We start from the raw sequence: 144,179 nt of genomic DNA on the forward strand, positions 1-144,179 counted from the left end.
TTCAATCATACAGATTGTAGTGTACATAGATTTGCAAAACAAAGGGATAAAGGAATATTCCTGAACTTTGTTTTATCTCATGGTTACTGTGAAATTGTGGGAATGCATCAATGCAGTGCATGTTATCTCAGCTTGCAGAGTTTGGATTCATTGAATGAGTTTACAAAAAATGTAAATATTGCAAAATATACAGCCTCATGCTACATAACTAAGCTCCATTTCATGCTGAATAAACTAAATTATTAATGTATCCTAAATAGAAAACTATCTTTAGATTTTTACTCCAAAAGCATTTTATTAAATTAAATTTTATAAAAAAACAGATTTTTTATTCTTTTTTTTAAGAATTTATTTATATCCACCCTGATTCAAAGCATCTAGTGTGTTTTCTGTATGCTCGCTCATCTGCACAAGTCACTTCTGACACCATAAAATTCCAGGAGATGGCCCCGCCCCTCTCCAGCACATAGCAGGTGCATGACCGCCTCGGCTGTTTCCCTATGAGAAAGTGTAGAGGGGGTGTGTCTATTCCCTCCACTCAGGGCTCAGATTACACTCAGCTTCATGCTGCACAGTGCGTATGATCCAAGTAGAACTTGCAGTGCCTCTCTAAGCTGAGACAAAGATCTCCCCGCCGGTTGCAGTGAAGGGAGCAAGCATCTGCGTACCACTCAGGGGGTGCAGGAACATTAGCAGAGACCCAGGACCCAGTGCATGAATATGTGGATAAATGTGGCCTCAGTAAGTGCTGCTCCAGCCACGCCCTCTGACATTTTTTCACCCCCTACATTGCGGCTTGATCACAGAGTTTCATGCACTGGGTTGGTAAGCAGTGTTCCTTTCTTCCTTTCTCTACAGTGTGTGCGATGTCATATCCCCGCCCACTGCCTTGTGGAGCTGAGAAATGCTGTGCAAATTCTGGACTTTGAACAGATGTGGAGTAGAGACGGCTGCAGATAAACAGGTAAAAATTATGTAGGAGGATTTATTTCATCTCGGATCACCTGAGGCCAGTCCCTCATTGGGTATATGGAAGGGTTTACAGCCACTTTAAATTAATAGGTAACAGGTTTTCTTTAAAGCGGAGTTCCACCCATTTAAAAGTCAGCGGCTACAAAAAGTGCAGCTGCTGACTTTTAATAATCGGATACTCGCCGGTCCCACGTTCAAGTGATGTGGGCTCACAAAGCCCCGCTCCTCTCCGAGGCGCCAACATTCTAACTGTGGGCGCCCGGTTGTGGCTTCACAGCTGGGCGTGCGCTGCGCTCTGTTAATGGTCGAGCAATCTTCTGGGACCTGTGACGTGTCCCAGAAGATTGCAGGGAGGGTGGGGGGTGGGGAACTTCCTTACGGAGCCCGGGAAGGAAGTGGGAGCTGGGTGCCCATAAAAACTGGGTATCCACTCCCCCCCCCCCCCCCCCCCCCCAAAAAAAATGACATGCCAAACGTGGCATGTCAGGGGGTCACCATTACTTAAAGCGGAAGTTCCATTTTTGGGTGGAACTCCGCTTTAAGTAATTTTTTTTTTTACTTTAGCGCAGTTGCATTGTTCTCTGGATAACATTGGTCAGTCTTTGATTTTTTTACATATAGCTTAATGTTTAATTTGATGTCTAAATTTCTCCAATAGAACCGAATCATGGCGGAGTCTGGGCACAGCCAACCCAGTATGTACGTTCCCAGTCGCAGCAGGAGGCACCGTTGGATGGACCAGGGTCCTTCTGGCAACCTGAACCTGTCTGAACCAAAGAGACCCCATGCTACGTGACCGCGATCAGGACAAATGGGGGAGCACAGGGGGTTATGCTTCTATATAAAAATATATGTAAAGTACAGCAGCACATAACATTTTCGTCAGGTTAGTTAAGACAGAACCGTGAAAGCTGATTGGTGGACATGAGCTTCATTGCTCTTTATTGTGGATACATTCAGGTTTGTTCCTAAACAACATTAAGGGCCGGTTCACACGGGGGCGACTTGTCAGGCGACCTAGCCGCCTGACAAGTCGCCTCCCGTTCTGTACAATGGAACCGTTCTAATCGTCGCTCCGACTTAGAAGAAAGGTTCCTGTACTACTTTGGGGGCGACTTGCATAGACTTCTATACAGAAGTCGTCTTGCAAGTCGCCGCGGCAGTCGTGTGCAGGTCGCCTCGGTGAGGCGACCTGCAAGTCGTGCCGCGTCTAGTGTGAACCGGCACTTATCTTTACATCCTAGAAGCCTATAAATCTGACCTCAGGTCTTCCCTTCAGTCTTACACAGGTGTACCGGCATCTCTGGGAGGGACAGAAATTGCTTACTCTGATTTCACTACACACTGTGAGCTTCTCATAGTGTGCATTAGAGGCTTCAACGAGTCTTTTCCTCCCCAGCCTGACTGTCCCTGGCTCAGAAACACATGTAGGCATTTCCTATGGCGGTCTGCATGCAAATATAGCCCACTTCTCTAGATAGGTATCCACCCATCAAGGCATTTTGATATTTGCATAACTCATCCCAAGACCCAGCCCACTGATTGTATCTGGGCTGAGGGATCTTGAGAGGAGTACTGCCTGCCTCCTTCCACCACCAGCCATGATCTGTCTGAATTTCACAGAGAAGTACAGAGACCCAGTGATGATGTCACTGGGTCTAAAAATAAGGGGTGTCATTAAAGATTGAATTTCCTTGTTGATGAAGAGTGGAAAAGCAGGGAAGGCAAAATTATACACAGAATAAATGTCGGATTTAACCATTCAGCCCCGGAAGGTTTTACCCCCTTCATGACCAGGCCATTTTTTTTGCGATACGGCACTGTGTTACTTTAACTGACAATTGCACGGTTGTGCGACGCTGTACCCAAATAAAATTTGTAACCTTTTTTTCCCACAAATAGAGCTTTCTTTTGATGGTATTTGATCACCTCTGGGGTTTTTATTTTTTGCTCTATAAACAAAAAAGACTGACAATTTAAAAAAAAAAAAAAAAACTATATTTTTTACATTCCCAATAAAAAAAATGTAAAAATCAAATTTCTTCATCAGTTTAGGCCAATATGTATTCTGCTACATGTTTTTGGTAAAAAAAATCCCAATAAGCGTATATTGATTGGTTTGCGCAAAAGTTATAGAGGCTACAAACTATTTTCATTTATTACTAGTAATGGCGGCGATCAGCGACTTAAAGCGGGACTGCGATATTGCGGCAGACAAATCAGACACCTGACACTTTTTGGGGACCAGTGACACTAATACAGTGATCAGAAAATATGCACTGTCACTATATGAATGACACCGGCAGGGAAGGGGTTAACATCGGGGGACGATCAAAGGGTTAACTGTGTTCCCTGGGAGTGCTTACTAACTGTGGGGGAGGTGCTTTGACTAGGTGAATGTAAAGATCAGTGTTCCTGCTTAGCAGAAACACAAGATCAGCACATTCCCCTCTCACAGAACGGCGGTCTGCCTTGTTTACATAGGCAGACCGCTGTTCTGCCTTTCCCCTGAATGATTGGGGGGTCCTGGTGGACGCTATGATTGGCATCCGCTGTGTCCATTCACGCTCGTGCCCCAGACCCGGAAGTGCCAAATTACGTACTAGGTAGTCGGTCCACAACTGGTTAAGGGCTCTTTCACACGGGGGATCCGTATGTCCGTTTTTCATCCTTCCGTTTTCGGATGAAAAATGGACATACATGTATCCCTATGGAGCGTCAGATGTCAGCGGTGACATGTCCGCTGACATCCCACCCGCTCCGATCCGAAAAGTGTAACGGAGGAACACCCTACTTTTCCATCCGTTTTCGGATCGGGTGACGACGGACTCTACGGTCCGTCGTCATCCGATCCCCCATAGGGGAGAGCGGCGCTCTGTGCAGCGACGGACCTGTCATTTTCCTGCTCAGCGGGGATTGGCGGAGCGATCCCCGCTGAGCAAGCGGGTGTTCACGGGGCGGATCATCACTGATCGCCCCGTGTGAAAGAGCCCTTAAGAAGAACTCTTAACATCAGAAACTAAAAACATTAGAGAATGTGTAATCCATTTTCAACTAACGGTCTACCTAAAGGCAGACACCTTGAGATACCTGCCAACTTTCCCTGACTTCACAGGTAGGCGCCACCAACGCCATTCATCTGTCCAAATAAGAGAACCTCTAAAGCATTGTGATTGGACATCGGAATGAAATTGGGCAGGTCTCAGCCATTAAGTCAAAGAAAGTCAAGCCCAAAAGAAACTAAATTGATTGTAAATCTTAGATTTTATTTTTTTGCAAATAAAAAAAATATCTTACCCTAAGCTCCACTGTGCAGTTCGCTTTGCACAGAGTGGCCCGATCCTCGACTTCTGGGGACTCTCGGGGCTCCTCCCTGCATCGTTTAACCCCCTAGGAGAAGCGCTCTCCCGGGGGGTTACTTTGGGGGCGCACTCCCAAGTCCAGCATTCGATGTCCATAGACTTCGAATGTAGGACTTGGCCCCGACGCCGGCATCATTGGATTTGATTGACAGCAGCAGGAGCCAATGGCTGCGCTGCTATCAATCTATCTAATCAAGAGCCGAGAACCCAGGGGCAGAGGAAGAGCGCGTCTCCGCCTTGGGAAATTCCAGGGCTCAGGTAAGTAAAACGAGGGGGGGGGGGTGCCGGTCACTGCATTGGATGCATTAAGGTGAAAAGACATGAGGGTTTACAATCCCTTAAAAGAGGAACACAGAAGAAACCTTTTAATGTTAAAATAGAGTTCAGGTTCCTTTTGAGATCTCTGAGGCCATCATAGTTCCATTAAATCCATCCAATAAAGTAATTGTCGTTTACTTTTTGTCTTCACTGCCGCTGGACCAGCAGGTTGTGTTTAAGTTCAATTTTTTTAATTTTGTTTTTATGTTGATATATTGACTGTTCTTTATAATACTCAGGATCAAAATTAAGAGAATTCTGGCTACACCATACAGAAGACCCCGATCATCTTGGCCAAACCGGCAGCTGAGCATATAAGTTACTTTACGTTCCTTGTGTTGTATTCTATTACTAGACTTCTCTACAGCCAAGTGTAGGCTGTTTCTTTTAATATTACAAAATGCCTTAAAGCGGGGGTCCACCTATCTGTCGTTTTTTTTTTTTTTGGAGTTCATTCACAAACTTTTCTGCTCATGATTATCTACTCACATGTTCTGTGTAATAAGTCCGCCTGTGTCCGATTTCGTTGTAAAGAATAACTTATAAAATTCACTGAAGGCGGTTTCCATCTACATTGTGGGCATTTGAAGCCCACAAGCATGTATTTCCTGGATGTGGTGAATGCTGTGCTCCCAGCATTCACCGAGATGTTGTGATGACGCTGTTGCACAATGCATGCTGGGAAGCCTGAGACTAGCTCCCAGGGGACTGTGGGAGGTCTGGGAGAGGCTAGAAACACGCCTACTCCCATGGGAGGAAAACCAGGAAGTGCTAAGAAGATTAGAAAAAAAAAGGTAATTACGGCAATTTAAATTTTTTTTACACAGCATGTCAGCATCTAGGCAAGGAAGAGAATGCATAGAGATAATGTTCAAAATTTGGGTGGAACCCCACTTTAACCACGTCAGCCTCAGAAGAATTTCCCCCCTTCCTGACCAGAGCACTTATTGCGATTCGGCACTGCATCGTTTTAACTGACAATTGCGTGGTTGTGCGACGTTGCACCCAAACAAAATTAGCGTAATTTTTTTTCCCACAAATAGAGCTTTCTTTTGGTGGTATTTGATCACCTCTGAGGTTTCTATTATTTGCGCTGTATCCAAAAAAAGCGACAATTTTGAAAAAAAGCACTATTTTTTTACTTTTTGCTATAATAAATATCCCAAAAAAAATATAAAAACAAATTTCTTTCTCAGTTTAGGTCGATATGTATTCTTCTACATATCTTTGGTAAAAGTTATAGCATCTACAAAATTGGGGATAGATTATGGCATTTTTATTATTATTATTATTATTAGTAATGGCGACTATCTGCAATTTTTATCGTGACTGCGACATTGCGGCGGACACATCGGACACTTTTGACACTATTTTGGGACCAATGACATTTATACAGTGATCAGTGCTATAAAAATGCACTGATTACTGTGTAAATGACACGGGAAAGGGTTGAACACTAGGCGGCGATCAAGGGGTTAAGTGTGTCCTAGAGAGTAATTCTAACTGTGGGGTGGATGAGCCCACTACAACATGACAGGGAGCAGTAGATCCCTGTCATGTTGCTAGGCAGAACAGGGAAATGCCTTGTTTACATAGGCATCTCCCCGTTCTGCCGCTCCGTGTCACAATTGCCAGTGGGCACGCTCACGGATGTACGCGGCGTGCACCCACAATGCCGTTTCTTAAAGGGGACGTACAGGTACGCCCATTTGCGCAGCCGTGCCATTGTGCCGATGTACATTGTCGTTCGCTGGTCAGCAAGCGGTTAAAGAATACCTTTTTGTAAAAAAATTAATAAATGCGCATGTTTTTGCAGGTAAAAAAATATGCATTTAATATTTTTACATCTACAATTCAAACTTATTAGTATACATCAGATAATCTCCATCAGGAGAAGGTAAACAAAGAAAATCCTCAGTCATCCTTCCTCTCCACCAACCTCCAGTCGCCTCTCATCCCACCCAGGCGAAACCTCAGTGCCTAAGGGGGGAGGACAACAGAAGGACCTTTAATAGTAAACAAAAATGGTGCCGCGCTAATCCTGGATAAATTAGCTAAAGTAACTTAAAGTGGTGTGACATACATAAAAAGTGTGTAATCACAGATATAGTGACACTATAGCAGTGATAACACTAAACGTGTATCAATCTCCACTCATATGGAAACAGCTCTGAGTGGGGAAATGATAATCATCTGTGGTGACAATGGTCAGTAAATATCTCTCATCGTGTCCATAAGCAGAATATCAATAGTGTAAAAAGTGTCACTAATCAATAAATAATAAATCAATAAATATATCTCATCATGCCCATAAACAAATTATCAAAAATATAAAGATATAAAAAGTGTTGTTTAAACAAAGTGCATAATGCAATCTAAAGTGACTTTTAGTACATCGTAAACATGCAACATTTAAAGTGACATTGTGCAACAGTGCAATGACATTTTTTTAGAAAATAGTAGAATATCCAGAAATTAACAAGTGCTATAGCATGAAATCTATTTGATATAGTGTGACTGTAAAGTCCTGACATGCAGCAGTTGTAACAGTCCAAATTGTTTCAGCAAAAACAAAAGGTCCTTCTTGGAAAATGTGGCAGCAACGTCCTAGCATGCAACAGTCGCAGTGCAGTGCTCACAAAAAATCACACAGTGCACATCTTCGTGTTTGTACACACAGGTAAGAAGTGGCTCCTTACCTTAAGGTAATAGGGCAAAACGCATATGACCTTAAATCTTTAGGGGGATCCTCCTATAGGTGTAGAGCGCTATCTTCCCGGTCCTAGTCACAAGAGGTGGTTCCCTCAGTGGTATAGGAGGACAGAAAACATAGGGAGTCCCAATAGCGTAATAACGTTTTAACCAGCAGCTTTTATTCAGTAAATTAAGGGTACTCACATAAACAGCATAAAAACATTCATATCTCCAACGAGCGGCGAGCTCGTATACCTCTCACAGCATGCCTGTCCATGTCCATGCCTGTCCCTGTCTGCTAGGAAAATCGACACTTTCAGGAACGCAGATCTCCTGACCTCCGCGTACAAAGTAATGACATGGAGGTCAACAGGAGGAACTAGTGAGTGCTGCAGGAGGCGCATAAACTCCATGCTACAGAAGGTGTCAGTTTCCCAGCAAACTTTGAGGGATGATTTCTCACTACGTGGGTTAAATGTTTAGAGAAACGGGCAAGAGGAAGGGTAGGCATTCTGTTTTGTCTTTACGCTTGGTAGCTTATTACAAAGTTTTACTTTATATGACAGGGTCTCTTTAAAATCATAAAGATAGCAGTTTTGGCTAGAAACCCATGTGTTGGAGGCCTCCTCTTCATCGTGGTACCACAAAGTGCCTTGTGGTTCCACAGACTATAATTGATTCCTGTTTCTTCCAATAATTTACAGAGAAATGGGAATGCATGAGATTGACCTGGAGGTAAATTTAGGTGGGTAATGGTGAAGTTATTCTTCAGGATATTTTTTAATTACTTTACAGCTGTGGTTGGCAAGGCAAAACTGATGCCTCCTCCAGAAGATGAAACACAGCATCAAGCTGGTGGATGAATACATGAACTGGTTTGATGGTGCCATTGAGGTAAGCGCATGCCTTTTTGATCAGCTCTGACCCAAATATAAAACAACTAATGTCTTTAATTCTCTAAAGCAGGGGTCTACAAACGTTTTAAACAAAGCACCAGTTTACTGTCCTTCATACTTTAGGGGGCCCAGACTGTGGCCATTGGGAGTAAAAAAGGTCCTGATGTCAGTGCGAAAAAAAAATGCCTCATCGTTGGTTTCAGTGAGAGTAATTGTGCCCCATCGTAGGTGTCAAAGGAAGGATTAGTGCCGCATCATTAGTGTTATTGGGAGGAGATGTGTCCCTTCATTGGTGTCACTGGGGGGAAATATGCCAGGATAAAAGCAAGCAAGGGGCCATATCTGGCCCCAGGGCCACAGCTTGGAGACCACTGCTCTAAAGCAATATTTCTTAAAGTGGTTGTAAACCCTTACAATCCACTTTTTGTTACAGGTAAGCCTATAATAAGGCTTACCTGTAGCTACCTTGGATATCTCCTAAGCCTACACAGTTTAGGAGATATCCCCTGTATCTGCATGTGTCGACATCATCGGCACATGCACACTGAAGCAATGGCACGTGCGTGCCGTTTGCTTCAGTGAGTGTGCTGTTACCGGCGGCTTCCGCACGCATGCATGGGAGTGATGTCATCGCGGCAGCCCCAGAGCTGCTATACCCGGAAGTAACTCTGTGTAACGCTGTGTACGGGCACTGCAGTGGGGGCTTTGATCTCAGGTGAGTATTACATAATGAGCTTGTATGCTATGCATACTAGCTTATTATGCCTTTGTCTTGTAGGTATTTTTTTTGTTTTTTTTTTCATGTGGGTTTACAACCATTTTAACCTTTCTAACACAGAGGAACCCTTTAACCGCTTCCCAACCGCCTCACGCAGATATACTGCGGCAGAAGGGCAGTTACAGGCAGTTTAACGTTCTTGTACGTGGCCCTTTTAAGAGGCGGCTTGTGTGTGCCCGCCGGGAGCTCCTTGACCGTGATCGCGGGTCCCGCGATCGTCTCACGGTGAGGAAGAATGGGGAGATGCTAATGTCACATTTGGTTTGCAAGAAAAGTCACACTTCTTTGGAATTGATCACAAGTCGATATCTGCATCAATTTGATAAAGACTGTTCTATTTGCTTGAACAATTTTGGTTTTTCCATTTTTTTATCACATAATATTTATAACAATCACTTAATATTTATAACATTCACTGTTTTTTTGGAAAGTCATTTTTACAGGATATTCAGTCACTATTAAGTTTAAGGGTTTATGGTATAGAGCGCAACTATTTTTGCTTTTACATTTTTATTTTTGCTATAACTTTTGCGCAAACCAATCATTAAACGCTTATTGCGATTTTTTTTTTTTTTTTTTTTTTTTTTTTTTACCAAAAATATGTAGAAGAATACGTGTCGGCCTAAACTGAGAAAAAAATTTTTATTTTTAATATATTTTTTGGGGATATTTATATAGCAAAAAGTAAAAAATAATGCGTTTTTTTCAAAATTGTCACTATTTGTTTATAGCGCAAAAAATTAAAAACCGCAGAGGTGATCAAATACCACCAAAAGAAAGCTCTATTTGTGGGAAAAAAGGACGTCAATTTTGTTTGGGAGCCACATCACACGACCGCGCAATTGTCAGTTAAAGCGACGCAGTGCCGAATCGCAAAAAGTGCTCTGGTCTTTGGCCAGCCAAATGGTCCGGGGCTTAAGTGGTTAACCAGTTCCCATCCAGTTTATAGCATATTGACAGCCGGACAGGACTCTCCTCCTTCCAGGTGGACATCATATGACTTCCTCCCGATCACGCTGCTCATGCCACGCAGCCTGGGGAACAGTGGTGAGCCGTGTCCCTCTGACAGACAAAATGACTAATGACATTGGCTCTTTACCATGTGATCACCTGTGTACAATCACAGCTGATACTATGTAAACAAATGCAGGTTATTGGCACTTCCATTCCTCAGTGCTGTCACTCTGTGAGGAAAGGAAAGCCAATTACTGGTTTTCCTGTGACAGCTGGAGTGCACCATGCAGGGCTGTTAGACGGCTCCAGGTTGGTGGCTCTGGTTTTATTCTATAAAATCCTCTCCACAGTCCACACACACCTCACTTCTCCCGTAATCCCCATCCCGGCGGCGCTCTCACTCTTGATTCCTCTCCAGACTCCCCCCTCAGAGACTGCAGACATGAGAGAAGACAAGAGATAGTCGGAGATTGCAGACATGATACAAGAGAAGGTTAGAGGCTGCGGACAGAATGTAGGAGGTGGTCAGAATATGCGCACAGGTTACAGGAGGTGGTCAGAGTATGCAGACATGTAGGGGGAGCAAACAGACTGGTCTCCTGTGTAGGGGAAACACACAGAGGTTGTCAGTCATGTAGAAGGAGCACCCAGAGGGGTCAGTCGTGTAGTGGGAGCACACAGAGGGGTCAGTCGTGTAGTGGGAGCACATCCATGTAGGAGGAGCACACAGTGAGGTGAAGTCCTAATAAGAGCTGTCACAGGAGGGCCCTCACACAGGACACATGGCAGGCAGGGCGGTTGAGGTTGGCACACACAGGGTGATCAGACAGGGCGGTGAGGTTGGCACACTCAGGGTGATCAGGTTCCTGTTCTTAGTAGAGGTGGGGTCCTGGTCTCCAGGGAAGATGGGGTCCCTAGGTGAGATGGAGTCCCTGTTGTCAGGGGAGATGGGGTTCCTGTCCATAAGCAAGATGGGTTCCCCATCCCTAGGGGAGATGGTGTTCCTGTCCCTAGGGGAGAAGGGTGTCCCTACCCTCCGGGGGAGAGAAGGGTGTCCCTACCCTCCGGGGGAGAGAAGGGTGTCCTCTCTCCTCCGGGGGAGAGAAGGGTGTCCTCTGTCCTCTGGGGGAGAGAAGGGTGGCACCCTCTCCTCCTCCAACCACCCAAGGACCAGCTCTTCCAATTTTGGCCAACCCTGGGGCCATTTCCTTCTCCTTCAAACAGCCAGGGGCCCACTCCTTCTCTGCCAACCACCCAGGTGCCCTTTCCTTCTTCTCCCCCGGCCAACCAGGGGCCCTCTCCTCCTCCAAACAACCAGGTGCCCTCTCCTTCTCCCCCGGCCACCCAGGGGCCCTCTTGTTGACTAAATGGCCACCCAGGGGCCCTCTTGTTGACTAAATGGCCACCCAGGGGCCCTCTCCTCCAAACACCCAGGGGCCCTCTCCTTCTCCCCCGGCCACCCAGGGGCCCTCTCCTTCTCCCCCGGCCACCCAGGGGCCCTCTCCTTCTCCTCTGGCCACCCAGGGGCTCTCTCCGTCTCCACCAGCCACCCAGGGGCTCTCTCCTTCTCCCACGTCCACCCAGGGGCTCTCTCCTTCTCCACCAGCCACCCAGGGGCTCTCTCCTTCTCCACCGGCCACCCAGGGGCTCTCTCCTTCTCCCACGTCCACCTCCACAAATATTTAGGTTTGACCTAATATTATATGGTTTTGGTAAATCTACAAGAAAATTGTATAATGTATGGCCAGCCTTACCATGCAAATCTTCAGAGACTGGGTCACACCTGGGAATGTGCCATGGCTTTGGACCTAGAAAGCACTCAGTGGCTAACCAACTAGTACACTAAGGGTATGGAAAGCTTCAAATGCAGAGCCCAGTGCCTGAAGGTCATATTGTAGGTTAGCCCCACAAATTCAATCCAGCAGGATCTGGGTATGGCATCCAAAGCTAGAGCCGAGGAGCAGCCAATCCAAATATATTCCTTGCTATACTACTGCTCAGGCATGTACTGGCCATCAGGACTACCGGGACTTTCCCGGTGGGCCGATGGCTCAGTGGGCCGCTTTCAGTGACAGGATCCTTTCATTCCCAGACAATACAGTGTCCCTGGATTGCCCCCTGTGCCGATCTGATGCCCCCTTAAAAGGCCACCATCGCCGCTTTACCGACTGTCACTTATTCTGGCCGGGCAGGCCGGCCGAGACCCGCTTTAAGTTGTAGTTCCACAGCTGCTGGCTCACTGCCCGGAATGGTTGCTAGCCGCCTGGCGTGTAGCAACCAGTGACGTCACCAGAGCGATGCCCCAGAATACAGAGCGGAGGAGGATTTAACTTCCTCCTTCTCCGTGCGCGCCTAGTACTTAGCTCCATCCACCTCCTCTGAGCTGAAGCCGAAACTAGTGGAGCCTGGAGGACATGTGCGGGACCGGGACACCGTGCACAGGGAGCCACCACGCCAACCTCCATTTCCTGGTTCTCATCTGACAGGTATAATGTGATCTGTGTGCTCCGCTGCTGCAGCTACACTTTCTTCCCCCACAGTCTCTCCACCATGTATATTCCAAGCGCTGCTGGAGAACTCTTTCTGTGAGTGGGGGATCTAATACTAAAGGGGGGTTCTTTCTGTGAGTGGGGGATCTGATGCTAAAGGGGGGTTCTTTCTGTGAGTGGGGGATCTGATGGTAAAGGGGGGTTCTTTCTGTGAGTGGGGGATCTAATGCTAAAGGGGGGTTCTTTCTGTGAGTGGGGGATCTGATGGTAAAGGGGGGTTCTTTCTGTGAGTGGGGGATCTGATGGTAAAGGGGGTTCTTTCTGTGAGTGGGGGATCTGATGGTAAATGGGGGTTCTTTCAGTGAGTGGGGGATCTGATGATAAAGGGGGGCTCATTCTGTAAGTGGGGTCTCTGATGGTAAAGGGGGGTTCTTTCTGTGAGTGGGGGATCTGATGGTAAAGGGGGGGTCTTTCTGTAAGTGGAGGATCTGATGGTAAAGGGGGGTTCTTTCTGTGAGTGGGGGATCTGATGGTAAAGGGGGATTATTTCTGTGAGTGGAGGATCTGATGGTAAAGGGGGGTACTTTCTGTGAGTGGGGGATCTGATGGTAAATGGGGGTTCTTTCAGTGAGTGGGGGATCTGATGATAAAGGGGGGCTCATTCTGTAAGTGAGGTCTCTGATGGTAAAGGGGGGTTCTTTCTGTGAGTGGGGGATCTGATGCTAAAGGGGGGTTCTTTCTGTGAGTGGGGGATCTGATGGTAAAGGGGGGTTCTTTCTGTGAGTGGGGGATCTGATGGTAAAGGGGGGTTATTTCTGTGAGTGGAGGATCTGATGGTAAAGGGGGGTACTTTCTGTGAGTGGGGGATCTGATGGTAAATGGGGGTTCTTTCAGTGAGTGGGGGATCTGATGATAAAGGGGGGCTCATTCTGTAAGTGGGGTCTCTGATGGTAAAGGGGGGTTCTTTCTGTGAGTGGGGGATCTGATGCTAAAGGGGGGTTCTTTCTGTGAGTGGGGGATCTGATGGTAAAGGGGGGTTCTTTCTGTGAGTGGGGGATCTGATGGTAAAGGGGGGTTCTTTCTGTGAGTGGGGGATCTAATGCTAAAGGGGGGTTCTGTGAGTGGAGGATCTGATGCTAAAGGGGGGTTCTTTCTGTGAGTGGGGGATCTGATGGTAAAGGGGGGGTCTTTCTGTAAGTGGAGGATCTGATGGTAAAGGGGGGTTCTTTCTGTGAGTGGGGGATCTGATGCTAAAGGGGGGTTCTTTCTGTGAGTGGGGGATCTGATGCTAAAGGGGGGTTCTTTCTGTGAGTGGGGGATCTGATGGTAAAGGGGGGTTCTTTCTGTGAGTGGAGGATCTGATGGTAAAGGGGGGTACTTTCTGTTAGTGGGGGATCTGATGGTAAATGGGGGTTCTTTCAGTGAGTGGGGGATCTGATGATAAAGGGGGGCTCATTCTGTAAGTGGGGTCTCTGATGGTAAAGGGGGGTTCTTTCTGTGAGTGGGGGATCTGATGCTAAAGGGGGGTTCTTTCTGTGAGTGGGGGATCTGATGCTAAAGGGGGGTTCTTTCTGTGAGTGGGGGATCTGATGGTAAAGGGGGGGTTCTTTCTGTGAGTGGGGGATCTAATGCTAAAGGGGGGTTCTTTCTGTGAGTGGGGGATCTAATGCTAAAGGGGGGTTCTTTCTGTGAGTGGAGGATCTGATGCTAAAGGGGGGTTCTTTCTGTGAGTGGAGGATCTGATGGTAAAGGGGGGTTCTTTCTGTGAGTGGGGGATCTGATGGTAAAGGGGGGGGGTTCTTTCTGTGAGTGGGGGATCTAATGCTAAAGGGGGGTTCTTTCTGTGAGTGGAGGATCTGATGCTAAAGGGGGGTTCTTTCTGTGAGTGGGGGATCTGATGGTAAAGGGGGGGTCTTTCTGTAAGTGGAGGATCTGATGGTAAAGGGGGGTTCTTTCTGTGAGTGGGGGATCTGATGGTAAAGGGGGGTTATTTCTGTGAGTGGAGGATCTGATGGTAAAGGGGGGTACTTTCTGTGAGTGGGGGATCTGATGGTAAATGGGGGTTCTTTCAGTGAGTGGGGGATCTGATGATAAAGGGGGGCTCATTCTGTAAGTGGGGTCTCTGATGGTAAAGGGGGGCTCTTTCTGTATGCATAGGACGATAGTGGCAGTCAGGGACGTATCCAGTTGCCTTGGGGTGGGGGGGTGGTAAAATGCACCGTTGCCTAAGTACACAAAAATTCTTGCACTGGCCTGTCCTCAGGAACATGGATCAGGAGGCTATGTGTGAGTGGCCAGAGCCAGCTGTGCTGGAGCTGTCAGTGTCAGTTCACTGGGGGGCATGGCCGCCAGCTAGCTGTTGCACCCTGTTGCATTCTGGGAGTAGTAGTCCACACGCTCAAGCTCCCAGGGGGGGTGAAGGCATTGCTGAGGTGAAAGACCCTGATACCCCCAGGGCCAGCTGACCCCAAATCCCATCTATCCACCCCTCCATTTACCCTGCCCCAGTGCCCACCCAGTACCTCCAAAAAAGGCCTCAACACTGTGGGTCCTGCTGGAAGATAGCCATGGCCTGTGGCCAGCTCCTTGCAGGGCCCACAGGTCAGTGGCCGGCTCCCAGCAGGACCCACTGCCTGCTTTGCAGGGCAATCCTGGGCGGGTGCACCTCGAGCAATTGCGTATAGTTTTTATCCTGTATTGGTCATGTTTGCAAAATTAAAGTGGGCCAGTCTGGAAGAAGTCCAGGGCCAAATTTTTGTCCCAGTCCATCCCTGCTACTGCTTGAGCTGGTCTGTACACAGCAGCTATCTGGATTGGATGGAATAAAAAACTCGCTGCTCCAGGTGAGTTGAATGTACCTGATGGAACCTCCAGTCGAGTGCTAGCTCCGGCCCGCCTCCGTGGGTGTATTTAAGGTAAAGAAAGGGTGGCTGCCCATCGGGTGGTTTCAAATGCCATTTATGTAGTCACCTTGGTGACACCAACACACAATCTTGTAGACACGTTTCACACAGTACAAATGTGCTTAACCGCTTGCCGCCCGCCGGCTGTCATATGAGGGCCAGGCGGCGCGGCTCTCGTTCTGGGAGGGCAGCGTCATATGACGCCTTCGCCTTCCCTGCCCACCAGGGGGCACGCACCCGCCGTGTTACTGGGCACCCGATACGCAATGTCCGCCCGGCACCCACGATTGCCTGGTAACACGGTAGGACCGTGGATCTGTGTGTGTAAACACACAGATCCACGCCCTGTTAGAGAGGAGACTGATGTGTGTTCTCAGTATAGAGCAACACCGATCAGTCTCCTTCCCTTGTGAGTCCCCTCCCCCTTCAGTTAGAAACACTCCCTAGCAACATAATTAACCACTCGATCACCTCCTAGTGTTAACCCCTTCCCTGTCAGTCACATTTATACAGTAATCAGTGCATTTTTATAGCACGGATCGCTGTATAAATGTGAATGGTCCCAAAAATATGTCAAAAGTGTCCAAAATGTCCGCCACAATATCGCAGTCATGATAAAAATCGCAGATCGCCGGCATTACTAGTAAAAAAAAAAAAATAATAATAATAAAAATGCTATAAATCTATCCCCTATTTTGTAGACGCTATAACTTTTGCGCAAACCAATCAATATACGCTTATTGTGATTTTTTTTTTTACCAAAAATATGTAGAAGAATACATATCGGCCTAAACTGGGGAAAAATTTTTTTTTTCAAAAGTGTCGCTCTTCTTTTGTTTATAGCGCAAAAAATAAAAAACGCAGAAGTGATCAAATATTACTAAAAGAAAGCTCTATTTGTGGGGAAAAAATCATAAAAATTTCATTTGGGTACAGTGTAGCATGACCGCACAATTGTCATTCAAAATGTGACAGCGCTGAAAGCTGAAAAATGGCCTGGGCAGGAAGGGGGTGAAAGTGCACTGTATTGAGATGGTTTTAATCATTACATATCCTACTAAAAGGCGCTTATATAGATCCACCCCCTATAATCACAGGTGTTCAGAGGATGGTAATCAGTAGCAGGAAACACACTTGATCAATTATTCTATTGGGCCAGAACACTAGTCCTCTGGAGTGAACATATCAAAAACAGATGAATGAATGAATAGAGGGTACCCATGTCCCGTCTAAGTGGATAAAGTATATGGGATCCAAATTCATAAAAAAAAAAAAAAATATATATATATATATATATATATATATATATACACACACAAATGTGTGAAACAATCAGCGCCACCCTAAATTAATCAAGTGCAAAGTTGCAGCCGCTATACACTTTAAATGAAATCACTACACGTTAAAAATATATATTAAAAAAACATGTGTATATGTACCAAAAGACCCACATACACTCACACACAGTCAGGCCCGGATTTACTCCCTTTGCCGCCCCAAGGCCGGGTCTTTCAATGTCGCCACATACACACACACACACACACACACACACACCACGTCCTTTATCGATGATTTCTACAATAGATCAATTAAAAACATATCTCCACACACAAGAACACTGAAAATAACTGGCTTTAATTGTACAGACTAAAAATACTTCAGGGTAAGCGCACGAGGGGTAAGGATTTTTCGCAGGCAATTTTTCAAGGCAATGGCTGGTGTTAATGCTTCAATCATCCCCGGCACCATGGTTGTTATGGTGTCAGGATGATTGAAACACATTACTTCTATCATTACATTGTAATATAAACTGAAATAGTTCAACTCACCATAATGCAGAATCATTGGGAGCCCTGAGCGTGTCACTTGCCACCATCTCTTGTCACTTGCCACTATGCCTGCCACCAGATGGGGATGTCACTTGCCACCATGCCTGCCACCAGATGGGGTTGACACTTGCCACGCTGCCTGCCACCACATGGAGATGTCACTTGCTACACTGCCTGCCACCAGATGGGGATGTCCCTTGCCACGCTGCCTGCCACCAGATGGGGATGTCACTTGCCACGCTGCCTGCCACCAGATGGGGATGTCACTTGCCACGCTGCCTGCCACCAGATGGGGATGTCACTTGCCACCAGATGGGGATGTCACTTGCCACCATGCCTGCCACCAGATGGGGATGTCACCTTCCACGCTGCCTGCCACCAGATGGGGATGTCACTTGCTACGCTGCCTGCCACCAGATGGAGATGTCACTTGCTACGCTGCCTGCCACCAGATGGGGATGTCACTTGCCACGCTGCCTGCCACCAGATGGGGATGTCACTTGCCACGCTGCCTGCCACCATATGGGGATGTCACTTGCCACGCTGCCTGCCACCAGATGGGGATGTCACTTGCCACGCTGCCTGCCACCAGATGGGGATGTCACTTGCCACCATGCCTGCCACCAGATGGGGATGTCACTTGCCACGCTGCCTGCCACCAGATGGGGATGTCACTTGCCACCATGCCTGCCACCAAATGGGGATGTCACTTGCCACGCTGCCTGCCACCAGATGGGGATGTCACTTGCCATGCTGCCTGCCACCAGATGGGGATGTCACTTGCCACCATATGGGGATGTCACTTGCCATGCTGCCTGCCACCAGATGGGGATGTCACTTGCCACCATGCCTGCCACCAGATGGGGATGTCACTTGCCACCAGATGGGGATGTCACTTGCCACGCTGCCTGCCACCAGATGGGGATGTCACTTGCCACCAGATGGGGATGTCACTTGCCACCATGCCTGCCACCAGATGGGGATGTCACTTGCCACCAGATGGGGATGTCACTTGCCACCATGCCTGCCACCAGATGGGGATGTCCCTTGCCACCAGATGGAGATGTCACTTGCCACCAGATGGGGATGTCCCTTGCCAATGTTGCCATGCTGCCTGCCATCAGAAGGAGGAGGGCGGAACAGCGGTGCGGGCAATGAGAGATGTCATCTTTCTCCCACGCCGCCGCACCGCTGACACTACTAGCTACTCTCAATTTTTTTAAAAATGGCACCGGGCGGCGCAATCACGCTACTGCGCATGCGCCGCCCGGCCGAGCGCTTACGAGCTTTCCCGAGCCCGGCCGGCTTCGGAACGGCGCATGCGCAGTTGCGTGGTCGGCTCGCGGCCATCTTTTCTATGGGCACTGGTGCCCATAATAGACTTTAATGGGCAGCACGAAAGGGGGAGCGGCGCCGCCCCTACACCACTGCCACCCCGAGGCCTGGCCTCGGTGGCCTTGTGGCTAATCCGGCCCTGCACACAGTGCAGTGCTACTACAGTGATAATTCAATGCTATACTTCGTGCTACGTATACATGCAATAAAATTAAAATTCATAAAAAATTCATAATAAATGTCCCATAAATCAATATCAATCTTGATAATAGTGCTCCACTCTTATTATCATATCACCATGCTTCTCATAGGTGTGCGCAGACTATTGCATTAGGGTGTGCACCCCAAAGCTCCAACACACATATTTTTTCTCTGCAGCCTGAGCTGCCATGGACAGTGAATGAATGGGATAGTGCTCTGTGCCAGAAGCACTGTGGGGGGCCCAATTCCCAAATCTATCTATCTATCTATCTATCTATCTATCTATCTATCTATCTATCTATCTATCTATCTATCTATCTATCTATCGTACAACAGTGAATAATATACAATTTTCTAGACATTATTGACAAACAATAAATGGATGAATAAGATAAAAAATAAATGTGGAAAAATAATAAAAATAAAAAAAAACATTGTTTATGGAAACGTAGCTGATAAATATGAATAGCATGTGTATGTAACAAAAATTTATTGGAAAAGTGATAATAAAAATGAATAGTTAATAGACATATAGCGAGCCAATAGGCATACACAAATAGGACATAAATCAGTGGACAGATATAATTATAACAGCAAAAGAGGAGATTGAAAATCATGGGCTAATATTCTAACACACTATGTAAATGTATGTAAGAAGAAATATATATGGCAATAGCCCTCATATCCTACCCCAGTATCTACCTTTGGTCACATAGAGGATGAACGAATATCCTAGAGGTGCTATAGGGGGTATGTTAATGAGTATGTATAATTTAATTTAAATATATTAAAGAGCAGAGGGAGCAATCCAAGGACAACAGTCATATCATAATTATATGAAGATAATAGATATTAAGATGGATGAATGCATACATGGGGGGGGGGGTTAATTAAACAATAAAAAATACAAATTAAAAAACATCCAATGAATAGGCAGAGGGAAGTGTTTTTAGGATTTATTCGTAAAAGTGCCTGACATCCCACTCATAGTTTTTTTTTTTTTAAAATAATAGGATTTTTATAACAACTTACTTGTAAAATCCTTTTCTTGGACTACATCATGGGACACAGAGCACCATAGTAATTACTATGTGGGCATATAGGCACCTTCAGGTGATGGACACTGGTACACCCAATACAGGAAGTTCACTCCCTATATAACCCCTCCTCCTACCATGAGTACCTCAGTTTTTGTAGCAAAGCAATATACTTAAACCCCAGAAAAAGGGGCGAGACCTCTGTCTCCCATGATGTACTCGAAGAAAAGGATTTTACAGGTAAGCTGTTATAAAAATCCTATTTTCTTTATCGTACATCATGGGACACAGAGCACCATAGTAATTACTATGTGGGGCATCCCATAGCAATGTTATTTGAGGGGAGGGAGACACAACCCGTAGGGCACCCCCAGACTTTAGGACCTATACTGCTGCCTGCAGCACACTGTGCCCAAAGGCGATATCTTCATGCCTTCTTACATCCACCTGATAAAACTTGGTGAATGTATGTACTGAAGACCAAGTTGCGGCCTTACAGATCTGGGCCATGGAGGCCTGGTGACGCACTGCCCAAGAAGCACTAACTGATCTGGTAGAGTGCGCTTTGACCTGAAAAGGTGGAATCTTACCCCCTTAAATCATAAGTCTGAATTATAACTTGCCGAATGCACTTAGCGACAGTGGATTTCGAAAGCTGCCTGTCCTTTCTTAGGACCCTCTGGCAGTACAAATAAGACATCAGTCTTCCGAATCTGAGCAGTTGTCTTTAAATAGACTTTGACCGCTCTCACCACATCAAGACAATGTAGTGACTTCTCTTCCTTGGAACATGGTTTTGAAAAAAACGATGGCAGGACAATATCTTGGTTCAGGTGAAAACCTGAGACCACTTTTGGCAAAAAATCTGGACGAGGGCGCATGAATAATCAAGTATGGCTCTTTACAAGAAAGAGCAACCAATTCTGAAACCCTCCTTGCTGAGGATATAGCAACCAAGAATACTAACTTCCTTGTCAGAAGGACTAAGGGAATATGCTGTATTGGTTCAAATGGCTGTTTTTGTAACACTGACAAAACTAAGTTCAAGTCCCAAGGGCTCAAAGGTGATTTAACTGGCAGATTATTCCGCATCGCCCCTTGCATAAAACCCCGGACTAAAGCTTGTGTAGCAGAGGAACAAGATACTTGGTCCCCGTACACCCCATTATGGGGCAAGCCTCGATTGCCACATTTTGCAACCATTCCTGATCCAGTACTGTGGGCGCGGTTTGAAATTTAAACACCGGGGGGCAGTGTCCAATGGCGGACTCCTTACCTTTGAAAAAGGTACGCTTCCAAAAAGGACCCGAAATCTGCTCAACCGTATGCTATTTAGATACCAACAACTAAGACACGCATTTAAGGCTCAATTTCCACGAACCGTTAGGTTGGAAGCACATGTGGTAGAAACCTTGCTGAGGGCCTCGGAAACGGAGGGGACTTTATCTGCCCTCTACTCCATCCTGGCAGGATTGGATACCTCGAAGGTTTCCCTTCCGGCGCTGGCTGACGACGACTGGAAAGAGGGCATCCAACAGTATATTCCATTAATGATATCAGCCACAGACCGTCTCACACAGCTAAAATTTCTACATCGGGTCTACTATTCCCCCGAAAGATTAGCTAGACTATACCCTGACAGACAACCAGCCTGCCATAGATGTAGTGCAGAGGTTGGTACCTTTTTTCATGTGGTGTGGTCGTACCCACAACTGAGGCCTTTCTGGATGGGGGTGGTGGAGGCAATAAACTCCATAGGTAAATTGCGGGTTCCCTGTGATCCAATACCCCTACTGCTGGGTGTCTGCGACACGTTAGAGGCCCCGCAATCTAAGAAGCTATTCGTATTTTATGCTGCTTTTTATGCTAGGAAAGCAATCCTGCTACAGTGGAACATGCCCCTTCCCCCCACGGTCCAACAATGGCAGTCCTTGATAGATTTGGCACTGCCGTTATACAAACTAACGTATATGGGACTTAATGCCTGAAAAAATTTGACAAGTTATGGGCGGCATGGGTCCGCGAACGAAGGTTGCCTTTGGACTAGGACTCGGAAAAAGGTAGTAGAGAAGAATTGGGACAGATAGATTTGTACTTTTGGCCTAGTGATGGCGACTCCTGAATGAGGTGGAAGTAAAACCCCTTTTCTCCTTTTTTTTCCTCTCTTCCCCTCCTACCCCTTTCCCCCCTGGATCCCTCCTCCCCAGGGTGTAAGGGGCTTCTCTTCTCTTTCTTCCTACGCTTCCAGCGTAACTTGTTGTGCTCCCTGATGGTAACTTCTCCTTCCCTGACATTAAATTGCTGAAATTATCACTGACTTGTTTACACTGAACCTGGCTGATTCATGTATGGTTGCTAAGAATGTACCACTGTTTTCTTTTTCTGTTTAAAACTTGAATAAACTTTTTCGTTAAAGAATGTGTAGCAAGCGGTCTTTGAAATAAGACCAATAAAGCTGAGACTAGGCCCTGAATAGTACTCAAGGCCAACTTCATCTCTACCCCTAATTGTAGAAAGGCAAGAATTCTGCCTATGATATACCTCCGAGGGTGCAAATCCTTGGATTCACACCAGGAAACATAAGCCCTCCAGACTCTAATATATAGTTCTGGAAGATGGCCTCCTTGCAATAATCAAGGTAGAGATAACTGACCCGGAAAGCCCACGTTTCTTCAGAATGTGGGTTTTAATAGCCAAGCCATTAAATTTAGCGTTTTAAGGTAGGATGGAATATGGGCCCCTGTGAGAGTAGGTCTGGCCGTAGTGGAAGGGACCATGGATCCTCCACCGCCATCTTTACGATTTCTGCATACCAGGACCTTCTGGGCCACGCTGGGGCTACCAGAATTACTGGCTTTCTTTCCAGCTTGATCCTGCAAAGAAGTCATGGCAGCAACTTAATAGGGGGGAATGCATAAATCAGTGAGAACTGATCCCACAGGGTTACCAATGCATCTGTTCTGCATGCGAGTGGATCCCTTGTCCTGGACACAAAGTTGACTAACTTCAAGTTGAATCTGGACCCCAGAAGATCTACGTCTGGAGTCCGCCATCTTAGGCAAAGAGCCAAAAGAATGTCGGGGTGAAGGGACCAATCCCCCGGGAATAACTGCTGGCTACTCAGGTAGTCTGCCAATTCTCTACTCCCGGAATGAAGACTGCCGACAGGCACGGAACATTCCTTTCTGCCCAAGTTAGAATATGGTTTACCTCTGTCTGCACTACGAGAATCATGGTGCCCCATTGGTGATTGATATAGGCGACAGCCGTGGCATTGTCGGATTGGATCCTGACAGGACAATCCCGTAACCTGAACGTCCAGGCCTTCAGAGCCAGACGCACTGCCCAAATCTCTAGGATGTTGATGGGCAAGGCTCTTTCGGGTCTTGACCACTTTTCCTGGACAGTTGTCTTCTTTAGTACTGCTCCCCGGCCTGAAAGGCTGGCATCTGTCGTTACCACTTTCCAGATAACTGGTCTGAAGGATTTTCCTTTCAGCAGATTCTGGGTTAGTAACCAACTGAGGCTTTGGGACACCCTTGGGGACAGCCGCATTGACAAGTCTAAAGCTTGAATTGTTTTGTTCCAAGCAGACAGGATACTGTTTTGCAACAGTCTCAAATGGAACTGGGCATAGGGAACCGCTTCGAATGAAGCCTCCATCTTTCCTACAACCTCATGCAAAGGTGAATGGAGGGATCTCCTTTCGACCTGACCATCCGCAGCAGCTCTCTTACGGAGTTGATTTTTGCCTGAGGCAAGAACACCTTTTTCTGGGCTGTGTCTATGATCAGACCCAAGTACTCCAGCCTTTTTAGCGGTTTTAAGAAAGACTTTTCTAGGTTGAGAATCCAACCCAGATTTTTCAGGTAACTGGTTGTAATGTTCACGCTTTGCTCCAAATGAGCCACCGACTGGTCTATTAGTAATAGATTGTTTAGGTACACCAAGACTGTTATGCCCTGTGCCCTTAACCTGGCTAGAGGTGGGACCAGCACTTTTGTAAACACTTGGGGTGCTATAGCTAGCCCGAAGGGCAAGGCTACAAACTGAAAATGCTGCTGTTCTACTTCGAACCGCAGAAACCTTTGGTGAGCGGGAAATATAGGGACATGCAGATATGCTTCCCTGATGTCGATGGATGCCAGAAGTTCTCCTCCTTGTAGGATAGAAACTACTGACCTGATCGACTCCATGCGAAAGGAGCGGATCTTCAGGAACCGATTTAGATTCTTTAGATCTAGAATGGGTCTGACATCTCCATTCGGTTTTGGTACTGTAAAGAGGTTTGAATAAGACCCCAAACCTTGCTCTTCTGTGGGGATTTGTATGATCACCCCCTGAGCCAGTAATCGGTCTAATGCCCGAAAAGAGATTGCCTTTTCCCTGGATATTTGGGAACGTTTGATCTCAGAAAACGAGACGGTGGAAACTCCCAAGATTTTGGTTTGTATCCTAGAGACACCGTGGAGATGACCCATCTGTCCTGAATTTCCTCTTGCCAGACTTCTGAGTATTGCAGAAGTCTTCCCCCCACTCTAGCGATGGGGGGGGGTGCCTCTTCATAATGAGGCTTTAGAATTCTGCTTTGCAGATTTCTGGCCCCAGGTCTTCTTCTGTGCCTGGGACTGACCCTGAGGTTTTCCTCTAGGGTCTGATGGTGGGGGCCGTCGCCACTGCCTAGAGGCGGATGTCCCTGGCGCTGGAGAAAGAGTCCGTTAAAATGAAGGATGTTTATACTTTCTTTTGACTGGCAAAATAGTACTCTTCCCACTAGAAATCATTTGGATGTATTTGTCCAAATCATCCCCAAATAGTCGATCCCCATGAAAAGAGAAACTAGTCAGAACCCTTTTGCAAGGTGCTTCGGCTGACCAATTTTTCAACCACAGGACCCTTCGCATGTGTACTAGCACAAGCGCAAGCCGGGACACCTGGTGAATAGAGTCTTTCATGGCATCTATGGCAAAACATAATGCCTTTGGCAGTTCGGCCAAATCGCGGGCCTGTTGTGCAGGGACCTCCTTAAGGGCCTGTCTAAATTGGTCCTTTAGGGACTGACAGATGCTTATTGCAGAAACTGCAGGCTGAGTAACGGCCCCTGCCAAGGAAAAAGAGGATTTTAACAGGAATTCCAACCTTTTACCTGTTGGATCTTTAAGCATTTGTGCATTGTCTACTGGGCAAGTTAGACTTTTATTCACATTGGAAATCGCAGCGTCAACTGCTGGTACATTCCATTTTTTGGTGAATTTCTCCTCCATGGGATAGAGAGCTGAGAATCTCTTTGGAGGGAGAATGTGCTTATCCGGGTGATCCCATTCAGTATAAATACGTTTTTCTAGTAATGCATGTACAGGAAACACATGAAAAGGCTGTAAAGATTTTAAGGAACATAAAGAAGAAACAGAACTTGCAGCCGACTCCGTTAGGGGTAGCTTGAAAGAGGAACGAACCGTCTCCATAAGAGATTGTACCAGCAATTTCTCAGATTGCGAAGCTGAAAAAGGTTCATCCACTGTTATCTCCTCTGAAGAGGAGTCATCGGTTTGCCTTTCCTCCTGATCACCTGAGGGTAATACCTCATCCTGTACCCACTGTTCCCTTGGTAGGGGGTCTGAGGTGGGGGAGGGGGATCTAACACGCTTCCTATGCCTTTGGATGGAGGATGCGGTTAAAGCCGCTAATCTTCCTTTAAGGCCCTGCATCTTCAGTCACGTATACAGGGGCTGACATGTGAGAGACAGCTGCACCATCAATTGGTTCCAATGACTCTCCCTGGCTTGCCATATCTGGTATTTCAGAGGATGACAGTGTGGAGGCACGACTGGAGTTCCCAGCGCCTGGGGGTGGAATTTTTGGTACCTTTTTTGTGATGTCTTTTTTGGAAGTCATAGAGCTAAGCGCAAAAGCAGAGGTACTAAGTAAATGCACTATTTGCTGAGCAATAGTCTAGCAGTATAATGCCGCTATACAAAGTTCAGCTTGGTGCTGAGTAACAATGTATTTCCTGTACTGGAAATGCCTGCATACATCCCTTACGTGCCCCTGTGCTCCTGTGTCCTGTGTGTCAGACTTCCATCTCTTCAGTTGTTCATCTGATAGAGATCTTCTGTTTAATGAGAAGCGTCTTTTTAAAAGCCTCAGGTGCGAGCTGAGTCCCTGGCGCCTGCGCTGGGTGCTCCACGTGGACGCTACATCCCGCACATAGCGTCGCGCCTAAGCCACACCCCCTCGCCACTAACCCACCCCTCTCCTCTGTTTAAAATTACCAGCGGTCTGCGCAGACGGCATTCGGGTCTGCTAGTGCAGACTCATAGGAGGAGAGGCCCTGTCCTCTGTAAAAATAACAAGTATGGACAGGGTTGGGAAGGTACATCTTATGTGGGGGATATTTCAGCCACTCTGAATAAGGATATACAACACCGGGAGCCGCCACCGCACCCCCGGGGGGGTGGGGGGTGGGGGGGGGAGTACCAACACTGTTGTCCTCCTAAGCCCGTTAGTTCCCCCGGGGGGGGAGAAATGCTGTTCATGATTAAAAATCCCCCCTGGCTGCTGGCTCTTCCCTTATCCTCACTGCAGGATACTGCTGTGACAGATCCAAACTTCACCCATTACGGCGGGCTGCGTTAGCAACCTTTAAGGACCGGGTCCCTTTTATAGGGGTTCCACTCCCTTGGACCTGTATTAGCACCCCACCAGGAAAAACTTTAGGTAATGTAGCATGACCAAAGCTCTAGGTCCCGGGGTCCAGCCCTGCAAAGAGGCGTTCTAGGAAAAACATCGTGCTTCGTATACGAGGCCCAGGTACCATCCACCTTGGCCTCAGTGGCACTTTGGATGGATCCGGTCAGTGGAGGAAAATCCAGCAAGGAACCCTCCTGGAGCTCCTCAGAGCACATCTTCACTCGTGACCAACACCTTAGACACTGGCGAAAAAATTTAGGTACTCCTGGTAGGAGGAGGGGTTATTTAGGAAGTGAACTTCCTGTATTGGGTAAACCAGTGTCCATCACCTGAAGGTGCCTATATACCCACATAGTAATTACTATGGTGCTCTGTGTCCCATGATGTATGATGAAGAAAAGTTATTTATCATACACTTTTTTTTTTCTTGTAAAACACAAGGTACACAGTACACTATTATACAATAGAGACTAGTTTGCTATACAGAGAGACATGTAACTTCAGCAAAGAGATCATACAGTATCATCCAGAGCAAATCGTCAAAGCAATTAGAGAATATCAGGAGAGAACAAAATTTACATTGTTACTTAGAGAGAGGGGGGGGAGGGAAGGAGAGATGAGAAAAGGGGGGGGAGGGAAGGAAGGGGAGGAGGGAACAAGTAGGGATCAAAGAATACACAATCTGTAAGATAACTGCTGTCGGGCTCCGGGCGCACTCGCATGCGCGTATAAGGGACTTTACAGATCACAGACGCGTCAATGCGCATGCGCAAAGGAGTGCGCGCATCCGCGGGAGCGCACCCGCGGCCCCTTTGGCGCCAGACGGCCTATTTAAGGGGTGCACTGACTTGTAACAGATGCTGACCGATCTTCAGCTGTTCCTGTACCCGTACCCTGTGATTCCTGCCTTTGCCTGCCTGATATCCGTTGCTGAACTCCTGGCTTTCCTTGACTTTGCTTCTGGACTCTCCCACATCTCTGATTACTGGTTCCTGATTCCGGCTTCCCATTTGACTCTGCTCCTGCCTGATGATTTGGTACCTCACTGCCCGCCTGCTACCGAACCCGGCTTTTCCTGTGACTTCACTTCTGTCTCCTGTTTGACTCCAAGCTGCCTGCAGAGTTTCTGCTACTCCGTTCCTGCGACTTCCTGCATTCCCAATGTCACATCTTCAGTCTCAAGCTTCCAGGGCTACATATGCAGGCACTAGTGTTCCTCCTTTCCCTTGGGTCCTTCTGTCTCCATCCTCAGCGGGACCCGGGCTGGAGATACAAGAGAGGCTGACCTAGTCACTTCAGACTCCGACCAGGTACGTGACAGTATCGGTCAGCCAACAATGGAGTCTGAAAGGGAGGCCTCCCCCTCTATGGACATCTGCCGATCAATTTCTGCACTAGCTCATACTGTAAGGAATCTCCAAGTAGACCGGGTTCGGATGGAAGAGTGTCTACCGAACCTGCTGGATGTCCCACCTGCCTCAACCCACCTTGCTCTTGTGAGTTCTTTTGTGCAAACAGACTTTTGCCTGCTCAGTGACACCCTTCTTCCTCCTGAACCCAGAGTGCCTTTGCCTGAGCATTTTTCAGGGGATCGCAAACTGTTTTGTACATTCCAAAATGCCTGCAAACTTTATTTTTCTTTGTTACCTCGAACCTTCTCATTTGAGGGCATAAAAGAGGGATTCATCATCTCACTCCTACGAAATGAACCACTTTCCTGGGCTCATTGTCTTAGAGAACATCATGATCCGGCTTTGTCAACCACTCGTTCTTTCTTCTTAGCCATGTCCCAACTTTATGCTGATCCTTTCCTCCAGCAGACTGCTGAATCCACACTTGGCAAACTCCAACAAGGCTTAAGATCCGTAGAGGACTATGTAACTGATTTCCGTGTTTGGAGTTTAGATACTCAGTGGAATAAAGTTGCTCTCCACCATCAATTTCGTCTTGGACTCTCTGACACATTAAAAGACAAACTTGCCCATGTGGGAGTACCCTCATCTCTGGAACATCTGATCCATCTTGTCATTCAAATCGACCGTCGTCTGCGTGAAAGGCAATCCGAGAAGGCTAATACCAAGCCACCTACAACCTCCAGAGTTTTTGCTTCTGTTTCTGCAGTCACTTCCAGGTTACCAAGGGTACCCCTCAAGGATAAGGAGCACCTTGAATCCGCCCGTAGAAGCTTTCTAAGACCACCTCTGTCTTCTTCTGAGCGCCTCCGGCGACTACATGACAGACTGTGCATTTACTGCAGAGTGGCAGGCCATTTCATTCAGACTTGTCCTATAAGACCTGCCAAGCCCACTCCGACACCACCTCACATGATGCATCTTCCTGGGAGGGATCTGCTACACCTCCCTCTTTCGCTCCAGCTCCAGTTGCCGGGAAGGACTATTCTTGCAACCGCAATTATAGACTCTGGAGCCTGCAGTTGTTTTGTGGACTCAGCCTTTGTTACTCTACATCAACTTCCTGTATGCACCAAGAGACAGGGATTTACTGTGCAGCTCGCGGATGACTCTGGTCTCAAGTCTGGGCCTGTTACACAAGAGACTGTACCCATTCTCTGCCAGACTTCCTCTTAACATCAGGAACTTCTTTGTCTGGATGTCATAACTTCCCCCATGTTTCCAGTTATTCTTGGACTACCTTGGCTGAAGGCCCATAACCCTCACATCAACTGGCTCTCTGGAGATATCTCCTTTTCTTCGAATTATTGTCAGAAACATTACTTCCCGGAAAAGTCAGTTAACCCTGCTTCTCTCCTCAGCATCCATTCTGACCCCGAAACTATGAAGTTAGTACCCTTAGCATATCGTGAATTCTTGGATGTGTTTAATAAAAAGAACGCAGATACTCTTCCTCCCCACAGGACTTACGATTGCCCCATTGAACTTTTACAAGGGGCAGAGATTCCCTTCGGCCGGATTTACCCTCTCTCGGAACCCGAACTGGAGGCCTTGCGCAAATACATAGATGAAAGCCTGGAAAAAGGTTTCATTCGGGCCTCTTCCTCTCCAGCAGGTGCCGGTATCTTCTTTGTGGAGAAAAAGGATCACACCCTGAGACCCTGTATAGACTACCGTAATCTTAATAAAATAACTATCAAGTATCCCCTTCCATTAATCCCTGAGTTGTTCCAGAGACTGCGAGGAGCACAAGTATTTTCCAAACTCAATCTGAGAGGTGCCTATAATTTGGTTCAAATCAGGAAGGGAGATGAATGGAAGACAGCCTTCAGGACACGTTTTGGGCATTTTGAATACTTAGTCATGCCCTTCGGTCTCTGCAATGCCCCAGCCACCTTTCAGCACCTAGTAAATGATGTTTTTCGGGACTTCCTTGACCTGTTTATTATAGTCTATCTCGATGACATTCTTATTTTCTCTGACTCAATTGAAGCCCACCGTACCCATGTGATGAAGGTGTTGAGTCGACTTCGGGAACATCACCTCTATGCCAAGGCAGAAAAGTGCGACTTTGAAAGACAGACAATACAGTTTCTGGGACTTGTCATCTCTGTTGATGGTATCTCCATGGATCCCCAGAAGGTCGCCGCTGTCTTGGAATGGTCAGCTCCTACAGACCGAAAGGCGGTACAAGGGTTTGTGGGATTCGCTAATTTTTATAGAAAATTTATTAAGAACTTTTCTGGCATTATCTCTGCTGTTACACTTTTGACTAAAAAGCATGTTCCCTTCCTGTGGAATTCAGAAGCACAACCATCTTTTGAGCAGTTAAAAGCCTTGTTCAGCTCAGCCCCCATCTTAAAGCACCCTGACCCATACTTGGTCTATGTGCTGGAGGTAGATGCCTCTGAAATCGCTGTAGGGGCCATATTATCACAATACTAAAATCAAAAAATGCAGCGCTAAACATAAATACCATATAAACAAATTTTTTTCCATGACCATATGAATGTCCAACTGAGTAAACATTATGATCATATAAGTGTCCGACAGTGTGAACAGTATGTGTTTTAGATTGACTTGAAGATAATCATAGGTACCATACAAGTCACAAAGGTAATGTTCCAGTACTCGGTATCCACAGATGGAAATAGAAGGAGCAAATACGCTTACCGGAACAGGTGGACACGTTTGCCATACGGCTAGGTGTCATACAGGCTTGTGGATCAACCGATCCAAATGGATGCTTGGTGGAGAGGCGTGTGCGGCAGTTTCCACTGGTTCCTTTATGGCAATCATAGACGACCTGGATAAGTCGGATGTTCCGAGTCTAGGTGTGGACACCTCCCCGGCAGATGTATGGCAAAAAAGTACACCTTTCACTCAGCCATAATGCAGAATCAGTGGGAGCCCTGAGCGTGTCACTGGCCACGTCACCTGCCACTAGATGCCATCAGGTGTCCCCAGCGGAGTCCCTCCTTACATCAGGTGCCCCCAGCGAGGTCCCTCCTTACATGCAGCCTTAAAACAGGAAGTGTTTAATTCAATGTCCGGTCCATCAAGTGTGGGCAAATCTGCACTTACACCTAAGGCATCAAAGAAACTCCACAAGAGATGTGTGTCTGGGTCTCCCGAGAGCCCACTAGTCCAGCAACAACACACAGCTCGCCCTGTTGTGTATAGAGTACAGTGTGAGAATCTCTATATGACACAAAGCATGCATTGTGAGGCTGACCTTGTCACTTCAGACTCCGACCAGGTACATGACACAATCCTTAAGTGACTCTGCACCTGAGCATGTTAACCTATAGCACACCATGGCAAGACCTTAGGAAGTCCCCAGCTGAGCCTTCACCCATGCCCCCCAAATCTTATTGAACTTTTTCGGACATTTGCGGCTCATATAGATTTGTTTATAGAGGGGCAAGACTGCATCAACCGTTGATCTCCACTGTGAAACTGTAGGAGGATCTGTCAGTTCCCGCTTAAATAGAATAGTTTTCCTAGAATAGAAGACTGTAGAAAATAAACAAACTGCTTATGTGTATTGGGAGTGACTGTGTCACAAATACCAAGCAGGAGAATCCTTGGATCCATAGGCACAGACAGATCCAACAATATTGATTTCTACCACCACTCTTTTCCAGAATTACTGTATCAAGGGACACGCCCAGACTACATGTAGGAAGGTCCCTATATCGTTCAAGCATTTGGGACAGCGGTCCGCTTGTGTAGGGTAGATCCTAGAGAGTCTCTGCAGGATATAAGAAGCTTTATGGAGAAATTTAAGTTGGATGCATCTATCTCTAGTGGAAATCATCAGTGGAATGTATTGCTGAGCCCCTTCCTCCCTGCCAGCTATTAGTCATGTGTTTTTACCAGTGTCACCAGAGGAGATTCTAAAGGTACAGGGACAACAGAATTCTATCCGCATTACTAGATACCAAAAAGGACTCCACAATGTGGGAGGTGACATGCAGGGCCTGCGGGAATTGCAACTGGACCGCATGGCAGAGCTGCAAAAAGTGGTGCCAAAGTGATGCCAAACCTAGCCCACATGCTAGGATCGAGCGAAGATGTGATAGTCTGGGGTTGCTCCAAAGTGGGGCATGGGGCGAGATTACCTCCGAGGTACAAACTAGCCGCGTCATCTGATCACACACTAACTATAGTACACATTGGGATAGTCATATTATCACGAGCCTTCAGGCCCCTAAACACCAAATTGCTTAAGGCTGAGTAGGAGCCCAATATGGCTGCTTCTAGATTGACCGCAGGATTCAGTTTAACCTGTGCAAACCACCAGTGAACCGTCACTAAAACCGCTGCCCAATAATAGTGACGAAAGCAGGGTAGGGAGAGGCCTCCCCATGACAGCAGCAGTTGTAGAGTAGATTTAGCTATTCTAGGAGTACACCCTGCCCAGATGAAGCTGTTAAGTCTGGTCCAGTTTAACAAAAAAGGAGTTGGGGATGGTAACCGGGGTATTCCGAAACACATATAAAAAAACAGGCTGGGGGACAATGGGCATCCCTGTCTAGTGCCCCGACTGAGATTAAAGGAGGTCGATAGGACCCCATTAGTCCTGACCATGGCCGTAGGGGACCTGTAAAGCAGTTGTACCCAGGAAATGAACTTAGGCCCCAGGCCAAATCTAGCCAATACCTGCCACAGGAAGGGCCACTCGACCGAGTTGAAGGCCTTCTCTGCTATGAGAGGCCACTACTCCAGAAGGGGTGCTATCCCTAAGGTGAGCAATATTGGTATAATGGCAGACATTGATGTCGGTGTCCTTACCAGGCATGGACCCCGACTGATCCCCATGCACTAGGGACAGTATCACCGAGTTAAGACGGTTGGCAAGTATTTTGGTAAAGATCTTAGCATCTACATTTAACAATGAAATCGGGCAATAAGATGCACATAATTCAGGGTCCTATCCCGGCTTGGGCACCACAACAATGACCGCTTCTGTCATAGACTGAGGAATGCAGTCCTCCTAACAAAGTAAGGAATAAGGTGCAGAGATGGGATAATATAGCGTCAGTATGTTCCTTATAGAATCAGCTGGGAAGCTGTTCGGACCCAGTGTCTTTGCTGTATGGAGGGAGGCCACCGCAGCCTGTACTACTTTCAAAGTAAAAGGGGCATCTAATCTACCACGGGCTTCGGCAGTAAGTACCGGAAACACCACAGCATCAAGCCATCAGTATCATAATCTACCGTGGAGGAATAAAGCCGTTCATAAAAGTTCCTAAACTGAGCATTAATCTGAGTCGGATGAGAGTGTATTGAGCTGTCATCTATGTCTTTAATAAGGGCAATATGGGCAGTCGTGGAGCATTCCCTAGCAAGCCAGGCCAGTAATCTACCTGTCTTCTTGCTCAAAAATTCCTTGAGATTGGGATAGAAGTTTTTGGGAAGAGGTAGCCCAGAGTACAGCTAGCTCTTTTTAGACCCCTATATATGTGTAGATGACTAGTGTTGACATATTGGGCCTCCAACCCTTGGGCCCTAGCCTCCGCTTCTTCAAGGGCCAGAGAGGACTCATGCCTTACTCTACCAACAAACAACTGATATGGCCCACGAGTATGGGCCTTAAAAAGGCGTCCCAGATTATAGCAGGTGTCGCCATGCCCCCGTTTCTCTTATCTCCTATTTCAGAGGCCATGAATGGAGCCACACGTTCAAAGAGGGGCCAGGACTATGGCCAAGCTTCAGAAGCACAGGGGCATGGTCAGATATGCTACGGGGCAAGAAAGAAACATCCAAAGTGCGAGATGTGAACAGGTTGCTTAGATAGATAAGATCTTTGCGAGAGAATGTTGCATGGGTAGCAGAATGACATGTAAATTGTTGCTCCTTTGCAGGCTTCCACCGCCACACTCAACACAACCCGTAAGTCTCCGCCCATTTAGACAGGGGAGTCGACACTGGGGTCCAGTTTCAATTTATCCATGTTGGGAACGGGGGTATATTGAAATCTCCTGACAGGAGAAGCTGTGCAGTAGGGTACTGTGCCATAATGGGAGCCAAACTTTACACATTTGCAAGGAGGAGGAATATAAACCCCTACAATAACCATTTCAAGTCTAGCACAGAGAGCATGAAGCACCACATAGCGCCCTTCAGCATCCAGGTGGAGAGCCAGGAGAGTAAATTGCAAGGATTTGTGAACCAGGATGCTGACTCCTCTGGCATAGGAAGAGTAGGTAGAGTGAAAACATGAGCCAATCCAGGGCTTTTTGAGAGGCAGCACTCTGCTTCCCAGTAAATGTGTTTCCTGCAGTATACAAATGTGGACGGTACCTCTTCAGGAAATTGAAGAGGGACCGTTTAAATTTAAAATTCAAACCCCTAATGGGATCACAGAAATGGGGGCCATCTAGTAGGTAAAGTGGATTTGAACGTGCTTCGGATCTGCGACACATAGAGATTAATAGATACAGTACATATCAGAAGTGTAACAACATTGTATATCTGAAGGGGAGAAAGGTGAGAACCTTCCCGTAGCAGCACATATATAGCAGATTTGTGTACCAGACAAAAAAATACAAGGACCCAAAAAACTAAAAGGTAAAACAAAGCAAACACACACCCCTCCCACCCCCCAAAAAGGGTGTGCCTGAGTCTCAAAATCAAATGTGGCAACTGCCAATTGGGGTCGTGCACAGTGGTGCACCAGAGGAGATAGCATTACTAAGCCACAGTCTGTCCATAGGAAAGTCGGCCTTGAAAGAAAAAAAGACTGGATATAGCATCCCTGCAGAGGCAGTTTCACCCACAGGACCTGGGGGCACAAACCTTAGTCATGTTGCAGTTTAGAACATAGGAAGCCCAGTGTGCAACACACATTGAAAAAAAGAGAGAACAAGCTGGAAGGGTATAGCAACAGTTCTTGCAAGCATCGCGGGTGAAAGGTAGAGCAAGCAGTAATCCTGCAGTAGGTGGCGCGAGGGATGCAATCGGCCAGCCGTCACCCCGTAGGTCAGCATGGTGTACTGCACTCACTCAGGGTACGCAACTCAAACATACAGTTGTCCTCATAAGTTTACATACCCTGGCAGAATTTATGATTTCTTGGCCATTTTTCAGAGAATATGAATAACACAAAAAACTTTTCTTTCACTCATGGTTAGTGTTTGGCTGAAGCCATTTATTATCAATCAACCATGTTTACTCTTTTTAAATCATGACAACAGAAACTATCCAAATGACCCTGAGCAAAAGTTTACATACTCTGGTGATTTTGGCCTGATAACATGCACACAAGTTGACACAAAGGGGTTTGAATGGCTATTAACCAGTTGCTGACTGCCGCACACCGATGTACGTCGGCACAATGACACGGGCAGGCATAAGGGCTTACCTGTATGCCCCTGCCCTCTCCCGGTGCCTGCGGCGGTCAGATTCTCGTCAGGAGCGATCCAAGGTGAGGGGGAGGCCACTGATTCATGGCCACCCCCTCACGATCGCTCCTGGCGAATGACAGGCTTCCTCAACTTCTGAACTGCAAACAGAAGCGGAGGAAGTGATGTCATCACTCCTCGTGAAGCCTTTTCGTTCTGACTTCCGAGAGAAGACAAGACATCAAGTAAGTGCACCAAACACTACACATACAGTAGAACACTCTAGGCACACTTTTCACCCCCCTGTACCCCCTGACACAGTGACACCAATAGCAGGTTTTTTTTTTTTCTGATTACTGCATTGGTGTCATTTTGTGACAGTTATAAGTGGTAGGGCAGTTAGTGTTAGGCCCCTTTAGGTCTAGGGTACCCCCCTAATAAAGTTTTAACTCCCTGATCACCCCCCATCGCCAGTATCACTAAGCGATCGTTTATCTGATCGCTGTATTAGTGTCACAGGTGACGCTAGTTAGGGAGGTAAGTATTTAGGTTTGCCGTCAGCGTTTTATAGTGTCAGGGACCCCCATATACTACATAGTAAAGGTTTTAACCCCCTGATTGCCCCCTAGTTAACCCTTTCACCAGTGATCACCGTATAACGGTTACGGGTGACGCTGGTTAGTTAGATTATTTTTTATAGCGTCAGGGCACCCGCCGTTTATTACCCAATAAAGGTTTAACCCCCTAATCGCCCGGCGGTGATATAAGTTAAGTTTTAGGGTCAGATAGGGTCTGCGTCGCCCCAGGCAGCGTCAGGTTAGTGCCAGTACCGCTAACACCCACGCACGCAGCATACACCTCCCTTAGTGGTATAATATCTGATCCGATCAGATATATACTAGCGTCCCCAGCAGTTTAGGGTTCCCAAAAATGCAGTGTTAGCGGGATCAGCCCAGATACCTGCTAGCACCTGCGTTTTGCCCCTTCACCCAGCCCACCGAAGTGCAGTATCGATCGATCACTGTCACTTACAAAACACTAAACACATAACTGCAGTGTTCGCAGAGTCAGGCCTGATCCCTGCGATCGCTAACAGTTTTTTGGTAGCATTTTGATACAGTCGCTAACAGTCAGGAGCTTTTTTGCCTGTGAATCTCACTAGTGTACCACTAAATTTAGAGCCCAAATTGGCAAAATCGAAGGTACACTAGTGAAGAGGCCTACACGTTTCTGAGCATGACAGATAGTGAAGAGGAAGTCACTCATCTGTCAGATTCAGGCTCAGAATACGAACCTGTAGATAGCAGCGGCTCCATGACAGATAGCTCTGACAACGGAGTTGTGGTCCCTGCCAAGGTCAGGCGTACCAGACCCCAATCTTCTTCTGCTGTTGAGGTGCAAGAACCGCAGGGCTCTCGTATGGAGAAGAGAAGTACTAGCGCCGCTATTTCTTCTGGTGAACTGGCAAGCACCAGCGGCCTAGTACACCCTGGTCGTGCATCCAGCACTGCAGTAACAAGCAAGGCAAGCACAAGGCAACAGGCAAGCACAAGTAGTTTCCCACTGCCACCAAGAAGATGAACACAGGCCGGTCGTGCCCATAGTGCCCTTCCTGCTGCATTCGCCAATCCTAATTGGGAACCCACCACTTCTGCAGTACCCGTACTTCCCCCATTCACTGGCCAACCCGGCATTCATGTGGAAACAGTTGATTTTACGTCACTTGATTTTTATTCGCTGTTTTTCACCGAAGATCTCTATAGATCTATTGTGGACCAAAGCAATTTGTATGCTGGTCAACACATCGCCACTATTCCCCAGTCCTCCCTTGCCAGAGATTGGAAACCAATTACGGTTTCCAAATTTAAGATCTTTCTGGGCCTTTCCCTCCTCATGGGCATAACCAAAAAGAGTGAGTTGTGGTCATATTGGTTCACTGACCCAATTCACCATATGCCCGTTAGGGGTGCGCATCTTCACTGGCCTCACGATTCGATTCGATTACGATTATCAAGTCAACGATTCGATTCGATTCGATTCCGCGATGCATCACGATGCATCACGATTACAGCGCAAGTCCGCAGGTGCTCATGGCTTTCATAAAAAAAAAAGTAGTCAGGAGAACTCCATTTTTTTTATTCTATCTGTTCTTAAGAAAAAAAGAGACAGCAGAGGAGCTCCAGGCTCTCTTCCTAAATACTAAAGGAGATGATCAGAGACTGCGGACATGCTACAGGAGATGATCAGAGACTGAGGACATGCTACAGGAGATGATCAGAGACTGCGGACATGCTACAGGAGATGATCAGAGACTGCGGACATGCTACAGGAGATGATCAGAGACTGCGGACATGCTACAGGAGATGGTCAGAGACTGCGGACATGCTACAGGAGATGGTCAGAGACTGCGGACATGGCACAGGAGATGGTCAGAGACTGCGGACATGGCACAGGAGATGGTCAGAGACTGCGGACATGGCACAGGAGATGGTCAGAGACTGCGGACATGGCACAGGAGATGGTCAGAGACTGAGGACATGGCACAGGAGATGGTCAGAGACTGCGGACATGGCACAGGAGATGGTCAGAGACTGCGGACATGGCACAGGAGATGGTCAGACACTGGGGACATGGCACAGGAGATGGTCAGACACTGGGGACATGGCACAGGAGATGGTCAGACACTGGGGACATGGCACAGGAGATGGTCAGACACTGGGGACATGGCACAGGAGATGGTCAGACACTGGGGACATGGCACAGGAGATGGTCAGACACTGGGGACATGGCACAGGAGATGGTCAGACACTGGGGACATGGCACAGGAGATGGTCAGACACTGCGGACATGGCACAGGAGATGGTCAGACACTGGGGACATGGCACAGGAGATGGTCAGACACTGGGGACATGGCACAGGAGATGGTCAGACACTGGGGACATGGCACAGGAGATGGTCAGACACTGCGGACATGGCACAGGAGATGGTCAGACACTGGGGACATGGCACAGGAGATGGTCAGACACTGCGGACATGGCACAGGAGATGGTCAGACACTGCGGACATGGCACAGGAGATGGTCAGACACTGGGGACATGGCACAGGAGATGGTCAGACACTGCGGACATGGCACAGGAGATGGTCAGACACTGCGGACATGGCACAGGAGATGGTCAGACACTGGGGACATGGCACAGGAGATGGTCAGACACTGGGGACATGGCACAGGAGATGGTCAGACACTGGGGACATGGCACAGGAGATGGTCAGACACTGGGGACATGGCACAGGAGATGGTCAGACACTGGGGACATGGCACAGGAGATGGTCAGACACTGGGGACATGGCACAGGAGATGGTCAGACACTGGGGACATGGCACAGGAGATGGTCAGACACTGCGGACATGGCACAGGAGATGGTCAGACACTGGGGACATGGCACAGGAGATGGTCAGACACTGGGGACATGGCACAGGAGATGGTCAGACACTGCGGACATGGCACAGGAGACGGTCAGACACTGGGGACATGGCACAGGAGACGGTCAGACACTGCAGACATGGCACAGGAGACGGTCAGACACTGGGGACATGGCACAGGAGACGGTCAGACACTGCGGACATGGCACAGGAGACGGTCAGACACTGCGGACATGGCACAGGAGACGGTCAGACACTGGGGACATGGCACAGGAGATGGTCAGACACTGGGGACATGGCACAGGAGATGGTCAGACACTGGGGACATGGCACAGGAGATGGTCAGACACTGCGGACATGGCACAGGAGATGGTCAGACACTGGGGACATGGCACAGGAGATGGTCAGACACAGCGCCCTCCCCCCCCCCTCCCTACTTACATGCTGCTCTGGCCGGTGTTCCGCCGGTTGTCACATCTCAGGATCTGCAGTGAATTCTCCCGGGAGAGCACTCCGTGCATAAAGCTGTTTTTAGTGTGTGTATATTCCGGTCATGTGACTCTCGGCCACGCCTCCCTCCTCTCACGTCTCTCCTGATGTCAGCCCCGCCCGCCTCTCTTCCGACCTGATAGCTCCAGTCAGTGGGCGGAGCTGACACCAGGTGAGACTGAGAGGAGGGAGGCGCGGCTGAGAATCACATGACCGGATTATACACACACTAAAAACAGCTTTATGCACGAAGCGCTCTCCCGGGAGGGGGCGGGGCCAGACATCGATTTTTCGGGTCGCATGCATCGATGCCGCATCGGGGACACCCGAATCGCGATGCATCGATGCTGCGATTAATTTCAGCAGCCCTAATGCCCGTGTTCTCTGCTTCCATTGCCAGGCACGATATGAGCAGATTTTGCGGTTCATGCACTTCAACAACAATTAACTCTGGCGTCCTCGTGGAGACCCTGGATACGATCGGCTCTACAAAATTCGGCCCCTCATAAACCACTTCAATCAACGTTTTGCAGACTTGTTAACTCCCCATGGAGCTGTCTGCGTTGATGAGTCCCTGATTAAGTTTTCTGGCCGCTTGTCATTCAAACAGTACCTTCCCAGCAAGCGTGCCAGATACAGGGTCAAGATGTATAAGCTCTGTGACAGGGCCACAGGCTATACATGTAGTTTTATGGTTTACGAGGCAAGAGATAGTCACGTAGAGCCGAGAAACTGCCCTGACTACATTATTTAGCGCTGGCAAGATTGTGTAGGACTTGGTGTCACCCTTATTCGGAAAGGGGTACCACTTATATGTGGAAATTATTACACGAGCGTGCCACTTTTTAGTCACCTTTTTGATCATCAGATTGGTGCATGTGGCAACGTGCGACCTAATCGCTGGGGCTTTCCCCAGCGGCTTGTAGATTCCCGTCTTAGGCTGGAGGAGAGAGCCTGCTTGCAGTGTAATAATTTGCTCGCTATGAAGTGGAGGGATAATAAGAATGTTTTTGTTCTTACCTACCTTCATGCAGACACGACTGTCCGAATTACTATGGTGACTGGTGTTTTGAAGAAACCCCTCTGTGTCCATGAATATAACTAAAATATGGGAGGGGTGGACCTCAACGACCAGTTGTTGGCGCCATACCTAGTTGCCCTTAAGGCCAGACGCTGGTATAAAAAAAGCGTCCTCCCGAGTACCCCTACCCAACGAGCCCTCCAAAGAAAATGTTGTGTCTGTAGAAAGCACAGGTATATAGGTGTGACAACCGCTATTATTGTCCCTCCTGTCCTGACAATCCTGGTCTTTGCATTGGTGAATGTTTTGAGCACTAGTTGAGTTTTAGCGTAGGGTACAGCATCGCAGACTAGACATACTTTCACAGGGTCTCCCAAGATGCCATCGCATTTTGAGAGACCCAAACCTGGAACTGGTTACAGTTACAAAAGTTACAGTTGTAAAAAAAAACAAAAAAAAAAAAAAAAAACACACAAAATATAAGATAAAAAAAAACAAAAATAGTTCTTGTTTTATTGTTCTCTCTCACTCTCTATTCTTTCTCTGTTTACTGTATTCTATTCTGCAACGTTTTATTGTTATGTTTTATCATGTTTGCTTTTCAGATATGTAATTTTTTTTATACTTTACTGTTTACTGTGTTTTATTGTTAACCTTTTTTTGTTTTCAGGTATGCCATTCAGCTGCAGAGCGGATTTATTTATCTTGACCGCAACAGCGTTTGCTCCCACGATACATAAAGCCGTGACTCCAGCGCTGTCGGAGGCGATTTCACCACCACAGTTAAAAAAAAAAAAAAAAAAAAAAAAAAAAAAAGGAGCATATATGCCGAAGCATGGGGGCAGCAGGGGCGGAGGAGCAATTTGCTCCTAACTTTTGGGGCGCATGCCCCCATGCTTCGGCATACATAAATGGTGCATGTATGCCCATCATTAGAAGTGGGTGGATGAAGGGTGGTATTCTGAAGGTGGGCATACCCACCGATCAATCTCTTTTTTTGGTTCAGCCCACAGGCTGCATGAAAAAAAAAAAAAAAAAAAAATTACAATATATGCCCAACAAGGACCAGCAACTGGTACTGGTATGTTGCTGAACTTTGAGTGGTTATACCAGAAGATGCCTGCAGGTTTAGGTATCATCTTGGTATTATTCTTTTCAGCCAGCGGCCGGCTTTCATGTAAAAGCAATCCTAGCGGATAATTAGGCTCGAGACTGCTTTTACAAGCAGTGGGAGGGAATGCCCCCCCCCCCCCCTCCCACCGTCTTCCATGGTTTTCTCTGGCTCTCCTGTCCCAACAGGGAACCCAAGAACGCAGCCGGTGATTCGGCCAGCTGACCATAGGGCTGATCAGAGACCAGAATGGCTCCAATCATCTCTATGGCCTAAGAAACCGGAAGCTGCGAGCATTTCATGACTTAGATTTCGGCGGATGTAAACAGTGCCATTGGGAAAGCATTTTATCACACCGATCTTGGTGTGGTCAGATGCTTTGAGGGCAGAGGAGAGATCTAGGATCTAGACCCCAATTTTTTCAAAAAAAAAAAAAAAAAAAAGAAGAAGGAGTACCTGTCACTACCTATTGCTATCATAGGGGATATTTACATTTCCTGAGACAATAAAAAAAAAAAAATGAAAAGGAACAGTTTAAAAATAAGATAAAAAAGCAAAAGCACCCCTGCCCCCCCTGCTCTCGCGCAAAGGCGAATGCAAGCGTCAGTCTGGCATCAAATGTAAACAGCAATTGCACCATGCATGTGAGGTATCACCGCGAAGGTCAGATCGAGGGAAGTAATTTTAGCAGTAGACCTCCTCTGTAAATCTAAAGTGGTAACCTGTAAAGGCTTTTAAAAAATGTAGTTTGTCGCCACTGCACGTTTGTGCGCAATTTTAAAGCATGTCGCGTTTGGTATCCATGTACTCGGCCTAAGATCATCTTTTTTTATTTCATCAAACATTTGGGCAATATAGTGTGTTTTAGTGCATTGAAATAAAAAAAAAAGTGTTTTTTTCCCCCAAAAAAATGCATTTGAAAAATCGCTGCGCAAATACTGTGTGAAAAAAAAAAATGAAACACCCACCATTTTAATCTGTAGGGCCTTTGCTTTAAAAATATATATAAATGTTTGGGGGTTCAAAGTAATTTTCTTGCAAAGGAAAAAAAAAAATTTTTTTCATGTAAACAAAAAGTGTCAGAAAAGGCTTTGTCTTGGTTAGAAGAGTGGGTGATGTGTGACTTAAGCTTCTAAATGTTGTGCATAAAATGCCAGGACAGTTCAAACCCCCCCCCCCCCCAAATGACCCCATTTTGGAAAGTAGACACCCCAAGCTATTTGCTGAGAGGCATGTCGAGTCCATGGAATATTTTATATTGTGACACAAGTTGCGAGAAAAAGACACTTTTTTTTTGCAGAAAGTTGTCACTAAATGATATATTGCTCAAACATGCCATGGGCATATGTGAAATTACACCCCAAAATACATTCTTTCGCTTCTCCTGAGTACAGGGATACCACGTGTGAAACTTTTTGGGAGCCTAGCCGCTTACGGGACCCCAAAAACCAAGCAACACCTTCAGGGTTTCTAAGGGTGTAAATTTTTGATTTCACTCCTCACTGCCTATCACAGTTTCGGAGGCCATGGAATGCCCAGATGGCACAAACTCCCCCCCCCCCCCAAATGACCCCATTTTGGAAAGAAGACACCCCAAGCTATTTGCTGAGAGGTATGGTGAGTATTTTGCAGACCTCGCTTTTTGTCACAAAGTTTTGAAAATTGAAAAAAGAAAAAAAAACAAAAAAACAAAACAAAACAAAAAAAACAAAAAAAAAAAAACACATTTTTCTTTTCTTTCTTCATATTCAAAAACAAATGAAAGCTGCAAAATACTCACCATGCCTCTCAGCAAATAGCTTGGCGTGTCTACTTTCCAAAATGGGGTCATTTGAGGGGGGGGCCTTCAAAACTGATAGGTAGTGAGGAGCGAAATCAAAAATTTACGCCCTTAGAAATCCTGAAGGCGGTGATTGGTTTTCGGGGACCCCGTATGCGGCTAGGCTCCCAAAAAGTCCCGCACATGTGGTATCCCCATACTCAGGAGAAGCAGCAAAATGTATTTTGGGGTGCAATTCCGCATATAACCATGGCCTGTGTGAGCAATATATCATTTAGTGACAACTTTTTGTAAAATATTTTTTTTTGCCATTATTCAATCGCTTGGAACGAAAAAATAAAATATTCAATGGGCTCAACATGCCTCTCAGCAATTTCCTTGGGGGGGGGTCTACTTTCCAAAATGGGGTCATTTGGGGGGGGGGGGGGGTTGTACTGCCCTGACATTTTAGCAGCTCAAGAAATGAGATAGGCAGTCAAACTAAAAGCTGTATAAATTCCAGAAAACGTACCCTAGTTTGTAGACGCTATAACTTTTGCGCAAACCAATAAATACACGCTTATTGACTTTTTTTTTACCAAAGACATGTGGCTGAATACATTTTGGACTAAATGTATGACTAAAATTTAGTTTATTGGATTTTTTTTATAACAAAAAGTTGAAAATATCTTTTTTCAAAATTTTCGGTCTTTTTCCATTTATAGCACAAAAAAAAAAAAAAAAAAAACGCAGAGGTGATCAAATATCATCAAAAGAAAGCTCTATTTGTGGGAAGAAAATGACGCAAATTTAGTTTGGGTACAACAATTGCATGACCACGCAATTAGCAGTTAAAGCGACGCAGTGCCAAATTGTAAAAAGTGCTCTGGTCAGGAAGGGGGTAAAACCTTCCGGGGCTGAAGTGGTTAAAGGTAACCATCCTCACCTGTGTTCTGTTTGCTTGTAATTAGAGAGTGTGTATAAAAAGGTAAATGAGTTTCTGGACTCTTGACCCTTGCATCTTTCATCCAGTGCTGCACTGACGTTTCTGGATTCTGAGTCACGGGGAAAGCAAAAGAATTGTCAAAGGATCTGCGGGAAAAGGTAGTTTAACCACTTCCCACCCGGGCCACTGCATATGTATGGCCGGATGGGCACTCTCTCCTGAGTAGACGTTCAGTAACGTCCCTCAGGAGGGGGATCGCGCACAGGCCCGTGCAGCGGCGTGATCCCAATGTGCTCGTGTCACCCAAACACGGCGCATCTCAGATCGGCAGGAGGGCTCTGTGATGGGCCCTCCTGATCACATGACGGCCATGTCCAATCACAGCCATCATGTGATGTAAACAGAGATCCGGTTGCTAGGCGGTTGGCTCTCCTCTCCTCCAGTTGTCGGTGAGGAGAGGAGAGAGGATCGCTGCAGCCGGCTGGTGATCAGTGTGTATGGGCTGTTTTTTTTTACAGCTTTTTACACACTGATCACCAGCATAGTAACACACAGTGTAAAACACAACATCCCAAAATACATGTACCCACATAGTAAAAACACCTGTCCCCCACATATGTCCCAGTAAAATCACGTGTCCATGATCACCTGCGCACATCTGTCCGTGATCACATGAACCAAATTATACACTTAACAGGATTATTTTTACCAAAGACATGTAGCAGAATACATTTTGGCTTAAATTTATGACAAAATTTGATTATTGGATTTGTTTAAATTTAAAGAAAATTGTTTTTTTTTCCAAATTTTCGCTCATAATCGCAAAAAATAAAACAAAAAACTGAGTCATGAATAAATACCACCAATAGAAAGCTCTATTTGTGCAAACAAAATGATAAAAATTTCATTTGAGTACAGTGTAGCATGAACGCGCAATTGTCATTAAAAATGCGAGAGCTCTGAAAGCTGAATTTTGGCCTGGGAAGGAAGGGGGCGAAAGTGCCCAGTATTGATGTGGTTAACTGTATAAAACAGGAAAGCGATATAAAAAGATATCCAAGGAATTGAGACTGCCAATCAGCAGTGTTTAAACTCGAATCAAGAAGTGGAAAATGAGGGGGTTCTGTTGAAACCAAACCACGGTCAGGTAGACCAATTAAAATTTCAGCCACAACTGCCAGGAGAATTGTTCAGGATGCAAAGAAAAACCCACAAATAACTTCAGGTAAATTACAGGACTCTCTGAAAACATGTGGTGACAAGTAATTAAACAGAAGGCAGGGCCCCAACAGTGCAACAGGTAGTGAAGGCAACAGGGGCATGGCAGCCTATGCTGGTGCTTACAGTTGGATGAAATCCAGTGAAGCAAAAGGGGAGTGATAGCAGCAGGACTCAGGCTGTAGGAAGGTTCTCCAGCCACTGGGAGGCATCCTCAGGAGTAAAGAAGTGCAGTTTCGCCATCTTGAACACGTAGTCTTGCTGGAAAGAGCATGTTGTATTTAATGTTCATATTTGAGGTTGAGCTTAACATGATCAAAGGACCGTTGCTGCCTCTGGGTGTCAACAGAATAATCAGGGAAGATCATTAACCTAGTAGCTTCATATCGCAAGGTGTCGATCATTCTGGCTTCCCTCAATACCAGGTCCCCGTCTCTGAAATTGAGACGTTTCAGTATGACGGTGCGTGGGGGGGCCCCCCACAGGGGCACGGGCTGCAGACATCCTATGCGCCCTCTCCACCACGAAGTGGGCAGAGAATTGAGCCTGGGGCAGTAGCGTTCGGAGCAGCCGCTCTGTGAAGGCTGTAGGAACGGTTCCCTCTGCGCCCTCAGGGAGACCCACAATGCGGAGGTTATATTTCCATTTTCAACATCCTCCACCCTGGACTCCAGGGATTGACTTTCACTTTGAGGGTATGAAGGGAGGCCGCATGGTCACGCAACACATCCCGATTCACTGACCCTGTGCTCAATGGCACACAGGAACAGATAGTGTCAACAGCTTTCCGGATCAGGCCCATCTCCAACTGTAGTGAGTCAATCTTCCCCGTCAGAGTGGATTTGCAGTCTGTAATAGACTGCATAAGAGCATTGAAGTTGCTCTGCTCCAGCAAGGCAGGGTCCTGCTTCTCCGTCTGCGTCGCCATATTGGAGCTGGGTGCGGGACAGGAGGCCGCACCGCTGGCAGACTGGGAGCCTTTACTGGGGTTTGCGAGGGGGGAGTTCTTCCTACCTTTGGTCACACCAAGCTAGGCAACAGGATTTAACACCCTTGGTACCTGGTACTAACCAAAACTGCAGAGATAGGGGTAGTAATCAAAAAGATAGGCAGGAGCTCTCCTAATGTGCTGCCTCTTTGGTCGTCATCTTGGACACGTCCCCACCACTCAAAGTTAACCCCTGAGGAATGTGTGCTTGGAGATGGAATATCCAAAACACTTCCCTCCGACACAACAGCCTAAAGATGTCACCCTCTCTCTTGGGAACCTTAATCCTATCAATAATCTGAACCCGCATGGCTGTTTTGTCTCCACCATATGTATTAAAATGCTTGGCCACATTAGTTGACAGATTCTTCTTTACACTGTAAAGATGTTTCTGAAAACAGTCACAAAGACATCTCATTGTCCTCCCCACGTACTGTGCCTGACATAGCGCATGTAATCAGGTACACTACATAACTGGTGTTACAGTTATAGAAAGAACAAATAACAAATGCCTTCTGATTAGCGATAGATTGAAACGTTCTGCCATCATGAATGCGACAACAGCAAGAACACCCTGTTGCACCACACTTGAATTTCCCCTTAAAATGTAGCCAGCCAAGTGACTTAAAGGGTTCACTGTTGAAAAAGCTTAGGGATAAAGATCGACCCAAAGTGGGTGCCCTACAGGAAACCACATTGACTCCTTCTCATAGGATATTAGCACATATTTGAGTGTGTAGAATAGGTAAGATTCTATTGAAGATTTTCTTAATCTCACTATACTCATTGCTAAATGGGGTGGACAGGGTTAAAATTTGCATTTGTTTCCCTGATGGCCTCTTTTCCTTAAAGCGCAACTCCACTTTTGTTGAAGAAAAAAAACCCAAAACATTTCCCCCGATTGAGCTATGTAAATTGCAAGGATTATAACCTTTGTTGCAGATTCCTATCTTTTGTTATTCTGAAGAAATCCATGTGTTGGTCTATGCCTCTGGGCTGAGCGGGTCTAATGGGGGTGGTTTCATAATTATCAGTCAGCTGAGGCAGCTGTAGGGCACTAATGAGGAAAGCTGCTGGGCCTGCATCCCTTTGGACATGTTCCTATTGGAAATATCACCAAAAATTACATTTTTGTTGCAGGGGATGCCTGAAATCGGACTTGTATCTTAGTGCAGACTTCTGGGAAAATTGGTGAGCCAATCATACAAGCAGGAAAGGTTTCTGGGGGGAGTGGTCAGTACACACTGTGTGCAGAACAACTCCATGAAGCCATATTGCTTTGCATTTATAGAAAATTACAGCAGCTGCAGATTGAAAAGGAAAGGTCATTTTTAATATTCAAATTACAATAAGCTATAGATAAAGCTCTGTCTACCATCCACCTAGGGCAGTGATGGCGAACCTCAGCACCCCAGATGTTTTGGAACTACATTTACCATGATGCTCATGAGATCTGCAGCGTAGTTGAGCATCATGGGAAATGTAGTTCCAAAACATCTGGGGTGCCAAGTCTCGCCATCACTGACCTAGGGTATCCTCGGTGTAGAAATCTCCCATAAAAAAAAAAAAAAAAAAAAAAAAAAAAAAAAAAAAAAAAAAAAGGGACTGTGCTTCATGTTCAAAATGTTGGTCGACACTGCAGACATGCCTGACCCACAAGAACTGACCAACAGGGATACTTTTAATGGTGGGTCTCAGGTGGCCTGACTGGGAAATGAGGGAGTCCCCCGATAAGGGCTTCCTATATAAAGTCGTGGAGTTCTAACCCATTAGCTCCAGTCAGGCACACATCCAAGTAACACACTAATCTTTTGTCCACACAACCAGTGAAGACAAGATTTCTATCATTACAATTTTCAAGTTTCAAAAGTGGCAATAGACACTATGTCCCATTTCGTACCACCAGCAGGTCATCAATGAACCTGAGACAGACCCGAATAAATGACCCAAAGGGGTTTTCCTATACAAAGATGTGGGACGGCGAAAACTTTGCTCCCATGGTGGCCCCACACCTCGAGGCAGAACTCCCCATCAAATATAAAGTAATTGTGTGACAAGTATGCGAGTATATCCGCAATGTACAGTCTGTGTTCCATAGATAAACTGGTCAAATATTCCAAGTAAAACAAAACAACTGCCACTGCAAGATGGTAAGGCATGGAAGAATGGGGCCTGGTTACATCACTGATTATCCAGGTAAAATCATCCTCCCATGTAAACCGTTTCACAATGCTAAGGAGTTGACTCATGTCCCTAAGGTAATCCAGCCACTGACCTAACCGTTCATTAAGGGAATTCATGCCAGAGATAAAGGGTCTACCTTGTAGGGAAGCCAACCCTTTATTGGTTTTGGTAGATGACAAAAAGTGGAGAGGACAGGATGGTCAGGTATCAGGGATCTAGCCTCCTTTTGATTAAATACACCTATTCTAACGCCCCTCTGATCCAAATCAGCGATCACTGCTCTGTACTTTTTTGTTGTATCCCCAGCAAGTTTAGTATAGGTCAAGTTATCGGACAGCTGTCGAACGGCCTTGTCTATATTGATTTTCGTTCAAAACCACAATGAGGACCCCCCCCCCCCCGTCTGAATTATGGACGACAAAGGTGTCGTCATCTAGCAAATCACCAAAGGCTGATCTTTCACTGTGGGTTAAATTATCATGCCAAGTACTCTCACCTCCTATCGCTTGTTGCACCAACACTGTCAGATCACATTCAACAGCTCTTTAAAATTTGGCCATATCTGGGGTTCGGGAATTGACCGGGTAAGTCCGTTTCAGATTTAATTTGGGCAAATTCGACAGCATTATCACATACAGGCAAAACGTCTACTGGATTACGATCTGCTGCCAAATCCCTGAAAGCGAGATCCTCTAGATCAGACACAGAAACAGCAAGTGTAGGCACAGATAGCTTAGAGGCCTCTACATTATCAGTTGAAAAATAATGCTTTTTAATAAATTCCTCACAAATCTGTTAACATCTACAATAGTATCAAACAAATTAAAGTTTGATGACAAAAAGGGACATTTCTCCGTCAGCAAGTACTCTGTTGGACAGATTCAAAACATTTGAAGAATCTTTTATAACTTAATATATCAAAGATTGATAGGGTTAAGGTTCCCAAGAGGGTATGAAATCTTTAGACTTGTGTCAGAGGGAAGGGTTTTGGATATCTCCAAACATGCACTCCTCAGGGGCTTATTTTTTTGAATAAATCCTTAAAAAAAAAAAACAAAAAAACAAAAAAACAAAAAAACAAAAAAAAAAAAAAAAAACACACCACACCACACTTCCCTCTACCTATTCATTGGATGTTTTAATTTTTTTATTGTTTAAACATCTTAATCATCCCCTCCCCCCAATGTATGCATTCATCTTAATATTTATGATCCTCATATAATTATGATATGACTGTTGTCCTTGGAATGCTCCCTCTGCTCTTATATTAGTATATTTAAATTAAATTATACATACTTATTAACATACCCCCTATAGCACCTCTAGGGTATTAGTTCATCCTCTATGTGACCGTACTACAAATTTCTTTAGTAGTGTTTTGCTACCTGTTCCAAAGGTAGATATTGGGGTAGGATATGAGGGCTATAGCCATACACACACACACTATATATATATATATATATATATATATATATATATATATATATATATATATCTCTTCCTACATACATTTACATATAGTGTTAGAATATTAGACCACGATTGTCCCTCTCCTCTTTTGTTGTTCTATTTATATCTGTCCACCGATTTATGTCCCGCATGTATATTCAAGTACGCCTATTGGCTCACTATGTGTATTAATTTTTATTTATCATCACTCTGATATTTTTTGTTGTTACATACACACGTGGTTCATATTTATCAGCTACGTTTCCAGAGAATAAACAAGGTTTTTATTTTTTGTTTTTTCATTTATTTTTTATCATCTTATTTATCCAATGGTTTGTCAATCACATCTGGAATATTGTATACAACTCACTGTTTTAATGAGAGTTTTTTTTTCTCTTTTTTGTTATTGCTCTCTTGTTTTGTATCCTCTCATTACAGTGTTTATGATCAATTCAATTTTATGAATTTGGATCCCATATACTGTATCCGCTTGGATGTGGGTACCCTTCATTCATTCATGAATTGTCAAGTATTATATATCGGTTTTTGATATGTTCACTCCAGAGGACTAGTGTTCTGGTCCAATCGAATAAGCGATCAATTGTGTTTCCTGCTTCTGATTACCATCCTCTGAACACCTGTGATTCAAGGGGGTAGATCTATACAAGCTCCTTTTAGTAGGATATGTCTTTGTAATGATTAAGCATATTTGTACTGTGTGAAACCCATCTACGAGATTGTGTTGTCCCCTGGTGTCACCATGGTGACCAAATAAATGGCATTTGGAAACTCCCGATGTGCAGCCATCCTTTCTTTACCTTGAATACACCCACGGAGGCAGGCCAGGACTAGCACTCGACTGGAGGTTCCATCAGGCACATTCAACTCACTTGGAGCAGCAAGTTCTTTATTCAATCCAATCCAGATAGCTGCTATGCACAGACAAGCTCAAGCAGTGGTATAGCAAGGAGTCTTGACTGAAATCACCTAGTTTATAATGCTGGCAAAAAATTGAGTCAAAATGATACTAAAGTCAGCTGTTTGTCGTTATAACAAAGATGTTATACTTAGGATGCTCTGTGCAAAACCACTGCACAGAGCATCCTAGGTCCTCTTCTCGGGTCCCACTTCAGTTCTCCTGGCCTTTCCCTCCTGCCGAGTGCCCCCACAGCAAGCAGCTTGCAATGAGGGCACTTGAGCCGAAGCTCCGTGTGTCCATTCAGACATTGAGCCGCAGCCCGACCACTTTCCCTCCTTATTGGCTCACTGACGCAGCACAGCACCATAGGCATCAATGAGGGAGGGGGGATGGGGGTTGGCGTTCCGGACAGCAGAGTCTCTCGTGCAACATCGCCGGATCTAGATGTACCTCAGGTAAGTACTAGGAGGGCTGAGGCACACAGAAGGGTTTTTATATTTAATGTGTTAAGATAAACCTTCTGGCTTTACAACCACTTTAAAGGATAAGTTCATCTTTGATAACATGTTAAATTGTTAATCTTATTTAGGGAACACCTAAACACAAACCCCCAAGTTCACGATTCTTCCTGCAGGTCAGTAGCGGTCTGCCCAAACGGGTGGGGTATGGGTAGACAGATGACAGTCTGCAGCACTCTGGCATTGCATCCACCATCTGCTGATTATGGGTGCAATGCCTTACAGGCTGCAGTGTAGGGGAGGGAAAAAAAAAAAAAAATGTATAAATGCACTTTTTTTACCTGTAAAAATGACAAAATTATCCTTTAAGGCCTCATGTACACTGCTGCTGGTAAACGGATGTTGGGAAGCAGTGTTTTCACACACACACACACACACACACACACACACACACACACACACACACACACACACACACACACACACACCTAAACGCGGCACGTAAACACGGCAAAATGGACATTTTAAACTTCAGATACCATCTGTCAAATTAAATCGTTCACGGGAGGTTGTAAAAACATCCCCAAGTCTTTTTTCACCTAACTGAAGAAAAAGGTGTCCAACCTTCTAGGACACTAGCAAAAAAAAATTGGAGGCATGGTGAGTAGAGGAGGAGTTATACAGGGGCTGGCTTATTGCTTTTTTTGTTTGCCAGTGTACCAACAACTTCTAAGTGGCAGGATAACCTGACCAGTATGCTTCAATGGACAGTAAACAAAAGAAAAGATGTGGCCCGTGGCTAACAGGAGAAGCCCCGGTAAAGGCTGCACCTGTGAAACAGCCAAAGAGTAGAGCTGTCATTACTGAAACAGAGCAAACTTGAGGTAAATGTGTCAAAACCCATATGGCAAAAGCATCTGCCATCCACGGTACTATCAATCTGCAGTTCTATAAATGCACCTTCCCAGTAAGATGGACCAGACACTTTATATATTAAAAACACATCAGAAGCAATAGCTGGAGTTTTATTTTTTTTTTTAATTTCTTTTCAGAACTCACAGTATAAAGAAACATTTCTATAAGATAAGGCCCTCAAGATCACTGGCACGCTCTGGGTGGTGGTGTGGGCAAGACAAGGACGCTCCCCCATGCAGCTGTACAACCAGAACTCTGTGTGGATAAGCTCCAGTCGGTCACTAACCCTTCTGCCAGCAGGCAGCCAGTATGAAGGGTTAAAGTATATCTAAATTCAAAACTTTTTTTTTTTTTTGGTAGTTTTGGATAGAGTATAAGAACTTTGTTGTTTTCTGTCTGCATTCAATTAGGGCGCTTTCCCTTGGAGAAACAACATGAAGTGAAAACTCTTTTCAATGTGAAGACACCTCCATTATTATATGTCACTATGACAATGACCCCCAGGACAATTCCAGGGTTAAACTTGCCAGAGGTGACAGACAAAAACTCGACAGAGGTTCTAACCCTTCTCCACTCCATCCAAATCTAAAAGTCTTGGGTTTAGAGACACTAAGCAAATGTGTGCACTACACAGCTAACAAAACAAGAATGAAACAAGTTAATGAGACAAAGACATGGAACAGAATGTGTTGCAGGCTGGCACTTCTTGGGCCAATGAATCTGGATACATCAAGGGGAAGCAGACCAAGCCTGAAATGGGCACTCCTAGAAGGGTACTTGGGTAGAGTGCCCTTTTTCCATGCTGCCTCAAATCCCCCGACATATGCATCAAAACCAATATTCTATGTTCAGCGAATGGTGTAGCGCACATAAGGGACCTCCACATCTTCTCCAAGATCATCGTTACAACACAGTTCAAACACCAGCGCTTTAACATGTTTCCCAATCTTCTTCTTTGACACCCTAGTCACAATTTCAGTCATCCTGCAAACAGAACAAGTGTGTTAAATAGGCAGGGAGGGAAAGGCCCCACTAAGACATATTCAATACTCATTCATATACAGTATACCAACTATAAAAAAAAAAAAAAAACCCTCAAAAGCATTTTGCATGCCCTAGCCAGGAGTCTCATGGTAAATGCAACAAATCTTTCAAGTTGCAGGATTTAGGAAAAAGTGAGATACGTACGGTAGCTTGAGACGCTCTTTCAGCTTAGCAGCTTGCATGAAGAATGAGTACAGCATGGAGACCCCCTGGGACAACATTGTGATTTCAAGCTTGTGTTCATTCTGCAGACAAGAAAGAACAGACATGATTGTTACTTCAAAAAACAAAAAAAAAAAAAGTTGGCATCAGATACAGCCTGTAGAGAAGACCAATCTTGGACAGTGACTTCAAACATCTCTAACATCGATCAGACCTGGAGAGTGATAAGTGCTTTCACTTGTCTGAAGCAGAATTAGTTGAAATAATCCCATGCAAGGCAGCACCAAAATGTCTCCTTATCTATTAAGGGGAACAAGCTTGTACATTGTTAATCATGAATGGGCCCACAAGCACAAGAGCTTCTGCTGCCTATTACGGTTCAATACATTTTTAATAGACATATCAAAAAGGACTGCAAGTTGTAGGGTATCAATTATATTATTCAGCATCAGGTTGCTCTTCAATGAGCGAAAGCAAAGTATAAAGAAACTACAGATATGCGGTGGCTCAATAAACAAAGTCTCAAAATAGATATAGTCAGACATTGGGGAATATGGAATGGAGGTGAGGGAAGAGAACAGACATATGAGGAAAGATGAAAGGAGTAAAGAAGAAAGGAGGAAAAAAAGTACAGAAGAGCAGCTATCTAGCCCAACCTAGAAGCAGAACATGCTACAGTCCATTCCAGCTGGTAGAAATCACGTGAACCAAGGATACCAAACAGCCAAGAATCCTCATATTTTATTGGTTACCTCCACCCGCATGTAAGTTTGTATAATCCAAGATTTAGTTTCAACAATTGAGAGTGGGGGTCCTTCCATGCACTGCCTTCTGCTGTCAGCTGCTACAGACTACTGCCTTCTCACAGAAAGTTTAATCCCTTGTTCACACACATGCGATTTTGGAAGCGTTTTCAAATGCACAGATTTGCATGACAGGCTAGATATTATGTGTTCCTATTGATGGTTCACACTGATGCAATCTACAGGCACTGCATTTTGAGTGCAATTCCAAAAAAGGGTCCTGTGGGAGTTTGGAGCAGTGCGTTCCAGACTTGCGAGTATATCGGCATGCAGATATCAGCATTCATTGGATTGCGAGCAACATGCAATTTTGCACTGAAGTCAATGGAAGGCAGTTTTGCCCTGAAATCAATAAAAATGCAGAAGCCAAAAAACGCACGACTGGTGAAATTGCACTCAAACTGCAATGCTATTCACAGAAAACGCATGCATAAATTGCAAAGCGATTTTAGCACCTATATGCGAACCAGGGCTAAAACTCCAGTGTTGCTTATTGCAGTACTAGAGTCCCAAGTCCATTAGCAAGCACAATCATCACATACAGAGTTGGTATGTTCTCTCCTGGTTAGTGGCAGGGAATGGATGCAAACACATTTGTTTCACTCTGGAAGACAACTGGCTTCCAGAGCGCAAAGCTCTGTGGGCAGGGACAGATCAAATGTCTTCTTATCCCTAGGAAAGTGTGCCACTACTAAAAGGCAACTTGCACATTAGGTTCCTTGTCTTTAGGGACGCAAGGCTTAGGGAAGTGACTCACCTTGAAATAATCCAAGAACTGCTTCAGTGTCATTTCCTCCCCATTATCTTGGATGCCATTCACCTCAAACCTGTCCCACAGAGTCCATTCATTCTCATAGTACTAGAAATGGAAGAAACGTCACAGTTAAAATAATCAGGGCTTTAAAAACTAGACTAGAGTTCCACTTTAACTACTTCGGGACCAGCCGCCAGTGTTTTACTGCGGTAGGTTGGCTGGGCAAATTGACATTACCTTACGTCACTTTTCCTTTTGGCCACCAGGGGCATGGGCGCCAGCAGCCGATGCGAGTGCCCAGTGGGCACGATGACTGCCGGGCACTCACGATCGCTCGTGACAGAGCAAGAACCGGGATCAAATCCTGGTTCTTTCGGGGGGGTAGAGACAGATTGTGTGTTCATAGTAAGTATTAACACCAATCTCTCTCTCCTCCTAGACAGTCCCATCCAACATACAGTTAGAACACAGTGAGGGAACAGAGTTAACACCTTGATCGCCCCCCCCCCCCTCCAGTGTTAACCCCTTCCCTACCACTGACATTTATACAGTAATCAGTGCATTTTTATAGCACTGATCGCTGTATAATTGTCAATAGCGTCCAATTTGTCCACCATATCGCAGATCGCCGCCATTACTAGTATTATTATAAAAAAAAAAAAAAAAATGTTGTAGACGCTATAACTTTTGCACAAACCAGTATATGCTTATTGTGATTTGTATGTAGAATACATATCTGCCTAAAATTTTTTTCAAAAAAACTAAGTGGGATATTTAATAAAGCAAAAAGTAAAAGATAGTGTTTTTTCAAAACTGTCGCTCTTCTGTTTATAGCGCAAAAAATTAAAAACTGCAGAGGTGATCAAATACCACCAAAAGAAAGCTCTATTTGTGGGAAAAAAATGGACGTCAACTTTGTTTGGGTACAGCGTCGCATGACCGTGCAATTGTCAGTTAAATCGACACGGTGCTGTATCGCAAAAAATGGCCTGGTCATTGAGCAACCAAATCTTCCGGGGCTGAAGTAGTTAAAGAGCTTTTTTGAATGAAGCAAAGCAGGTTTTATGCCCCACCACTGCCCATGACCTGGTTCGCTAGCCACCTTTCAAATGTCAAAATTTTAACCATCAGATAGGATCAGGTGTGAGAGTTACAGATCTCACCAGTGCTTCCCAGACCTAACATGGGCCTTACCTTGTGCTTGGGGGCAGCAATGGGTTCAGAGAAGCCAAAGAAAGGCAAAGCTAGGTTCATGAAGCCATTTTTGTAGGATTCCAGTGACTTGTGTCCCTGAATGATCTTGTAGAGCTCCAAACACACAAGGCCAACCACCGCAGCTGTGGTTGTAGCAATGGCCGGGATGATCTTCCCAGCTATCAATTTGCTCTGCAAAAAAGTAAAATTGAACAAATGAAAAACATGTCACAGAGCAGCCATTAATTCCAACAAAATGGGTCTTATCTCAAACTTTTAACACCATCAGCTGTACATCATATAACCTAGATTTTACTTACAGACCACATTATCAGTGATTAAAAAAAATAAAATAAAAACAAAATTCTTTCACCCTCAATGAAGAATTAGGACTTTCACCCAAAAAAAAGCCATGCTGTCGCTCAAGGACTAAGTTATAAGTACATTCTGCTCATAAACCTAAAATTACATCTTGAAAATGTGTTCAGGACTTAACCCTGACCTAGGGATTTGATTTTACAGGTGTGAGGTACAGATCTCATCATAGGGTGATCAGGAACCCAGCCCATTACACTTACCTTGTGTCGATCGGCAGGTGGGATGTCGTAATTCTCTGCCCGCAGATTAGAAGCAGCTACAATGAAGTCCATATGGAAGTTGGTGTCATCATCCTGTAACAGACAAGATCAATCATGAACACCCAGCACGTAAAAAGATGAAGGGCTCGTTCACACCATAAACAGAGAGCTGCACTAGAAAAACGCAAGTCTTGGCAAGACACAGAAAACCATTGTTTTTCGTGTGTCTTATTCACACAAAAATGCTGGTGTGAGGTGTTGTGCAGAGCTCTGTGGAATGATGCAGCATGTCTGCAGTTTTCCGCACAGCTACACACCTAAACTAACCAAAAGAAGCTCACTGCATAGAGAGAAAAACAAAAAAAAAAAAATACACTACTACACTGAGTCCCGGCTCCCATCCAGCCCTTGGTAAGGGGAGACTGAAGGAATCTGATGAGGGGCTCACTGATTGGAGGACCTCTAATAGAGGAGCTGCAATGTGGGGGACACTGCTAGGTTCACACCTGTGCAGGTCTTGCGTGCCGCATTAGACCCCTTTCACACTGGGGCGTTTTCAGGTGCTTTAGGGTTAAAAAAAAAAAAGCCTCATCTGCAATCCCAATGTGAAAGCCCGAGCCCTTTCACACTGCCATCGCCCGAAAAATGCTGGTAAAGCGCCGCTTAAGATCCTTTTCACACTGGGGCGTTTTTCGGGCGCTGGCAGTGTGAGAGGGCTCGGGCCATCGGCGCACCCAGCCCGGTGGCAAAAACACGAAAGCCCTGCAAGGAAGCTGCTTGCAGGACTTTTGATGCCCTGCCAGCGCAGCGCCCCAGTGTGAAAGCACTCAGGCTTTCACATTGGGATTGCAGATTAGGATTCTTTCAGGCGCTTTTTTTAACGCTAAAGTGCCTGAAAAACACCCCAGTGTGAAAGGGGCCTTAGGTTAAAAGGGGCCTGTAGATGTGGAAAGCACGTGTGAAAGGGGCCTTTAGATGCGGAAAGCAGGGAAAACATCCCCCAGACCCCCCCCCCCCCTTTTTTTTTAAACACCACCACACAGCCACGTGCTGCGTCACACCATGCAGTTTAGCACACATGAAAATGTGCTGCATTTTCCAACGTGTGGGAGTGCCGTTAAGAATTATTGGAACCCAACTCTGCTGCTAAATAGCAGCACATGTTGCCTGTGGGTCAAGGACACATGCGATTATGCATGCATTCCCAACCCACAAATGTGTGAACCTAGCCTGATGGGGGGGCGCGAATGTGGGAGCTCTGATGGGGACTAGGATGTAAGTGGTGTTTAATGAGGACTATAATGTAAAGGGTGGCGCTTATGGGGACTGTACTGTAATGTGCGGAGACTCTGATGTAAAGGGAGGCTCTGCAATAACACTAGCATTAAGCTATCCAAACTGTCCTCTTCTCTCTGTACGAATGGGGGAAAAAAATAAATAAATAGATGACACAGGATGGGACGTCTATCTGTACATAAATAAAACTGTCAACGTACAGAAAAATTTCACTGAAACGCACATGAAAACTGATGTAAACTTGTCTCTCTGCAAGTGCCCCCCGCCCCAAACAGTTTTTCTGCACATATAGTGTGAACGAGGCCTAAAAAAAAAAAATTAAATAAATAAAATCTAGTCACTTTACCTTTTCAAATTCAATAGGAAACATTTTGAAACCGGAAAGACTGTCTGGTAGGGGTAGGCTGTTTTTCAGCTCCTCTAGACGGCTGTCATCTATCAGAGAAAAAGCATTAAAATTAGAGCGCTACGGTAGCCTGTATGGCAGTGGGACAAAATTCCACTGATATCAAATCTTCGTCAGCAAGAAACTCAAATGTACAAAATGCTGCAACCAATAGCAATCAGAAAGGGGTTACAGATAAAGGACATAAAAATACCCGTTTTTGGCTAGTATTCCACTAAGAAATTAGTCAGCAATAACCATCCTTCACCACACAAGTCATAGACAAAAGGGGAGTCAGATAGACAGCAGCACTGAGCTGCTAAATAAATCAGATTACAGGTGGCCTGCCATTTTCAGTATTTTTCAACAACGCTCAAGTATATCCTGTGCTGGAAAGCCAATTAAATGATTTTCATTTTTAGTCTCCCCCATTTTCTTTTCCCATTATACAGACATTTGCTGTGTGATAAAAATGACAAGTTAATAGAGTATTTGACTTGTTGCAACCCCTTTAACAGGAGGTCATGCCACAATTTACCATTATGCAAGACTAACATTTTAATAACAGCTGTATACTAAAGCGAACATGTGTAGTGATTATACCTAGGGAGGCATGAGCATTTTGCATCTCTTGGTCCGACACATGGATTTTGACCCCGGATTTTGGTGTAAACGCTACCACTTTGACAGCTTTTAGAATTTCTAGCACAGCGGTTCTGTCCGTGGATCCACTGACGTTGTAGGTCTCTGCCAAGAGGTTAGCAGCTGCCATGATGTAATCCATGTGCAATGACTAGAAACAACAGAAAAAGATGTCAGATTTTTAAAGCTCCACTGGAAAAACTAGAACAAAGGTATTAGAATATATAGAGAACTTACATTGTTTCCATTGAAAACTAAAGGATGAGGACATCTTTTGGGACCAGACCAGAAAGGAGCACCAGATGAGGTCAGCTAAATAAAAAAAACAGAAACTAATCAGATAGCAGGTACTATTTTTGTCACATTTCTTGTAGATCATCAATCAGGCTCATTGCCAGATGACAGTTATTATAGCAGTGACTGCTTTTTCATTGAAAACACACATCTCATATAAAAAGATATACTGTATATTATACACACACACACACACACCTTAACAGAATTTCTTAGAACTCTGCATGTTTTACAAAGTCTTTTTCAGACTTCACTGTGTTTGATTTAAAGGAGACACACACCTGTTCAGGGGGAAAATTGTGCAGCAGCTGACAGATGTTATTGGAGTACTGAGTGTGCCAATGATTAAAAGCCCAGGACACGCAGTCTGTCCAGCTCTTAGGCCGGTCTGTAACTAGGCTCTTGTAAACAGCATCTATCACCTCGAGGGGTTGAGAGCCTGGCAGCTTCAAAGTCCTTTCCATGAACTTTGGATCTCTGAGAAATAAGATTAAAAAAAAAAAAAAAATTTAAATAAATAAATAGAAAATAGAAGTCAAAACAGCAAGAATTGTCACTTCCTATCCCTAAACTAGATTAGACAAAAGGGCTAAAACACATCAGTTCTCCATTTGTCTTTTTTTTGCTCGACTTACACGATAAGAACTAACCGCTGGAGAAGATTATTATGGTTGAGTGTTCACATTCACATTAGGCTCTGGAGAGGATCTGTGAAGATCTGACTCTACAAATGAAAGCAAAGCAGAGAAGAAGGCGCTTCTAAGTGCAGTAATAAAACACTTTAATGACAAGGAAGGGTTAAAAACACTTACAAGATCGAAGTGAAAAACAGGCATGTCAATGAATCCATAATGTCCAGCAGGACGTCTGTGGAGTAAAAACAGCTGCAGGTGAAAGCCAACCAGTGATGGTAAACATTGTGTCACTGATCCAAGATGGAGAGGCGTGCTGTCAGGACCAGCATGGAATCCAGACAACCGGAAGGGACGTCAGTGGGCAGGACACGTTTTGGAGCATGCCCAGTCGCTCACTGGTTTAAAGAAGGAGCGACTGGGCATGCTCCAAAACATGTCCCGCCCACTCAGACGTCCCTTGCGGATGCCTTGGTTCTGTGCTGGTCCTGACAGCACGCCTCTCCATCTTGGATCAGAGATAGTGTTTACCACCGATGGTTGGCTGGGACTTCCACCTGCAGCTGTCTTTACTCCCAGGAGGCATCCCGCTGGACGTTATAGATTCATTGATATGGCCGTTTTCCACTTCCATCTTGTAAGTGTTTTTAACCCTTCCTTCTCATTAAATTGTTTTATTACTGAACTTAAAAGCGATTTCTTCTCCACTTTGTTTTTCCTATAGAGTGTGCTACCCTCTACAGAAGTACTGCTGTGGTTCATCACATTTCAAGAGCCAGCCATGTACTGTTTGTTAAAGTATCCTTGTTATCCAGAGCGCCCTATTCTCCAGACGCCTACAAATGAAAGCAGTTTTTAGAAGACTATCACAGACAGGTTATGTTAAGATAAAATGAATTACTCACGTTAAATATTGATTAACATTGTCTCCGGGTTGCTTGAAGAGACCCTCAAACTCATCTCGAGCCCACTAAAAAATGAAAAAGATGTAAAGGAAAAAAACAAACAAAAAAAAAAAAAAAAAAACTTTTGTACTCCCCTTGTAAAATCATTTTCTTGAATACCACTGAGGGCACACACAGTCTTTCCCCTTTGGGTTATAATGCCATCTACAGGAGGAGGAGTGAACATTTCTTTTTTTTTCCAAAACACAGGCAAGTCCAGGAAACGCTACTTAACAGAATGTTTCACGCTTTGTAGCAAAGCAGTACAGATAGCATGATCAGATATACAGTGGGTGGGACCCATGTCCCTAAATGGACTTCAAGAAAAGGATTTTACAGCGAGAACAAAAATATAAACTTTCCTTTCTTATCCATTGAGAAACAGACGGTTTACCTCTGGGTCATCAATAAGCAGTTCAAATAAGGGATGGGCAACAAACAAATCTCTATGAGCTTGTTCACAGGTGTGTCAATACCATGCGTTTATGTGGCATTTATTAAGCATTTTCTAAGCCTCATAACTGCCATGAATATAACAATGGCACCACACAGTGCTGTTCACACAGGAGTGGTAGAGTTGTGTTAATAATTACGCAGTGTGTCACTTTCATGAGGCAGCGACACTTGTCAGCCACCTCCATTGGTAACGGCACCTTAACAGAACCTAGAGCATTTATGGACGTGTTGGGTGTAATTTATATATATATATATATATATATATATATATATATATATATATATATATATATATATATATATATATATATATATATACACACATACATACATACATACACACACACATACATACAGTGTTAAAGTGGAAGCAAACTCCCATCTCTGATTTTTACCTATAGGTAAGCCTATGATCAGGCTTACCTATAGGTATTGTAAATATCTCCTAAATGTGCGTTTAGGAGATATCTTCTGTCCATGCAGCCAGTGACATCCCAGTTGGGCATTCCTTCAGAGCCCTGTGCCTTAAATGTCAGCGCATGCATGGGAGTGACGTCATCACGGCTCTAGCCAGTCCCAGAGTCCGAGTCCGCAAACCCAGAAGCAAGACAGGTGAGAAGATTGAGTGCCTGCAGCTTTGACATCTTGGCGCTGGAAGGGCTTCATTTTAAAAAGGTAAGTTTAACAATGTGCTAGTATGTGATGCATACTAGCACATTATGACATTACCTTGCAGGGTACAAAAAAAAAAAAAAAAAAGTCCAGCAGTTTACAACCACTTTAACTGAGCATGTAGCCCTGAAAACTTCTGCTAAATCCCCAGCGGAATAAAACATTACCAAGATCGCAGTTTCTACTGCAACTGTGAGGTGGTTTTAACCACTTGAGTCACAGGGCGTATTTAAACAGACTGTGGACAGCAAGTGGTTAAAGACAAGAATGTCTCTTTTCTCAATTTTTTAAAAAGGAGCTACAGCTTTATTTAGAAAATCTGACGTTATTGGTTTTTAGATGAAAGCGCAGCTATGCCTGGGCCCCAGAAGGAGGAATCAATGATACATCAATGTCAAATACTTTATCTGTTAGATGCTGATGAAACAAACCTGCAATTGGACATTGGTGCTCGCAATGTGTGTGAATGTGGGTAGTACAGTCTTGTCTGGTAATCAAATTAGGTTCAAAAAGTGAAGGGGAGTTTGAGCCAACTGTGTCTTCCCACTGCATAGAATCAATTAGTTACACTTCAGCTCGTACAGTAGAACTACCAAGAGGCTATTACACAACTAGTAATGCGGTAAAAAGCAGGCATGGTAGCCAGCCCTAGAAATATTTATAAAAGTCCCGTTACAGCTCTGCCCAGAGTTCGGCTTTAAAGAAAATCTCAGTGCATTACCCATGTTTGTCATACATTGCCCATTATAGATCAGCCTACCTGTAATGTGTGTTCAATGGCATTTGGGAAGTTCTTTAGGGTGCAGATGGGTATAGACTTCTCTGGTGGATCCTGGCTTGAGCTGTAGGACTCTGTGATGAAAGGTATGACAACTTGGACATTCCCTTTTGTTCCCAACGTTCCGGATTCCAGAAGCGGTTTTCGGTAGTAGACACAGCGACGGTCCATATACATCCCTAATTAAACACCACAAGAGTGAGGGAAAGCATTCTGTCAAAGTCCAGTTGCAGTGCCAGTCTCTAAACCAAACAGATCTCCATTTAATGGCTTCACAACTGTAATGTGCTTGTTTTAAAGTGGAACTATAAGCAAAATATTTGTTTTTCTTCATTTTGGATAGAGCAAGTGAGGGTTATAACCCCTGACAATCTTTTGCCATCTGTGTCCCATTTCAGAGATTTCCCTTCACTTCCTGTCCCATAGCCAAAACAAGAAGTGAGAGGAAATCCCTGAAAATTAAGGGAATTCCTTGGGGACCCCCAGAACTAGTGCCAGCACCCTGGACAGGTAAGCATCCTTATTTTAAAAGCCAGCAGCTGCAGAATTTGTAACGGCTGACTTAATAGACAAAAAAATATTATATAAAGTCTGGTTAATGAATTTGCATGCAAACACCAAGGCAGCTGCTACCACAGGATTTGTGTTACTCACCATAAAATCCCTTTCTCTGAGTTCATTGACAAACGCAGCTTCTCTTTGTGACGGATAGGGTTAAAAAGCGTCACCTACCAAGAGGACACTAAGTAAGAAAAGTCGAGCCCTCCTATGAGCAGTCCTCTTTGCATAAAAGCTTCTCTCACTGCATAGGCCACCAGTTCATAATAAAGCAGTGTCGGGAGCAAACTCCAAAAGAGTGCTGTACCATCAAAGGAATTTTACGAGGGGAGTCACAAAAATGAAATTTTCTCTGGCGTTCCCAGTCATCTTACACAGAGTCCCCTTTCACCTAGCACAGGAAACACACGATCTACATTATAAAAGACTGCCCACAGGCCACAGCCCCTCAGTATTATGCGTGTCCTCCGACCAGACAGGAACTTCAAAAGCAAGTAGTTTGTTATTTTGTCTGGCCTAAGTGCTAGGTAGCAGGGGCCTCCTGGCGGCCAGGTCACTCTAACAGGGGCAGTGCTTCTGGGCAGCTAGTTGGCTTGGGTCATCCTGGGCCCCTCTGCTAGGGACTTACAGATAAGCAAGAAGGGACCGCCTCTCATCTCCCCATTTGTTGTAGCTTCAGTGTACGGTGCCTTCCTAGTTGCAGAAGGATGTGTGCTCAGACGAATCCATCCCTGGTGGTAGAGTGCCGACAGCAGGCTGATCTCATGGCAGGGGGTAGCCCGCTTTTCCCAGGTCATTTCCGGCCGTTGCTAAAGTGGGAAGCACAGTAGGCCTCTCTCCATGCCTGGCATCCTCGTGTGGCTGAATCAGTCTCACGGGCAAAGACGGATGATGTCACTTCCAGCGCACAGGAAGTCATGTGGCAGCCATCTTGGTACACCCACGGGGGGGGGGGGGGGCTTCTACCATTTGACTTGAGGAAACGGGAATTCTCGGAACTTCAGAACTCTAGTTTGTAACCTAGTGCTATTGTGGAGACCACCCATCTGACCCGAAATTCTTCCTGCCAGATCTTTGAGAAATGCAGAAGTCCCCCCCCCCCCCAACTCGAGCGAGCGGGGGCGCCCCTTCATAAATAGGCTTTAGTGTTCTGTCTTGCGGGTTTCATCCCCCAGGACCTCTTTTGTCCCTGGGGTTGACCCTGAGGTTTACTTCTTGAACCTGACAGCGGGGGCCATCGCGACTGCCTGGAGGCTGATGCCCTTGGCACCGGAGAAAAAGCCCGTTTACACAAGGGATGTTTACTCTTTTTCTTAACTGGCAAAAGGGTACTTTTCCCACTTGATATTTTTTGGATATATTTGTCCAAATCCTCCCCAAACAGCTTTTCACTGCAGAAAGGAAAACCAGGTATGAGCTTTTTACATGGCGCTTCGGCTGACCAACTTTTCAACCATAAGATTCTACTCATATGTACCAACCCAAGCGCAAGGCGAGAGGTTTGAAGAATAGAATCTCTAATTGCGTCAATTGCAAAGCACAAAGCTGGCAGCTCTGCCAATTCCTGGGCCTGCTGTTCAGGGGCCCCCTTGAGCAATTGTTTCAACTGGTCTCTCAAGGACTGACATACCCCAATCGCTGCCACTGCAGGTTGAGCCACTGGACCTGCCAGGGAAAAAAAAATGTTGCGTTTTTTTTTTTTTTTTTAACAGGAATTCCAATTTATCAGCTGGATCTCTAAGCATTTGAGCATTGCCAACCGGACAAGTCAAACTTTTATTCACAGAGGATATAGCATCATTAATTGCTGGTATACACCACATTCATTTTTTTCCTCCATAGGATAAAGTGTTGAAAACTTTTTAGGAGGGAAAAGTGCTTATCTGGGTGATACCACTCAGAATACATAAGCTTTTCTAGTAATCAATGGACAGGAAAGGCACGCAAAGCTTGAGGAGGCTTGAGTGAACCCAAACAGGAAGTGGGCTCTTCAACTGACTCCGTTAAGGGTAGCTTAAAATGTGGAGCGGACCATTTCAGTAAGAAATTGCACCAGCAACTTCTCAGCATGTGAAGCTGAAGATCCTTCCCAACTTGATTCCTCGGAAGAGGAGTTGTCAGCCTGTTCACGGTCCCCTGAGGGGGATTCATCTTCCCCCTCCCACTGTTCCCCCGTTTGAGAATCCTGGGTATTTGACAGGGACCTATTGTGTTTTCTTCCACTTTGTGAAGATGCGATTAAAGCCACTAATCTTTCCTCTAAACCACTCATAGCTGAGGAGAAAACCTGCTCAGTTATACAGACAGGGGCTGAAGTGTTGGAACCAATTGCAGCCCTGATGGCTTACTCTGACCAGCCTTTTTACAACGGGATGGTGTCACAGAGGGAGGGTCCTTCGGACCTGAAGACGACCCCTTCGTGTCCTTGGTCTTTGTGGCATTTGAACCACCTCCTCTGGTGATGGTGCTGAGCACAAAATCAGAGGTACCACAAAACAAATGCACCCACGCCCGAGCAAAAGCCAGCAACTGTTGCCGCTATTAAACTCAGCCTGATGCTTAAAAGTAAATGTGCCTGGGAATGCCTGCATCACCCACTCACATGCCATCCGTCCGCTCTGTGTCCCTCTTAGCTGTATGCACCTGAAAAAGGTACGTTTTATAGCTATGCAGCCCAGGTTGTGGACGCTCAATACGTGCCAATGTCGCTAAGCCCTGCCCCCTTCCTCCAACCACCCACCGTGCCCCCCTCCTTCAGCAATTTTAAATTAGATTGTTTCCCCACGCGAGACGGGCTCCAATCCTGACAGGAAATCATGGAGGAGGAGCGCTGCCGAAGGGAACCGCCGTAATGGCGGCAGGAGCGGCGCGGTACACCGCCACGTAGCGCCATGCTCCTTCTGCTGGAGGAGCTATCCATGTGGGTGGGTGGGGGGGACATTGCTGGGAGAAGAAAACCTCCCTTTCCTACGACTTTACCTGGAGCCAGGGCTGGAGGAAGCGTGCAGCTTAAAAAACACAGAGGCGAGACTGATTAGCATGAACAGGTACGTGCTCTTGACAGGCCCCGGTGGTGACAATAGGCACAGCAACATTTACTTTAAAGGAGGAGAAAGCCAACAAGAATTAGAAAAATTCCTTAGGAATCTCCCTTACCTTATTCAGCTGCAGGGTTCTGCAATAACAGACCCAATCTTCACCACTCCTGGTGGACTCTGTTAGAAAACCTTCAGGGACTGGGGCCCCCTTTTATCGGGGGATCCACAGCCCTGGACCTGTAAAAAGCACCCCGCCAGGAATATGGCTGGAAAAAAAAAAAAAAAATACTGGATCCCGGGGTCCAGCCCTCTAAAAAAAGAAGCTTTACAGGTAAAACCTCTTTTCTTTGGACACGAAGCCCGGGTACCATTCAAATCGGCCTGGAAAAGACACTTTGAATGGATCCGCTTGCTTGGCTTGCCCCAGTAAGGAATATTCCAGCGGGGCATAGCACATCTTTACTCGTGACCAACACCTAAGACACTGGCGAAAAAACTGAGGTACTACCGGAAAAGGGGAGGGGTTATATGGGGAATTGAACTTCCTGGTTAGGGTGTGCCAGTATCCATCACCTGAATGTGCCATATAACCCATACAGTAAATTACTGTGGCTCTGTGTCCCGTGATGTACGATAAAGTACATTTTATCATCAATAGGTGAAAGTCACACAGTAACAGCAAGGGGCTCAGTTTGCATTAGTCATATCAGACAGAAAAAACTTGTAATAATGATCAATCACTCACTGGCATCCACATTATCAAGTGCATTAGCTACACCATCTAGTGCTTCAAAAAAATCATCATCATAAACTTTCTCGGTGTCTGGTCCCACTCTATTCTGGTGAGCAGTGATATTCAAGTCAGGATTCATCTGTTTGACGGCCTGTGCAGCAGTTTCAGATTTCATTTTCTGTTAGGAGAGAGGACACAGCAATTACATTCTGTCATTTATTGGTGGGACAGAATTCAAGTTAAATGTTTCTGCGCTATTTTTGGCAAACTTTTAGAGGTTTTTTTTAGCCTGCACCAAAAGGGTTAAAGCTGTAATTTTATGAAAACAAAAAAACTGTGCCAGCAGATGAAAAGTAAAGACCTGCCCTTGTGCCACCACTCACCGTAACATCCCACGTTCTGAAAAGGAACTGTCTGTTTAGGTTAGACTTTTCTATGGTGTCCATGTCAGTGACTGTGATCTCTCCGCCTTCTTTAGTCCCCAAACCAATCATAGCAAAGTTTTTCAGCAGCTCACAACCAATGGCACCAGCACCAACCTGCACAAAATATAGAAATTAAAAAAAAAAAAAAAAAAAAAAACCACCAAAAACACACCAGAGCAAGAGATACTCATCGATCACTTTTAACAGTGAACCTATTGTGACAAACATCTACATATTTGAAGATACTCGATCCATGTCATAACAGCTTTGTTGCAACATGCACATCAAATTCAAAACATCTAGACTGGAACAGCGATACAAACAAATGGTACATTAAAAAAGGGGTTTGCAAACCCTCCTGTTTTTCACCTTAATGCATCCTATGCATTAAAAAGGGTTTTTTTTTTTTTTATAATAAGATATAACTTATCTCCATTGTGCAGTTTGTGTTGAACAAAGTGGCCTGGTAGTCATCTTCTGGGGTCCCCCAACATTTGAAAACCCCCTAGGAGAAGCGCTCTCCCTGGGGTCGGGGGGCACGTTCCCGAGTCCAGCATTTGCATCCCTAGACACAGAATGCTGTCCTCGCCCCCCTGCGTCATTGGATTTGATTGACAGCAGCGGGAGCCAATGGCTGTGCTGCTATCAATCTATCCAATCAAGAGCCGAGACCCTGGCCAAAGAGGGTTTGCGTGTCTCCGGCATGGGAACAAACGGGCTCAGGTGAGTAAAACGGGGGATTGGTCAGTGACAGAAGTTTTTTTCATAGGATGCATTAAAGTGAGAAAACACAAGGGTTTACAACCCCTTTAAGCTCCCGTTGCTGTCAATCAAATTCAATGACGCGGGCACCAGGGCCGAGTCCAGCTTTCTGCGTCTATGGACCTAGGAGGGCGCTTCTCCTGGGTGGTTTCCTGATGCGGAGAGGAGCTACTAGCGTCGCCGGGGGACCCCAGAAGAGGAGGATAGGGGCCACTCTGTGCAAAACGTACTGGAGGCAAGTATGACATGTTTTTGAAAAAAAGGAAAAAAAAAAAAACAAAAAAAAAAAAAAAAACAAACCAACCATGAGGGTTTAGTAAACCTTTAAAAGTTATTCTAAAGTCTAAACATTTTTTTACTTTAATGCATTCCCTGCATTAAAAAAGGTAAAAAAAAATAAAAAATGTTTTTTTTTTTTGGGTAGCAGTATGCACCCTCAACCCCACCTTATACTTACCTAAGCCCTTACTCGATCCAGAGCAGTGTCCGTCTGTAGTGGCTCTCCCCACTCAGAGGCTTTGCAGGAGGCAGAAGTCATTGGCTCCCACTGTTGTCAGTTAAATCCCATGAGGGAGCGTGGGGCCGCACTGTCTATGGACACAGGAGGGGGGCCCTCCTCCTGCCGCATGTAAAAGCAATCCAGCTACTTTAGTTTTTTAGTTTGTACTGCACTGCCGGCAGAAATATTAGATATGGATAGATTAGATATATAGAGATATATAATCTATCTATATATCTATATCTTAGCTACAGCCATGGCCCCGGTGTAGCCACTTTAACCAGAAAATGAACGGGTACGTCCTTTTGAGGGAAGGGGTTAGGGCAACCTATCACTTGTAGATGAATTAGACAAAAGTGTTGAAAAAAAGGGGGCAACTCACCAAGAAATACCGCTGTTTTCCAAGCTTCTGTTGCAGCTCAGACCCAAACACAGCTATCTGTCCATCGTAACGACAGTTTTTCTGTTATCGAGTAAAACACAGACATGTCCAGTTAGATAAAATCCAGAGTGAAAAGGGTTAGTGGTCTGTAGGCCACTAATGATCTTTGTAATAAGGCAACTTACAGGGCTGCAGTTTTCCTCAGTAAGTATGGCATCTGCGTTTTCCTCTGGCAAACACTCTAAGGCATCAAAGTACAACCACTGCATAACTGGCATGAACTTCCCTGAAAGTGCCTGAGGACAACAGGACAGTCAGCAAAGCCAGTAAAACTTAGTAAAACAAGTAAACCAAAAGAAAAGTGCTCACAAAATGCACACACTACCTTCATAGCCTCCTGTGCAGCAAGCCCCCCAATAAAAGCATTCATGGGAGCCAGGTTTCCAAAAGCCTGGAAGGACAATTTTCTCAGCAGATCCTCTTTTAGCTCTTCCTGCTTTGCTGATCCATTTAAGTGCTGATTAAGGTCTTTGGTAGCAGCCAAAACTTCATTTGCATCAGCCTTGAAATGATCACACAAAAAAATATATATAATAAGACAGAAAGGGCTTTGATACCCTTAAAGGTGAATTAGCAATAAATCGTAATTGACACTCACCTCACTACGAGGCTTTGGAAGTCGGCCATGCTTCTTCTGGAAGGCATGAAGGGCCTGGAAGCCTAGGTGCAATTGGGATGGGCGGTCAAACTTGGCAAAGTCTGTGATCAGAAACTCTGGTTGTTTGAGGGACTCCCGCATGGATTTCTGTAAGGAGATGAAAGCGAGTCATGGGAAAGTCAGTGTATGAAAAAGAGAGACAAGGGAGAGCCACCACATGTAGGAAATAGTTCTCAGCCCATGTGCACAAAACTTACAAAGCCAATCTTTTTTGGCATTTTGACTTGGCTGACAATTCCCCCACGAACATAGTCTGAGAAACCGGTTGTGTCGCATATGCTGAATGTGTAAGGTCCTACAAAAGAAAAAAGTTGCACTCAAATAAAAAATTGAAAAAAAAAAGGGTTTTACCCCATACCTGACAGATTTCAAAATCATACAAGCTTTGGGAGAGGACACGCTAGCAGCTACTTGTCATCGTCATCTATAGCCTTGGATCCCTTTACCTATCCCCAGGCGCATCACACTGCTTTTTTTTTGTACAACTACGAACTTCATTTGAAGTGCAGGGATCTTCTCTCTGCACCTGTTGTCATTTGAAAACACTTAGCCATGCAGGGCTCTACCCACCTGGCGTCATTCATTCCGAGTTCTGTAAATGGGAGAACCACAGCTACCATCAACCAATGCGGTTGACAGCTTGTAGTTCTCAATTAACTATCGGGGCGCTCATGAGCGCTCGAAGTAGTTCATTGAATCTTCCTGTCATTCAGTAACTTCCTGTCCATATGAGGTACGGGCAGACATCTACACTGAGTCAGCAGGAGCCTGAGACTGAACCTGCAATGCACTCATCGTGGGTGCAATGCTTTAAAGGCTTCTAATAAAAAGAAAAATAAATGCTAATTTTTTTTACCTGCAAAAAGATGTGCATTTTTTTTTCTTTCACACTGGAGAACTTATCCTTCAGGTTATGGTCTGCTGTCTGTATATTTTACTACAGATCTGTGCAATATTTCGGCATTAAACTTTTATGGTGCAGAAGATTCCTGTAATGAAGACCAGTCACTGCAGCCCTCTTCTGGTCCAGGGTAACTGGTCTTGGATCCTCCCCCATCTTGTGATTATTGCAGAGAGCCTGTAGTGGGTGGACTCACTGGGTGTCCGGGTGATTATGTCTCTTTTGCTTTTACATGGTTATATCTGGATTTACGATGACATTTGGTGAACACAAGTGGATTTACAACCATTGTAATGAAGGGGGAAAATACTGGAATGAAAGTTTTTGGGCCTGGAGTGCAGATTTAACAATGCAAGGAGCTAGGGGGCTCACATCTCAGAAGAGTAAAAATATAGGAGAAGAGAAGCTCTAAGAAAGTCTACTGAGTTCTACTGGGGCTTTTTAGACTTGAATGCAGTTCTCACCTAGCACTTTGATCTCCACAGGCTCGCAACTGTTCAACTCGGTCATGCCTTGTATTTCCGTGAAACTAACAAAGTCGCCACTTTCAAAGCCGTGACGAGCCTCATCTAGGCAGGTGACAACACCGGGGTTATCCTGAAAGGCATAAACAGATTAAAAACAAGCTGAGCTACCTCATCACTGTCCTGTTCCCGCTTTACCCGGCATATTATCATCCTGGGTGAGGAAGCTGGAGGACCTTGGACCAGAGAAAATTAAATAGAAAGAAAATACACAGCAGTTCTGGTGTCTGCATAGCAAGGAGGTGATGACTCCAAGGGTGTGTCAGCAAGTCCCAGAGAGATCTCAAAACAGTAGCTACAGCAACCCGTAACTAAAATTATCAGCTGAGAGCAATTGGTCCCATCAGAATTCACACTGCTCCATAAGCAAAACTGAATTGTTGAATACCTTTGTTATCATTGAAATCATAGCGCTCAGTGGTTGCTCTCCATTGGGATCCAGCACAACAAATTCCTTTCCAAAGTCACAAAACAGCTGCCTGTAAAAGAGTTTAAAAAAATTATATACCCATATCTCTCCATTTATATCTCAGTTACTGACGAGACTTTTTTGGATAGACTTTTGAAAAACAAATCATTTGGTCAAGATTAATTCACCTTTAATTCTTGGAATTTAAAGCATATTTGCAGCTTGCAACTTTAACTAAAGCCATGGCTAGTACAGAGGCTCTGACCGGATCTGTCAGTTTTTTTGCAACCCGCTGGGTTGCAGGAACGAAAAAACTGTTGGGGTGTACCCGGCCTTATTCTACCTGTGTGGGCAGCATTGGGAACAGCTGCATATTGCTCTAGTCGGTTGCACATATGCCTTAAATATAAAATTTCAGACAGAACACCAGGTAGAAGATACTGTGGAGTTCTCTTCTTAGAAAACCCATTTAGCCATCTTTTTTAATGTTTATTCTGTGTTTTTTGTAAAAAAAAATTTATAGGAAAGAAAAACCATGTACAAATTAAATACACTCACCCAAAGAGACCCCGGGTGTCGGCCACAATAAACTTGATGTTGTGACTGTGGCAGAAGTCACCCACTCGCAGCTGCTCCTCCAAAGTGGCATCTGTGAGGATCACCAACTACAAAAGGGATGGAATGGGTAGAAAAGAAAAAAGGTTACAAGGAGGACACAGGAAACCGTGTCTGGATCAACAGCTCAAGCCTACTATAGCACTGCATTGATCCATGCTGTTAATTGTTTCTTGCCACTAAAATGTGGAAAAGTATTAAGAGAAATATGGTCAGTCATTGCTCTCCTCTCCTGAAAATGCTAGTATGCCTGATCCAATGGTTTTAATGGTAAGTGTGCAAACATTAGAAATATTGACATTCTGTACTAAAGTTGTATTTATTTACCTGAAAGTTGGAGAGAAGGTCATCACTCAAGGGCTTGATGGAAGCGGATACAGACACATAACGGTTCAGCTCAACCAAACTTGGAAGACAAACCTCGGCTCTGTTTTTACCGATGTCTCCCTCTCGGAGATAGAACTGCCAGAGACAAGTTAGTTACAAACTTTAGAATAACCCATCAGCTATCTAAAAACGTGTAGAGGTTTCACAAAGCTCTGGATACCTGAGAGGAAAGGTCCCTCCATTCAGCATTTACTTGGTCATGGATGGTGACGGACTTCACACCTCCCAAGATAACATTCTTGGCTATCTCAACACCGAGGCCACCCATTCCCGAGACGAGAACATTGGAGTTCTGCATTCGCTTCATCGCCTCATGGCCCAAAACATAGCTGAAAAAAGCAACCAAAATTGCTAAAGTAATGACACCAAGAAAGGAGCACCAGCAAAGTCCTGCACCAGGCTGAGAGGCATGATAATAGCTCTGCATGTGTTCTATAAACAAGGTTATGTTCACCTAACACCCTGTCTACCTAACAAGACTATCACCCAGTAAAAGCTACCTGCGTGCTTTAAAGCAGGTATTAAACACATACATAGCAGCACAATTCCCCTGTGCTGCTATGCAAGATGCCACCAAATTCTGCACACAATCTTATTAATTAGGGTGTGTGTGTGGTAACACTCCACAAGCCAGAAGTTTTTAATTGTGGCAGGTTGGCATTAAAGCAGAAATTTACCCATAACAACTTGATAAATAATGTTCTTTAGCAAGGAATATTCCACATTAAAAATAAATGCGACCAAAATTAAGTGTGTGCTGTAAATTGTCTCCAGCATTGTTCCGGTTTCTACTTGCTGAAGGCTGCCATTTTGCTGAAGCCCAGAGCCCCTACAGCAGCAAATCATAAAACGAAACTAAACCCATAAAAAAAAAAAAAAAAAAAAAGGAAGAAGAAGAAGTTACATTCCTGGAATGCCAGGATTGCTAAACGTCACATTTGTTTGTGTCCTCAACCAAACTGTCAAACCATCAAATGGCTGGTGTCATAACTGATCACATGTGAAGCATTATGACGGTTGAAGATCAAACAGAAGCAGCTTCCTTGCCTGTAAAGCATAGGAAGGTTTCATTTTGCTTTAAGGCTGTCACAGCAGATCGGACTCTACAAACTCAGCAGTGCCTAAAAATGGAACATGAGCAATTAAGCATGTGCAGAGTAGGGAGAGACCGTGTATTACTGGATTATACACAGCATAGATGCTTATTTTTAATGTTTTACATATCTATATCTGCAAAACGGGCCAGCCTGAAGTGATCTAGCAGGACTTAATTTTCAGAGTAAAGTTCCACTTTAACATAACTTGAAACAATTATACACTAGCCATCATTGCCCAATTATAACTAACACAAGTGAAAAGCTAAATGCACAATGAAAGTGGCCGATTTAAAATCTATTTACATACAGTAAGTAGCATACCAACTGAGTAGGCTATTAAAGCATATGTTAACGAGCCTTCTTCCCCTCACTCATCTCAATACCAAGCCAGCAAGGGGAGGCGATCGAATCCGCCGCTACTGGCGGCTTTGGTAAGCGGCGGAGGGCACCGAAGCGCGACAGAAGCCCCCTCTCCCGCCGTCAATAAAAGTAATCTTGCGGTGAATCTGCCACAGAGACCACTTTCATCTGAAAGCGGACCGCCCGCTGAAGAGGATACTGGTGTAATGGCAGCTAGCTGCTGCCATAACAGTATTACTCTGAAAAGTAGCGGCATAAAACGACGGTGGGCAGTCCGTAAGTGGTTAATGGACCAAATTTCTTATGAACGGGTCAACGGATCTGGTAAAAGCCTGGGAGAGTAGAGATTTGACATCCACCCACTTGTTTTGAGACTGAAGTTGGATGTTTAAGACGCTGGACTCTTTGGACTGATGTCGCCGGGGGGCATTGACATGGTGTTTGGCGGCTAGAGGATTGTTCACAGGGCACTTGTGTACTGAGTATTATTTGAACTATACAGTATCAAGGCTGTGTTCATCCCGTACTGCTCCTGGAACAAATTCAAGTTGGGCTTGGTGCTGTCGATTACAGGAAGCTTTGTTTTCTATGAATGAATGCAAAGCTTCCTCCAATTGGCTAAGGCGGACTGATGACGTCAAACTGTGTCTCAGCCAGTTAGAGGAAACTTTGTCTTCAAAGTCTTGTCTCACTGCCGGAAAACAGCGCTATATACTGTATGTAGCTAAGGCTGAGGTGTGGTAAATAGTCAATTTGGACCAGCTTGGTCAAAACTAACCATTTAAAAGTTAAATGAAACATGGAGATCAGATTTTTTTCCCTATTGATAAAAACTGATCCACACAAAATAAGGTTTTTGCCCTCCACTAGATAAATTGGTGGTGGTGGGGCGGGGGTTGTTAAGGTTCTGACGATGCAGGTTCTCAATTATTTTTGTTTTTCAGTTGAACTCTATAGGCGTATCTTTTTTCAACTTGGCAAAACCTGTAACTGCAAAGGATTAGGAGGACTTTAAAGCATTTATTAGCCCCCAAAAAAGGAAAAAAAAAAAAATTTAAAAATGATCCTGTCCCTATAAAGCATGAACAGCACAGTGCTTGTGCTGTGTAATTTGGCCCCCTGCATCACCTGGCTGATCCTGCCTGGTTCTGCCCTCTCCCCTGTAAACTGACCACGTTTACCATGGCTGCTGTGCCCTGACACCATGGTTAGGTTACGTGCCTCAGTCATCCGCAGCTCTCCTCTGTTTCCCCCCCTCCCCTCCCTGCCTGTCCGCTCATGACAGTGCCTGCCCCTCCTGCGATCATAACTTTCATTTTCTGGCAATTACCTGCGTTAGAGGTCTCCAGTGTATGTGCTTTATTTTAAAAAAATGGCCTTTATTTCCGAGCGCCGCTTACGTGAACAGCCGCCTCTCTCCTCCTCCCGACTGAAGTCAGTGAGGGATTCTCAGCCCCTCCTGCTGTAGCTGTCAGATCGGAAGAGGAGATGGCGGGCGGTCACGTGAGGGCTGCTGTAAATAAGGTATATAAGGCCATTTTTTTAAATAAAGCACATACACCGGAGACATTGCATTAACATAGGGGATTGGAGACATTGCATTATTTAACACAGGGGATTGCCAGAAAATGATAGTGTGGGTTTACAACCACTTTAAAGTGGTTGGTTATCCACTTTTATTAAATGCTTCCATCCTCTCTGTACCATTATAACTGTCCCTGTGTTATGTAAAAAATCTGTACGATTGTACCTGTATGAGCTCCACTCTTGCCACTCAGCTGATTCCTCGCCTCTCTTCTGTTGCAGTTACAGCTGCAGTGGGCGAGGCCGAGCCCAGCCACTGACGTCAGCCGGGGAGAATGGGGAGAGCGCCGAGCTGCCGACAATCAGCTGAGCTCACACAGGTACAAATCAGGGGGGGGGGTGTTGAGAAGGACACAGGAGACAGATAGCAGGCTGCGGATGACGGAGGCACGCAAACGGACCATGATGTCAGGGCTCAACAGCCATTATTATCATGGTCAGTTTGCAGAGGGGAGGGCATAGCCAGGCAGGATCAGCCAGGTATTTCAGGTAATACAAGGGTACAAATGACACAGCACAAGCACTGTGCTGTATAACAGGCTTCAAGGAAACAAGATCTTTATTTTTTGGGATTAAACACTTTAAGGGATTTTCCATTTGGTGGCCATTTTCTACTTTCCTATTCTTTTGCATCTGGAAAAAGGTGCTAGTTATTCATTGGCTAGTCTTTACGGTACAGTGACTAGAAGTGCTGTCTTTGTTTACAAGGTACTCATGTTAGCTGCTTGCAGAAGCAACTCCGAAAGATAACCATTAAGAACCTATATAGAGACTTGTCAAGATACAAACTGCTTCCATTTCTACAGACAAAATCTTTAACGTTAATCTATTAGCAGAATTTCTTTTTTGCTTTGGAGAGAATAGGGAAAGATTAGAAACCCTGTCAGTTTTGCCATCTAGGGCTCCATTATGGAGATTTCCAGTCACTTGTTTCGTGGACAATCCTCTTACCAGACAGAAGTGAAGGAAACTCTCCAAAAGGAGCCTCCGATGGCAGTAAAACCTGACAGGAGTTGTAATCATCCTCACCTGGGAGAGGCAGCAATTTAAAATCTCCCCAATAGAGAAAGAAAGCAAAAACCTGACAGGTTCTATCCTTTCCCTACTCTGCCACAACAGAAAACATTTCAGCTGGTCTACAGATTCAACTAAGAGGCACACAACTGAAAGGATACTTACAGTTGACGGGAATAAAGACCCTCATCAATCTCTGCTTCAGTGCTGTTTCGAGCCATTCCCTGCAAGAAAGCCAAATCATTAGAATCTCTGAAGACCGGATAGTATTTGATAGCTATTTAAGGTCTTGTTTGTGGGGCACTTACGTTGGCTGACAGTTCCGCTACTGCGCTCACATAAACAGTGGAGGAGCTACTTGAACCAGTTTCCGATACAGCCACACGTCGCTTCTTGGACAGCGGTGAGGTGGACCTCTAAATTGGAGAATATGAAGAAGTCAGGATAGATAGAGATAACAGAAGCAAGCAACTACAGATTAAGTATGCGCCAACAATAAACCTTTCCTACTGTAAATACAAATCAAAGTGTGGAATGCTGGAACTGGTAGCTCTGACACCTGAAGTGCAAAAAGGTAACAAAAAACAGTAAAAAAATACATAATTTGTTAAAAAAGATTATGCATTAAAAGCGGTAGTAAACCACAGCAGTGAAGGACAAAAAAAAAAAAAAATTGCCATGCAAGGCAAAGGCATAACGTGTTAGTATGCATTGCATACTAGCACATTATGAAATACTTACCTTGGAATGAAGTCCTTCAGCAGCACGATGTCACCGACGATGGGGGCTTCCATCTTCCCCCGGTCTCGCAAGCTCCAGCTGCAAAAGTGGCCGAGCCACAATAGAGTCACTTCCACACGAGAGCCCTCGCTCCGGCATGGAGCTCTTAAGATCCAGCATGGTACGCCAGACCATCACAGCACATGTGCCAGTGACATCACCGGCTGCATCCGGTAAATATCTCCTAAAAAGGTGCACATTTAGGAGAGATTCATTTAACCTACAGGTAAGCCTTATTATAGGCTTATCTGTAGGCAAAAATCACAAAAGCAGACTTTGCTATTGCTTGATCACAACGAATTCCAGTCAGCTTAACTAAGCACCTTTGACTTCATTCAACCTCACTGCAGGGTCCTTGGAAAACTGAGTATTCAAAAACATATGAGCTACAGTACAGTTACATAGTTAGTCAGGTTGAAAAAAGACACAAGTCCATCCAGTCCAACCATAAAAAAAAAAAAAAAAAAAAAAAAAAAAAAAAAAAAAAAACGTACAATCCAATATACCCAATACTATACCCACTGTTGATCCAGAGGAAGGCAAAAAACCCCAGCAGAGCATGCTCCAATTTGCTACAGCAGGGGAAAAAATTCCTTCCTGATCCCAGAGAGGCAATCGGATTTTCCCTGGATCAACTTTACCTATAAATGTCAGTACCCAGTTATATTATGTACATTTAGGAAAGTATCCAGGCCTTTCTTAAAGCAATCTACTGAGCTGGCCAGAACCACCTCTGGAGGGAGTCTATTCCACATTTTCACAGCTCTTACTGTGAAGAAACCTTTCCGTATTTGAAGATGAAATCTCTTTTCCTCCAGTCGTAAAGAGTGCCCCCTTGTCCTCTGTGTTGACCGTAAAGTGAATAACTCAACACCAAGTTCACTATATGGACCCCTTATATATTTAAACATGTTGATCATATCCCCCCTTATTCTCCTCTTCTCAAGAGTGAACAAATTCAGTTCCTCTAATCTTTCCTCATAGCTGAGCTCCCCCATGCCTCTTGGCCTCTGGGCCAAGCACCAGCACTGTCACATTCTACTCCATATCTAACTGTGCTGGGTGTTTGTCAATCCCCTTGAGAGCCAACAAAGATAGCTTTCCTCATCTGCTGGTTCTAGATGAAGGACACAGTACCGAAGCTGATGGATAATGACTGGTTGTTATGGATACTTAACAGCCAGGCAAAAGGTTTTTTTTTTTTTAAAAGAAAAAGCAATGACAGCTCATATACTCTGACAGGATTACATGGGGCACTACACAAGTGCTGCATGACGAATCTCTAGTGAACTAGCATTGCAATGTCAGCACAGGCTGCAGCAAAACTACAGCCTCACTAAGCACTTTGTGAACAGAGTCATTCAATTCACTAGACCTGTAGTGTCCAGACTTCCAAGAGGAAAACTATTACCAACAGCAAGGACAGTCAAGCAACAACTACGCTGATCCAGATTACATCTTTATCTCAAATTAAGCATCTTCTCGACTGCCATCTGCAGCAGCTTTAGGCTACATTCACACTAGACGCGGTTGGACTGCGTTGGGCAGCTATTCCAGCACCGTCCTGGCGCTGTCGGCTGACTTTACAGAGCCAACAATCACACGCTCTGCTCACTGAAGACCGAGAATGTGGTGGTCAGCGGTCGTGTGATCGCTCGGTTTTCAAAGTCAGAGCCGGCAGGGAACAGCCAACACTCGGATCCATGCTGCAGCCATCTAGGCGAGTATGTATGTTCACCACCGCCCCCCCCCATACTTTGAATTCTTTTGAGTCACAAACCTGGAACAGTTTAGGTGTAAACTAGTGTCAGAATTCCTCATCTCCATCCTTTGCTGCTCGTCAGTGACTCTATAAATTTTTATATATCTATCTATCACACACACCGAAGCCTCATGACAACCAGGAAATGAGCATTCTTTTATGGAAAGATCAGTAATTGCAGCCTACAAAATTCTCATTTTGTCAACACTAGAAATTAAGCCAGAGGAAAAAAAAAAAAAAAAAAAAAAAATATATAGAATAAAAAAGTTTTCCCCAATTACCAGTAAAACTAAACAATGGACATGGGGAAAACCAACAATTTTGCACAAGTGTCAAACACACAAATTTCTGCAAATGTACCTATAGAGGGAAAAAAACAAAACAAACAAAAAACAAAAAAACAAAAAAAACAAAAAAACACACACCTTTGGTGCTTCTCCTCCAACCTAACACAAACGTGTTCCCTGCTGATATGCATGAATGACAGAACTCTATAAAAATTGATGACGCCAAGAAAACCTGCAGCTACAATGTGAACATTAATTCCTATCTGATGGATGAGCTGCATGTCCAGTAAATAATGATCAATGTGGTCTGCTTCTAGGAAGAGAGATTACACCAACACATGAGAAAGCAAAAGCCTTAAACTATGATGCTGCACACACCATCTGCCATCATCTGGAAATCCCCTTCCCTGCTACGTGAGCCATGACTTCACGTCACAGGCTGGCCACTAAGGGGTTAATCCATACCAGGAAGAAGTAATTGGAGCTCGGGGTGGGGTCCGCTTCACACCACAGACGCCCAGGATGGGAATCTGATATTATAAGTGATTAAACTCACTGACTAAAAATATATTGCGCTACAAAACTTACTACGCTGATCCCCACCAATGTCACTCATCTTCTCAGCCAAGGGCTGGCACAGTGGGTATCCAGAAAAAATGGATGAAACCTAGTTAGAATGAGAATGAGACCAGGGTGGAGGCAGAGGGCACAATATACTTCCTGTAACCTGTATACATATAGTAAGTCTATTCACACCTGAGCGTTTTGTAGCTTGAAGCTACAAAACGCTTGAGGGGAAAAAGAAAATCCATTACTCTCCATGGAGATGGTTCACATCTCCACTCCAAGTCGCCTGAAGCGCAAACAAGTTCTGGACCCTTTTTTGTCACTCAAAATCGGGCTGATTTGGGCATTTTTGGAGCAGGAAGCAAATGTAAAAACATAACAAATGAAACAGATTATCATGTTTCCTATTGGCTAATAAAAAAAAAATAAAAAATGCCAAAGTTCAAAAACGCTGCATGGCAACATGCGAATACGCCCGACAAAACGCCGGAAAAACACTCAAACACGCTACGCTCAGGTGTGAATGGGGCCTTAGACGCTTCGCTAAGCAACCTGCCAGAACAAACAGAGGTGCTGCCCCCCCCCCCCCCCCCCACGTGACCCTCTGCTAGATTTGATGGAAACATGGACTTGGCTCAGAGGTTACACCCACCCCAGAGCAGCTCACTGAAGATTGGAAGAAGAAATAATTACATCAATGACTGACCAAATCAAAGTATTTTTTGAAGGAAGAAATTTAGAAGATGCTCCACATTACACATCATTGCCACTCAGGATGAATGAGATGACATTCCACACAGATCATACAATGGATGGGATAGTACACTTTTATTGAATGATCATACAGTCATTCTAAATACAGTATACAAGATTATATTCTGCCTCACTAAATATAATATACACAAACCACAAGGTGATCTTCCACCCCGACACAAACCACAAGGTGATCTTCCACCCCGACACAAACCACAAGGTGATCTTCCACCCCCAAACCACGAGGTGATCTTCCACCCCCAAACACAAACCACGAGGTGATCTTCCACCCCCAAACACAAACCACAAGGTGATCTTCCACCCCGACACAAACCACAAGGTGATCTTCCACCCCCAAACACAAACCACGAGGTAATCTTCCACCCCCAAACACAAACCACAAGGCGATCTTCCACCCCGACACAAACCACGAGGTGATCTTCCACCCCCAAACACAATACAGGGTGATCTTCCATCCCCAAAACACACAATATGAGGTGATCTTCCATCCCCAAACACAATATGAGGTGATCTTCCATCCCCAAACACAATATGAGGTGATCTTCCATCCCCAAACACAATATGAGGTGATCTTCCATCCCCAACACACACAATACGAGGTGATCTTCCATCCCCAACAAACACAATACGAGGTGATCTTCCATCCCCAACAAACACAATATGAGGTGATCTTCCATCCCCAAACACAATATGAGGTGATCTTCCATCCCCAACACACACAATACGAGGTGATCTTCCATCCCCAACAAACACAATACGAGGTGATCTTCCATCCCCAACAAACACAATATGAGGTGATCTTCCATCCCCAAACACAATATGAGGTGATCTTCCATCCCCAACAAACACAATATGAGGTGATCTTCCACTCCAACACAAACCACAAGGTGATCTTCCATCCCCAACAATCACAATACGAGGTGATCTTCCATCCCCAACACAAACCACAAGGTGATCTTCCACCCCCAAACACAAACCACGAGGTAATCTTCCACCCCCAAACACAAACCACAAGGCGATCTTCCACCCCGACACAAACCACGAGGTGATCTTCCACCCCCAAACACAATACAGGGTGATCTTCCATCCCCAAAACACACAATACGAGGTGATCTTCCATCCCCAACAAACACAATATGAGGTGATCTTCCATCCCCAACAAACACAATACGAGGTGATCTTCCATCCCCAACAAACACAATATGAGGTGATCTTCCATCCCCAACAAACACAATACGAGGTGATCTTCCATCCCCAACACACACAATACGAGGTGATCTTCCATCCCCAACAAACACAATATGAGGTGATCTTCCATCCCCAACAAACACAATATGAGGTGATCTTCCATCCCCAACAAACACAATATGAGGTGATCTTCCACTCCAACACAAACCACAAGTAGATCTTCCATCCCCAACAATCACAATACGAGGTGATCTTCCATCCCCAACACAAACCACAAGGTGATCTTCCACCCCCAAACACAAAATTACGAGGTGATCTTGCATCCAACACTCACACAGTGTGAGGATCTTCCACCCCGACACAAACCACGAGGTGATCTTCCAACCACAAACACCGTACAAATGAAACTACCACCTGACAAAATACGAGGCGATCTTCTATTCTGACAGAGTCCGAGGTGATCTTCCACCCTAAAAACAGTGTAAAATAATATTGTAGAGACGTGTATATATCTATATTTTAGACAATGATGATAAATCTCTGCACACACACTATACCATCCTGTATGGGAGGCGATGATCCGCTGGCTGTGATTACACGGAAATGACTGGACTGGTGCTGATGACTCAGGGTGTCGGGAGATCTCGGGCTGGCACTGATCTGGGAGTGACTCTGCCCCTCTTACAGGAACACCCTGAAAACGCCCGCCCGACCCAGCAGTAAGTACTCACCAATCCCCCCGGGGCTCGTCCCACATTACTTCCCCGATTCCTCACACCCGGCTTCGGCCTAACACAAAAACAAGATGGCGGCCGCCCGGAAAGCGGCAGAGAAGAGCGTAGCGCGCCCGGCCTCATCAATATACAGCAGGGGCGGGCAGCATACTGTCCAATAGGAGGCGGGGCCACACCCACTACTCCGCCGCGTCTGCTCTGACAGCTCGGACCACGTGTTCCAGTGTCAGATGACGGCAAACTCACGTGACCGTGCCCAGCCACTCCTGTGAGCCAGGATTAAAATGGCGCTGCGTTTCACAGTGGTACGCACCATTCAATTTTGACAAATCTGGACAGCCGAACACTCCCACACGCCTGACAAGACCGCATTGATGGTGACCCGGCTCATATTACAACCTGGAAACGCCTGCTGATATCCAGCCAGCACACACCCAAAAAAGGACCACTCCCTACTCCCATTAGGGTTCGAACACATTGCTGTCCGGATTCCCCACAACTGGCCCAGTACGGCGGCAGAGGAGTCCAGCTAACCCCCTCCTAATACAGCGGGAGGGTGGGCCACACACTTTGCGGGGCATAGATCACGCCCCCGCCGCGTCTATTCTGACAGCTGCAGATCACGTGCCCCAGAGACAGGCGTGGGAAGCACAGGCAAAAATCAGGTGACCAATACTAGCCACGCCCGACGTGGGTAAAATGGCGCTGCGTTTCACAGTGGAACGCACAAATCATGCCTGTCAAATATGGCCGCCACTACAGCAAATACCTGACATTAGGGATGCACATACAGTGCACTATGTAACCATTAGATTTACAACTGTATGACACGTTCTATCGTGTCCATGAAACCAGCAGAACTAATGACCTCCATGAAGCAAACCCACATAGCTGAGGAGCCGAATGCTACCCATACACCCGTTCAAAAATTGTTCAAATGAGTTATCGAAAAATGAACACACAGTCATGACAGCAAACGATCGTGCCAGAATGTAACGAACGATTTTATAGATCAAATTTCGTTTAACAGACATCAATTAATCAGTTTTTCACTTTGTTTTGTCATATTCCTAGTGCAAACTGTTCAGGTGAGAAACATCAACCTTTCACTTCATCGTCCATGTGACCTTCAATTTTTCGGCTCAAAAATGTCACAACCGATTTCCCATTCCCCATTAACTGGACGATAAACAGGCGAACTGTCCAAATGACAGATTTTCAAACAATTTTTCGTTCTTGTGGCTGTTAGACTGAAGCCTCACTCTATACAAGAGGAAATTACAAATATATATATATATATACATACACACACACATACATACATACATACACACACATATACACACCCTCCCATTTACTATTGAAAACTTCCAAATGTGTACCATGAATTAGACAGTGCCAACCTCTACAGATAAGAAATCTACGCCCCCACTCACAGCAGCAGCTTTAAAAGAAAAATCTTTTTCCCCCCACAAGTCACACCAATTGGAACAGTTCAATTGCACAGAATGGAGTCCCACTTCTTATGCGACAAGTGCTCCAAAGTTCAGTGTGAACTGGGTCTGAATATGCAGTCCTAAAAATAATAGACACTCCATAAATATTCTAATATGATAATTCATGCTAATGTGTCCATAAAAACCACAAAGCTCCCGATTCACTCCCTGGTTATCTCTCGCCTTGACTACTGCAACTCCCTCCTCATTGGATTACCTTTAGACCCCTTTAACACCGAGGGCGTTTTGCAGGCGCTATAGCGTTAAAAACAGCGCCTGCAATCCACCCTCAAACAGCTGCTTCATTGTTTCCAGTGTGAGGGCTTTCACTCTGGAGTGGTGCGCTGGCAGGACGTCAGAAAAAGTCCGGCCAGCAGCTTCTTTGGAGCGGTGAAGGAGCGGTGTTTACTGCTCCTCCACCGCTGCTCCCCATTGAAATCAATGGGGCAGCGCTGGGATACCGCTGGCAAAACACCGCATTGCGGGCGGTTTTAACCCTTTTCTCGACTGCTAGCGTGGGGGGGGGGGGTGGGGTGGCAAGAGCGCTCCACTAGCGGTCGAAATGCACTGCAAATCCCACAGTAAAACGCCGATAAAAATAGCGGCATTTTACAGTCGACGCTATGGGCGGCTTGGTGTGAAAGGGGTCTTAAATAGACTTTCCCCCCTTCAGTCCATAATGAATCCTGCCAGACTCATCCACCTTACAAACCGCTCAATGTCAGCTACCCCTCCATTGGCTGCCACTCGCCCAACGAATTAAAATTCAAAATACTAGCAATAAGTTACAAAGCCATCCACAACTCTGCCCCCAGCTACATCACTAGCCTAGTCTCAAAATACCAACCGAATCGCCCTCTCCATTCCTCCCAGGACCTCCAGCTCTCTAGCTCCCTCATCAACTCCTTCAGGACTTCTCCCGAGCCTCGCCCATCCTCTGGAATTCGCTACCCCAATCTGTCAGACTGTCTCCACATTTATCCACTTTTAGACGATCCCTGAAAACCTCTCTCTTCAGAGAAGCCTATCCTGCCTCCATCTAACAACTGCACTATTTTCTCCATTAGCTCATCCCCCACAGCTATTACCCTTTTGTATAACTTGACCCTCCCTCCTAGATTGTAAGCTCTAACGAGCAGGGCCCGATTCCTCCTGTATTGAATTCTATTGTAATTGTACTGTCTGCCCTAGTGTTGTAAAGCGCTGCATAAACTGTCAGCGCTATATAAATCCTGTATAATAATAAAAATAATAATAAAAAAGGCGAGGCAGAGGAACCCAACATCAACTTTAAATGGGATGGAAGACAGTACCCAGGTGTTTAAGCCAAGGCGCTTACCAGATATCAGAGACCCTCAACATAGAGTGGTTATAAAATGCTCAAAAAAGGTATTCTATCTCCCAATCACCGAGATGATACTAATTTCCAGGACTCCGGTCAGCAAATTACCAGCACAAAGACAGGTGTATGTTGGACATATCCTCATAAAAAAGAAAAAAAATCTCCGTAGCGTAATAAGGTCAATAAAACCAAACCTCTGCAGATAACACCACTCAGAGTGAAGCATAATAGGGGGTTTTAGAGGCCTGGCACCATTAAACAAGACATGTGTCAAAGGCTGGCAGCCATTGGAGGCTTTTCACACAGGTGTACCACTATCACGATACACTTTTCCTGCATTTTTACCTTGCAGGACAAAACGCAGCAAAAATTTCCCTTTTAAATCCTATGGGACTTTTCACACCACTGCTATGGGTGCAGTGCTTTTGAAAAGTCCTGCATGGGGCATCTTGGGTGCGGGTTTGAAAACCGCACCAAAAATACAGCATCCCATGAAAAGTGGGAAAAAAAAAAAAAAAAAAAAAAAAAAAAGCACCACCGATTTGCATTTTTGTTGCGTTTGAGTCACATGTCCATTGTCCACAGGTGCAGGCAGCTCAAGAAGTTAAGAAATGTAAAATCAGAAATACAAACATAAATCAGCCCTATTAACAGCCTTCCCTTGGAGGATTTTTTATTAAAATTAAAATTTGCTAGTATGGGGGGAAAAAAAAAAAAAAAGGCCTTTATTCCTTTCTAAATGGCCTTGCAATTCTTTGTGCTAGGACAGTTTTATTGTCATTGTAAAAACGGGACAAATTATTGAATAAAATGTATTACTTTAACTTTTTAAAAACCACCAAAATTTTGTGGTGTTACATATTTTTGTCTAAAGAATAAAAAAAAAAAAAAATTATATATACATTTTTTGCTTCTTAAAGTGATTGTAAGGCTGGGTTCATACACATGCGATGCAGAAACCAGCGCTATTCTTGTTACCGCATCGCATGTCCCACAGGCAGTTCACACTGCCCTCAATACAAAGTGAATGACACCACCAGATCAGTTAGCAGATTGCAGTGCGAAGTGCGAAATGGTGCATGAATTGGATCGCATAGGTGTGAACACCCATGAACACAATCTGCATGGCTGAATTCGCATTGGACAGACATCGCATGTGATCTGCACAGCAATAGTGTGAACCCAGCCTAAAGCTTTGAAGCGAGTTCCACCCAAAAGTGGAACCTCCGCTGTAAACACTCCTCGCCCCCTTACATGCCACATTCGCAGGGCAGCCATCAGAAATTTTTGGGCCCCTTACACTGCTTACTCTGGCAGTCTGCCAAGATTTTAACATTGTAACTCTTCTGCTTAGATCAAAGGGATAAAACTTCTGTGTGAATATGCAGGAAGTTTAACCACTTAAAGTCTAAACCTTTTTCTGACACTTGTTTGTTTCTTACAGTTAAAACCAGATTGTTTTGCTAGAAAATTACTTGGAACCCCCAAACATATATATATTTTTTTTTAGCAGAGACCCTAGAGAATAAAATGGGGATTGTTACAATATTTTGTCGCACTGTATTTGCACAGTGGTCTTTCAAACACAATTTTTTGGGAAAAATATACTTCAATGAAAAAAAAAAAAAAAAAAAAAAAAAAAAATTTATATAAAAAAACGAAACCGTAAAGTTAGCCCAATTATTTTACAAAAAGGGAAAAAGGGTTTGGGACTTTATATGAGGCATGCAGCTGGGAAGGTAAAGCAACATAGTACTAATGAGAATAATTGGTAGGTGCATCATATCTGCATAGTAAAATTGTATAAAGTAGAATATAGTAATTCAGGGAAACTTTATTTCATGATAAATACATAAAGATAAAACAGCATGATGGCATAGCGGTATAATATAGTCATAGTGGTACCGTAGTAAAAAACAGACTATTTGTTGCATGTGACTGCAACGTAATAATAATAATAATATCTGGAGAATAGACCATACTGATGACCAATTAACCTGCATACTGCCAGAATGCCCAATTATTTTGTTTAATGTGAAAGAGGATGTTACGTTGTGAGAATCGTGATCTAACTTCTAAGCAAAAAAAAAAAAAAAAAAATTTTTTTTAAATTGCGATTCTCATTTTAGCCAGAATCGTGCAACTCTAGGATAAGCCAGGAGCGCCGGTGGGGGACCCCAGAAGAGGATCAGGGCTGCTCAGTGCAAAACTATTGCAGAGCAGGTAAGCATAGACATGTTTGTTAAAATAAAATTGAAGAAGGTTTACAATCACTTTAAAGCGTTTGTAATATTCCCGATATATGCCTGCTGTAGTTGTATGAAAAAGTATTCTGCGCTTTGTATTGCTTCCTGTGTGTGAAATCCTGGGTGTTCCTGTCAGTCCCTCTGCTTTCCTAATAAAAACTGACCACACAAAGCAGGAGAGCACAGCGTGGTCAGTTCTCTAGCTATACTGGGAATGCAGTCTGCTCTCCTCCAACGATCATACTTGTCCTGACACACACACACACACACACACACACACACACACACACACACTGGGAAGATCAGTGTGCTGTTGCTTCTCCTCCCCCCAGCTCCTATGCTGTTGAGAACAGGGGGAATGTGATCATTTATAATAAAAAGGGATAAAGAGATATGTTTATAATTTTTTTTTATATCTGTACACAAATGTTTTGCCTTTCATTTCCATTTCAAACTGAATTGGTTGTTTTACAAGGTGATCGTTTACAACCACTTTAATTCCTTATTTGCTGATCCACTGCTTCTCTACACCTATTCCATCAGACAGTTCATTTGCTAAATGCATTAATGCCCACAAGACATGTTTAGTCAATATACTGTATGCCCTAACACTGTCTAGACACATGTACACATTGTTACTTGTGATTATCACAAATACATTTACTGGTTATTTCACACAGTACTTTCCAAAAATAGTGTTGCACCGTCACTTAAATCGTAAAATTATCAAATTAGAGCCCAGTCAAAAATTCAAACATATAGTCCACTGTGAATAAAAACTCTGCACACTAAATGTGCACCAGCCACCTTATAGAAATATAGTATCTTACCAAACATTTAGACCCCACGTTTTAAAGCGGGGGTCCACCTATCTTTTTTTTTTTTTTAGTTCATTCACAAACTTTTCTTCTCAGCATTACATACTCACATATTGTGTGTAATATGTCCGCCTGTGTCAGATTTCGTCGGAAAGAATAACTTATATTATTCACTGCAGGCGGTTTCCATCTTCATTGTGGGCATTTGAAGCCCACAAGCATTTATTTCCTGGATGCGGTGAATGCTGTGCTCCCAGCATTCACCGCTCGTTCCCGCACATGCTCAGTGGCATCCTGGGAAGCCTGAGACTAGCTTCCAGGAGTCTGGGAGAGGCTAGAAACACGCCTACTCCCACGGGAGGAGAACCAGGAAGTGCAAAGAAGAATAGAAAAATAAAAAAGGTAATTACGGCGATTTAAATTTTTTTAAACGGCATGTCAGCATCTAGGCAAGGAAGAGAATACATACAGATATTGTTCAAAATTTGGGTGGAACCCCGCTTTAAGAGGTCTAATAGCACTTTAGAGTAATAGATCCAGCCTGGGTGGATGGATGGATGGATCCAGCTCCCCCTCTCACAGTTGGATGTGCCTCAAAAGGAGTTGTAAAGGCAGAATCTTAAAGTGGATGTAAACCCGAAATGTATTTATTTTTTTTGCTATCATCATGTAGAGTATAAGATTTCCTATCATTTGAGCCCAGTCTTGTCACACAGAGTTAATTCATCTCTGAGCAATCCTCTTTTATTGTTCAGTGAGAAAAATCTTGACAAACTGAGAAAAACTTTGTCAAATCCTCCCCTTTGCTGTGAGTGACAGGTGATTTACATATGTTGTGCACTAGTCTAAGACACAGGCATTATTTTTTAATTCCCTCCCCCACTCCTTTCTTCAGCAGCTCTGCAAGGATTGGCTGTTCCACACTTCACCATGATTTGGCATGCTGAAGTCATGTGGTTACTTTCCTGTCTTTTCACTGGATGTTAGAGATCATAGCAGAAGTTCAGTGTTAGAAATAAACAGGAGAAAATGCATATTGACAAGGTGTAGAGGTGGGCGGGGAGTCTACTGACATCACGACTCCACCCACCGAGCTCCAGACCCACCCACAGAATATGCAGTTTTTCGGGTCTCATAACAGACAGAGAGGAGACATTTGACAGGTAAGGATACATGCAGGAGGCTTGTATATCCTTATAGATAACCCCTATGGCAGTAGTATAGAAAGGATGAAATTGGGTTTACGTCCACTTTAACCCTTTCACGCCTAAGCCTATTTCTGACATTTGTTGCTTACAAGTTAAAATCCGTATTTTTTTGCTAAAATTTTTTTGCAGTAGACCCCAGGAGGAGGGGCCCAGTACAAGCGCTGCTAGACCCCAGGAGAAAAGGCCCAGAACAAGTGCACACCAAAGAATTATGGCCCAAACCCAGCTTCCAGATGCCTTGGCAAACCCATTGTGGCTGCCTTCTACCACAGGGTCAGCCACGATCCCCCCTTTTACAGCACAGCCAGGTGTGCAGGTCAAACAGAAAATATGTGTAGCGCTAAAAGTTCAACGTAAAAACAATGTCCAACCAATGTTGAGAGGTATCAAGGAAAAACCTAGAAGAAAAGTCCTCCATGCATATAGGACTCGTAAAATGGTTGATGTAATTTCAGTGACTTTGTGTGAGGAACATATCAAATATGTGACATCTGGAGTGAACACAGAAGAGACACACCACCACCAACAATAGGGAGGCTTACCAGATCACATTCCTTAAAATCAGCGCTGTAAAAGTATGGCGGTAGTGGGGTCCTACCTGCCGCCATACTTTTACAGCACTGATTTTAAGGAATTCATGTGAGTATCTTTTTAAAATAAATTCGGTACTTGTTTTACAGAATCACACTATGTGGCCTTTTTCCTTCCTACTATACAATCCTGCCATCCGCTTTCCAACATCATCTCGAGGGACCCACTAGCATCTGGTCTGCTCTTGGACTTTCATCCCTACTACTCTTCTGGAACATCTACCATCACCCACCACCCAAGCCTGATTTGACCCAGTTGGGCGTATGCCCTCTTGGGTCTATGTGATCTGGTAAGCCTCCCTATTGTTGGTGGTGGTGCGTCTCTTCTGTGTTCACTCCAGATGTCACATATTTGATATGTTCCTCACACGAAGTTACTGAAATTACATCGACTATTTTACCAGTCCTATATGCATGGAGGACTTCTCTTCTAGGTTTTTCCTTGATACCTCTCAACATTGGTTGGACATTGTTTTTACGTTGAACTTTTAGCGCTACACATATTTTCTGTTTTACTATTATATGCCTTTATCATATTGGTCGCGTTAGCTGCTTATTCCTCTTTTTTGGCAGCGCAGAATTACTTGTTACCTTTCTCAGGTGTGCAGGTCAACACTGCAGGTTTTTCCCAAATTGATTTTTTAAATTTATTTTTCCCTAACAAAATTGATTCAAGGCATCGTGGACCAAACCAATCTCTTTGCCCAACAATTTATTGCAACCAACCCCAGCTCCAGCTATGCCCGCCCTTTTGAATGGAGACCCCTAACAGTAGTGGAGCCAAAATAGTTTTTAGGCCTAACCCTCAACATGGGGCTTACAAAAAAAAAAAAAAAAAAAAAAAAAAAAAAGTGAAATGCATAAGTATTGGTTGACCAAACCCATCCACCATATGCCAATTTTTTCATCGGCCACGTCCAGGTCCGATACGAAATCATAATGCGCTTCTTGCATTTTAGTGACAACTCACAGTGCCCTCCCCGAAATCACCCAAACTTTGACAAACTATATAAAGTTTACCCCCTAATTTTTTTTCCCAGAAGTTTGCCGAAATGTATGTCCCTGACAAAAATATATCTGTGGACGAATCCCTGGTGCATTTCACAGGCCGGCTGGGAATCAAGCAATATATCCCCAGTAAGAGGGCGAGGTACGGCTTGAAGCTTAACAAGCTTTGTGAAAGCGCCACCGGTTATGTGCACCCATTCTGCGTGTACGAAGGCAAAGATTCCCAGCTCCAGCCCCCTGAGTGTCCCTCGTACATGGGAATAAGTGGGAAAATTGTTTGGGAGTTGGCATTCCCACTCCTCCAAAAGGGGTACCATATTTACATGGACAAATATTATACTATTTTGCTTCTTCTCCGCCACCTATATCTAAAACAAACTTTGGCCTTTGGTACAAGAAAAAAACCAAAAGGGCTTCCCACAGCGTCTTGTCACCACAACCATTCAAAGGGGGGAAAATCAACAAGCTTGAGGAACGAAGAAGTGTTGGCTGTGAAGTTGAGGGATAGGAAAGATGTGTACACCATGTCCACCATGACACCTCGGTGGAACTTCACAGAAGACGCAGTACCGTTCGCAAGCCTTCCTGTATCACCGAGTACATTAAACACATGGGGGGGGGGGGGGGGGTGGGGTTTAAATGATCAATTGTTGCAGCCCTATCTTTCAACAAGAAAATCCCTCTTCTGGTACAAAAAAAAGTCGCAATTTACTGTTTTTCATTTGGCCCTTTTAAATTCCTTCATCATCTACCAAAAATCAACAGAAACACCCACCACCTTCATAAAGTTTATTGAAGACATTGTCACTGCCCTGATTTATCAGCAAGTATCCCCCCCAGAAAGCATTCGCTCCGATTCTGTCAGCAGACTACATGAGCGCCATTTCCCGCACCATATTCCACCAACAGGATCCGGAAGACGACGCCCACCAACAAAAAAAAGTCGGGTGTGCACCAAAAGAGGAATTAGGAAAGATACCAGCTTCCATTTTCCTGACTGTCCCTCCCAACCTGGCCTTTGCATCGGAGAATGCTTCAAGCGATATCACACTCTGGAAAATTATTAGTCCATATTTCTAATACTGACATTTCCCCGTTTTCAATTTCTGTCCTGAATATTTCCCTTTCTCAATCAACCATATCATTGCCTTCCATGTGAACCGACCCTGGCCTGTTTCTCGACTATGCCTCTGCCTACCGTCTGCATTATTTTTCCGCCATGTTTTTGCCTTTCACGTGAACTGACATTGGACTGAATCGACTATGCCTCTGCCTACCGTCTATTTCTGCCTTTTACCTGCACTGACCTCGGCCTGTTGACCATGTTTTTGCCTGCCCCTTGGATTGGTCTTTCATCCTGCTACACAGGGGTCTCACATATGTGAGGGGCTCCAGAATATAGTGTTCGGAGTTCAGAAAACCAGTTTTTGGTTTTCTGTGTTCCCAGAACAGGGTCTGGTTGCCCAGAGGCTTCAAAGCGATTTGGGTGGGAGAAGCCTCTACCCCTGTCCCCATTCTTTCCTGACCGATGCCCTAAGCTTGATGGTACTGCCTGCTCCCTGGGCAAATACTCTAGCTGTGCTGACCATACCTCTGCCTGCTGCATGTACTAACTATGGACAGTATTGCTGCATGGACGATCCTTTTGCTGCTGCTGACTACATCCCTGCCTGCTATCTGGACCAATGCTTTGGCTGTGCTGACATCTCTACCTGTACTGACTATCCCTGCCTGCTGCCTGTTTTGCTGTCGCTGTCCACGTTCCTGCCTGGACCTCTTCACTGTGGACCACTGCACTACTAAAACCACAGGTAATCTTTTCTTTACCCAGCAGAATGTATTTTGGTATGTACAGTACATGCTACGTGTTAGAAACATGAAGGGCCTTAAACAATGTAATAGGTTGGCAGGAATTTGTGTGTAATGTATGCTCCTAGAACAACTGACAGTGCTACTTGGATGTTGGGCCTCTGTATGTGGCCAGGCTATGTAAAAGTCTCACACATGTGGTATCGCCATACTCAGGAGTAGCAGAATGTATTTTGGGGTGTCCTTTTTGCTATGTACATGCTGTGTGTTGGACATCTCTTATGAATGGACAACTTTGTGTAAAAAAAAAAAAAACAAAAAACTAACCATTCAAAAGACTAAAATTATGGCTCATAGATTATACATTGGGGTGTTAGCTTTCCAAAATGGGGTCATTTTGTGGCCGTTTCCATTGACCTGGTGCTCCAGGGCCTTCAAAAATGTGATAGGTTGTCATCTAATGAAATGTGCAATTTATGCTCGTAAAACGCTTGACGGTGCTAGTTGGATGTTAGACCTCTGTATGTGGCCAGGCTGTGTAAAAGTCTCACACATGTGGTATCACTATACTCAGGAGGAGTAGCAGAATGTATTTTGGGATGTCATTGCAAGTATGCATGTGCTGTGTGAGAGAAATAACTTATGACAATTTTGTGCAAAAAAAAAAAAAAAAAAATTTTCCAGGAACTTCAAAAAAAACTCACCATGCCTCTAAATACCTTGGAATGTCTGCTTTCCAAAAAGGGGTAATTTGGGGGGGTATTTGTACTTTCCTGGCTTGTTAGGGCCTCAAGAAAAAGATAGGCCTTCAGTACATCAGGTCTGATCAGATGTGATCATTTTTCAATGATTTGCACCATAGCTTTTAGACTCTATAACTTTCACAGAGACCAAATAATACACACTAATTTGGGTTATTTTTACTAAAGATATGTAGCAGTATACATTTTGGCCCAAATTTATGAAGAAAATTACTTATTTGCAAAATTTTACAATAGAAACTAAAAAAAAAAAAGTTTTTTTTAAAAAAAATTTCTCTTTTTTCGCTTATATTGCAAAAAAAAAAAAAACCCACACACAGCGGTGATTAAATACCAAAGAAATGGATGGTCCAAACAAGTCCAGCCGAAAGACAGCTGGACCCAATCAGACCTCTCGTGTGAAGGGGGCCTTACATCTACTAAAAATGGTCATTTCCACCTTGGAAGTTTTGCCTCCTTCACATCCGTCCAGTGCATTTCATTACTTGCACATTGTTTAGTATGTTCACATGCTAAGACAACTTTTCCAGTTTAAGGGTGGCAGCAAACCAGGAATGGGGTATAAACTTCTCACAATGTAAATACTGTATGAATATTGTTTGTTCGTAGTGGCATGCTAAAATACACAACTTGATGCGCACTAGCAAGGTTCATTGATGTGCCATTTAAATTGATTCATGTTTGCAAGTGCATTTTGTTTTTTTAATACACAGATCAACTACTCTTGAATTTCTTAGCATAATTATTTTGCAAATTGCAGAAGTATGCTTGTTCACTGAAGAGGATCAATAAAACAATAGGAGCGAGTGCTGAAGTGTGCATCAGTGTAGTTCTGGCAAATGACTAACTGTGCTTCAGTGCAACAACAGAGTGCAAAAAAAAAAAAAAAATTAATACATAAACACTGTCTTGTACCCTTCCTCTCCAAGCTGGAGTTCTGGGCAGGGCAGAAGATGGCCAGGCCAGCCTGGGTACTCTTGAAGACTTAGAGTAAAAGTTACAAATTTCTGTAATCTTGGGTCACCTGCCTGACAGAGTATTCACGGGTAGTGTCTCCAGCATTACTTTACAGCCTCAGCTCACAGCCTGCTCCCGACTCCAGGTTGAAGGAAAAATCTTGAAGAAAATCTGCTGTCCTCTGCCAGAAAGTGGTCAATGGAAAGAAGGTTTACCTTCCAACATGACAAAGACCCAAAGCACACAACAAAAATTAACCACAGTGGTTGAAGGAGAAAAAGGTGAATGCCCTTGCATGGTCTAGTCAGAGCCCAGACTTAAATCCCATTGAAAATCTGAGGAATGCCTTGAAGACTACAGTCCACAAATGGTCACCATCAAACTTAACTGAACTTGAGGCAGTTCTGCAGAGAATAGTGGACAAATATTGCAAAGGCTAGATGTGAAGTTAGTAGAGACATATCCCAAAAGACTAAAGGCTGTAATTATAGTAAAAGGTGGTCCAACAAAAGACTGACATAAGGGGGCAATCCTTTTTCCAACTCAGTGATACGGTTTAGGAATTTTTCTGACATGTTGGTGTTATATCTTTCACCTGGATGTTAGAAGTTGCACTAGTAAATACAGCTGGATAAAACAAAAACTGTCTGTCTTCATTTCAGGCTGCAAAGCAACAAAATGTGATTATATTAAAGGCGTGATTCTTTTCTCAACCTACATAAGCACATATGTAAACAATGCAAAAGCTCCATCCTGTCAGGAGGAATGTGGTGGATTTCCCTGCAAAGCAGGAAATAAAATCCATCACACCCCCTAATAAAAACACCAAACACTGGCTAGGCACACATTTAACCCTTTGACTACCCTAGATGTTTAACCCCTTCCCAGCCAGTGTCATTAGTACAGCGAGAGCGCATAATTTTAAAGCACTGATCACTGTATTAGTGTCAGATTGTCCACTGCAATATTGCTAAAATGGCATATAATAAAATATATATTTTAGTTTGTAAATGCTATAATATACACTTATTGGGATTTTTTTTTTTTTAACAGAAACTTGTAGCAAAATACATTTTGATCTAAATGCATGAAGAAATTAGATTTTTTTAAAATTCTTTTTAAAAGCTTCCCGACCGCCTCACGCAGATATACTGTGGCAGAAGGGCATGTACAGGCAGATTAAAGTACGATGCCCTTTAAGAGGCGGCTTGCGGGCGCACCCGCCAGGAGCTCCGTGAGTGTGATCATGGGTCCCACGGACTCTACGTCCGTGGGGATACCAGCGATAAAAAAAAATAAAATAAATAAAAATGCCAAAAAACTATCCCCTATAACTCTTGCGCAAACCAAACGCTTATTGCGATTTTTTTTACCATTGGCCTAAACTGAAGGAAAAAAAATTTTTTTTTTGTTTTTTTTTTAATATATTTTTTGGGGCTATTATAGCAAAAAATATTGCTTTTTTTTTTTTTTTTTTTTTTTTTCAAAATTTCGCTTTTTGTTTATAGCGCAAAAATTAAAAACTGCAGAGGTGATCAAATACCACCAAAAGAAAGCCACTTGTTGGGAAAAAACAAAAAAACAAAAAGTCAATTTTGTTTGGGAGCCACGTCACAATTGTCAGTTAAAGAGACGCAGTGCCGAATCGCAAAAAGTGCTCTGGTCATTGGCCAGCCAAACGGTCTGGGGCTTAAGTGGTTAATGGATATGTTAAAGCAGAAAGAGGAAAAAAAAAAAAAAGAAAAAAAAAAAAAATATATATATATATATTTTCATAAGTTTACATACTCTGGCAGAATTTATGATTTCTTGGCCATTTTTCAGAGAATATGAATGATAACACAAAACCTTTTCACTCGTGGTTAGTGTTTGGGTGAAGCCATTTATTATCATCCAATCTCTCAACCAATTACTCTTTTTAAATCATAACAGAAACAACCCAAATGACGCTGATCAAAAGTTTACATACCCCAGTTTTTAACCAATTCCCGCCCGCCGTACGCCAAATGACGTCATCGGCTTTGAGCGGGGATATCTGAATGATGCCTGTAGCTACAGGCATCATTCAGATATCGTCTTTTAGAGCTGGCGAATCTGTGCACCATAACGATCATAGCGGCTGTTCCACCGCTTGATTCTTCTTACGGGAGGCGAGAGGGGACGCCCCCCTCAGTGCTTCTACAAACCCACTGCTACGATTGGCGAGTTGGACACAGGATCCGCCAGCCCTGGATGTTGAGCATAGAGATTTCCGGCAGCCCAGATGGTCGCCGGAATCTCTATGATCGTTCAGAGGCCGGGCACACCCGGCCTCTGTACTATATTAAAAAAAAAAAAAAACACCCACAAAAAAAAAAAAAAAAAAAAACCCACACACACACACACACACACACCACAACACACAGCACCGCTTCGGCTGGGAAACGGTGATCTTTTTCTTTTGATTTCAGGCTTCCCAGCCTGGAGGTGAGATGTGGGGTCTTATTGACCCCATATCTCACTGTAAAGAGCATGTGTCATGCCATAATCCTATTACAAGGGATGTTTACATTCCTTGTAATAGAAATCAAATTAATAAAAAAAAATTGGAGGGGGGGGGGGGGGGGGGGGGAGTGTCAAGCTAAAATAAAGTAAAATTTAATTTATTTTTTTTAAAGCGCCCCTGTCCCCGTGAGCTCATACTCAGAAGCGAACGCATACACAAGTCCCGCCCACATATGAAAACTGTGTTCAAACCGCACGTGAGGTATCACCGCGAACGTTAGAGTGAGAGCAATAAATTTGGTCCTAGACCTCCTCTGTAACTCAAAACATGCAACCAGCAAAAATTTTTAAGTAGCGAAGTTTGGCACCATTCCATGAGTGTGTTCAATTTTGAAGCGTGACATGTTAGGTATCTATTTACTTGGCATAACTTAATCTTTCGCATTATGCAAAAACATTGGGCTAACTTTACGGGTTTTTTTTTTTTAAAGCACAAAAAGGTTTTTTGATTTTTTTTTTTTTTTGGGAAAAAAAGAAAAAAAAAAAAAAAAAAAAAAACACACGACGACGCATTAGAAAAATTGCTGCGCAAATACCATGCAAGATAAAAAAAAGTTGCAATGACCGCCATTGTATTCTCTAGGGTCTTTGCAAAAAAAAAAAAAAAAAGGAATGATTTTTACATGTAGGAGAGAAATGTCAGAATTGGCCTGGTAGGCAAGTGGTTAATACTGTGTATTGCCCCCTTTAACATCAATGACAGCTTGAAGTCATTTGTGGATGAGGATCTTATCTTCTCAGATGGTAAAGCTGCCCATTCCTCTTGGTAAAAGCCTCCAGCTCCTGTAAATTATTGGGCCGTCTAGCATGAACTGCATGTTTGAGATCTCCCCAGAGTGGCTCAATGATATTGTGGTCAGGAGACCGAGATGGTCACTCCAGAACCTTCACTTTATTCTGCTGTAGCCAATGACAGGTTGACTTGGCCTTGCGTTTTGGATCATCATCATGCTGGAATGTCCAAGTACATCCCATGCGCTGCTTCCTGGTTGATGAATACAAATGTTCCTCCAGTATTTTTTTGATAACATACTGCATTCATCTTGCCATCAATTTTGACCAAATTTCCTGTGCCTTTGTAGGTCACACATCCCTGAAACATCAGGGATCCACCTCTCCGTTTAACAGTAGGAATGGTGTACCTTTCATCATAGTCCTTGTTGACTCCTCTCCAAATATAGCGTTTATGGTTATGGCCAAAAAGCTCAATTTTGGTCTCATCACTCCACTCCAAATGACTGTCAGAAGGTTTGAGGTTTGCCACTGTGCTGTTTGGCCTATATGTGGGATACTTTGTGGCATTTGCATAGTAATGGCTTTCTTTGGGCGACTCGACCATGCAGCCCATCTTTCTTCAAGTGCATTTTGAAACAGCCACCCCACATGTTTTCAGAGAGACCTGTACTCCATCTGAAGTTATTTGTGGGTTTTTCTTTGCATCTCTAGCAATTTTCCTGGTAGTTGTGGCTGAAATTTTAGTAGGTCTACCCGAGCGTGGATTGTTTTCAACAGAACCCCTCATTTTCCACTTCTTGATTAGAGTTTGGCATTCTCAGTTCCTTGGATATCTGTTTATATCCCTTTCCTGTTTTATACAGTTCAACTACCTTTTCCCTTCCCATGACTCAAAATCCGGAAACGTCATTGCAGCACTGGATGAAAGATGCAAGGGTCTGTCAGGATTCCAGAAACTCACTGACCTTTTATACACACACTAATTACAAGCAAACAGATCACAGGTGAGGGTGGTTACCTTTAATAACACAGAGGGGTTTGAATGGCTAACTTGTTTGCATGTTATCAGGCCAAAATCACCAAGGTATGTAAACTTTTGATCAGGGTCATTTGGGTAGTTTGTTCTGATTAGGATTTAAAAAGAGTAAACACAGTTGATTGATAATAAATGGCTTCAGCCCAACACTAACCATGAGAGAAAGAACTGTTTTTGTTTTATCCATATTCTCTGAAAAAAAGGCCAAGAAATTAAAATTCTGCCAGGGTATGTAAACTTATGAGCACAACTATCTATACACACAAAATTGTTGGTCCTATTTTGTTTACAGCGCAAAGAATAAAAATGCAGTGCAATCAAACATCACCAAAATAAAGCTCCATTTGTGAGGGAAAAAAAAAAAAAAAAAAAGACACATTTAATGAAGTGTTGCATGACCACGTAATTGTCAGTTAAAGTATTGCAAAAAATGGCCTGGTCATGAAGTGTGTGTGTGTGTGTGTGGGGGAGTTTAAATCCTCCAGAGGTCAAGTGGTTAAAAGGAGTGGTATGGCCTAAGCTCTTTGGTCATACTTCTCTCATGTGGGTCACAGGGACAGGGGTACACTTTAGCTCTGCACTCTTGTGACCCAGATTCAGATTGATGTCACAGAGTTGGTCCTGGCTCTGCAAGGATCAAGACAATGTCAGGATCCACCCACATGCCTGACCGGCAGCTGGCTCAGCATGCCGCTGAGAGCCTGAGCCAGCAGCTCCCACCTCCAACCACCCCGCCAGCCCAGTACTCCAGTGCTTATTGCGGACCCAAGAACTGAGCGATCAGCGGTCTCTGATCACTCAGTTCTTGATATAGAGCCAGTGGGGGACAGCTACAGCATCGTATTGATGCTGCAGCCATCTAGGTGAGCAAGTTTTTTTTTTTTTTTTTTTCCTGCACTTAACCCTCTACACCTAATCGATGGAAACTTGTACAGCCATGGCCAAAAGGTTTGAGAATGACACAAATACATTTTCCCAAAGTCTGCTGCCTTAATTTTTATGATGGCAATTTGCATATACTTCAGAATGTTATGAAGAGTGAAAAGATTAATTGCAAAGTCACTCTTTGCCATGAAATTCAACTTAATCCCCAAAAACATTTCTACTGCATTTCAGCCCTGCCACAAAATGACCAGCTGACATCAGGTCAAGGATTCTCTCATTAACACAGGTGTCAGTGCTGACGAGGATAAGGCTGGAAATCCCTCTGTAATGTTGATTGAGTTAGAATAACAGACTGAAAGCTTAAAAAAGGAGGGTGGTGCTTGAAATCATTGTTCTTCCTGTTAACCATGGTTACCTGCAAGGAAAGATGTGCAGCCATCAATGCTTTTCACAAAAAGGGATTAACGGGAAAGGATATTGCTGCTACTAAGATTGCACCTAAATCAACCATTTATCGGATCATCAAGAACTTCAAGGAGAGAGGTTCAATTGTGGTTAACAAGGCTTCAGGGTGCCAGGACCGTCACAGTTGATTCAGCTGCAGGATTGGGGCGCCACCAGTGCAGATCTTGCTCAGGAATGGCAGCAGGCAGGTGTGAGTGCATCTGCACACAAAGTGAGAAGACTTTGAGGATGGCCTGGTGTCAAGAAGGGCAGCAAAGAAGCCACTTCTCTCCAGGGGAAAAAAAAAAAAAAAAAATCCAGGGACAGACTGATATTCTACAAAAGGTACAGAGATTGGATTGCTGAGGACTGGGGTAACGTCATTTTCTATGATTAATCCCCTTTGATTGTTTGGGCCATCCAGAAAAAGCCTTGTCCGGAGAAGAAAAGGCGAGCACTACCATCAGTCCTGTGTCATGCCAACAGTAAGGGCTTGTTCACACTTAGCGAACACGTAACAAATGCTCCTATAGCGTTAGACTTGCGTTAATAAGCTTTAGTTTGGGCGTTAGCGTTTTACAAGCGTTAATTACAAGTTTAAAATGCTCCCCAAACGCTCTATGGGCACTTTTGAAGCCTTTGGAGGAGCTTTAAAAAAAAAAAAAAAAAACACACCACACCACACACGCTCCACAAACTCCTATTCCATTACCGGAAATAAACTAAACTAATCTTAACGCACTGCAACTGCCTGCCAGAGCATTTGCAAAGCGCTACCAAAGACTTGAATGGGAGGCGTTGAAATGAAATAAGAGTGAAAAATTTAAGGGGGTCTTAATACTTTCCGTCCCCACTGTATAATATATATATGTTATACTTACCTGCTCTGTGCAGTTGCTTTTGCACAGAGCAGCCCGGATCCTCTATCTTGCTCCTGGCCCCTCCCATCAAGTGCCCCCACAGCCAGCAGCTTTCTATACTCCCCCCAAAGCCGAGTCAGAGCTCCATGTGTATACATTCAGACATGAAGCCCCAACCCGGTCCCTCCCCCTCTCTCCCCTGATTGGCTGACAACTGCGGGAGCCAACGGCGCCACTGCTGTGTCTCAGTCACAAGGAGGAGTTTCCCAGACGGCTTAGACATTCGTAGACATGGATAGAGAAGTGCTCAGGTAAGTAAATAAGGGGTGCTGGGGAGGCTGCTATACACAAAAGGTTTTATCCTAATGCATTAAGAAAAAAAAAAAAAAAATTCTTCTGCCATTACAACTCCTTTAAGTGGTTTAACTGACATTTACAGACAAAGTTCATCCATTTGAGCTCTAAAAGAACCAAAATGATGCATTGTATCTCTTCTCTATCTCTCAGTGCTGAGCAATGTTGTGATAAACTTTGCCATGCCAGCTGCTGCTTTTTTTTTGTTTGACAGCTGCGAGTAGAGAACTGCTCTGCACTTGTTACATGAATCATGGAAATGCTGGATTAAGATCACGAGGGGGGTTGAATCGCAATTTTTTTTTTTTAACATTTAAATCGTGCAGCTCTCTGGCTTAGAGAACAAAACCTCAAAATAGTCAATGCTCAAAGGGCAGGCGAACAAAAAAATTCCACAAATTCTGACAAACTCCAAGCATTGATTATGCAATAATGGACTGCCATCAGTTAGGATGTGGCCCTGAATTTGATTGACTTCATGCCAAGGGGAATTGCAGAGGTCTTGAATAAAAAGGATTAACATTGCAAATACTGACTCTTTGCATAAACTTAATTGTCAATAAAAGCCTTTGACACTTATGAAATGCTTGTAATTATACGTCAGAATACCACAGTAAAAAAAAAAAAAAAAAAAAAAAAAAAAAAAAAAAAAAAAAAAAAAAAAAGGAAGATCTAAAAACACTGAAGCAGCAGACTTTGTGAAAATTAATATTTGTGTCATTCTCAAAAATTCTGGCTGAACTTTAACTGTACATTCATGTTTTTGGGCATGCAACCTGCATATCACAGTCACACAAACCAAGGAGGAAACAAAATCCTTTTCTTCCTGTATTCTTCCACAATAGGTAGGAATGAAATAAAAAAAAAAAAAAAAAAAAAATGTAACTGATTGCATAGGAATAAGCATACAAGTAGGTTGGCTGAGCCTATAAAGACCCCACCTATGATTAAAACATTTTTTGGGAAGAGTGATCCTTTAACACTTCTAATTTTACACTCTACCTGCCAGTGAAAGCACCAGTGTATACCTCTCCAGAACACTGTACACAGTCACAGTGGTGGGAGAGAGAGAAAGATACATGGCTGCCCGCCAAGCAGCTTTGTTTACAAATAAAGAAATGCGATCGCCTTCCAGTCACCAGTCTGCTCAGGCAGCTGTCAGTGACCGCTCTGGGCACATTAAACTGCACAATCATGTGCATGTGGCTGATCCTAAAACGAAACAGAGATTAATGTTTCCAGAGCATAGAACACTGTAAACATTAATTTATCTAATGTATACCCCAAGCAGTTAAAGCCCAATTTCAGAATTGTATTTTATTTTAAATAAAAGCAGAGAAGGGTTAGAGCCTGTGTTGAGAGCAATTGCCCTCTGTGTCCCCACTGGGAATGTTTCCTCTGACTTCCTGTCAGGGATAGAATGATTGCACCTTCTGCCAGTATCTATCGCACCCCTCATTTCTAGTGCTTAGGTTAGAAAAGAAAATTTGGAAAATAGGCACTGGATGCTTAATTAGACCCTATCCCTAGTCTGTATTTAAAATTATTTGAGCCAATTACATTTTATATCCATTTTCCTTAGGGCTGGAAGTCAGTCTCCATGTAAAAGCCTCCCGTGCAGTGCAGATGAAAAAGCTCAGAACAAGTGCTGCCATCTTTTTCTTGATGTTAGCTAATGACACAAATCACAGAACTGTCATTATTCCAGTAACACTTATAGTTCTGCTTGATATTTAAAAGGCCAAAGTTCACCTTTGGAACATGTTACATGCCATGTGGCCCACAGACCCCTCTTATGTGGCCCGTGACCTCAAACCAGGGAAACACATGCCCATGCTTAGGGATGAGGGGTTGGCAAGCCCAGGTCACAATCAACGGATTGCCAACCCACCATCTTAGGCTCGATTCACACCTATGCATGTTGCTTTTGAGTGTTTTTGGAGGTTTTTTTTTCATGCTTGCCACGTTTTTGAGCAGGGTTTTTGCCGCGATTTGCGGTTTTTTTTTTTTAGTTTTTTTTTTACAGTCTAAAAAAAAAAAAAAAAAAAAAAAAAAAAAAAAAAAAGGCAAAAACGGTGCAAAAACGGTGCAAAAACGGTGCAAAAACGGTGCAAAAACGGTGCAAAAACGGTGCACTTGCGTTTTTGATGCTTGTCCATTGAATTCTATTACATGCAAAACGCTGCATTTTGCATGAAAAAAAGTCCCTGACCCTTTCCAAAAATGCAGAGAAACAAAAAGGCATTGATGTGAACATGTTCCATAGGAACCCATGTTAAAAAATTCCCGTGCATTTCTGCAAAATGCATCAAAAAACGCGCTAGTGTGAATGGAGCCTTAGAGCATCAGAGTGCATGGAACCGACACTGGCAACGGAGGAAGGAGCCGGAGCTGATACTTCCTCTAACACCGACTCCTGTTCCAGGCAGAGCGATACTAAGTTCACTTCACCTGGGCCCTTTCTAGCAGCTTGACGAGTGATGCAAGTAGAAGAGGAAAAAGGTCAGTGTATTAAACATCACATACACAGCACTTAAGCAATGGGCCTATTAGCACTTGTGGTCATTAGGCTGCTTTAACACTGATCTGCAGGTGCAGCACAGCAAATGCAGGAGTTTGTGAGCTTTCCAAAAGTGCACCACATCTGCAAGATGTAATAGATGTCTATGGCTCAGTGCAGCTAACCCACAGGTGTATTGCACCTGCAGTGCGGGTAAACCACAGCGCATCAGTGTGAAAGCAATTTTTTTTACCAGCAAAAAGATGTGCATTTATTTATTTTTATATAAAAGGTGAACTTATCCCTTAAGCCGGGTGTGTATACAGCTGCTTATATTGCAAAGCAATGTATTATTGTACAATACCGCAGATAGCTGCATACCTTAGGAATACCTATGATGGTTCTGCTAGCTTGTGTGTGCACTATGCTTCTTTGTTTTCAGGGGAATCAGCACAAGGATGTTCTGCAAGCAGCTTTGAGCAGCAAGGAGACAGGCAGGAGTGGAGAGCCAGGAATTAGGGGAGAACAGCTGCTGAGGCCAGCAAAATAGGCACTCAACACTCCAGTTTTGGATTTCTGCGCTATGTGTAGAATGGATAAAAGGAAGAAGGAAGAAAATTATTTAAAAGGGAAACCAGTAAGTAGAATTTTTCTCCGCTGCCACAAGGTTTTAGAATAAGGGAGATTTGATGACAAGAGCTCTTAATTTTTACAGGTATTTATATAGTGCCGACAAGTTACATACTATAGATTCACATCAGCACCCGGCCTACAGAAGCTTACAAGCTAAGATCCCTATCTCACATGCATACATATACTAGGGCCAATTTAGGCAGGATCCAATTTACCTACCAGCACGTCTTTGGAGTGTGAGAAAAAGCCGGAGTACCTAGAAGAAAAACACAGGGAGAACATGCAAACTCCATGCAGGCAGTGCCATGGTTGGGATTCAGAACAACAACCCTATTGCTGCCAGGTGAAAGTGCTAACCACTTGACCACTGTGCTCCCCACTCGGTCCAAAGCAGAAAAAATAAATAAATAATGAAGCTGAATTTGGGTGTTAAGAGGTTAATGTAGATTTACAAATTTTTTTTGTTCCTTTACATCTGCAGAACATAACTACTGGACATCCTGTCATGAAGGTCTTTGGCAATACTCATCTTCATCCCACAGCTGTCCCTGTCAGTACATCTTTTCCATAAGATTTCTTCAATCATCTAGACTAAATGACAGCCATCATTACTCAACCCAACTTACTTTGATCGCAAGCGGTCATGCCGCCCCTAAGGGAATGGAGTCCTGATGTAGCCCGCACTCAAAAGATTACTGTACATTACATTAGCATTGTTCAGTACAGCTTTAAGGACCACAGGAGGAACAGGATGCTTCACTGTTCAGCTCGGCAGGATGAAAGTCTGTTTAATCACTTCAGCCCCAAGCCCATTTTTGACACTTGTTGCTTACAAGTTCAAATCAGTATTTTTTAGTAGAAAATAACTTAGAACCCCCAAATATTGTATATATTTTTTTAGCGAAGACCCTAGAGAACAACATGGCGGTCATTGCAATATTTTATGACATACAGTATTTGAGCAGCGGTCTTTCAAACGGGATTTTTTTAATACACTTCTTTGAATTAAAAAAAAAAAAACAGTAAAGCATACAACAAGATTTTTTTGCATAGTGTGAGAGATAATGTTACGCCGAGTAAATAGATGCCCAACATGTTACGCTTTAAAATTGCATGCACTTGTGGAATGGCGACAAACTACGATACTTAAAAATCTCCATAGGCGACCTCTAAAAATGAACGGTTACTTGTTTAGCGTTACACAGGAGGTCTATTGATAAAATTATTGTTCTTGCTCCAAAGATCGCAGCGATACCTCACATGTGTGATTTGAACACAGTTTACATTTGGGGGCGCAACTTACGTATGTCGTTTCTTTGGTGCGCGAGCTCGCGGGGACAGGGCACTTTAAAATTATTTATTTTTCTTATTTTATATAATTTTTTTTTATTGAACACTCCCTTTAAAAAATAAAAAAAATCTGATCACTTTTATTGCTGTCAAAAGGAATATAAACATCCCTTTTGACAGTAAAAGGCAGTGACCGGTATTCTTTATGAAGGGATCGGGGGTCTAAAAGAACCCAAATCCCTCCTTTGCACTTCAAAGTGGAGGCGCACCGAAATGTCAGCCGCCGAAAATGAATCGGCAGAGAACAGGGTTTTTTCATTCGGCTGACAGCAAAAAAACTCCTCCCCTCGATCTCTGCATGTCACGAAGCTGAATTGTCCGGGCTGTAGTAACAATGTTCCGCCTCCTGTGATAGACAGCACACTGATCCAATGGCGGGATATTGAATCAGTGCGACGTGATCACAGGAGGAGGGACATTGTTACTGCGGCCCGGTGCAATTCAAACCCTGCTCCGTGAAACGCGGAGATCACCACTCTGATATGGGTACAGGTAAGCTGCATAGGATGGACACTGGTGAGGCTGTTGGGCACAGGCATGCTGTATATGACGGACACTGGTAGGATGCATATGACATGCCCTGGAGAGGCTGCATATGATGGGCACTGGTGAGGCTGCATTGATCTCTTGTATCATGTCTGCATTCTCTGACCATCTCCTGTATCATATCTGCATCGAATGGAAATTTTGCTAATACTATTAGCAATGTGTTTAAGTAAGAGATTGCTGACACTTTATCCCCAAATCCTGCAGGCTCGTTCTTTCACATGACTGGTCCCCTGAGGCTTCGCTTTAGCACTCTGTCTGGGCTGTTGCATCTCTGACATCACATACAAGGCAGGTCCTGCATTCTAACTGGAGGACATCAAGGGCTTGCCTAAGACCTAGATCGATGGAGGAAGAGGACAGCACTGGCTGCTTGGAGAATGAGAGAGAAGGCAAGTAAAAGTCATTTTATTTTGTACCCTAGGGAAAATGAACGTTTAACCCCTCTGCAGTGCAAGGGTGCCCCACTAAAAGGATAGTTTGTGCAGTTCAACTTTAAAGAATGTTACCCCAACATTTCATATTCCTGATCTGTGCCTGCTGTACCATGTACGAAAAAGTATCCTGCTCTCTTTCTATTGCTTCCTTTGGTGTGAAACACCTGGTGATCCTGCCAGTCCATTTGCTTTCCTATTAAGAGCAGGCCACACGAAGCCTGAGAGCACAGCATGGCCAGTTTTCTTGCTGTGCTGGAAACACAGTCTGTTCTCTTAATGATTAGACTTGTGCCGACATGGCCCCCGTCCCCTCCTTCACAGCCATTCACTGAGAAGACCAGTGTACTGCTGTTTCTTGTCCCCTAGCTCTCTATGCAGCTGAGAATAGAGGGTATGTTGGAAAAAAAAAAAAAAAAAAAAGGTATTAATGTGTTATATAAATAAACAAGCATGTTGCCCTTTATTTCTATTTTAAACTGAATAGGTTGTTTTACAAGGAGAGGGTTCACATATACTTGAATTTCGTGAATCGCAGTGTAATTTTTGAAGAACTGTTCATGATAAAAGCTAATGTTTAGCTGCAAAGCACTAAGATTATTCATTTTCTTGAGCTATTGTGAAGTGATTGGACATCTACCTGTGAAAAATACCTGGATGGAAGAGGATTGAGAAATCTGATCTATGGAGGGCATCCAGTTGGGATACTAAAAACCCTATTAAAGGGAAGGTGCATTAGACCTAAAAGTATTAGGAAAGAGCATGAGTGAAGGTAGTGGGACTGCACAGCACATGGTGGAGTTGGTGTCTGACAATTAGGGCTGAAACAACTAATCGATTAATCGACAACTAATCGATTATGAAATTAATCGATTACTATTTTCATAATCGATTAATCGGCCAGTAACATAATGGGGTTAAAAAAAACTAAAATAAGCCCTTTATAGTACAAAATGAGCAAATAATTGCTACTGTAAATATTACTTACACTACAGTAAAAAAAATGAACCCCTTACAGTAGTGATTATCTGTTTTTCTTTGTACTATAAAGGGCTAATTTTAGTTTTTTTAACCCCATTATGTTACTAAACGTCTTAGACCTGGTTCACATCTATGTGTTTGGTGCTTTTTGCAGAAAAGCACTACAGTCCATTTACATGGTTTCCTATGGGACACGTTCACATCTATGCTTTTTTCAGCCACTGCATATTTGGAAAGGGTCAGGGACTTTTTTTTTTTAATGCAAAACGGTGCTTTTTTTGGTTCAATATACTTCAATGGAAAAGCTGCAGAAAAGCGTGTAATTATTTCAGCAGTTTTTGTTTTTTTTAATCTTCCCAACTAGGGTTGTCCCGATACCACTTTTTTAGGACCGAGTACAAGTACCGATACTTTTTTTCAAGTACTCGCCGATACCGATACTTTTTTTTTAATGTCACGTGACAGTTTTTTTGTTTTTTTTTTTTGTTTTTTTTTTTTTTTTTTTTTTAACAGTGCTTGCTTTTTTTTGGGGGGGGGGGGAGGGGGTGAACGTTGTATGTGTGTGTTATTTTTTTTTTTTTACAATTTTTCTTTTTTACAATAATATTTTTTTTATTCTTTATTGTTTTTTTTTTTTTTTTTAATCAGCCCTTTTGGGGGGCTTTGGTGAGATATCAGGGGTCTTAACAGACCTCTGATATCTCCCCCTTGAGACAGAGAATAGAGATTCCCCAGTCCCTTTCTCTGCAGCGTCAGCTGCACTGAGAATGAATGGAGAGAAGACAGCGGCTCCTCTCCATTCATAAACTGACACATCGTAATCACAGGTGATTACAATGTTTCAGTTATGTGAATGGACAGAGTCAGCTGACTCTCTCCATAAACAAAGGAAGGAGGGGGAGGACGGAGGAATGGAGGGGGAGAACGGAGCAGAACGGAGGGGACAGATAAGGAGAGCAGAACGGAGGGGACAGCTGAGAGGGACAGATAAGGAGAGAGGAATGCAGGGGACAGCGGAGAGGCACAGAGGAAAGGAGGGGGCACGGAGGAAGATGCAGTGACAGTCAGCTGTGAGCGATCACAGCTGTATGTCACTAAAGCAGCTGAAAGCCGCTGGGGGAGAATCTTGTAACTCCCCCACGCGCCGATCACAGCTGACTTCCAGGTATCGGTGGAAGCATCGGGAGCATTTGCCCGAGTACAAGTACTTGGGCAAATGCTCGGTATCGGTGCCGATACCGATACTAGTATCGGTATCGGGACATCCCTATTCCCAACAACAAATTGGCCAAAAATAAATGCAAAGACGCAAATCGCAGCACAATCACGTGCGCAAAAGTCAAAACACACAGCAAAAAGCACTGCAGAAACAGATCAAAAGCAAACTGCATAGGTGTGTACCGAGTCTTATGCTGGCCACATGGATCAATTTTCAGACAAAATATTCAGACGAAAAATCTTTGTACATTCACTGAATGAAAGAATGTTGTTTGAAATTTTCACTTGGTTTTTAACATTGTTTTTAAAATGAATGTAATTTCTGAACTGAAATTCCTTTGAATTTTGCTATTGTTTCAAAATTTTCCCGTCACTGTGGTTGAAAATGAACGTCGTTTTGACCCCACTAACGATTAGAAAATTGAACGAACGTTCTTAAAATAAATTTTTTTTTTGAAGGAAGACATTGTTTGTTAAATAAAAAAAATTTGATCTCGGAGTCTGATGATATTTACCAGATTCACATTTTAATAGTATATACAGTATATATCTCCTCTAATAGTATATACAGTATATATCTCCTCTAATAGTATATACAGTATATATCTCCTCTAATAGTATGTACAGTATATCTCTTCTGTCTGTTATTCTCAGGAGTGGATTAGATATTTTGCTCCCTAACCATATAGTTGGTTATTTATATTTACCACTGCATAGAGATATATAAGAATAAATTGCCTTTTTTTAAAACTTTACATATTAACTAAATTATACACCACACTTTTTTTTTTTAAGATTATTAACCGATTAATCGAAACAATAATCGGCCAACTAATCGATTATGAAAATAATCGTTAGTTGCAGCCCTACTGACAATTTGAGCATATCGCGTGGGACTACTAAAAAGAAGGAACTGAACCTGTGGTTAAATAAAAATCAAACAAAATATATTTAGTTTTAGGTCCCCCCCCCCCCCCCCCATTGTGGATGTGCATGGCTTGATTTTGGCCTAAAGCTCTTTTCACCTCCAGCTGCTCCATATCAGCATTTATACATCCACACTCTCAAGAGTAGATATTTAACAGATAGCAGCTAGCAAATATGCAAGACCAAACTCGCTCATCCATGTCTTTATGGGCCTTGCTTTGTGCACAGTCATGTTGGAACATGAAGGGGCCATCCCCAAACTGTTCCCATAAAGTTGGGAGCAAAATTGTGTCCAAAATGTCTTTGTATGCTGATGCCTTAAGCATTCCCTTCACTAGAACTAAGGGGCCAGGCCCAACCCCTGAAGAGCAACCCCACACCATAACCCCCCCTCCACCAAATGATTTGGACCAGTGCATAAAGCAAGGTCTTTAAAAGACATTGATGAGTGAGTTTGGGGTGGAGTAACTTGACTGGCCTGCACAGAGTCCTGACCTCAACCCAATAGAACACCTTTGGGATGAATTAGAGCGGAAACTGTGAGCCAGGCCTTCTCATCCAACATCAGTGCCTGACCTCACCAACACACTTCTGGAAGATGGTCAAATACTCCAATAGACACACTCCTAAACCTTGTGGACAGCCTTCCCAGAAGAGTTGAAGCTGTTATAGCTGCAAAGGGTGAGCCAACGCAATATTGAACCCTACAGACTGGGATTCCATTAAAGTTTATGGGCGTCCCAATTCTTTTGGTAACGGAATATGAAATATATAGATATTTCTGTGTGCTCACTAGGGAGGCATTCTCTCAAGGACTCATTTACCCCAAACTCTGTATTTTGTGACATTTGCAGCCAAAGTGACATAAAAAAATGCATTATTTAAAAATGCAGCAACAATCCCATTGCCTGTGTGTGCTCTATCTAGTATGGAGTGCTATGTGAACAGACGTCTTCACGGCACATTGGGGCGGTAGGATTGGTAACCGTTGCCTCTCTATCAGATGTGGAGCTACTAGTGCCAGCACAGCAAGTCACACAGAGCAGAGCTGATACCAGATGTCTACAACTACAGGGGGGCAGCACTCCAACTGAACTCCCAGCATGCACCAGCTAGCAGAAAAGGCTGGGATATGTAGCCCTAGTACAGTTTGAGAGGTATGGCTGTTGAGACAGAAGGGGACTTAATGTATAACTAAATGCAAGTTTTTTTTTTTTTTAGTATTGGATAGAGTAGAGAACATGTCAATTTGTATTGCGGTCTGTGTCCCCATTAAGGAGATTCGCCCTCTCTAATTGTTGTTTACCATTAAAAGTGAAAAAAAAAAAATATATATAATATCACACAATTTTGGTTTGTCCCCAGAAAAGTAATAGAGTGGAAATCTTCCAATGGGGACACTAGTTCTGGTGACCTGGGGGTTCCCAAGGAATTCCCTTAATTTGGAGGGATTTTCTCTGACTTCCTGTTTGGCTATGAGACAGGAAGTGAAGGGAATCTCCCCAATGGGACACAGATGGTGGAAAAAAAAAAAAAAACTGACAGGGATTATTATCCTCCCTTGCTCTATACAAAATGTTCATATAGTTCTACTTTACCAATCCCACAGCAGCTGTAAGGCCGTTAGAACGCATCAGACAGACTGGGCCCAGAGAGGTAACAGAACTACAAGTCCCAGCGAGCTCTGAAGTTGTGTGGATGTTATGGAATGCTGGGGGAGTGTAGCTGGAGGGCTGCACGTGGCCTGTATTCCTCCCACCAGATAGATTGGGCTGCCTGTACAGCACACAAACTCCATGCTGCCTGTACCAGTCATTAAAGAAGGACCCCCCTCTTCCTCGGTCCGCTTCCCCCCCAATCCTGCCATACACCTCGCTCCCAGCCCCCCGAGGTGTACCTCCTCTTCCTTCTCCTCTCCCTGGGAACGGCGATCACACAATGAATGCTCGGCTTCCCTCGCCAGCCGGTGCTCCATCTCTCCCGCGTCGCGCAATATGACTTAACGAGACCGGCTCCAGCCGATGACGTCAAACGGCGCCGGTGGGGGGCAGAGGCGGGGCTGAGCGGAGGAGGATGGCAGAAGCGCGCGAATTGGGCGAAGGGGTGTATCTTGGCGATGCATTGTGCTTAGACACGTGACTGGGGGAGAGCAGGGCACTGTGAAAGGGAAGGGATGCAACAATGGGGAGTGGAGAGATGCAGGGATAAGGAAGGGTGGTATGAAGATGGGTACAGGGATTATTAAGGGTGGTATAAAGAGGGGTGCAGGAGTTAGGAAGGGTGGCATGAAGAGGGGTGCAGGGATGGGGAAGGGTGATATGAAGAGGGGTGCAGGAATGGGGAAGGGTGGCATGGAGAGGGGTGCAGGGATGGGGAAGGGTGGCATGAAGAGGGGTGCAGGAAAGGGGAGGAATGGTTGATGGCGTAATATTTATTTATTTATTTCAGGTACTTATATAGCGCCGTCAGTTTACGCAACGCTTTACATATACATTGTACATTCACATCAGTCCCTACCCTCAAGGAGCTTACAATCTAAGTTCCCTAACTCACATTCATACATACTAGGGACAATTTAGACAGGATCCAATTAACCTACCAGCATGTCTTTGGAGTGTGGGAGGAAACCGGAGTACCCGGAGGAAACCCACGCAGGCACAGGGAGAACATGCAAACTCCAGGCAGGTAGTGTTGTGGTCGGGATTCGAACCAGGGACCCTTCTTACTGCTAGGCGAAAGTGCTATCCACTACACCACTGTGCCGCCCTATATACCGCCCTATAATAATACAGAGATGGAAACCCAGGAAGACATTAGGGTAATTAAGAAGCAGATCACAAATCCAACCTTGGTGAAAAGTGGTCATGGATCATTTTAACTACAGGAGATTTTACCCTCTTCATGACCAGGCCATTTTTTGCTATTTGGCACTGCCCTAATTTAACTGGTAATTGTGCCGTCATGCAACGCTGTGCCCAAATGAAATCATGTATCTTTTTTTTTTTCACACAAACAAAGCTCTCTTTTGGTGGTATTTGATTACCACTGGGCTTTTATTTTTTTTTGTACGATATAAATGAAAAAGACAAACAATTTTGAAAAAAAAAAATCAAAACATTTTTTACTTTCTGCTATAAAACATATACAATAGAAAATGGCTAATGTCTTTGGAAAGAAAAAAAATTCCCAAGTGTATATTGATTGATTTGCATGAAAGTTATAGCGCCTACAAGCTATGGTATATGTACTTGGATTTTTTTTTTTTTTATACTACTAATCGTGGTAATCAGCAAATTATAATGCGACTGCAATAGTGTGGCGGTCAATCTGATACTAACTGATGCTGAGGAGGGGGGGGGGGGCTAACTGACATCACCAGTGACATTAAGGCTCCATTCACACCTAGGTGATTTGAATCGCGGGCAGAATTGTGGCAAAATGCAGGACACGTTTGCAATGCCATTATTTCTCAATGGCACCCCAAACGCGGTGCGATTTTGTGACGCGACAGAGGCAAAATCGCGAGATGCGTGTCTCCCCAAAAGATGTTCCAGAACTTCTTTTGGGCGACACGCAATTTTTTTGCATGATTTGTCACACGGCAAAATCGTACCGCGTCTGGGGTGCCATTGAGAAATAATAGCATTGCAAATGCATCCCACGTTTTGCTACGATTCGAGGGCAGAATTGCAGCGATCCCTCCTGTGATTCAAATTGCCTAGGTGTGAATGAAGCCTTATTCAGTAATACTATACACCAGGGGTAGGCAACCTTAAAGAGGTGGAGATCTACCTCAGCAACATGGGAGAAGTCAAAGATAACCGGGAACAGTGTCGGCTCCACACCTGATTTAAACCTCGAATTGCCTTATTACCGTGTCGCAATCGCGTAGATTGCACGGCAATTATGGGTTTAAATCAGGTGGTGAGGAGGCAAGATATCGCCTCCTCACCACCTGTCAAAACACACTCAGATCGCTTTTCAGGGGAGCAGCAATGCCTGCTGCACTTGTGAATGAGCCCTTAGTTGCATTCAGCAGTGGAACCCTTAGTAGTCGTTCACACGTAAAGTTTGGGGGTGGTAAAACCCTGCGGTTTTGTCGCGGTTTTACTGCCCCCAATCCCGACCCACTTTAGCTGCTGAGGCAGCAGCCAAAGGTGCACACATGCCGTAGCAGGAATTAAGCCCTCTGTTGCTTTTGGTGGGTGCTACGCCTGCCAATCACAACACATTCAAGTAAATGGGGCCACTCTGCAAGCTCCCCACTGCATGCCTTTGCAGGGTTAAAGCAGAGAAAGCAACACAATGCTGCCTGCTTTAACCCCTTGTTTGCTGTACTGCACAAGGTTACAGGGCACTTGCAGAGTGGCCTCATTCATTTGAATGGGTCATACTTGGCAGGTGCTACACCCACCAACCATGACAGGGTGTACAACTCCTGCTGTGGCTGCCACATGTGTACACCCTTGGCCACTGTCTTAACTATGGGGTTTTACCCCCCTCCCCACCAAACTGCAAATGTAAATAAACCCTTAATGTGCTGTGGTTTACCTGCACCATGCAGCACAGTGCATCTGCAACTTTCCTGGGTTAGCTTTGCTTTGCCATAGACTTCTATTATATCCTGCAGGTGTGGTACATTTTCTGAAAGCACACAAAATGCTCCTGCACTCACAAAGTACACCAAACCCACAGGATATAATAGAAGTCAAGTCAACGCCCAAGGCTAAAACAGCTTAGCGACTATCAGGGAGCACCAGCCCTATATATTGGAACAGTGCAAGGGGGTAAATTGAAAAGCTGGGCGTTAAATGGTGGTTCCCTGATGATATAGCATAGACATATGTAGATTAAAACAAACGTTTATTCAAAATATAAAAAACAGACATACATATAAAGCCTATCAATAAAGCCCATACACATAGAAAATCACATATACACTGCATAACATCAAACAGTGTTATATGGAGCTTGCCAACATGTTTCACAGCACGCACGCTGCTTCTTCAGGGCTTCATACCAAAGAATTTGGCTCCAACCGTCTCAAATAAAATTGTCTGGTGTGTTCATACTAAGGGGAGGCCAAAGCTAAACTGCCTTGCTGGTATCAGACATATAGAAAAACTCCCAGCAAGATCACAAATCGATATAATATATCCAGGGCTGCCGATAGGGCAGTACAACCGGTCCTGTTGTACTGGGCCCGGCCCCGTCTGGCAGCAGCTGTATAGTCCATGTCTGGCCAAAAAAAAAAGAAAAAAGGGGCATACTAATGTAGCAAGTGCCCTCCCAAGCCACGCCCCCACCCCCCACATACCACTAGCCACCGCTGCCACAGGATCCACAAGGCAGCAGTGCTGACGCTGACAGGCTCAGTGAAGAGATTCAGGCAGAGCCACAGCTGCGGGGGATCCCCCTCCCTCTCCTCTTCACACAGACAGAGAGCAGGGCCGATCAGGATTGCCATCTGCTCTCTTCCTTTTGCTCATTGGCCATGGCCAGAGCCAATGAGAGGGAAGAGTCAGAGCAGGAGAGGATCATGGGACATGTAGTCCTGGGTACCAGTGGTCAAATAGCAATTGCCTGGGAGTGGACTGCTGCCCCCAGCATGCCCAGGGGGAGGGGGGAGAACACCAGGAGGCTGCAAAGAAGACCAAGGGAGTTGAAAGGAGACCATGAGGCAGTGAGGACGAGTTGGAGGGAGCCAGAGAGGGAAGAATTGTTTCCCTTTTTCCTGTTGGGAAGACATAACAGCTGAGCAAGGTGGTGACCATTTCCTGGAAGCAGTGACACAGTCGGTCACAGGTTACTTGTCACAGACCCCCTGATCTGCTGTGTGGGGCACCTATATAAATACCGCTGGCCCTTCCGGTTGCTGGGTTGCCAGTCGGGCATTCCCAAGAGCCTGTTCCAGAACATCTTTCCCTTGGGCCTGGGTGTCACAGGATTGGTGAGTGGGCAGTAGCTTACCTTGCGCAAACTATTTCTAAGAGACACTGCATGCAGACTAAAGTAAACCCTCCCCTCCCCACTCCTACATGCTTTGGGGGGTGTATAAACACATTTTCCGGGGCCCCATCAGGTGAGCTGTGGATTCCAGGTCATTGCAGGGACCTTTTAATCATTTTCGGGGTGTAAGTACACCCCACGCTGCAACCTGCTCTGCTAAATTATAATTCAGGTCATCTGACTGCTTTCCCAGGCAGAGTGATTTTGTGTACATACGCCGCTCCCTCAGGACAGATGTCGAGACTGACTTGAGGCCGCTGACACTGACAGGGAGCAGCAGCACTAGTCCCAGCGGCGTGGCAGCAGTGCATCACACAGTGAGTGACAACTAGTATCTGGATAGAGTCCCCAGAATCCTCACTGCATTAGGACATACACACAGCAGGTGGGGTCAGGGGTGGGGCTAAAGGCAGGGCCAAGGGTGGAGTCATCGGGGGCTCCGTCCGGTAGGCTGTACAGGGGCCCCATGATGTCTAACAGCAGGCCAGCAGCCCTGAATATATTCTCTCCGAGACTGTAGTGTAGAGCCATCGATCTGACCCTGAGCAATTTGTTGCATTCAGATGGGAGTGGATATAGTAATCGATTTGTGATCTTACTGGGAGTTTTTCTATATGTCTGATACCAGCAAGACAGTTTATCTTTGGTCTCCCCTTAGCTTGAACGCGTTGGACAATTTTATTTGAGACATGTGGAGCCAGATTTTTTGGAATGAAGCCCTGAAGAAGCAGCCTGCGTGCCGTGTTGGCAAGCTCCATGTAACACTGTTTGATGTTATGCTGTGTTTATGTGATTTTATATGTTTATGGGCTTTGATAGCCCAATCTCTTATATGTATGTATGTTTGTTTTTTATATTTTGAATCAACATTTTTCAAATTTATATATGCCTACGCTATATCATAAGGGAACCACTATTTCCTGCTGCTTGCACCACTCTAGAGACTGCTGGCCGGAATAAGAGGTGGAGTGCAGTTGGTATCACTCCGCATGGCACAGGACCCGACACCACAGAGGGGGCATCGGCTTATGCAGCTCTTGCTCCCTACTACAGCTCCAACTTTACAAGCAGTCCCTCTGCATTGCACTCTGTGTGATGCTCTGGAATAGCAGGTCAGCAAGCCCAGACCGCGATCTACTGGTTTCTGACACCTGCTATACACTTTCACTGTACTAATGGCACTAGCTGGCAAGGGGCTAAATGTGTGCTTAACTATTTGTACAGTGTGCTACTTTTATAACTTGCAGGGATGAGAAACTGACAGATCACTGCCACTGTACAGAGCTCTGTGTTGTTTATTAACACAGAGCTCTGCCCTGTGATTATATACAGCAGATCCAGGCCCTGAATCATTGGCCAGGACATGCAGGTACTGGGGGGGGGGTAGGGCATGCACGCGCTCTAAACCCGGAAGTAGGCCACGATATATGGGTACATCGCTTTGTCTACACCACCCTCTTGCCCGCAGTACATTTCAAGCGGTAAGGAAGTGGTTATTAAAAGTTGTGAATTATTCAATTAATGGAATGGTATGGTTTTCCAGAAGACTAGTAGCACTGTATAAATCATTGGTGGTTAAGTTGAAAATTAGAGGGCCTTAGTGTGACCCCTGACACTAGAGGGCTGCAAAATGACAGTGCCTTATCGTGTGGTCAGGGTGCCTAGCCAGGGGGGTACCTGCCGCAAGGGAAATCAGACGTTTGCCTTGAGCAGGATTTTTTTTTTTTTTTTTATGGGGGGGGGGGGGGTTTCCGCTGCCCCCCCCCCCCCCCCCAGGCGACTGTGTGATAGCAAATGTCTGCTACGACGTAGTCATCCAGTTCTGGAAGGGTGTCTATTGACGCTCCCCCCAGAACTGCACCCCCTTTGAACGCAGCCGCTCACAGATTGGGGTAAAGAGACAATCACAAAGGCCCTTTATCACGTGATCAGCTGTGTCCAATCACAGCTGATAATCTGCAAAAAAAACTTGCTGGGTATCGGCATTCCTTTCCTCACTCTGTCACACTCGCGCCCGCCAGGCACTCACATCAGCTCCGGGCACATGCCGCATGTGCACGCCTCTAGTGGCCAAAAGGCGAAGCGATGTAGGGTAACGTTGTTTCGCCCAGCTGTGCCATTCTGCCGCAGTAAAACTGCGGCGGTTGGTCGGCAAGCGGTTAAACTCCCCGGTCCCCATCCAAAATTGGAAGATTTTGGCAGTGCTGTTACCTCCTCCCTGCATTAGTGATCAGCGGTAATGCTGTTTCTCTTCTGACAGTACTGGCTTTGTTTGGGTGCCGCATGTTGGAACACCGACAGCATTCCAGCATCTGGCACCCCACTGCTGCTCTGCAAACTGGCCAATGGTTGGGGACTGATGGGGCATACACAGAGAGCCAATGGGTGTGTTGGGAACCAGACGTACAAATGCACACACCTGCTGAGAACACAGAACATCGGGGGAAATTATCAGATGAAATGTAGAGACATGGTAGATTGAAGGAGATTAGTAAAGTTCTTGGAAGACAACCCTAAAATACCAAATGACTTCTATGTTTTTCAGGTGACTTGATTGGTCTAGTAATATTGAAGGATGGTGTGAAGAGGGGTGCAGTAATGGGAGGGGTAGTAACAAAGACAAGGTTTTCCACTTACCGTTAAAATCCATTTCCTGGAGTATAGTAGAGGACCCATGCTTCTTTAAATCGTTACAACTAAGTTATATGCAGCTACAATCAGGTGATTGGCCACTGGCAAAAGCTACAAGAAAGACTACAGGGGCAACCCCCCCCATACAACCTCTCCCACTTCTAGCTAACATCAAATTGTGTAGCAAGCAATAGGGGAATCATACGAACAGGGGAGGGACATATGTATTCTACTGTACTTCACTAAGAGAGCAATAATAAGACAAACTGCTATAGACACAACTTCCATCCCCTAGGTTGCATGGCTGAGGGCACCAGGTCACAGATAGCCTTAAAGAAGGTCTCTAACCTCTCATATCCTAGCTCTTTAACACAGGGGATCATGAAGGTTTTCTTGAGGTAGGTGAATGGCTGGATCAACCACAGGGATTGCCCACTTTAGGGGGAGGAAAAAAAAAATCTTCTCTAGTTAGGTCCAGTATCCATATAAAATAAGCTCAACCAAAAATAAGTATATCATTGAAAGTAGTGCAGCAATAATTTCTTTGAGTTTTGAAGAGATTTCCCTTACAGGTGCATCAATCTCATCAGATGCATCCAAAAGAGAGTATCCTTCCTCATCTGATACCTACTTTTCTTACTGTATATGGTATAAGAGCAAAGTCAAAGAGCCGATTCAGGATGTGAGGTCTGAGGGGCCTAGCTATGACCCCCTGCTGTTTAAGGCCTCAGGTCCCTGAACTGATTGTACAACTTCAATTCCAAAAAGGTTGAGACACTGTGTAAAATCGACATAAAAATAGTATGCAATGTTTTACAAATCTCCTAAACCCATATCTTATTTACAATAGAAAACATATCACATGTTTAAACTGAAAAAATTAATAATTTTAAAGAAAAAAATAAGGTCATTTTGAAATTGATGGCAGCAACACCTCTCTAAAAAGTTGGGATAGGGCAACAAAAAGCTATCAAAGTAAATGGCACTAACTAGGAAGAGTTGGAAGAGCATTTTTCAACGAATTAGCTGAATTGGCAATAAGTCAGTAACATGACTAGGTATATATTATAAAAAAAAAAAAAAAAAAAAAAAAAAAGGAAGGAGCATCTTAGAGAGTCAGAGTGTCTGAAAAGTTAAAATGGGCAAAGATTCATCAATTTGTGAAAAGCTGCATCTAAAAACTGTCGAAAATTTTCAGAATAATGTTTTTCAACGTAAAATTTCAGTCTTTAAATATATCATCATCATCTACAGTATATAATATGAAAAGATTCTGAGAATCTGGAAAAATCTCTGTGCGCAAAGGACAAGGCCAAAGCGCAATATTGGATGACCGTGATCTTTGGGTCCTCAGATAGCACTGCATTAAAAACAGGCACGATTCTGATGTGCATCACTGCATGGGCTCAGGAATACTTCCAAAAATGACTATCTGTGAACAGTTTGCCGTGACATCCAAAAATGCAAAGTAATGCTCATGCAAAAGAAGAAGCCATATCTGAAAATGATCCAGAAACACTGATGTCGTCTCTGGGCCAAAGAGCTTTTAAAATGGTCTGTTGCAAAGTGGAAAACTGTTCTATGGTTAGACGAATCAAAACTTTACATTTTTTTTGGCAACCATGGGCGCCGCATCCTTTGGACTAAAGATGAGAAGGACCTTCCGGCTTGTTATCAGCTATTAGTTTAAAAGCCTGCATCTCTGATGGTATGGGCACCTTACACCTGTAGAAAGGCACCATCAATGCTGAAAGATGTATCCAGGTTTTAGAGCAGAATATGCTCAGGCAAGAATGGAACAACAGGCCTCTGCCAAAGCTCCAGCAGCTGGTCTCCTCAGTTCTCAGATATTTACAGTGTGTTAAAAGAAGAGGGGATGTTACACTGTGGTAAAAATCACCCTCTCCTAACTTTTTTGGTAATGGGGATGTACTACAACCCCCAAAAGGAGTTAAAGTCTGAGCTTGACTCTTTATCCATGTGCTTATGGTCTGCCAGGTCCATAATATAAAAATGCCCCAAAGAGGAGTACTCACAACCTCTGCAGCAGAAAAGCAGGAGAGAAAACTAGATGTTATTCAACTGGATCCAGCATGCAAAGAGGAAGAGGCAGGGTGTGCGAACCCAGTGAACTCAACTAAGCAGTGCCTGCACACAACACACTTCAGGCTGTGCAGGCACAGTACAGTGCCACCAAGTACAAAAGGCACCTGGCACAACCATCAGTTCTTGATAGGACCAGTAAACTGATGCCAAGCACCAATAATCCTGGCCATCCTGGAGCCCTCAGTCATGCAAGGATGACTGCAGTGCAAATGTACCCAAAAGCATGGATAAATTGGGCACACTGGAAATAATGTATAAAGGGCTTGCTCCCTGTACTCACCCCTTTCCAATAACAGGGAGGGGCACTATAAAGTGTGTGTGTATATATTTGCTCACAGCTACTTGAGCGCAGCACAGGGGCTGGATAACCAATTCCTCCTCTTTCTCTGTGTAATACAGGCCATGCAGAAGTCACAAAAGTGATCAAGGAAACCAATCACCAACAGTTTTGATTGTTTTCCACTCCCCATTGACTATGGTGTCCATAGGCGACCTTGGTCTACTTAAAGCTGTCCAAAATTGCCGTCCAAAATTGCCATCCATAACCACCATTAAGCTCTTTTTATTGTTGACTAAAACTGGTATCCTCTTTGCCTAGAGCAGTGGTTCTCAACCTCAGTCCTCAAGTACCCCCAACAGGCCCTCTTTTGGAACTTCCCTTAGATAAAATAGCGCTCATCAATACGATGTAATTGATATTGATTTAACCACATCCCACCCGCACGCCATCATATGACGTCACAGACTTTGAGTGGTGATATCTGAATGATGCCTGCAGTTACAGGCATCATTCAAATATCTTCTTTTACAGCCGGCAATTCCCTGCCCTGCAAGAACAATCATAGTGGCTGTTTAGCTGATTGATTGTTCTTACAGGCGGTGGGAGGGGACGTCCCCCCTCCCGCCACCCTCCGGTGCTTCGATAAGGAATCGACCAGTGCTAGAAGTGGACGATAGAGAATCTGGCGGGCCATATGGTAGTCTCTATGACCTTTTGGAGGCGGGGTGCAATGTTAAGTCGTTACAAGTCATGTTCCAGACTTTTTTTCTATGCACTTATTGGAATGAATTCCATGCGGTTTGCCTTGCAGTCAAAATAGGATTTTTATTACAGCTTACCTGTAAAATGCTTTTCTTGGAGTACATCATGGGACACAGAGTCTTAAGTAATTACTTAATGGGTTATAGGCCACCTTCAGGTGTTGACACTGGCAAACCCAATCAAAGGAAGTTTACTCCCTATATAACTCCTCCTACCTCCTTCCAGGAGCACATCAGTTTTTGTAGCAAAACAATATACTTAAATCCCAAACAGAGGGGAGGGACCTCTGTGTCCCATGATGTACTCCAAGAAGAGGATTTTACAGGTAAGCTGTTATAAAAATCCTATTTTCTTTATCGTACATCATGGGACACAGAGCTTTAAGTAATTACTTAATGGGATGTCCCATAGCAATGCCACCTGAGGGGGAGAGACACTGCACCCAAAAGGCGATATCCTCATACCTCCTTACATCCACCTGATAAAATTTTATGAATCTATGCACTGAAGACCAAGTTGCGGCCTTACATATCTGAGCCATGGAGGCCTGGTGACGCACTGCCCAAGAAGCACTAACCGACCTGGTAGAATGCACCTTAACTTGAAACGGGGGAATCTTACCCCTTAAATCATAGGTTTGAATTATCACTTTCCGAATCTACTTAGCGATAGTGGATTTCGACGCTGGCTCTCCTTTCTTAGGACCCTCTGGCAGAATAAATAAGACATCAGTCTTAAGAATCTGAGCAGTTTTCTTTAAATAGATTTTCACTGCTCTCACCTTATCAAGACAATGTAGTGACCTTTCTTCCCTGGAACATGGTTTTGGAAAAACGATGGCAGGACAATATCTTGGTTCAGGTGAAAACCTGAAAATACTTTTGGCAAAAAGCCTGGACGAGGGCGTAAAACCACTCTGTCCTCATGAAAAATCAAATATAGCTCTTTACAAGAAAGAGCAGCCAATTCTGAAACCCTCCTTGCTGAGGATATAGCAACCAAAAATACCAACTTGCTTGTCAGAAGGACTAGGGGAATATGTTGTATCGGTTCAAAATGGCTGTTTTTGTAACAGACAAAACTAAGTTTGAGTCCCAAGGGTTCAAGGGAGGTTTGACAGGTGGATTAAGCCTCGTCAACCCTTGTATAAAAGCCCCGGACTAAAGAATGAGTAGCAAGTGGTCTTTGAAACAAGACCGATAAAGCTGAGACTTGGCCTTTAATAGTACTTAAGGCCAATTTCATTTCTACCCCTAATTGTAAAAAGGCAAGAATTCTGCCTATGATATATTTCCGAGGGTGCGAACCCTTGGATTCACACCAGGAAACAAGCCTTCCAGACTCTATAAAATATAGTTCTGGAAGCTGGCTTCCTAGCATTAATCAGGGTAAAAGATAACTGCCCCAGAAAGCCCACGTTTCTTTAGAATGTGAGTTTCAATAGCCAAGCCATTAAATTTAGAGACCATAAGGAAGGATGGAATATCAGTCCCTGAGAGAGCAGATCTGGCCGTAGTGGGTGGGACCATGGACCCTCCACTGCCATCTTTCGTTTTCTGCGTACCATGACCTTCTGGGCCATGCTGGTGCCACCAGAATTATCGGCTTTCTTTCCAGCTTCCAGCCAGTCGGGGCAGCAACTGAATAGGGGGGAATGCATAGATCAGCGAGATCCCCTGGGGTCACCAATGCATCCCTTCCGCATGCGAATGGATCCCTTGTTCTGGCCACAAAGTTGACCAACTTCGTGTTGAACCTGGATGCTAGAAGATCCAGGTCCGGACTGCCCCATCTTTGGCAAACAGCCCGAAATATGTCGGGGTGAAGAGACCATTCCCCTGGAAATAACTGCTGGTGACTTAAGTAGTCCACCTGCCAATTCTCTACTCCCGGAATGAAGATTGCAGAAAGGCATGGAACATTTCTTTCTGCCCAAGTTAAAATATGGTTCACCTCTCTCTGTGCCGAGAGACTTTTGGTGCCCCCTTGGTGATTGATATAGGGCCACAGCTGTGGCAGTGTCGGATGGAATCCTGACAGGACAATCCCATAACCTGAAAGTCCAGGCCTTTAGAGCCAGACTTACTGCCCGAATCTCTAGGATATTGATGGGCAAGTTTCTTTCGGTTCTTGACCACTGTCCTCGGACAGTTGTCTTTTCCAGTACTGCTCCCCAGCCTAAAAGGCTGGCATCCGTCGTTACCACTTTCCAGATGACTGGTCTGAAGGATTTTCCTTTCAGCAGATTCTGGGTTAATAACCACCAAGTGAGGCTTTGGGCCACTCTTGGGGACAGCCGCATTGGCAAGTCTAAAGCTTGAATTGTTTTGTTCCAAGCAGACAGGATACTGTTTTGCAACAGTCTTGAATGGAACTGGGCATAGGGAACTGCTTTGAATGAAGCCACCACGGTTCCTAGCAACCTCATGCAGAGGCAAATGGAGGGATTGCCATTTGACCTGACCCACCGCACCAGCTCTCTTATGGAGTTGATCTTTGCTTGAGGCAAGAACACCCTTTCCTGGGCTGTGTCTATGATCAGACCCAAGTACTCCAGCCTTTTTAGGTAGGTAGGAAGATTTCTCTAGGTTGAGAATCCAACCCAAACTTTTAAGATAGTTGGTTGTAGTGCATACGCTTTGCTCCAAACGAGTCACCAATTGATCTATAAGTAATAGATCGTCTAGGTACGCTACGACTGTTATGCCCTGTGCCCTTAACCTGGGGCCAGCACTTTGAACACCCGGGGTGCTGTGGCTAGCCCGAAGGGCAGGGCTGCAAACTAGAAATGCTGCTGTTCTAACTCGAACAGCAGAAACTTTTGATGAGCAGGAAATATAGGGACATTCAGATATGCATCCCTGATGTCGACTGACACCAGAAGTTCTCTTCCTAGGAGGATAGAAACTACCGACTTGATTGCCTCCATTCGAAAGGAGTGGATCTTCAAGAATTGATTTAGCTTTCTTAGATCTAGAATGGGTCTGACGTCTTCATTTGGTTTGGGTACCATGAAAAGATTTAAATAAAACCCCAGACCTTGCTCTTTTGTGGGGATCTGTATGGTCACCCCTTGAGATATTAAATCGGTCTAGAGCATGAAACAGAGACTGTTTCTTCTCTGGATCTTTGGGAACGCTTGATCTCAGGAAACGAGACGTGGAAAGTCCCGAAATTCCAGCTTGTGCCCCAGCGTTACCGTGGGGATGACCCATCTGTCCTGAATTTCCTTTTTCCAGACTTCTGAAGATTGCACACATCTTCCCCCCCCACCCTGGTGAGGGGGGTTGCCTCTTCACGATGAGGCTTTAGGATTCTGTTTTGCAGATTTCCTACCCCAAGGCTTCTTTTGAGCCTGGGTCTGACCCTGAGGTCTTCCTCTAGAGTCTGAAGGCAGAGGCCGTCGCCACTGCCTAGAGGCAGAAGCCCCTGGCACAGGAGAAAGAGCCTGTTTATATTTTACTTTGAAAATAGTACTTCTCCCACTAGAAATTGCCTCGATATATTTATCCAAGTCTTCTCCAAATAGTCGCTCCCCATGAAAGAGGAACCCAGTTAGAAGGTTTTTACATGGTGTTTCAGCTGACCAATTTTTCAACCACAGGATTCTACACATATGTACAAGCATAAGCTTAAGGCAGGTTGCCTGGTGAATAAAATCTTTAACGGCATCTATGGCAAAACATAATGCCTTAGGTAGTTCAGCCAAATCCCAAGCTTGTGTAGGAAGCTCTCTAAGGGCCTGTTTAAATTGGTCCTTTAGGGATTGGCAGCCGCCCATCGCGGCGACTGCGGGCTGAGTGACGGCACCTGCTATGGGAAAGACAGATTTTAGCAGGGGTTCCAACTTCTTATCTGTTGGATCCTTAAAGAGGGAGTCCCGCGAAATTTTTTTTTTAAAAGTCAGCAGCTACAAATACTGCAGCTGCTGACTTTTAAAATAAGGACACTCAACTGTCCTCGAATCCAGCCGTGTCGGCACCCGAGGCCGAACCGTCCCTCGGTCCTCGGCAGCTGCCGCCACCATTCTGTGAGGGAATCAGGAAGTGAAACGTTACGGCTTCACTTCCCGATTCCCTACTGCGCATGCGCGAGTCGCGCTGCGCGTCCTAACTGGTCCCCGCTATCTCCTGGAACCCGTGTGTGTACCAGCAAACAGGATGAGGCATAGACTCCCGTGGGAGTCTATGCCGGAAGTGGGTGCAAATACCTGTCTTAGACAGGTATCTGCACCCCCCTCCCCCCTGAAAGGTGCCAAATGTGACACGGGGGGGTTCCGAAAAGCGGAGGTTCAATTTTTGTGTGGACCTCCGCTTTAAGCATCTGTGCATTGTCTACAGGACAAGTTAAGTTATTATTCACATTGGAAATTGCAGCGTCAATTGCTGGTACTTTCCATTTTTTGGAGAATTTCTCCTCCAGAGGATAGAGAATTGAAAACCTCTTAGGAGGGAGAAAAAAATAAGCTGTTCTAGTAATGCATGTGCTGGAAACGCATGAAAAGGATGGGAAGGTTTTAAAGAACCTAAGGAAGGGGCCGAGTTTTCATGTGAGACTGTTCGAGGCAGCATGAAAGTGGAACGAACCATTTCTGTAAGAGATTGTATCAGCAATTTCTCAGATTGAGAAGCTGAAAAAGGTTCATCTAGTGTTGTTTCCTCTGCAGAGAAATCATCGGTTTGCTTTTCTTCCTGATTGATTGAGGGTAACACCTCATCGTGTGCCCACTGTTCCCCTTGCAAAACTGAAGTGGGGGAAGGGGACCTAGTACGCTTCCTATCCATTTGAATGGAGGATGCGATTAAAGCTGCTAATCTTTCTTCCAGACCCTGGAGGGAGGAGGAAAGGGCATCTTCAGTCACATATACAGGTGCTGGGATGTGAGAGGCAGCTGCACCATCAATTTGTTCCAATGGCTCACCCTGAGTTGCCATAACTGGCACAGATATGTAAAAAATACAGCCACAGTAACAAACTTAACGGTAAAATAGTGGGACCTCCACATCCCCCATGGCGGGGGGGTAATGTAAGGGGGTGCAGCGCTGTCATCCCTCTAACCCTCTGGTCCCATCAGGGGAAGAAAAATACATTTTTTGCAGATTTCTTTTTTTACCTTGCAAATCTCCCTCCACACGCTGTGCAGCCAGACACGGACTGAGCTAACAGTGAAGACAACAGTATGCGCAAACATTTTTATAGCTGCATTCAGCAATATAGATTTTTTTTTAACAATGTGTTGTAACAAAAGTTAATTCTATGGTGTAGTACTCATGTTTTTGTGTCCCTAGCTCTGCATTTGCACTTGCATTTCATTAGAAGGCCCATGCCACCATGCTTTGTAAACCTACCTTTGGCTATGGTTTGCATAAATGGGACTATTCTGTCCATCTGCTTTGGCCAGCTTATAGGCTATGAAAAAAAATAAATAAAAGCATTTAAATAGAATCTGTGATCCTTGTCACTTTTCTAAAACAAGGGCCTTCTCCTATGATGTTGTCTCCTTACTGGCCAAATCAGTCCCTTTCACACTAGAGATTGAAAACTGCAGTTTCAGCCAGAAATGGAGAGACTGTCATTACAAAAAGTGGCAGCTACACCTTGGTGATTCTTGCATCGACTGAACCTCTCTCTCAAAATTGACAGTTTGAAGTGTCTAAAAGGTATCTCCATGTATGATCACTTACTTTGTATGGCTCCCCCTTTCACACTGGGGCGGTAGGGGGCGTCGGCGGTAAAACCGCTATTTTTAGCGCTGTTTTACCGCGGTATTCGGCCGCTAGCGGTGCGGTTTTAACCCCCCCGCTGGCGGCTGAAAAAGGGTTAAATCCACTCGTATAGCGCGGCTATAGCCTCGCTATAGCCGCGCTGTCCCATTGATTTCAATGGGTAGGAGCGGTTTAGGAGCGCTGAATACACTGCTCCTTCACCGCTCCAAAGATGCGGCTGACAGGAGATTTTTTCTTCTCCTGCCAGCGCACCGCTTCAGTGTGAAAGCCCTCGGGCTTTCACACTGAACAAACAGTGGAGGCTGTTTTGGGGCGGTTTGTAGGCGGTATTTTTAGTGCAATAACGCCTGCAAACTGCCCCAGTGTGAAAGGGGTCTAAGAGTCTTGAAGCCTGGAAAGTTGACCTGTCTCCAAAAATATATTTTTCTCCTGTCACACAATACAACAGAAGTACTCTGAAGCAATTACACCTCTTTGGACAATGCTGTTAGTTTAACATCAGGAACATAGGACCGTTCTTCTAAATATTTTGCGGTCCCCTTATAGTGTTACTAAACACACATTAAAATCAGTTAAACATGCTTGTTATACTCACTGTGGAACCTAAGGGGTTAGTCCTCTGCATTGTGTAAAAAGACTGTTTGATCCTGTCTTCTATGTTCTCCCCATTCTTCCACTGTCTCCAATCCATCTCCTGCTAGTATAGAGGCTAGGGGACAAGCTGCACAAGCTCAGTTTGGTGTGTATTGCTAGAAGTTTTTTTTCTTCTTCTTGGGAGTGTACATGTAATCAGCACTGTCCAAATAGAGGGTCAGGGGTCCTGCAGCCTCACAGGATAGTCAGAGGAGAATGAAATCTCCTCCTACAAGCTTTAACCAGTTACTGATAGAAGTCACAAGACTGCTCTGACTACTGATGAGAAAAGGTATTTAGCAGTTTATATTTACTAAAACGATTGCATTCCCATGTTTTGTGTACTGTGGGAGACCAGATATAGTGAATGCAGGGGCCTACGTTTAGTAACACTTTAAGCTTAGTACACACGATCAGAAAATCATACAAAAAAATACTGCTTTCGAAGTGATTGTATGATAATCTGGTCGTTAGTAAACAGCTTTAGAGAGCCGATCAGGACACATCATGCGAAGTTATCTAATGGGACAAGCACGAAAAATGTTCAGTTTTACAATACCAGATCGTACGATTTTTGTTTAATCAGTACAGTTTTCATCTGAAAATACAATACATCACTTCCGCATTTTTATTATGTTGTACAAGAATTTTTCGTAATTTTAGAAACCTCTTCATTTTCAATATGGAGACTAGCATGCAAAAAAAACAAAAAAACAAAAAAAAAAACAGACAATCATTTGTCCGATAATCTCATTGTGTGTACCAGGCTTTAGAGCTGAGAATAAGGAATGACCAAGTACAAAAATACCTCAGCTATAAAAATCACCCAACAGATTGACCTGCTGCTTTACTGTCATTGTGGGATGCTTGTTTATGGGGGATATTTGGAACCCTAAATCGAATCTTGGCCAGTTCAGCAGGGACTGTCCAAGATTCGATTTATCTATAAGCAGGGTAATTGTACCCAATTCAATCCAGCAATCGACTTGGGTACAACCAGCATGTAGGATTTTTACATGTTATCGTGGCCAGCGGATAGAGCCGTTAGCAATATTCACAATGTTCTCCCGGTAGGGACAGCTCCCAGCATGCACCCCGCCAGGAGAACACAGTAGCGCTGCGGGCAGGAATTCCCCATGAACACTAAATGCCTGGTACACACCACTTTTTTTTTTTTTTTTCTTCACAATGGGTTGAACGGAAAAAAAAAACCTGACAGCTCAAGTTAGAGCTGCTGTACTAACAATCCGATGTTAGTACATCAATCTCCTCTGCTGTGCTATTGCGTTCGGATGGGAAAAGCCCCCTCCTCGCAACACTCCGGGTCAGCGCTCTCAGCCACTAACAAAGCACCGATCAGGAGCTGGTCGGCAGACCTTTTTTAGTCCTGACCCTTCAAAAGAAGCTGTCGGGCTACTGTACACACGGGCCAATGTCAGCCAGTTTCTACTGAACCGACTGATGCCGCACGACACTGGGCGTGTGTAGTACTGGGCTTAACTGTGTTGATGGGGGAAATCAAGTGATTTTCTTGGGTTGCAGGAAAGAACAATCGCATCATCCATGGCCTGCCTAAGAGTACAGTTGGTCATACAGTTGCTGTATGTAATTGATTTAGGAAAAAGCAAATGGATTACTGGTTATTCTTCTCACTTACCATCTGGTCAACAGAAGATTGTGGACCAATTTTAAATAATTCTCGACAGACTGCAGAATGTTGATCAAATGTGTTAAAGGCAATATTTTTGTTACTTTATTTTTTAGAATTTATTGTTAAATTGTCCTGCCCAATAAACAAGTTTCCCCCAAATAAAATGCATTTGTACATATTGCACAGTGTTGTCCAGTCACCATTCAGTGTGTAACAAATAAAACAAATAAGAAGGGATACTACAAACTGCTTCTTTTACATTGATCCCAACCAGCATGGAGGCAATGAGTCCAGCTCAGCCTCACTCTTCTCTTTCAGCAGCTATAATTATTGTTTTCTTTCCAGTGTGTCCACTTACAAACATTCAGTGTGGATACAAGTTATCAAACTATACAGTGATTTACACAGCAGGGACTACAGACAGTTAGCAGTTCGCAGTTTAAGTTTGGCACAGGGTTAACGTTGAATTTTACCAGTCTTTACCCACTGCGAGCGGACATTGCCTTCTCTTTTTTCTTCCCACTATTGAAGGTCACAATTCACGCTGAGATAAACGTGTACAATCTCAGTTAAGTCACAAGGATACAGAGATCCAAATAGGCAGCAATATTAACTGTACACAGAATTATCTGATTTCTTTTTTTTCCTCCTAACACTGAGAAAGACGAATGCCAATGAACGCACGGTATAACAGAACATTTATCAACAAGGTCGAAAAATGGAAACTGTACATATCACAAAACCCCCTCTACCAGGGAGGCACTTGTAGAGAGTGGTTAAATTGGCATTTGTGACGAGGAGGACCAGTCTCCCCTTGCTGCACACTAAACCCCAAAACAACGTGGCTATTTATTGCACTTACAGAACCAACAAGCAATGAGGCTCATTAATCGGGGGATTGTTTCTGTCCTGCTTCACTCCCCCTGACTAGTCTTATTGCTGAAGAACCAAAAAAGCAGTGTGGGTCTCTAGTTCTTCTTTGAGGAAGATTTTCGGCATTTGGTGGTAGGAGGCAAGACGGGAGGGCTGCCATCCAGTGTCAGACTAAAGTCCCTGGTGGTGTGCCTTCTGTTGACCGCTCTCCTTGTGCCCGACTCGTCATGGTGGCCTGGCTGTACAGGTCCTCATCGACGTACTCTGAAAAGTGCCTGATTGGGGAAGGGGTGGAGGGAACATGGCGGGCAGGTGAGGTGGCCGATGACAGAATGCAAAGCAGTAGTGTAATGCCGAGTTTGTGAAGGGGGGCAGGAAGTGCATACCATAATTAATTGGTGGAAAAGGGTTTCCATGTGACAAAAATTGGATAGTTTAATGAAAAGGAGGGTAAGAACATTTCAACACGTGAAAAGAAGGGGATCAGTGTTTGAGTGGGCATTGAGAATTCAAAAGCAAAATGAAAGTTCAGGGAGGAGAAAAAAAAAAAAGGTGGTAAAACACAAAAAAAAAAAAAATTATGGTCACATTTTTGAGAGTGGATACAAGATTGAAAATATGTGCAAAATGATGTAGGAACGGTAACATGAATATAAAATGGAGATTGGTGTTTGGAATAGAATCAAGGAAGAAAGGAAAAAGAAATTAGAAATTTATAAAGTTCACGAAGCAGCCCATGCAAATGAAGCACTTCAACAGAGTGTCCATCCCCTATTTATATTCTAAGTTTATACCAACTAAGCAGAAAAAAAAAAAAAATCATATATACTGTAGAAAACCTTTCTGCATAGTGCATGGATGCTGTTGACTTCTCAGCAAATCTCTGTAGCCGGACCATAGCCCTTTTCTCCTCCATTTTATTATCCAGTTGAATTTGGCTCTACTGAGTCACAGAATATTGCCCAAAAAAACCCCATACACAAATATTGTGTGAAAACACACACACACACACACACACACACACAGTACTCAGCAAAAGTTTTAGACACGTGTGAAGAAATGCCGTAAAGTAAGAATGCTTTCAAAATATATATTTTAATTGCATTTCGTAAATTGCTAAAAAATAAACAAACAGAAGAAAAATCGAAATCAAATCAATATTTGGTGCGATTAACCTTTGACTTCAAACCAGCATTAGTTCTTACACTTGTACAAAGCCAGGGATGTTGTAGGATTTGAGTCAGGTGTATGATTGACTAATTATACCAAGCAGGGGCTAATAATCATCAATTTCACATGTAGGTGGAAACAGCTGTGTAGAAGGCTTAAAACTAGGTGAGGAACAGCCAAAAGGCTCCTTCACACGGACGTGTCCGTGTACGGAGCCCGCTCTGCTCAGCAGGGGATCGCTCCGTCGATCCCCGCTGAGCAGGCAGATGACAGGTTCGTCGCTGCACAGTGTGCAGCGACGGACCTGTCAGAGCGCCGCTCTCCCCTATGGGGGATCAGATGACGACGGACCGTAGAGTCCGTCGTCACCCGATCCGATAACGGATGGAAAAGTAGGTTTTTCCTCCATCACACTTTTTCGTATCGGAGCGGGTCGGATGTCAGCGGACATGTCACCGTTGACATCCGACGCTCCATAGATCTCCATGGAGTGTCCGTTCAGGTCCGCCTAAAAAACTGACAGGCGGACCTGAATGGATCGGCCGTGTGAAAGAGGCCTAACTCTGCTACTAAACTGAGATTGTGGAAGACAGTTTCATGTCACAGGTCATACACCATGGCAAGACTGAGCACAGCAAGACACAAGGTAGTTAAACTGCATCAGCAAGGCCTTTCCCAGGCACAGACTGGGGTTTCAAGATGTGCTGTTCAAGCTCTTTTGAAGAAGCACAAAGAAATGAGCAATGTTGAGGACCATAGACCACAGCAGTTGGCAAAGTAAACGTAAAGCAACAGATGAAAGATACATCATGCTTACTTACTTCCATTTGACATCAGAAGATGTCCAGCGGTGCCATCAGCACAGAACTGGCAGGAATCAGTGAGACACAAATACACCCATCCACTGTTCGGAGAAGTCTGGACACAAGTGGCCTTCTCGGAAGACTTGTGGACAAAGCCATACCTCCGACGTGGAAACAAGGCTAAGAGACACAACTATGCACAAAAACATACAGTAGGAACTGGGATAAAGAATGGTAGCAGGGGCTCTGGACAGTATTTACATTTATTGTCCTATTAAAGGGAGATAGCCCAATAAAAATTAAAATAGGACACTAATTAGATTTTAGTAATTGAATCAGTGGATGATATAGATCTTATACTGTATAGATAGCGGATGACAATTTTGTATCAATATATAGAGGGCCAGTCAAGCCATACATTGTTGTTTTAAATTTGATTGTTGTATAATTTGATTGTTGTACAAGTTGATCATTTATGTATTTTATGCATTCTGTATGTATTATGTATTACACTAGGCAAAAGTATTATGAAATGTTTATGAGCGGGGTCAGAATGATGGCCAATCCGCTCGCGTTGGTGCGTCTATGTGGCGGGTCGCCTTTCACCCGTTACGGATATGGTCTGTGCGGGGGGAGGTAGTTGGGCCGCTTGGGCTCCCCTATGCTGACGGATACCATATCCCTGCTGGGTTAGAGATGCTCCAGGTAGTGGATGTAAGCCATAGAACAGGAAGGGTTAACTGCTCGTATCGGGCCAGTGTATAAGAACGGTGCGTCGTGTAGTGTGGCCACACCCTTAGATGATGTCGTGGATGACGAAACGCATCAGGGTGGGGCCATACGACGACCAAGAGTGACGTCTGCAAGCCGTTCGGGGACATCGCTACTGCTATCCTCAGAAAGCTGAGCAGCGTGTGGTAGGAGACACCACCAGGTTCATCCCCATATGGTTCATCCCTGATTGCATTAAGCAATATGCTTATGTGAATTTTATTTTCTGTAAGTGCAAGTCCTAAAAGGGGGGAAGTTTTGGAATACAATAAACCTTTTTAAATGGAATTATACTATGGGAGTTCTCTTTATTTTGGAATGAGCCCATTAGCATGTGATTCATCCTTCCGGCTGCAATACAATTTGGGGTGAAATCCTTCCAGAGAGAGTATCCAAGTAAAAAAGTGTGTGTTCATGCCTATTATCCTGTGTTGTCTGGTAAGAGTTTTATTCAAAGGGGGATCTGTACATCCCCCTATCTTTTCACGTGTGGAGGTGTTGGTGACAGCTTATCATCTCGGTGCCGTAATTAAAACACTACGTTGGACTTTCTCATTATACGTACTGTGAAATATCATACACTTGCAGCGGATATTGGACATTTATATGTGCACATACTTTTTATGACAGCACACCTGGAATAACTGAAATGTGTTTATTGCCAAGTAGCACCGTCTTTATGTTTGTTTTATTTTGTATTATTAACACGTGCTCTGGACTGAGGAGACAAAATTTGAAATATTTAGCTGTAGCAGGAGGCAGTTTGTTTACCGAAGGTTAGGAGAGAGTTACAATAATAAGCGTCTGCAGGCAACAATGAGTACTGGAAGTAATGGGTTTGCCCCCAAAGAGCCCTTATTTCAACATTGAGACTGTCTGGGATTACATGCTGAGATAGAACTTGAGGCAGCCTACATCCACAGATCTATGGCTAGTTCTCCAAGATGTTTGGAGCAACCTACCTGCCAGATTCCTTCAAAAACTGTGTGCAAGTGTACCTAGAAAAATGATACTATGTTGAAGGCAAAGGGTGATCGCACCAAATATTGATTTCTGAAAGCATTCAATTCTTAATTTACAGAATGTTTTTCGCACCTGCCTAAAATGTTAGCACAGATTATATATATATATATATACACACATATATACATACATACATACATACACACACGTTTTTCTAACTCAGCAATAAGGTAGACTTTTCTGAGGATCAGGATAAGGCCAGATTTTTCAGCAGGCAGTGGGGAGGTTGAGAGATGCATAATGGAAGCAACATTTGTGCACCAGACAGGAGACAGTTCAGTAGAGAACTTCGTACCTGCTATGCAAAGGGGCCCCAGTAAAACTGATTGAATGTGGAAGTGGAGATCCAGTCTGATAGTGTCCCTCGTGATAACCTGGACGATAGTATCTCTGGTACTGCATGTGCGAGGGAATAGGGCCCCTTTGAACTCCCCCAGATGCTGCTGAATTGCGCAGATACCAGTCCCGAAGCCCTTCCAGTGCAAGAGCTTTGTGCACATTCCTCTCCATTGTCTCAGGGGGTGGAGCTCGAGGTTGACTCCTAGAGCGAGGACCAGGATGGGAGACTTGGGGAGCACTGCGTTGCTGGAAGCCATCGGAATGCCAAGGTTGCTGAAAATGACCAACATCAGTCAACTGAGGGCCACATGATTTGTTTCGAGTAACGTTTCTGCGCTGTTGGGTCTCGGCACGACTCCGAAGGGCTGGGCTACCCATATATCCCTCGTAGTAACCATCTCGCCTAGAGTAATGGCTACTACCATCAGGGTCAGCCCACCAAGGGGAGTCAGGTTCCACCCACCACTGACCTTCCGATTCTGCCCACCCTCTTGTCTGCTGCTGTTGCTGCTGGCGCTCCATATAATAATCTAACAGTATCTCTTCATATGGAAGGCGGGAGTTGGTGTTGGGTGTTCTGGGGTCTGGGGATCTTGCCCCTCGCTGTTGGTGGTGAGTGGGTGCTGGACCAGCCTGAGGGCGATCGCTCAAGGCTTCTGAACTCTTGAAAGAAGGTTTTCCCTGGGTCTCAGCAGGAGGAGGTCTCTCTATCAGAGCTTCAGAACTATTGCTTCGTCGGTTTCTGGCTGAATGTGTATGTGGACGCTCACTGGGGAAGCCCACTTGAGAGTCTTGACTTCCTGTCCATTGCCTCTGCGACAATCCTGACCCATCTGACCTGGAAAGGAAAAAACAAAATTGGTTAGAGAGACATGAAAGCTCAGTCTTTTTATTTTCTAATATGTTCTTTGCAAACCTAATGTACAGCTGAACCCCACACAGATAGGAAAAATACCTAATGATTAAGGTATTTATTAAAGAAATATTAAATGTCATTTATGAGGTATCTTAACTTGGCTCAGTATCAGACTCCTGTAATTCCTGGTACAGCAGATCTCAAGCTAGGGGAGGGAGGGCTGCACCATGATTAGGTATGCTGCTGTGCATATGAGCTGGTAAGTGGACAATATTGGACAGCAGTGTTGATTCATCACTGTACTGCTAATACATGTGCATTGCGAGACAGAACGTACAACCTTCCCTATGCAGGACTGCCAGATCTTACCACAAGACTTTCCAGCACCCTCCACTAAAGAAACCCTGTAGTACCTACCTCAGTGCAGAGCTGCTGCAGGCATTTCGGCTCAAGACTGGAGTGGCCGGAACACTTCGACCTTCAAGACTGGATAGACTTCGGGGGAAGGAGCGTGTGGGACTGTGGGTAAAAAAAAAAAAAAAATAATATTGGGTGAATTAATATTACATAAAAAAGAAATGCAGACAGATAGGTCTTACTTCTAGGCAAGTGTTATTTTTAAACAAGCACAGGTTAATTATATTTTCAGTTTTGCTTTTAGTGTTACTTAACCTAACTCTAAACCAACTCTTAGCCACACTCTAATGCTGCGTACACACGATCGCACATTCCGACAACAAGATCCATGTTTTTTTTCCCGACGGATGTCGGATCCCAATCTCAAATTTTGTTTGTCAGAAATTCCGACGGAAAATGTCAGATGGTGCCTACACACGGTAGGAATTTCCAACAACCTCCCATCGAACATTTGCTGTCGGAAATTCCGACCGTGTGTACGTGGCATAAGACTAATCTATCTAGCCCCATGAAGCAAAAAACGCTTTACTAACCTGTTTTGCAGCCGCTCCAGTCTGGTCCCTGTATCGGCGGCGCCTTCAATGTGTGGGCGTGTGCAGGAAAGGCAACTGACAACGGAAGCCCCATAGTAAATCTATAGGTGATGTCACTTACCAGCCGCTGTCAGTTTTCTCCTGCACACAGCATCTGCCGCTGGAGACCGGACTGGAACAGCTGCTAAGTCTAGCGATGTTTCCTTTATAGGGCTAGATCGATTAGGCTTAGAATGTGGCTAAGATTAGGTTTAGAGTTAGTTAGGTATTGACTGGAATTCCACTTTAAGATCACACTCTATCATCTGCAAGTGGTTGCACAAACGATGGTGCCCTGGCTCAGCATTTGTAATATAAGTAGCATGTACACATTCTAAACGTTTCTTATAGTCAATTTAGAATAACTATAGGAGGACTAAATTATGGCATGCTGAGGAAGAGGAGGTACATTTTTGAATCGATCAATATAGTGATGATGCTGCAGCTGTCCTTTGTGAAGGACTACAAAGGGCTGTAACAACCCGTCACCCTGTACAAAGAGAGCAGTGGTGACCAGTCAAATGAAATTAAAAATTTTGCATCCATAAGTGGGTGGATTTAATTGCCACAAGAGGCACTGTTCATGAAAAAAGAGCATGTTTCTGGTAAGCCCCAAGATGGCTATTGCACACATACATTACCTTTTTTGCCTCAAGTACAGCCTTTTGGGCTGTAATAGTGTCAATGAGAGCTATAGGTATCAAAGTTCAATTGATATTTTTTTTAAAAATTGAAAATTGTAATCTATGCTGTGTATTTAGATCATAAATCTAGTGCATTTTAAAATTTCACTGAAATGTAAGAAAATAGTTTTACTATTTTGCTGGTGGGACGTCATAAATTCTATAATTAAGTGATGATTAAGGGAGTCATTAGCTTTGCCACCTTTTAAGGCCTCATGCACACAGGACGCTTTGCAAACTCTCCTAGAAGCCTTTCCTCCTGGCATCATGAGCTTGGGCGTTAATTCATTTAATCGGCCAGAGAAATAATTTATTCTGGCCATTTAAATGAATTAATGCACAAGTGCTAAACGCACCTAGCGTTTAGGTGCATTTAGACACGTCAAGTGTTTTTTCTGCCAAAACTCTGCTGCTCCCGGATGCACGGATATTGCGGATATTTTTTTTTTCTGCCACTAACTGCTGCTAAAATCCTATGTGTGCATGGACACAAAGTCTAACATGCACAGGAATTTAGAAGAAAAAGAAAAAGAAAAAAAAAAAAAAAAAAAAAAAAAACGCCTGATGCCACTAGGAGTAGCTGCAAAAACATCCAGTGTGCAGGTGGCCTAAAGCCTCGAATACACGGTACGAAAATCAGAAGGGGATTGTCTTAAGAAAGGCTGTTGTTTGAAGTTCTTATTGTTAGTACGCTCCTTTCAAGAATTGTTTTCCAATTTTCGGCTAACAAATGTTGGATGACAAGCTAGTAAATTTTTGTCAAACGACAGCTCCACGTCAGATTTTCGTATGGTCAGTACACAAATCCGTTACACAAAAGTCGAAAGTACAAAAACGCATGCTCGGAATCAATGCTCACCAAACACAAAATTAGCAGAAGGGGCCAAAAGGGTGGCGCTCAAGAGCTAAAAATTCCTCGTAGTACGTCACTACGTTTGTGTTTGTGGCACGTCAATTTGTGTAACGTTAGTATGCAAGACAAGATCCTGGCACACGTCCTCTTGACAAAAATCAGACACTCGGTTGTCCAACAATCGTACAGTGTGTACGCTCCTTCGTCAGAGATGTTCCATTACTTGCAAATCAAAAACTTTGTCACCCACACTACCAAACAATCTTCCTCCCTGCAGACTTTGACACCATTTGAACCTATATGCTTACATGTTTCATCATCCAGAGACACAATTTCCATGACTTATAATTCACTTTTAGAAGGTCAAAACCCTAACTGTCTTCTGCATGTTGAATGCTGGTAAAAGGATCTCAGTGCTAGTTTTGGAACAGAAGAAGGACCAGAGACACATTTGGCAGACCATGGCTCAATGTTCTATTGACACATCAGCACTGGAGTCTAACCTTATACACTTATGTGATGGTATATATATGTAGACACAATGTTCACCTGAAGTTTGGACCCACTTTTTTAGGTTTGTATTTTAGGTCATGTGAATACCTGGCACTCTCCAACATATATGGCGGGAATGTCACAAAATGTGGAGATATTGGACCAATGTATACCAACTGATGTACATGTTTTTGGGCAAACGTATCCCCCCCAAAAAAAAACAAACAAAAGAAGCCTTATTGAAACCTGAATATTGTACAAATGAACAATTCTACCTCTTGATGCTCTTGTTTACTGCAGCTATGTAGGTTGTCACCAAAAGCATGGTGGTCCTATTACTCCGATTGCACCAGTAAAGTAAAAGATGTCCTGGTACTAACTAAATAAGAAAATGGGTGCAATCCTCAATGATGCCATGCATAAGTATAAATGTATCTGGACTCCTTTAAACGAGCATTATCTCCCTATTGATGCAGACCACTCACTTTAGGTTCTGACATATTTGACCACCCTAAGAGCCTTTTAAAGTGGTTGTATGCCCAAAAAACAAAAACTTGTAAGGCAAAAGGCATAATGAGCTAGTATGCCCCCGCATACTAGCTTATTATAAAATACTTACCTTAGAACAAAGCTCCCACAGGGCCGCCCAGTCACAGCTGACCGTACCGACATGTTCCCTCATCGTTCCTTCCGGGCTCGCGGCTCTGTTGCTGCGAGTGCCTAAAACCGCAATGACGTCACTCCCGCACATGCACACGGGAGCCCTCCATTACAGCACGTGCCAGCACAATACACCGGACCTTCGCTGCACATGCGCCGCTGACGTCAGCGGCTGCATGCAAGGTGAATATCTCCTAAACCATACAGGTTTAGGAGATATTCATTTTACCTACAGATAAGCCTTATTATAGGCTTACCTGTAGGTAAAAATGATCAAGCGGACAATACAACTGCTTTAAATAGAAAAAGTATAAAACTAGCCTGGATCCACCCCCAGTTACCCCCACACCCCTTTTTTCCTGTGACCTTCTGTGTCATTTATCTCTCTTCTCCTTGATTTCATTTCTTTATATGGGGTCTGCTTGAGGCTAGGTTCACATCTGTGCGGGTGGTTCCTGCTTCGGGTCCGTACCTGTTCCCACAGCCGCCGCAACCACCCGCACAGAAAAACATGCTGGATGCATACTGCACTGCACTTGTGGTTCTTGACCTATTCCTTGCATTTCAGGAGGCACTGCAGCCCATTCCAACGAATGGGCTGCCGTACCCACGCAAAACATGGCATGAATACTAGTATATTTGTGAACCTAACCTGACTCTGGACTCGCTCACCTATTTGCAACCTCTCCTCATTTGGTCTAAGGAGGCTCTTTGGACTCAAACACAGCATATTTACACCAGCACAAACAAACCCTTTGTCAGATCTCCATTTATCTCTCTCTCATCTTATATCCCTCAATAAAAATGAATTAAAGTGGTTGTAAAGCCGTAAGGTTTTTCACCTTAATGCATTAAGGTGAAAAACCTTCTGTGCTGCAGCTCCCCCTAGACCTCCCTTTTTTTTTTACCTGAGCCCATAAGATCCAGTGATGTGAACGAGTGCAGTGGCTCCAGCCACTGTCGCTCTCCTCACTGGACAGATTGATAGCAGCAGGAGCAATTGGCTCCCACTGCTGTCAATCAAAAGCTGTGACACGGGAGGGGGGGGGGTGCCGAGTTCTGCTGTATGTGTCAATGGATGCAGCAGCGGGTCATGGGAGCGAGCCCGCACAGGTGCCCCCATGAAAAGCAGCTTTCCGTGGGGGCACCTGATTAGGAAGGGCCTGGAGAGTGAACGGGGGACCCCAGAACAAGAGGATCAAGGTTGCTCTGTGCAAAACCATTGCACAGAGCAGGTAAGAATAGGCATGTTTATTTTTTTAAATCGAACGTTTGCAAACATTTTAAAACAGAAAATATTAAAAGCAATATTAATCATCCCACCTTGCAGTGCTGGCCATGGAGTTACGCCTGTTCCGAATTTCACAGTACATTTCCACAGGGGATGCTTTCCAGCCAACCCTCCGCTCAGGACTATTGGAGACAGCACGGGAGTGCTCAGCAATGCGAGGAGGAGAAGGCCTCATTCCTGGAGCAAGAATGTCATCTGCGGGCGAGAATTATTTAATCTTTTAGTACCATTTTATTTTTTTTGTCTCAAGCTTGAAAATGTCTTTGAATTTACTGAGGTGTACAGTGTGAACTTTCTTCTCTAGCCATACTCACCATGGCTGCCCCCGTCAGATAATGAACTGCACTCCGACTGAAAAGCTTCATCTGTTAAAAAGAAAAAATAATTATTACTAATATGACTTGTTCCTTGCATGAATTCTTATTTTTAGAAAATTGCTTGCTATTGCCGGTCTATAATATATATATATATATATGTATATATTTTTATATTACACACACACAATATTTGCAATACACAGCGTTTTAAATTAAATGATAAAAGGATGCCATTCAGAGTATTTTAAATTAAAAAATTTAGAAAATGTAGCTCCACCCCAATTGGTGATTAAATCTCGTCTCCAACCAAAACCCTGCTGCCTATGAACCACGTGAGAGAGCTTGTACTCCAGTTTCATTTGTAGAGCCGGTACACCTTTGTGAGACTATGACCAGCTCTGGGGAATGACATTGTATTTGTCAAAATTCCACAGCAATGGCATGCTCTCTACTTCACTACAAAAAAGTATATCAACTTCTAGCTGGAGTTCTTTACAATGATCAAAATATTGGCAAACGTACTTAGCTACCTACTCCACAGTTAGGACATGCGCACTTACCGAGCAGACTGTGTGGCACTCTATGTGTAGGCCTCAGGCCCAGTTTTCTGCGCAGGTTATTACTTTGTTCCTCTATCTCCTGCAGCCTGCGCAATGCATCCAGATAAACCCGTCTGCGTTTTCTGCGCTGCTCCACAGTCAGTTCTGTGCTCTGTTCTGCAGCAACACTCAGCTTCCGAGCAGCTTCTGCCATCTGTAGCTGCAAAGCAAAATCCCGCTCTGAGCGGTCCAACTGTGCTTCCTGCAAGAGAGAACCAGAATCAGATGAGATAGACACAGAGGAAGGGCACAATGCTGGACTAGGCTGTGATACCAAATATGACCACTAGATGGCAGACACCACTGCTTTATACATTTAAACAAATTACAGGCATACCCCATAAGTACACAATGGGGTTTATTTACTAAAGCTGGAAAGTGCAAAATCAGGCTCACTTCTGCATAGAAACCAATGAGCTTCTAACCCCAGCTTATTTAATTAAGCTTTGGAAATAAAACCTGGAAGCTCATTGGTTTCTATGCAGAAGTGAGCCTGATTTTGCACTTTCCAGCTTTAGTATATAAACCCCATTGTGTACTTAAAAGTGGGGTATGCCTGTAATGGATGAATTCTGATTAAAATTAAAAAAAAAAAAAAAAAAAAAGGGTAGAGAGAGCCATTACATCTCTAACAATAATCGGTTTATACTTTGGGATTCTTCCACATGACTAGAGGTGGAAGGCACAGACCCCATATCATATTTTTTTTTTTTTTTTTTTTTTTTTACAGAAGTGACTGGGTTACTGGGAATTTTTTTTTTTTTTAGATTAACCATTTGCTGACCTACCCATAGCAGATTTATTACTACAATGCGGCCATGCTGTGCATATCTATCTATATCTACACACACACACACACACACACACACACACACACACACACACACACACACACACGATTCTGCAATTCTGGGTTTTGTGTGCAAGTGCATGCTGCTGGCGGCTTGCCCCCCGCTGTGATTTTACACAGCGGGAGCTGACCAGCGTCTCCGCCGGCACCCGCTGATTGTTCGTTACACTGACAGAATGCCAGTCTGCCTATGTAAACAAGGCAGACTGTCATTCTGTCAGTACAGAAGGCTTGGATTCTGTGTTTCTGTAAAGCAGAAACACTGATCCATGTCTTCCAGTAGTAAAAGCACCTCCCCCCCCCCACTCCACTGAAACATTGGCTAGGCACATAGTTATTCCATTCCCTGCCATTAGTAAAGTGACAGTGCATATTTTTAGCACTGATCACTGTAATAATGTCACTGGTCCCCAAAAAAGTGTCACAAGTGTCCAGTTAGGTGCCTGATTTGTCCTCCGCAATATCGCAGTCCCGCTATACGTGGCTGATTGCCGCCATTACAAGTAAATAAAATTAAAATATCCCATCGTTTGTAGACGCTATAACTTTTGCGCAAACCAATCAATATACGCTTATTGGGATTTTTTACTAAAAATATGTAGCAGAATACATATTGGCCTAAATTGATAAAGAAATTAGATTTTACTATATTATATTGATCGTGTTCTAGAGCAGAAAGAAAAAAAAAAAAAAAAATTAGGTTTTTGTTTTCAAAATTGTTGGTCGTTCTTTGTTTCTAGCACAAAAATAAAATAAAAAAAAATGCAGGAGGTGATCAAATACCACCAAAAGAAAAACTATTTGTGGGGGGAAAAAAAAAGAGAAAAAAATAAATTAAAAAAAATGACAAATTTTATTTGGGTACAGTGTCACACAACTGCACAATTGTCAGTTACAGCTCTTTCATAACCATACACTGGTCTTAAGAAACTCTCCCTTGTGTTGCTGTAAACAAAAACATAATCATCCCACCATTCAAACCTTTCATTGCTCCCACCCCCTTCCCATCCAAGGCCCCTTTCACACGACAAGCCCGCTCGGATCTGCCTGTCCGTTTTTCATTGACTCCTATGGAGAGACGGATGTCAGCGGAGATGTGTCCACTGCCATCCGATCCGCTAAAATCAGACATATGGCGATACGTTCAGCCATCTGTCTGGCGGGTCGGATCGAATCGAATGAGATCTGATGAAAAACAGACATGCTGTCCGTTTTTTGTCCGATCTCCCCATAGAAATCAGTGGGGCTCTGACAGTGAGCAGAGATTGACCTGTCATCCGCCGGCTCAGTGGAGATCAACGG

General features: G+C 44.3%; 2 protein-coding genes across 6 annotated transcripts in view; both read right to left on the minus strand.

The window, feature by feature from the left end:
• Window positions 1–52,199: 52,199 nt before the first annotated feature.
• UBA1 (ubiquitin like modifier activating enzyme 1) lies at window positions 52,200–112,552 on the minus strand. Of its 5 annotated transcripts, none has more exons than XM_073599781.1 (26): window positions 112,408–112,552; window positions 77,045–77,152; window positions 76,902–76,960; window positions 72,842–73,010; window positions 72,622–72,756; window positions 72,238–72,344; window positions 71,659–71,749; window positions 71,211–71,343; window positions 70,043–70,140; window positions 69,786–69,932; window positions 69,513–69,689; window positions 69,313–69,423; window positions 69,128–69,208; window positions 67,443–67,598; window positions 67,072–67,237; window positions 62,713–62,909; window positions 60,786–60,850; window positions 59,530–59,725; window positions 59,192–59,266; window positions 58,916–59,105; window positions 58,274–58,362; window positions 56,632–56,724; window positions 56,054–56,245; window positions 54,863–54,964; window positions 53,285–53,385; window positions 52,200–53,080 (listed from the first exon to the last, which is right to left on the minus strand). In XM_073599781.1, the coding sequence occupies exons 1-26, from the start codon at window positions 112,483–112,485 to the stop codon at window positions 52,945–52,947; spliced, it is 3,252 nt and encodes a 1,083-aa protein (XP_073455882.1). In that variant the 5' UTR covers window positions 112,486–112,552; the 3' UTR covers window positions 52,200–52,944. The 5 variants fall into 5 exon arrangements, with proteins under 5 accessions (XP_073455882.1, XP_073455883.1, XP_073455881.1 ...); XM_073599782.1 differs by lacking the exon at window positions 112,408–112,552 and adding an exon at window positions 83,142–83,169; XM_073599780.1 differs by lacking the exon at window positions 112,408–112,552 and adding an exon at window positions 82,826–83,012.
• A 16,666-nt stretch (window positions 112,553–129,218) lies between these two features.
• CCDC120 (coiled-coil domain containing 120) overlaps window positions 129,219–144,179 on the minus strand; it is a 66,272-nt gene continuing 51,311 nt past the window's right edge. The window contains 6 exon segments of the mRNA XM_073599785.1: window positions 129,219–131,456; window positions 135,244–136,125; window positions 136,561–136,662; window positions 141,144–141,306; window positions 141,426–141,476; window positions 141,989–142,229. Of these exon segments, the coding sequence (XP_073455886.1) occupies window positions 131,348–131,456; window positions 135,244–136,125; window positions 136,561–136,662; window positions 141,144–141,306; window positions 141,426–141,476; window positions 141,989–142,229 (1,548 nt within the window). The 3' untranslated portion in view covers window positions 129,219–131,347.

The sequence above is a fragment of the Aquarana catesbeiana genome, linkage group LG09, assembly GCF_042186555.1.
Source record: "Aquarana catesbeiana isolate 2022-GZ linkage group LG09, ASM4218655v1, whole genome shotgun sequence".
Classification (NCBI taxonomy): Eukaryota; Metazoa; Chordata; class Amphibia; order Anura; family Ranidae; genus Aquarana; species Aquarana catesbeiana.

Coding starts and splice junctions, on each gene's coding strand:
- UBA1 (XM_073599780.1), bottom strand. CDS start 82,951: ATGAGGCCGGGCGCGCTACGCTCTTCTCTGCCGCTTTCCGGGCGGCCG. Junction 72,345..72,621: donor ACCTTCTCTCCAACTTTCAG/GTAAATAAATAC, acceptor TCCCTTTTGTAG/TTGGTGATCCTCACAGATGC. Junction 67,599..69,127: donor GAAAACAGCGGTATTTCTTG/GTGAGTTGCCCC, acceptor TATTTTGTGCAG/GTTGGTGCTGGTGCCATTGG.